Source organism: Salvelinus namaycush, chromosome 20 (assembly GCF_016432855.1).
Source record: "Salvelinus namaycush isolate Seneca chromosome 20, SaNama_1.0, whole genome shotgun sequence".
Lineage (NCBI taxonomy): Eukaryota > Metazoa > Chordata > Actinopteri > Salmoniformes > Salmonidae > Salvelinus > Salvelinus namaycush.
In genome coordinates, this window is record NC_052326.1 from 31,049,896 (window position 1) to 31,192,084 (window position 142,189).

Below are 142,189 nucleotides of genomic sequence, written 5' to 3' on the forward strand. Positions count from 1 at the left end.
GCACAGATCAAAAAATTGCCTGTAGGAAATTGAGAAACTGCAATTAGATACACACCTCCTTCTGAAGCGGGGCAGAAATGTATTTCCTTTATCTGTAACAACAAAAGAGTGTTCTCTGTCAGTATTTTCTTTTAAATCAGAGGTTGTGTTAACCATTGACTTCAGTCTTACCTGTACAATGTGTTGCGATACAGCAAAGAATATTCCAGCACACTGAAAAGACCAACATTGTGCTGACAACTGACAGTAGGATCCACAGCTCAAAAGACCCGCAGAAAATACCAAAAACTATGGGGAGTACAACAACAAGAAAGAGAACAGGTGTATAACCGTTAGTATATGTTGTTTTCTTTGCATTGGGCTGACAAGACTTTATGGCAAGTCTGACAAAGACTTTCGGGTCTAAATTTTGCACAATAAAACGGCAGGTGCATGGAATAGTGTGTGGGTATTCATCTTTCTTTCAAGATTTGATGGCTTGTCATGTGTAATATGTCTATAGCTCCAGAAGACACTGAATTGAATAAATAGTTCAAAGTAAACTAAATGAACCAACACACTGTTGTATATCCTCCCACATGTCTTTTGGGAGCCTACAACAGTGTGTGGGTTCATTTGGATTACACTGTGTAATACATTTTCAAAAATGTAACGTTGACACCTTTGAGCCTGAAGAGTTTTGAGTTTCATTTTTTTTATGGCATGTAAATTTGACCTTTTTGACCTCTTGATGAGAATAAAATATTGTCTAACTTCAAACAAGCTTTTAAAAAGGACACCACAATATCCACTGTTCCTAGGCCGTCATTGAAAATAAGAATTTGTTCTTAACTGTCTTGCCTAGTTAAATAAAGGTAAAAAAATAAAATATTGTGAGTTAAAATAGATCAGACTTACCTGTTGTTTGAGTGCTGCTGTTACAGCTATCTGCCATGATTGCGAGTTTATAAACCTGATAAATTCAGACTTGCTTGACAAAAATAAAAAATAAAAAAATGTAATCCCTCCCTGCGACTCTCTAAAATATTGATCCAAGATGTAATTGTATTGAAGCGTAATTCTGTACAAAACTATTATATTTGTATTTTAAGGTGTTGGTTTTAGTGATGCAGGTTCATCTAGGGTTCTTTCTGGGAGTTTGCTGCAGGATGTTAGCTTGTCATTTCTTTTGTGCATCAGCAGGGCAATCTGCAGAAAACCACAATCCTTCCTATGAAAACAACTCATGCTGAGCCACATTTTGCTAATGCGCAAAAGAGAGAGAATATTTTGTGTGAGTTTTATACCAAGGGATGCAGCAGCGCTTTATTTTTGACTGAAAGATTAGGACACATTTTTGGTTTTGTACGTTTTGGGACATGTACTAATGTGTTTGCTAGTGTGCTAAAAAAAAGAAAAATATAGTGTCTGCAAAGATATTTAAAAAATATTAAAAATATAATATTTAGACAGCGTAGGCCTAAAATGATCTACAATGGTTAACTATACTGAGAACCCCCCCCCCCAACATAAGTTAATTTAATTGTCGATTATGGATGGAAGAATGACATGTGCTTTTGTTGTTGTTGATTCAATCAATTTCTCCTAAACAGTTTGACAATACCTATACGTGCTTAGTATGGGCGTGACTTAAAACTCTTATCCCACGTCTTCTCTAACTTTTCTTCCTTTTCCTGAGTGCTGATGTGTATGTAGCAAGCTACGAACTTGACGCAGCAAAATGTTCAATTTCGGATCAAAAATACTTTTACTTTTACTCGTGGCTTTCTCATGTGGCCTGATATCCTTCGGTAAGTCATTTTATCCTTCTGAATTTGTATTCGTCACTCCAGCGGTGCAGAGTTCATTGCAATAATGAAACGTTAACAAAGTTAACATTGACGTGGCATAACGCAGTTTTTCATTCAGTGATATTTAACGTTTGAAGACTGCATTGTCTTAAAGCTTCGTGCTCAATATCCATATTTGATTAATTAAGTAAACAAATGCATTTAACATAAAATTATAGCAGGAACATAAAACTTTGGGAAGCTTTCTCAATATATGCTTGTTGAGACATCGCATGCTTATGCAAATGAAACATTTCCATAGATGTAGTTTTATGGTGAAAGACAATAAGAACCTTAAATAGAGAAACAAAAATGACAAATTTTTCAAGACAAAATGTGTCTGGTAGGCAATATTGTTTCTATACACAACTAGTATTCTGCACTAGAGCGCAAAAAAAAATGATATTCACAAAGTTTAGCATATCTTTGCAGGGGGGCTCTTATTTTGAAAAATACAAGTAAAAGATCTGCGATTGTGCTGCCAGCATAATATACTGCTGCTAGGAGAACGGTAATCTCTACTCTGAGTTCCCCTTTTTCTATGGTGACGTGTCCCAGGATCATCGTTGCGTTAGTACTGTGTTGATGCATTGTAACACCCGTGTGAGGCGCTGACTTTTACGTTGTACCTTGCCTGTTACATAGTGTTCAAATTGTTACAATAGGGCAGGCCTACTACTAAATGATTGGCTTTGCAATTTGTTATACAAAGTTTATACAGCATTTTCGATTAATTAGGCCTACCAATCATGAAGCATACCAGGACCTAGTTTTAGCCTTTAGGCTAAACATTCTTTGTGAACGAGCACAATGAACTAATCTCTTTTCATGATCACTTGTATCTATTTAGTAGTGTCACTAGTTTACATTTATTTGATCCATTGTATCCTATGTGTATTTTTTGTGAAGATGGACAAACTAGGGGTAACGTCAGGTTAAGAGGCCTGGCCTTTTTAACAGGTGGCGAGTTGAAGTCACAATTATCATCAGATATTATAGCAATTTATCCAATGTGTATGTGTTTAAATGCACACATTGCTAATGGCTTCTTCTCTCTGTTTGGACAGGCCAAGTATCTGCAGACTCTGAGTCTGCGGAGGACATTTCCCCAGATTCAACAGTCGATGAGGAGGAGGAGGAGGAAGAGGATGAGGTGCTGGTGGAAGAAGATCAGGTCCCAGGCTCAGTATGTGACGTTGTTCGAACTGGGATGAAAGCGGCTTCTATTGTCCCTGCCAAATGAACCAGACAGTTGTTTGACATATTGCTATTTGATTTGATATTTTGAAATCTCTCAGGAAACAGAAGATGACATAGATGAAGATGCTGCAGTTGGAGATGTAACCTCTCACCCTGATGCTGACACCACCATTGTCTTTGTGACTGGGGAAGGTTGGCCTTCTCTTCCTTGATGAAGACTTTCATATCATTTTACACTCAGTCATTCATTGTAAATTTAAAGGCTAATATGCAAGACAGTGTTGAATGTAATTATTCATTCACATCAATGGTTTAATTTGTATATCTTTGTGCCCTCTATCCAGAGTTCCCAGCCAATGAGATTGTGAAGTTCCTGGTGGGTTTCACCAACAAGGGAAGCCAGGATTTCACTGTCCATTCCCTGGAGGCCTCCTTCCGTTACCCTCAGGACTTCCAGTTCTACATACAGAACGTGAGTCTGGGCTCTCGGATGCATGACGCCTGCATGCCTCATCTGAGGAATAGAAAGTCCCCATGAAAACACACATGATTCTGTAACACTTCATACATTATAATGGGGTTTGTAATCTGTTTACTTCCAATTTATTAACTAACAATTACTATAATATTAACTTATTATAAAGCCTTTACAAACCCGATAACATATGTATTACCTATTATAGATGACAGTTAGTTCAAAAACAGTGTGTTGTATTTACCAAATATACATGGAATGCCCTGTAAAATGTAGTATTGGGAACTTTCTGCCATTGTTGATCAGAAAAGTAGACAAGATGTTTTTGGTATCTAGTTCACAGCCTTGCCCCTGAGCACTGTGGTCCAGCCCCAGAAGCAGGCCTCCTTTGAGTACTCCTTCATCCCTGCTCAGCCTATGGCTGGTCGTCCCTTCGGCCTGGTTATCCTACTCAACTACCAGGACAGTGAGGTGAGACTAGATTTATTGATTGTTTTTATTATTGGAATGTTTTGCATCTTCAGTATGCCCAGCTCATATGGGTTGTTGACCAGGTGTTCAGGCATCACCCTGACCAGGTTCAGAAGTTCCTTGGAATGTATGTCCTGAGGCGCTGATCTTGTGTTTTGACTGTTCCGCAGGGCAACGGTTTCCAGACGGCCATTTACAACCAGACCGTCACTATCGTTGAGCTGGAGGAAGGACTGGATGGAGAGACGTAAGCATTTCTTTGCATAAATCAATTCTATTTTTATGCCAGTAATTGGTTATTTTAATTTATGTTTTAGGTACATTTGTTAAAATATTTTAACTCATTTTTATAGTATAACATGTTTTCCTTTGTTTCTACTCCAGAATATTCATGTATATCTTCCTGACTGGATTGGTTGTCTTGGCGGTCTTTGGCATGTACCAGGTGCTGGAGTCTAGGACGGTACGAGTTTCATGAATCTAAATTGTCATAGTCTAAAATATCTCCACCTCTTTACATATGGTGTTGAATGTTACATTAAAAATGAGCACCAGGGTGAATGAAGTGATGACCTTTCATCTATGTTGTGCAGAGGAAGAGGTTCCCTGTGAAGGTGGAGACGGGCACTGGTGGGATGAACGGTGTGGACATAAGCTGGATTCCCCAAGAGACCCTCAACATCATGAGTAAGTTGAGCTTTGTCATGAGCTTTAATACTCTGTCATAGCTTTGTGCAGGAAGACAAATTCAAACTCTGCTTATAACAACCACTTTTTTGGAAGTGTACTTGAAAAGGCATCCTCTGTTTTAATCTTGTCTGTACAAAGATGAATATCAACTCAAATGGCTGTATTGACCATCTCTCTTTCTCTCACACTCTCTCTTACTCTCTTTGTCTCGCTCTCTCTTACAGGCAAGGCATCGGCATCCCCTAAAGCCTCCCCAAGGAAACGCACCAAGAGAGCGGTGGGAGTAGATCAGTAAACCATTCCATGATGCGGCCGTCTTCATATCAATGTCCACCAGGCCCATGTTCAAGGCCCATGACATCACAACCGTCAACACCATCAACCTCTGCTCAACCTCTGGGTGGACCTAGTTAGTTATCCAAGAGCTTTTCGCCGCTGATACATAGGCATACGCCAAATGTCTCAATGTCAAGGGTTCTTGGACTGAAGAGACTGGTGTCACGAATGTGTCCCATTTAGACACCACTCTAGTTGAACATGGTCATAATTGTGCAAATTTGGCCCACATTTTGTTTAATTAAAGGAACTTGTTTTTTATCAATGTGTGGTTGAAACACTAAAGGACTGAGTCATTTAATCACCATGCCAGCTCCATGGAAGACATGGGGAAGACTTGGGGAGTTTTAGACCTGCCAAAGAAAGCTATAATGCTACACCAAGTATTTCAATCAAAATCTTTTTTTACTTTTACAAATGTATTTAAATACTTAAATTCCTGAAGTATTATGATATTGAGCTTTTAGTTCTATTTCATTCAGTGCCTTAGTGGCTGACTCCCTGTCTGCACGGCCAGGAATTGAGATAGTGACCAAAAGGGTCTCCCAAGTTCCTCCAAGGGAAAGTTTTCCTTAATGTGGACCAGGTTTTTCAGTGTCATACTTTGGAATATCATAAAGATGCTTTGAAAGGCTCAGTGAAGAGAATTTCAAAAGAAAAGGCCATCAGCTACCAGGTTACATTGTTAAATGTGAATGATACAAATGCATTTGAAAAGGTACTTGCTTTCAGAGTCAGGTTTCATTTTTCCCAAACCATACTACAATAAATGTAACTGGTTGAATTATGAATTATAATTTTTTTCACACATACTACGCTGACACTCCAACACACACAAACGACATATGCTCACACACACAAAACACACATGCATATTGACGCCACACACTCTTTCACACTCTTCACACACTGCAGCTACTCTGTTTATTATCTATACTGATTGCCTAGTCACTTTTACCTACATGTACATGTTACCTCAGTCACCTCAACTACCTCGTACCCCAGCACATTGACTCAGTACCAGTACTCCTTGTACTGTATATAGCCTTGTTATTGTTATTTTATTGTGTTTCTATTTCCTTTTTATTTTATATAATTGTCTTTTTAAATCTGCATTGTTGGGAAAGGGCTCTTAAGTAAGCATTTCATGGTAAAGTCTACACCTGTTGTATTTGGAGCATGTGACAAATACATTTGTTTTGATTTCATGCCTCAATTTATGAAGCTCTGAAATAAGCACTTTATTTGGACTTTTGATTTTGCTCAATATTATTCTCAGAGAAATCAAAGATGACTGATGTTAGATTGACAAGGGATCCGACTGAGAGGAGAGTGTCCATATGTACCAATGGGCTATTTGTCCGTCAGCAAATGAGAGACATGGGATGGCACTAAACGTATCTCTGGCGAAGAGCGTTGATGAAGTGAGAGAAGCGCTCTGAGACGAAGCACGCACGCGAGGGGCAGGTTAAGTAACGTCACAGTTGTTATCATGTTTTGGATCGAGAATAAACTGCAACTGATACTGCAAATGTCAATCGCCTCCTGGTAACCAGATAGGACGTCATAAGTAATTTATCTTGATCGATTCATCTTACTTCGCTTTGATTTTTTCCCTCAATTTATGAGCGACTTTGTCGGATCCCACAGATGGCGAGAGGCACCCTCCGCTGGGTTTGATATGGGAATGGGATTTACGTCAGCGAAGATTCTAATATTTTGTGCATGTATTACATTAGGTAAGACGGGTTCAATTATCGTTCTAGATACATATTTATTTGTAGAATAATAATTTGTCATATTACACGAATTTATTTTTCGACACCACTGTATTGGCTCTGTTTTTATAATATATTGGATGAAACGTAATATTTTATTAATTAAGGGTGTAGGCTAAATGTAGATGTTGCATGCAGGGTGAGAATAGAGTTGTAGCCTACTATTTGACAGTGCCAAGCCTTTTTCATATTTTAAGTGCTTATCAATAACTCATTGTCACTCAGGTGTGTGCAGTTAGATTTTGGAGTGCTTGAATGATATTTGACCAGAAATAGACTTGCAGTGTTGTGCTGGTTTGGGGTCACAAAGTACTGAGTATGGCTGGAGGGTGGTCCGGAGGGGGACTAGGCCCCATCCTGAAGTTGGAGAATTGTGCATTTTTCAAACACCTGAAACATTTTTTCCCCTGCAATCAAGAGCCATAATCATTATGCTTAATTCTATGTAAAAAAATAATAATATGTACATTTCTCTGCATATTTAAGTTTACCTCTTGAGCTGTATCCTCCTGACTGGTGGTTCTTTTTTTAAAGAAACAAAATATGCTTCTCTGGTAAAATGATTGAAAGGAATGTGAGTTTTATTCAGTAATTGCTTGCTTTTCTGAAGTCTACCAACCTTGCCAGCAGGTATGGCAGCTATTTAATTGTGTCCTTATTTTACCAGGTAAGTTTTATAATCTACAGGAACAACCCGCAGAATAGTTACAGGGGAGCAGAATGATCCAATTGGAAGCTGGGGATGATTAGTTGGCCATGATGGTATGAGGGCCAGATTGGGAATTTAGCCAGGACACCAGGGTTAACATTTAGCCAGGACACCAGGGTTAACACCCCTACTCTTACAATAAGTGCCATTGGATCTTTTAGTGACCACAGAGATTCAGGACACCTGTTTAATGTCCCATCCAGAAGACAGCACCCTACACAGGGCAATGTCCCCAATCACTGCCCTGGGGCATTGGGATCTTTTTTTAGATCAGAGGAAATAGTGCCCTCTACTGGCCCTCTAACACCACTTCCAGCAGCATCTGGTCTCCCATCCAAGACCAATCCTGCTTAGCTTTAGTGGCAAGCCAGCAGTGGGTTGCAGGGTGGTATGCTGCTTGATTGATAGCATGAAATGGCTTCTTGGTAGCTAGTTATGAGGTTGGGAGATTGATAACCTATCTAGGCTAGCTAAAGCCAACGTCATAAAATTGCTAGGTGGCCAGTAGTATTACAGCTAATATATATTTTGAAATATCATTATTATTATACAGTGCCTTGCAAAAGTATTCATCCCCCTTGGCGTTATTCCTATTTTGTTGGATTACAACCTGTAATTTAAATAGATTTTTATGTTGATTTCATTTAATGGACATACACAAAATAGTCAAAATTGGTTAAGTGAAATTTTAAAAAATTACTTGTTTCAAAAAAATTCAAAAAAATGTAAAAGTGGTGTGTGCATATGTATTCACCCCCTTTGCTATGAAGCCCCTAAATAAGATCTGGTGCAACCAATTACCTTCAGAAGTCACATAATTAGTTAAATAAAGTTAACCTGTGTGCAATCTAAGTGTCACATGATCTGTCACATGATCTCATTATATATACACCTGTTCTGAAAGGCCCCAGAGTCTGCAACACCACTAAGCAAGCCGCACCACCAAGCAAGCGTCACCATGAAGACCAAGGAGCTCTCCAAAGTTGTGGAGAAGTACAGATCAGGGTTGGATTATAAAAAAACATCTGAAACTTTGAACATCCCACGGAGCACCGTTAAATCCATTATTAAAAAATGGAAAGAAAATGGCACCACAACAAACCTGCCAAAGAGAGGACAGCCCACCAAAACTGACGGACCAGGCAATGGGTGTGCCACAGGTGCCACAGGGGGGTGCCACAGGGTTCAATCCTATGGGGGTGCCACAGGGTTCAATCCTCGGGCCGACTCTCTTCTCTGTATACATCAATGATGTTGCTCTTGCTGCTGGTGATTCTCTGATACACCTCTACGCAGACGACACCATTCTGTATACTTCTGGCCCCTCTTTGGACACTGTGTCAACTAAACTCCAGACGAGCTTCAATGCCATACAACTCTCCTTCCGTGGCCTCCAACTGCTCTTAAATGCAAGTAAAACTAAATGCATGCTATTCAACCGATCACTGCCCGCACCTGCTCGCCCGTCCAGCATCACTACTCTGGACGGCTCTGACTTAGAATACGTGGACAACTACAAATACCTTGGTGTCTGGTTAGACTGTAAACTCTCCTTCCAGACTCACATTAAGCATCTCCAATCCAAAGTTAAATCTAGAATCGGCTTCCTATATCGCAACAAAGCATCCTTCACTCATGCTGGCAAACATACCCTCGTAAAATTGACCATCCTACCGATCCTTGACTTCGGTGATGTCATCTATAAAATAGCCTCCAACACTCTACTCAACAAACTGGATGCAGTCTATCACAGTGCCATCCGTTTTGTCACCAAAGCCCCATACACTACCCGCCATTGCGAACTGTACGCTCTCGTTGGTTGGCCCTCGCTTCATACTCGTCGCCAAACCCACTGGCTACAGGTTATCTACAAGTCTCTGCTAGGTAAAGCCCCGCCTTATCTCAGCTCACTAGTCACCATAGCAGCACCCACTCGTAGCACGCGCTCCAGTAGGTATATCTCTCTGGCCACCCCCAAAGCCAATTCCTCCTTTGGTCATCTTTCCTTCCAGTTCTCTGCTGCCAATGACTGGAACGAACTGCAAAAATCTCTGAAGCTGGAAACACTTATCTCCCTCACTAGCTTTAAGCACCAGCTGTCAGAGCAGCTCACAGATTACTGCACCTGTACATAGCCCATCTATAATTTAGCCCAAACAACTACCGCTTCCCCTACTGTATTTATTTATTTATTTATTTAGCTTCTTTGCACCCCATTATTTCTATTTCTACTTTGCACATTCTTCCACTGCAAATCTACCATTCCAGTGTTTTACTTGCTATGTTGTATTTACATCGCCACCATGGCCTTTTTTTGCCTTTACCTCCCTTATCTCACCTCATTTGCTCACACTGTATATAGACTTATTTGTCTACTGTATTATGACTGTATGTTTTGTTTATTCCATGTGTAACTCTGTGTAACTCTGTGTTGTTGTATGTGTCAAATTGCTATGCTTTATCTTGGCCAGGTCGCAGTTGCAAATGAGAACTTGTTCTCAACTAGCCTACCTGGTTAAATAAAGTTTAATAAAAAAATATATTAAAAAATGAGGGCATTAATAGAGAGAGGCAGAGAGGACAACAAAGAGACCAAAGATAAAGCAACACTAGAGTGGTTTAAGGGGAAACATTTAAATGTCTTGGAATGGCCTAGTCAAAGCCCAGACCTCAATCCAATTGAGAATCTGTGGTATGACTTAAAGATTGCTGTACACCAGCGGAACCCATCCTACTTGAAGGAGCTGGAGCAGTTTTGCCTTGAAGAATGGGCAAAAATCCCAGTGGCTAGAAGTGCCAAGCTTATAAAGACATACCCCAAGAGACTTGCAGCTGTAATTGCTGCAAAAAGTGTCTCTACAAAGTATTGACTTTTGGGGGGGGTGAATAATTATGCACGCTCAAGTTTTCAGTTGTTTTGTCTTATTTCTTGTTTGATTCACAATTTAAAAAAAATGTCATCTTCAAAGTGGTAGGCATGTTGTGTAAATCACATGATACAAACCCCCCAAAAATCTATTTTATTTCCAGGTTGTAAAGCAACAAAATAGGAAAAATGCCAAGGGGGTGAATACTTTTGCAAGCCACTGTATTTGGGGAGGGGGCATTGGATTTAATGTGCAGTGGGACACTGCAAATGATCCAGGCAAGCAACCAAATCTGGGGGCAGTTGCTCTATTCTCAGAATCCCAATATAACCCATGCCTTGATATACTTCAATGTTTTCTATGCCTTAAAATCAATCATTCAAGCTTATATAACAGACAGTGGCTATTACAGTGGCTTTGGACACCTTATCCCTGACACCTGACCCCTGAGCCTAAGTGATCAATACGGGGGTGGGAGGGAGGAGGTAGATGGGAGAGAATTGTGACATGAACCATTCTCACAGGTAGCCTATGCTGATTATATCTATTGGCAACGGACATATCTGCTGATGGCATCATCCACCCTTTGAAGCATCTCTAAATCACAGGAGGACAAATATCTCCAAAGCAATCTCGTCATTAAAACTACATTGAGAGGCCATTTTGAAAGACTGGAAGAAAAACGTTAGCCAAACTTCCTGGGAGGGATGCTGAGAGCTGTTATGTCTCTGTTTCCTCCATTTTAACTCCAAGAACAACAAAGGAGGGTGACCTACTTTTGGCATCCTCCCATTTGTTTCAGAAGACACTCTTCGCTTCAAACAGGGAGATGGATAAAGATCTGGATCAGTGGAGGCTGGTGGGAGGAGCTATAGGAGTACGGGCTCATTGTCATGGCTGGAATGGAATTAATTGAACGGTATCAAAAACATCAAACATATGGAAACCACATGTTTGACTACATTCCATTCACTGCATTCCTGCCATTACAATGAGCCCGTCATCCTACAGCTTCTCTCACCAGCGTCCACTGATCTAGATAAAGATGATACTAGAGCCTATTGTTATTCTATCATGACATAAAACAATTATATTTGGCCTCTGTAAGAGCAATGGCTGAATTGTACAATAAAACCTATGGTAAAAATGAACAAGCAGGATATGTACCATATGGATACAATATTATTTTTTTCACAACAGGCAATATAATGGCCTTTCTTTCCTTAATGCATTTGGATGTATTTTTCTCTCTGTGTGTGTTTTGCAGTGTCCCTGGCTGTGGCAAGAGACTCAGCGGCGGATGTGAAGTGTGAGAATATTTACAGGGACTTCTCTGACTGTGTTCTGGAGCTGGGGGAGAGCATGGATAACTACCAGGAGAATGTGACCAGCGAGATGGGAGTGGAAGCTGTGTGTAGGTGAGAGGGGTGTGTGTGTCTGTGTGCATGTGTGTGTGTGCAACGTACAGCATCCTCTACATAGCTGCATCTGTGTTTGCAATGCACCGGGATCTCATGGGACCTGATTACTCTTACGACTGGGGTGAAACAAGTTCCCTTTGCAGCATCAGATCTAATTTCTGTGGCTACAAAATAAAGCTGGGTTGATCTTGCAAAACGCTAGAATAAAAACTGTTACAGTTTCACTGGACAGTAGTATAAAAAACATTAATAAACCAAAAATACTCCTGTAAAACACACCTTTGGCCATGTGTGTTACAGGTGAGCTTTGAAGCCTGGCATGTGAGGCGATTAAAGTGCCAGATAAATCAAATCAATGACATTCTTCAATCCAATAGATTGAAAACCAATGGCATGTTTTCATGTCAAATATGAAACAGGTAGTGGATTTGTGGAAGACCCTCTTGTAAAGCACTTTGAGACAACTACTGATGTAAAAAGGGCTTTATAAAATATATTTGACTGATTCATTGATTGATCTTTCATCCCTAGCCACTGGGAGGCGTTCCACACGTGTGCCCTGACGGCACTGTCCGGGTGTCAGGAGGAGGTGGGCTCCATCTGGGAGACCCTAAGAGAAGACTCCAGGAAGATCCGCTTCCAGGGCAGCCTCTTTGACCTGTGCAGCCCTAGCTCGGCCCCAAGCCTGCGCTCGCCTCTACCCCCTCTACCCCTGCTGTTCCTGGGCTTGCTGATCCTGGGAGGGCCCATCTGGCCCTCCACATAGGTGGGGGATGCCTCTCTCCTCCTCGCTTCCGCCCCCATGCGCTCTCACATTCCCTGAGGCGGGGTGAGTAGCGAGACGATCAGTGAGTAGAGAGGGGATATGGATTGAAGATTAGGTTAGCATACATAGCCATGTCTCTATGAAGACACCATTGATATCTATAGTACTGGGTAATCAGAAGGCTATGATATCACAGAGCCATTTATGTCTATGGAGAGATGAATGGATACCTATGGCTCTGGGTTACCCACCATAGATGTCTATGGCACTAAGTAATTATAGGGTTATGTTATCAGGGCCTTAGATGTTAATGTCATCAATATCTAGGAGTCTGGATAAACATACATATCCAAGACCCAAGCAATTGTAATGAAATGACCTACTACAGTATACGCCTATGAAAAAAAGCCATTGGTCTGTTTTGTTGACAATCAAATTAATTCTTTATAAACAATGACCTTTTGACCCCTACACACCAGCCCCAAATGGTTGGAGTTGCATGGCTGCTATAATGACACCAAAAAGGTATTTTCTGTATGTTTGCTCTGTTAAACCGTTTCTTTGGTCATCCTGTTAGTCAGTAGGTGCTGTTAAAGTCAGGTAATGCTCTTAACTGAAAATATTGTAAAAAATTGTTGAGGTAGATTATGCTCTTATCTGAAAATATCATTCCTTGCTTTATTATGCACCTTACAGTAAAATGCCTAAATTATTGTTAGTAATTGTGGATGAAGGACAATAGTCTAGTTAGTTTCTCTCTTGCCAACTAGTTATTGTACCTGAAAATGATCGCTGGTTATGTGAGAATGTTCAGCGTTGTTTTATGAACCTGTGTTTTGTATGGAAGTCCAAGTGTTTGGCTGTTAATTCATTTTATATCATTGACTCCACAACTATATACAATTGTACACAGTTCACTTCCAAGCACATTCACCCTTACACAAAACGCACAGCATACTGAGTAGAAATAAAGACGAGGTAATGCCACAAATATTCACTTTATTATGGAAGCTAAAATATATAGGACTTAAGTCATAGGATTCTCCTATGGCACCACCCTGCATTGTTAGGGCTAATGCCTCAATGCATTACAATATTTGATTTTGTCAACAGTTGTAATATAACATCAAACTGAGTCAATATAAATGTAAAATGTAAGTAATTTGTAGTTTTATAGCAACATGTGGTGTTATTGTATAGCTTCTCCGTTTCTACTCTCAGACTGAATAGGCAATGAGGGGTGAATCCTGATTTAGGAATTTATGCCTTTCCTACACACTTCTCAGTATATTCAGACTTACCTTATTGAGTCGCGTAACGCGCTCTGCAGGCATGGCTACCTTGCGCACTCTGAATAAATGTAAAACCCTCCCACTTGCTGGCCACCATATTTTCTAGATGAGTTTTCATTCAATGGTGTTTTCAGTACATGCATCTTAAGCCATCCCTTTAAATACAGTGTAACTTATTTTTTTTAATTTCACCTTTATTTAACCAGATAGGCCAGTTGAGAACAAGTTCTCATTTACAACTGCAACCTGGCCAAGATAAAGCAAAGCAGTGCGACAAAATAAAAAATACAGTGGTTTGTGTCAAACTGAAAGCTGTCATATTCAAGTTCAATCCATAAAATATTGGAAGGTGGAAAAAAAGAGTACAATAGAGGTTGAACAATAATCCTATAAATCTACTCTAATTCCCACTAATCATGGAATTGTATGACAACAGTCCAGTCGTGTGTTCTTAGTTCCATAATGATTCAAATAGGCTACATGTCCCAACTTATTGCACAGCGTTAGCCGAATATGATCCACTAATGCTAGCAACCCTCAGGAACAATTTACAAGGACATGACAGAGGAAAGAAAGGTAAACGGAATGGAATGAAATGATGCAAAAATAAATGTATGTGGGTATTACTGACGGTGGCTCGCGATAGTGGCTAATATTTAACGTGATACAAATTGTAAAATAAAACGGAGAAAAGCCTGGGCATATAATAAAAACATTCTAAAGAGCATACATCAACTTGGCAGGTTCAGCCCTACAGAAGCCTATAAACTATGGTCTCCAAATTTCATCAATGCAAATTTTGAGGGCACACAATTACAATTCTGAATAATGACACAGCAATTTTTGTTTTCTATTTCACTGTGTTAAAGGGGCGGCAATACATGTCATGTTGATATGATTTTCAGTTTGCTTCTATATGGCTGGTGTCACATTTGTCTCCAGGGATTATAAGAAAATATTATCTAAAACAACTGCCATGTTTATTTACAATCCCCTTCTCCAAACGGAATACTCATTTACCTAGCTTTTATTAATAGCTCTTATCAATATATAAATTACAGTGCATGGAGAATGCTGTTATTTAAATTAGAAAAAAAAAAGCAGATGCTTTTTCCACTTGGAACTGTCAGGCTAGCTTGACTTTATTCATGGTTTCCTCGCACGTTAAAATGGCGGAATTATGAGGGGAATTAAATCAAGGTCAAAATACGACGTATCCGTAGACACACCTCCACCACACCTTCATTTATTCGAGCTCCACCTCAAACGAATAGCAGGTGAATATCATGCTATTCTCAAGCTTAAATTCAAGGTCATAATATGCATAGAGAGAAAAGCGCATAAAAAGGTAATTACCTTCCATTTACGCACGCTTAACTTGGGTCGGAATCGAGGCCTTAGTACTGAGATTTTTGTGCAAATCTCTCATTGATAAGAATGCATGATTTACGCCTAAACTAAAGCTACATCCACATCCATGTATCTTAAATTAGGATTTGACCCAGAGAGAGCATGTCAAAATATTCACACTGCTTCAGCCAACATAGGACATTCTTCTTGTATTCTTTTGTACCCTCCCAACAGTACCTATAGTATGAATGGATCTCTCTCTGCATGGTTGTGTCTAGATATTCAGTTGAAAATACATTCCCAAGAGACATCCTATCCTCTATCAGCATGTTTGTACTGGTTGTCCTCCACACCTAGTCTGTGCTCCTGATTGTGGTAGCATTCTGTCACCCAATCTGTGTGCCTGGTGGCAAGAGTCCACATTTGTTTTTGAGCAATGAGCAATATGTATGGGAAACACTTGAGGGACCAACTACTTTCCTTTTCTGTGAGATCGGCAGCTAACGAAACTATGAAAAATATCACATTATTAAAGGGAGATATCATAAACACTAAGCATATCATTATGTATCACTGATTATTGAAATGATTACTGCATAGAAAAATAGGCCTACATCAGGAAACACTAATAATTCAAAATGTATGTGGTTTTTCAGCGATACAAACTACAGAGTACATTAAGTATTGTATTGCAAAGTAATGTGTTTGAAATAAAGTATCAAGTTTGGAAATATGACATATTATTCTGTTTATACCTGCATGACCACAGAGGGATCTGCTAGATCAAGATCATACTTGCTCCTACTCAGTATATGCTTTATCAGAGTTATAGAGGATAGATTTTAGCCACGAGACACTTATTGTTGATATGATGTCCCTCCCCTGCACCATGGTTTCTTTTTTAGTCGTCCTCGTGGCAAGGTGCTAATAATCAGGACTGGATCCAGTATGGAACAGCCCAGCTGGCAGTCAGCCGCTTGTTAGTGGGCTACCATCTGTTCTCCCCAACCTGGCCATAGAGAATGCAGAGAGGGAGTGGGGGAGAGGCAGAGGGTGCAGCAGGGCTCAGGGCCCCCAGGACTCCCCCATGGGAGGCTAACATCCATGTGTGGTGGTGGTGTAAGCCTCTCATTATGTTGCCTCCCCCGTCGTTGACATTTCTACAGTCCAGTTTATCACCCACAATATCCCACATTACAATGCACACGATCCCTTTGTCTGTGCCAATGATAATGCACTTAATAAGAAAGTAGGTCTGTATTGCATGTTGCAGTAAGTAACTTCTTCCTGCACTGTCTAGTAATGCTCTGGTGGATAGAAATCTGATGACAAGTAATGAATGACTGAATATTCAGATCTATCTATTCAGATCTAAGACAAATAATCTTAACGTGGATCCAGTGATGCAATAAGTGGAAACTACAGCATTGCACTTCCTTACAGAGAAACCTTACAAAGTCCAAGAAAATTAGCTGAACCATGACTTTCCTGAGTGCTTATCATCTAGTCTAATCGAATAGATTATTCCCACACCAAGAGCTAATTTTCAACAAATGCATCTACAATACTGCAGGCAATTATGATTTCATTAAACCGCAAGTCCTGAAAAAACAGGACTTGTGGTTTAAAATCTGAGAAAAACCATCCCAGATAATCTCAGAGTATATGTTAAGATCACATATGAGTCAAATATGTGATGTGAAGAGAAGCACTCTTTGTGGTGACTATAAACCAACAAAAAAATATTTGGTCTTAAGACACCAAATGGTCCCACTTATTATCAAGAGTTCAATACCTTGGTTATATAAAACCACGGCAGCAATGCCAGAGGAAAACAGGTGAGGTGTAGAAAGCTCTCACTGCATACTCCAGATTTTCACCGCAATTCAAGTAAAACCTCTGTGATCTCACACAAAGTTCAAAATGATATAAAAATGTGTAAGGTCCAGACAGGCTGAAAATCATTTTTACAAATAATAGGATATGAGAAGGAAAGAGAAAGTGCATTGAAAATCAGCAGAGAACCAGGAGCACTAAGCATGCTTACTAAAATAGGTTTATGTATAACTTGACCATAGATGGCAGTCACTGCACCATTGAGCACACAGTCAGGCACACACACAGTGACAGCATCTTGTCAGAACACAGCTGGTGGCTGACAGACCATCCCCAGAGGAGCCATCTGCTCTCCACAGCATCACATCTTGTACACACACACAACACTATGATCATGCTAAGCGATGATTATCAGATACTTGCTGCTCCTATAGCGTTGTCATGTAAACTTCATAATGTTGACGTATGGATGAGCATTGCTGATTCCTTTCACCCCTCAAGCTCACAAACTATAATGAGGAATAAAATAGAATTCCATATGTGGTGATCTGTTGTTTACATGTATGACTAGTTTGTTATCGTTTTTATTTCTCTCAACTGGAAAGGACATAACCGAAAGCATGTGCATGACAATCATTTTGCCACAATCATGTGATATCATCATTATTTAATCAAATCATGAAACCATTAAGATCTTTGTAAGACAAACTAAACTCTGCTTTGAACTGTCTCAAAGCAAGTGATATCTTAGTGGGTCGAGTAAAAAGTTAGCATTCACTGTTAGACAGGTAGTACGTGTTTACAAATAAATACAGCAACCAGCCCCATTTCAGTTAATTTCCAAGTCCTTGAATCTATTGAGAGGTGTGCAATGTTCCAATCTATTGAGAGGTGTGCAATCTCTGTCTCTAGATCCAACTACTGCGTTATTGCAGCTCACATCCCAGTCCCACCAAGTCTTTGGGCACAAATGTCATAGCCTACATCATACTGGGCAGAATACTGTCAGTGAACAGTTCACAGGGAGTGAGCCAGAGTCACAGAGTGGGGTCAGGTCAGGTGGTCAGCAGTCAAAGGTTAGACTTAGGTCCACTGTTGACTGGGATGGCCCTGAGCTCAGTCCGCATGCATAGGTACTCTCCAATCACGGCCATCAGAGCCATGCAGGCCACGTTGACCAGCCACCAGGACAGGGCCGCCGGGAGGTGGGCATTGTAGATCCAACAGCCTATCATGTGGAAGAAGTGCACGGTGATAGTGAAGTCCAGACACTGCTTCCCTCGGCGGATAAAGAACAACAAGCCCAGGGCACTGACGAAACAGCGAGACAGATGCACGATGAAGGACAACATGCCACAAAACAGGTTGGTCATTCAACTGAAGTGTGTGTGTAAATGTTATGATAGTTTTTGATTCATAGCTCGTAGTTAGGCTAAGTTTACCAAACGTTAAGATTGTCATCTACTATAAAGCATCATGGATTATTGACCTCATAACAAACCAGCCTTTCATCAATGGTATATGACTAGACTTCTTCATACCAAAGTGTTGAGGGAACATGCAGCACTCGAAGTCAGCCCATTAACTTACCAGGTAAGTGAGTTCAAGATGAACGCCATCATTGAGAGTCTGCCCTGCATTGTTGCAAATCCAAGAACCTGCAAGCATAGAGCCATGTTGTGAATCAGTCCACTGTCAACTCAACAGACAAAAATTAGGAAAATGTAGGAAACATTTCACAAAGACTCACCTCATAACTGAAGATCTGGTCCAGTGATCTGTTGGTTTGTACAAGACTGTCCACAACAGCCAGCCACAGACCCAGGAAGCTGTAGTAGATGCATTGCATCAACACAATCTGAGACAAAATGAGGACCGGGTCCCAGATGTAGCTGCGGAAATGACTGCCCATTCCAAAGCTTTAGGAGGGAACACAGGGACCACCGAACAGCTGAAAAGTAGGGAGTGTCAGTGAATCAAAACCTGAAATTAAATTGTAGACATTTCAAAGGTCCATTATAGTTGAGTTAGTACACGATAACCTAACGTTAGCTATAAGCTGTTCTGTTACAAGCATTATTCAAGATAGTTAGCTGGCTAGATATCTAACAACGTTGCTAGGCCTACTTGTTACAGTAGTTATCTAGCTATGTGACATAGTTAATTTAGCTAATTTAATTGAGCAAATTAGCTAACGTTACAACCAAACTCGTGTTTACATTGTCCTCTTTTGAAAAAATCTAGCTACCTGAAATATTTGATAGCTGGCCGACATTAGCTGATTGGCTAATTGGATTAGCTTGGTAGCTAGCGAACTATGTCAACAACTGCTTGGTGACATAGCTACCTAGCTGGTAACGTTAGCAAGCTATTAACTTGTTAGCAGCAGTGATTGTTATTGAGTTTACAAACTGTAGCCTACTTTTGCTGATAATCAATATCGAGTCGGGGTGTTTGGTAGTGAGATATCCAAAAGTATAACACATGAAATGCCACGATAAATCTACCAGATAACGTGGAGCTGATGACGAATAACAGAAACGTGAAAACAACAACGCCACCAAATTTTGACCCGGAAGTGATTAACCTCTTTACATTCATTTCAAAATAAAAGTATGTTGAATCTGGAATGGGAAGGGATATCCGGCTTTTTGAAAAATAAATGAACATCTTTAATAAAAATGTTATTTCACTGATTTTGGGTGCCGAAATTAATACGTCTGGTGATACGATTTTGTTTTAAGGCCTTTACAAGTTGCAGTATTTTATTTCATTCTTCTGATACTTTTATTTTGACAGAAATTCCTAGAGCTCACGTTTCTTTCCTAATTTTCTCCCACTTCTTCACTGAATGGGCCCTGCAAGTTTGCCTGGCCAGGTGGACGCCCAAGAAAAAGCTGCAAGCAGTCAACACTTTGCCAACAGCCGTGCATATGAAAAATAGGCGGTAGGTATCAAATACAATGCCATATAAACGTTCTTAAACAATTACCAGTCCCTAAATGCTTTGCTCACTTCTCTCTCAGGCAGTGGTAAAGAATTTACGCTGAGACTCAGATGTTTCATTTTAAAATGTATACCATACAAAAACCATTGATGTCAAAGTTTAACAAACCATACAACTCTGTGCATAAGGACCACTTTTAACAGAAAATTGTACAAAAACCCATTTCCAGGAAGAACTGTGCAGAAAATGTTTATCAAACTTTGCATCTGCAGTTTTTCCAGTAAATGTTTTTGTTTATTTACTGTGTAAATTGTTCAAAGTAGTCACTGTGCATAGAGTTGTATGGTTTGTTAAACTTTTAAATCAATGTTTTTTGTTTGGCATACATTTTAAAGTGACAAATCAGAGTCTCAGAATAATCCCATTACAAAATTAGGTGGTAAGAATGACAGCTGTTACTAATCCTATTCATCACTGCACATATGCATTATAGGCTATTCCAGGGGTCTACAACCTTTTCTAGCATGAGCTACTTTTTTTTTTTTTTTTTTTTTTTTTTAAATGTACGTAGCGAGCGAGCTACTCATTTTTTTCTACCTTTCATAGGCACATTCTTCTCTTCTCTCCCCTGCAACCCTTCTCTGGGTCCTTAGTGTACAAGATAAACTAGAGCACTATGTTTTCTGTCAATATACCTGGTAAAATAATGGTTAATAAACTCTAAAGAGGGGCCTATAAAATGTATTTTTTTTCTCCCAAATTCTTCAGTTTGATATTATCCCAAACTATGTTTTATCAGTAAAAAAAAATCCTGGTTTTAGATTTAGTTTGTTTTTCACTGTCAATATTACATTTGTTCATAGATAAACAACGAAATTGGATGTTCTGGGTCCTTGTCAATGCTTAAATCACATCAGGAGACTATTTTTTAGGTCTGGAAGAAAACGAACACATTTGGATTTGTTAGTGTAATTCCCCTTTAATGTGCCGGTCTCTGTACTGCTGCTGCTGCTCATTTCATGGCAAAGTTAGCAAATAAACAAATAATAGATACACATGATATACTTACTCAATATATACTTCTGCTTGGTAAGCCTACTTTGCAGTTAACATTTTAATTGAGAAAGTTTTGGGGGGGAAATGTCTGTCAACCCACAAGACAGTTATCACGTCAACTGGCTACACAGGGAGTGATAGACAAACTCGCGCAACACACAGACAGGGTCAATATTGTTGGAAATGAATTGGTAGACAGTCACAGACAGTTTGAACCTCTCATAAGGCAAAGAACTGTACCCAGCTAGCAATGAGGAATCGGTCCAGACGCGGCCCTCCGGAACTGATTGAATCGGGTGTCGGACTCGGCCCGGAATCAAAATGAATGACTGCCCAGAATCTGCCCAAGCACATCGGGCCGTTTCCGTCTACCGGATTTTAGCCGACTTTGCTGGCATCTTACCAGAATCCCCTACAGAAGCGTCCCGATGCACATTTAAATTAATTAATACAAAATTACCCGATTTAGTCATTTTAAATATTACTATTATACATTTTATACATACACATTATACCCATCAACAATTGTTTTTTGTGTCCCCTAAATCGGACGACGCTGGGCCAATTGTGCGTCGCATGGTGACGGTGTCAGCGTGCATGCGCCTGGCCCGCCACAGCGCGATGGAGCAAGGACATTCCGGCCGACCAAACACTCCCCTAAATCTGACAAGGATGGGCCAGTTGTGGGTCGCCTCATGGGTCTCCCGGTCGCGGCCGGCACGTGTCTCGAACCAGCATCTGTAGCAACGCAGTTTGCACTGAGATGCAGTGTCATTCGGGAGGCTCCATCCACAAAGTTTTTAATGCTTATCAATTCCCTTGCACAAAGTATCAAAATACTACTTAAACAGGACTCTTAAAGAATTTTTATTTTTTGATCACAAATGTTAATTATATAAAGCAGCCCGTGCAATCATCTGCCGGAGAGTAACCCCAATCGGCCCGAGCCACAAGTAATACATTTGGGCCAGATAACTCACAGGGTTCGGCCCGAGCACCAAATAATACATTTGGGCCAGAAAACTCACACCGGAATCGTCCCGAACTCAAACCTCGCATCATGGCCATAAGTAATACTGCCGAAGGCGGCCCAGACTCTCAGACTGAATCGGCCCAGATCCACTGTGCTAGCTGGGTACTGTAGTAGAAAGTGAACTCCTGGTATAGGAAGTTGGCACGTTACACAAAATAGAGATTGAAGGTCAGTGTCTGGCAGAGGGGGGAAACTATCTCGAACTAGAGAAATCTTGTCACGAATAGACTGACCTCACATTACTTCAATAATAGGCTACTACGGTAAGGTGACCAGATCGATTTTGGAAATGAAAATAGGGGGTTTATTTTTCAGAGTGATTTTAGTAATTTTAGAATGACACAGGTTTGGTAAGTTGTTAGATGCTCTAATGGCCGCGCATGCTTGTTCATGTGGTGGTCCCAATGTATAACTGATCCAACGTTCTCATAGGTCTGCGGGAGCAAACGAGTTTGGTACAGGAATGTACATAATTTTTACATGCTGATATGATTACATACAGCGTTAGATTATTGACATTTCAACATCAATTTAACTTTACAGTTGCGTTTTTCTGTTTGAGGGCTAATCGGAGACATTTCCAGCGACAGCTCCAGCCGAGGACAGGCCACCAAAATCAGGGAATGTCCCTGGGGACGTCTGGTCACCCTATACTAGGGGTAATGCTGTGTTCATAACCAAATGGGAAGGTGGTACTTACCAATTGTGAAGTCCTAAATAATAGTTGGATGCATTCACCTGCTTTGGACTCATTGAGAAATGCAGATTGGCTAATGGAAAACAAGCTGTTTCAACCATAAACTAAAAGTACAGCTATCATGCTTGTAAACGAATTATAGTGTTCAAAAATCATATAAATAGATAGCTTTTTATAAATAATGTTTTGTTGCATTTAACTGCCTAAAATCCTGTTATCGAAGTCATTTTTTAGTAGGTGATGTCAAAGGTCAGCATGTGGGAAAATTCAGAGCTCAGGGATGATAGACAAGTTTCACACTTGTAATTACCAGTTGGAGGGGCGTTCAAGTGGATTTATTCCCATCGTATGTGGTATCTACCAGCTTCCTAACTGGTTATGAACACAGCATTAGACAACAAAAAGACTTAACAATATTTAATTTTCTCATATATATGTTTGACCGTTGCACAATGTTATTCTCTACACAGGGAGTACTGAAAGACCAGTATGCTAAGAGCACACGTGTGTGTCGGCGCTATGTCATCTCTCAGAGACGTTTGTGCTTCGATGGGTCAACATCCGCAGGAAGATAGCATGTTTGCAAAGTGCAGTGGGTAAGGAATGGATTGATTAAAATACGTCATATCCCTCTGGAAGCACATTACATTGACCAAACTTTTGTCCTTGTCAATACAGAAGATTTTGTTCTATGTGACTATCCAATCTTTCTTTTACCTGGACTTTCCCACATTTTCCATTTATTGAAGCGCCTATGTCACACCAGGGCTATGAAGCAGTCACAGTCTACATCTTTATATCTTGTCCTTTTACATTGTAACTAAAATGCACAAAGTGCAAAATCCCGTCTGATCCCATGTTGTTTTGGTGTGCTTCTCAGGGCCAGTGAGATGGAAGACGTCCTGCAGCCCAGCACCCTTTTTGACAGCCATGCCTACCCGTGCTCTCATAGATGAGCCAATTACCCTAGATGGGCATCACCTTCCCCCTCACTCACCTATCACGGTGCGCGCCTATATGCATAACGAGGACGGTGACCTATGGGAGGCGCTCTCTCACTACAACACAGACTGGAGGGGTGTCGTCAACAGTGAGTCACATCACTGACAAAGAAATATAATTACTAGTTTATATTAGTAGTAGAATTATTAGCAACAATATTTCTATGATCACTGGCTACAGTATGCAGGAGCTAGGAATCTCGGATGGCAGATTGTTTTGTCTGAACAGCTATTATTATTTAATCTTAGACTATTTACTCTCTCTCTCCCTCCCCTAACCCTCTTCTTCTCACAGTGACCACAGATGTGTCTGTAGGGGGTTCCTATGTGGGCTGTGAGCCCATGGGATTGTTTTGGGCCCTGCAGCCTGCACCTGGAGAGAGGGTCTGAGGTTGGAACAGGGAATAAAACTAACAAAGAATGCGAAGCTATGGTCACATTGAAAATGATTCAGAGACAAATGCTATTGTTCAACGAAGTCAATATAAAGATTTTTAAAAGGGATAGTTCATCAAAATGATAAAAGTACGTATATATTGGGTGATTCCTCACAAAGCTAGAACAAAAAAAGACCATGATTTTGGGGATTTCATTGAAATGTAATCCATAGAATGGTCATTTGGAAGATGGAATGTTGACATACACAGTTGAATTCGGAAGTTTACATACACTTAGGTTGGAGTCATTAAAACTAGTTTTTCAACCACTCCACAAATTTCTTGTTAACAAACTTTAGTTTTGCAAAGTCGGTTAGGGCATCTACTTTGTGCATGACACAAGTAATTTTTCCAACAATTGTTTACAGACATATTATTTCACTTATAATTCACTGTATCACAATTCCAGTGGGTCAGAAGTTTACATACACTAATTTGACTGTGCCTTTAAACAGCTTGGAAAATTCCCGAAAATTATGTCATGGCGTTAGAAACTTCTGATAGGCCAATTGCCATCTTTTGAGTCAATTGGAGGTGTACCTGTGGATGTATTTCAAGGCCTACCTTCAAACCCAGTGCCTCTTTGCTTGACATCATGGGAAAATCAAAAGAAATCAGCCAAGACCTCAGGAAAAAAAATTGTAGACCTCCACAAGTCTGGTTCATCCTTGGGAGGAATTTACAAACGCCTGAATGTACCACGTTCATGTGTACAAACAATAGTACGCAAGTATAAACACCATGGGACCAAGAAGCCGTCATACTGCTCAGGAAGGAGACGCGTTCTGTCTCATAGAGATGAACGTACTTTGGTGCGAAAAGTGCAACTCAATCCCAGAACAACAGCAAAGGACCTTGTGAAGATGCTGGAGTAAACAGGTACAAAAGTATCTATATCCACAGTAAAACGTCCTATATAGACATAACCTGAAAGGCCGCTCAGCAAGGAAGAAGCCACTGCTCCAAAACCGCCATCTGAAAAGCCAGACTACGGTTTGCTACTGCACATGGGGACAAAGATCGTACTTTTTGGAGAAATGGCCTCTGGTCTAATGAAACAAAAATATTGAACTATTTAGCCGTAGAACAGAATAGAAGTGTTTGGCCATAATGACCATCGTTATGTTTGGAGGAAAAAGGTTGATGCTTGCAAGCCGAAGAACACCATCCCAACCGTGAAGCACGGGGGTGGCAGCATCATGTTGTGGGGGTGTTTTGCTGCAGGAGGGACTGGTTCACTTCACAAAATAGATGGCATCATGAGGAAGGAAAATTATGTGGATATATTGACGCAACATCTCAAGACAGTCAGGAAGTTAAAGCTTGGTCGCAAATGGGGCGGCAGCGTAGCCTAGTGGTTAGAGCGTTGGACTAGTAAACAAAAGGTTGCAAGATCAAATCCCCGAGCTGACAAGGTACAAATCTGTCGTTCTGCCCCTGAACAAGGCAGTTAACCCACTGTTCCTAGGCTGTCATTGAAAATAAGAATTTGTTCTTAACTGACTTGCCTAGTTAAATAAAGATAAAATAAAATGGGTCTTCCAAATGGACAATGACCCCAAGCATACTTCCAAAGTTGTGTCAAAATGGCTTAAGGACAACAAAGTCAAGGTATTGGATTGGCCATCACAAAGCCCTGACCTCAATCCTAAAAAAAGAAAGACAATTTGTGGGCAGAACTGAAAAAGCGTGTGCGAGCAAGGAGTGCTACAAACCTGACAAACCTGACTCCTGCTCTGTCAGGAGGAATGGGCCAAAATTTACCCAACTTATTGTGGGAAGCATCTGGAAGGCTACCCAAAACAATTGACCCAAGTTAAACAATTTAAAGGCAATGCTACCAACTACTAATTGAGTGTATGTAAACTTCTGACCCACTGGGAATGTGATGAAAGTAAAGCTGAAAAAATTCATTCTCTCTCCTATTATTCTGACATTTCACATTCTTAAAATAAAGTGGTGATCCTAACTGACCTAAAACAGGGAATTTTTACTAGGATTAAATGTCAGGAATTGGGAAAACTGTGTTTAAATGTAAATGTAAGGTGTATGTAAACTTCTGACTTCAACTGTAATTAACATTTGTATCTTAAAGCATAATTGAGAAATAATTAGTTGAAGTCGGAATATTTGATTTTTTGGGGGGCCTTTCTGTAGGTGCTACAAAGCAAAAGTTGGTTTCACATGAAGTTTTACCGCATGCTCTGTAATATGAGTATTTTGATATCAATAAGACATTTATGAATATAGAAAAAGATAAACATGAATATTGAAAATATAAATTTTAGATTTGGCAAATTGTTCTATATTGTTGAACATAATTTACTTTATGGGTTCCAGACTGGGATCTCTGGTAGTTTTAAAGTTATGGCCCATTTTCACTTTCACTCTGTTGGTAATGTTTACAAATTGGATCATACAGTAACTCTAATAGTAGCAGAGATCCCACTCTGGAACTTTGATATGCCCGTAGAGTATATTATGTTCAACAATATAGAACAATTTGCCAACAAATATATATATATTTCTATATTAATGTGTATATTTTTCGATATTCATAAATGTATTAAAGACATTTGTTATTGATATAAAAATACTACTCATTACAGAGCAAGTGTTAAAGCTTCATATGACACCAACTTTTGCTTTGTAGCACCTACAGATTAGGCCAAAATGTCACAGAATTAATTGAAATTGGAATATTTTTCTCAATTATGCTTCATTAAAGAGGCAATCTGCAGTTGCTATATAATTTTTTTAAACTTAAATTAATGATATGAACCCATTGATTCTTGAAGAATATACCTTGTAAATGCCGCATGAGCTTAGATCAGCTGTCGTACCCCATCAGAACCAAAAATATAAGCATGTTTTACTCCAATGTGTGTAAACTAAATAAATGTAAACAAACACTATATAGCCTCAACATGTTTAAAGCTATAATTCTGATATCATGGATGGTGGTTACATTTCTCTTACCAAAACAGCGGCGGAGAGGCCGCTTTGTTACTGTTTTCCGCATTAAGAAACAAATGTCAAATATATGTCAACAATCTTTCCTCCAAAGGACCCTTGGTCTTGTTTTGTGAGGAATATTCCATTTCCTTATTTTGAAAGTACTCTATGGGCCAGGAGTTATCGCGATACAATCTTGGGGTTTGCATACATAGCCCATGATGGTGACAATTTCATCCTTGTATTTTCCCACAGGCTGCGGAAGAGAAACGTTGAGACTCCGTACTCAGTACAGTTGTCCTTATTAGAGGGTCACATTCCGGTTCTACCCAGTGAGGGTTCCAACAAGGAGCAGCAGCAGAGAGGGGAACAGGAGCTGGCTGCAGTGACTGTTGAACGCTGGTACATGGCACCAGGTGTCCGGAGAATAGAGATTAGGCAGAACGGAGTAGTGGGGACCTTGTTCTTACCCCCAGGTAAGAACTAGGTCTGAGGGAAAAAGGTGATTGCTTTGTTAAATTGTACATTCAAATCTTTTATTTGTAACACAAGATTAGAGTATCTTTACAAAAACTATTATGACTGAGGCTTTACTCCAATACTGAGGGTGTTGTGGTGTCCTCTTTTGTTGCCTCCATAGGTCCAGGTCCTTTCCCAGCCATGGTGGACCTGTGGGGTATGGGCGGGGGGCTGATAGAGTACCGCTCAGCCTTGTTTGCTTCCCGGGGATTTGCCAGTCTCTCCCTGGCCTACATTGGCCACAAAGACATCCCTGGTCCACTCAACACTATCAATGTGGGAGATGCCTACTTTCAGGTAGGCGGTAGTAATAAGGTGGTAGTGCATAGCCAAAAGAAATGTAGGACAACATGGGCTTATAGGAACACATTTCATTCCATGCATCAACCAGCTATGAAGAGATGGCTCTCGCTGTGCAACAGGTGATCCTATTACTCTCAAACTCAATGCCAGGGCTCTCATGAAGAGTTTGATTTGATTTTTGATTGGATTTGCATTGATGTTAGTGTGATTAGATGGAACAATAGAGCCCTGAGTGCCGGCGATTAGCGACTGTCAGTTAGTAAGTTTGTTGGGCTACTAATGACCATCAGTGGCAGTGTAGTGTTGGAGAAGCCTAGTTACCGTGACTCAATGGTGACATGGAATTTGACTGCGGTCAGGACTCGTGACTACCGGTGTGGCGGTAATATGGTCACCGTAACAGCCCTAGGTAGTGCTAGGTTTCAAAGTAGCTAGGTGATGCTCCCCTGTATGACGAAACATTCTGGCACCTCTGCAAAACTCTCTTTCCTCGTTTTCTCAATGTGCGTTGAAAGACTGCATTCCAGTTTCTCCAGGACCACCCCCAGGTGTGTGGGGACAGGCTGGGGGTCATTGGCCTCTCGTTCGGAGCCTACCTGGCTCTGCGAATCGCCACTCAGATTGGTGTCAATGTAAGTCTGGCCATACAACCCCCTGAAGCGGTCATCTGGACTATTCCTTACCAGTCATCAAACAACTATTAGCCTTCCAAATATGAAATCATGTTATACCTCTTGTGATGTGTTCGGGAGTTGGTATGTCCGATGTAGTCTAAGGTGGAATGACCAGAATTTGGGTAAAAGAGAAAGTTGAGAATTAAGGCTATATACAAATACGAAAGGCATATGTCATGAGTATGATGCGTTAGTGAGCTCCAAAAGTATTGGGACAGTGACAAGTTTTTTTGTTTGTTTTGGCTCTGTATTCCAGTACTTTGGATTTAAACAGATACAATGACTGAAGTTAGAGTACAGACTGTCAGCTTTAATTTGAGGGTATTTTCATCCATATTGGGTAAACCTTTTAGAAATTCTAGCACATTTTGTACATAGTCCCTCCATTTAGGGGACCAAAAATATTGGGACAAATTCACTTGTGTATCAAAAGTTTAGTACTTGGTCCCATATTCCTAGCACGCAATGATTACATCAAGCTTGTGACTTTACAAACTTGGATGCATTTGCTGTTTGTTTTGGTTGTGTTTGAGATTATTTTGTGCCCAATAGAAATTAATAGTAAATGTTGTATTGTGTCATTTGTGTCACTTTTAATGTAAATAATTGTTAAGAGTGTTGGGCGAAAGGTGTAAGCGAAAGGTGGCTGTTTCGAATCCCCAAGCCGACTAAGTGAAAAATCTGTCTGTGCCCTTGAGCAAGGCACTTTACCCTAATTGCTCCTGTAAATCGCTCTGGATAAGAGGGTCTGCTAAATGACTAAATTCAAAGTGTTGGAGTACTGAGCCAAAACAACAAAAAATGTGTCACTGTCCCAATACTTTTGGAGCTCACTGTATCTGCATGTGGAACTGCATCTGAATAGAAATTCCTGGGATTCCCATTCACTCAGTTTCTTTCTCTCAGCCCAGGTGTGTGATCGGAGTCAATGGTCCAATAGGAAGTATCAACAAACTATCAGACAGCGACGGCAAGACCGAAAGCTTTGAAGGGTTAGTTACCATGGAAACACAGAAATAAGCTTTTGAAGAACTGTTCTTAACATTATAGCAATTTTGAAATATAGTTAACCTATTTAAGTATTGTGATGTTTTAAAAATGATGGTATGTCTGAAAGATGACTTTACAGGGACTAAATTAGATAATTCTCATTATATTGTGTTATTGTCAAGAGGGATGCAACTCTTTTCTTATCCCACCCATTGTTATGTTATAGGGATCAGAAGCACTGGAGTTACGATGAACAGGGCTACGTCAGCTTCAGAGAAGTGTCCACACCCAACAACATTCCACCTGAGAACAAAGCAAAGGTACGACTCTCAAGTGTTGATGGGGTCAAGAACCCCCTCCAGCCAGCTGCACAGAAAACGTTATAATACTCTTATCATATCCTATTATTTTATTTCTAGTATAGTAATACCTGTGCAGCTAGTGTGGTATTGGTGGAAATGAATGTAGAATTTGTTTCCTAGGGTTACATCAACAATGATATCCTCTGTTCGTGCAGGTTGAAAACCTGTGTTGCCCCCTACTGTACATTGTGGGTGAAGATGACTTGAGCTGTGCAGCTATTGAGAACGCAGATGAGGTAAGCCTACTTCAAGGTATGTCCTTACCATTAAACCTACCATATGACATACTATGGTAGTATATAGCTAGTGTCCTAGTTATAGTTGCTGATAGTAATAACTTTTCCAATATCCTGACGAGTCAAATGTCATGAACATTTGAATGAACATACTGTATATCTCCTTGGTTTTTAGATTGAGAAGAAGCTTAAAGATGCTGGTAGATCCCACCTGTTCACCCGCCTGTCATACCTGGGTGCTGGCCACCTGATTGAGCCGCCCTACACCCCCAACGCCCGAGCCTCCATGTGGACCACCCGACCAAAGAAACGTGGGTCCTCCTTTCCTCCCATACACACCTTCACCTCTTTCATATTTAGTTTGTCATGCTGTTATGACCTTGTTTTCAGTGGTACTTTTTGTAAATATTCTTGATTGTATCCTAAATGATAATCATAATTTGAATTTGTCTTGAAGTACATTTCTCAGTCCTTTATTCTTGATCTCTATCTCCAGTTAGATTGTAAAGGGTTTCCAAAAAAGGGTAATAGACATTTTAATTAACATATATCAATGAGAGGACGACAATGTGATTCATTTTTCCAGGTTATTTCCCATGCTGTCCTGTTATGTATTTTTTTCTCCTATAGTGATCACTCTCTGGGGAGGGCACCTGGCACCCCATGCTGCCGCCCAAGAAGATGCCTGGAAGAGGACCCTGGAATTTATGGAACGCCATCTAAGAGGGTGAAGGGAGAGGAATAGTGACCACTTTGTGATAGAATGGTACATTTCATGTCTCCACAATGCAAGACCCAAAACTCAAAATCAACTGTCCAAAATCAGGTGGACTGTTCTCGTGAATGTACTGTAATTTCACAACACATATTGTTATGTAGGCATCTATGTATTGTCATTGATTTGTAAAATGTTTATGTATACAACTATTATACCATAATAAATTCAATGGCAGGTAAACAAAGTAGCTTCATCATCATTTCATCTTTATGAGAGGGTTACACTGCATGTGTGTTGACTGAAACAGTCACGCCTTTACATTGTGCCACTAATGGTTGTGATCTGGGCTGAAGAGGTCGTGGCATGCTGATGTCACCATGGCGATCAACGCGATGATCTTTTGGAAGTCAATCTCCAGGTCTCTGTTTTGGTCCAGGTCTGCAAACATCTCATTCAGAGTCTGATTCTCTTGTATTTTCTTAAATGAGACGAAGAGTCAACAGTAAAAATGAGTCTGTCAGATTATAATTTGTGTCAGGTTATTTTAGTTAAAAATGTTCTGTATAGGCCCGTACAAGTTTATAACAAGTAATAACACAGAACTGCAGGCTTTAAGTAAAGTGCAATAATCTAATAGTCATCACAGCTGTTCAATGTAATTCTTTATTGTATCATTTTTTTATTCATACAGAAGGCTAAAAAAACGATTATTTTTCGAATTGGATGAGCCCGTAGGGCTCTGGTCAAAAGTAGTGCACTATATAGGGAATAGGGTGCCATTTGGGATACAGTGGAGTGACTCACGATGATGAAGTGACTCATCTCATTATTGATAAGATCTTTGAGCTCTGCCTTCTTCAGCTTGCACTTGTGGCCAGAGTATTTATGGAACACATCGATGATGGCGATCATGGAACTCTAGTTCTGACATGCTCCGCTCAGTTCTCTTTCAGGAACACAGTACCATATAATTACATATAGAACACACTCTATGCACAAAACCCAGATACAGCAAGCACACATCACCTATCAAAACTATATTTCAATATTATTCAAGTAATTTGTCATTAAATACAAAAGTATTTGAATGACCACTGTTTTTAACTTGTTTCATAGAGACTCATTCCTAATCTTATATAGCCGGTTTTATAAGGCATATTTAGAATTGTATAGCATCTTACCTGGTTAAATAAAAACATTTGCCTATGATTTCATTGTATGTTGGTCTCATATTGCTCCTTAGCTAAACTCAATGTTCAAATAAATGTACATTGTGTTCACCTTATCGTCTTATAAATGCACACAAATGAAAGCTCATTCAGATCATCTGACCATAGAGTGAAATACGAAAGGACATGGATGACTACAGAATGACACAAGGCGTGGGACAATACACCAAAATGATTTTCCTCAATTATCTAAACAAACATTCCATGCAAATGCAATCATTACTGCTCAATTATTTGCTTTATTATATTACCTGCATTTGAAGACAGAAACCCACCCTTCTTTCGCTGTATTGTGAGACTTGGCAAACTGATGCTCTAAGACTGACACACTCCTTGTCAGTGTCCCAAAAGGCACCCTATACCCTTTATTAGGATTATTTTACTGTTGTGTTCATATCAAATGACAATGCATATACAGTTGAAGTCGGAAGTATACATCCACTTAGGTTAGAGTCATTAAAACTAGTTTTTCAACCACTCCACAAATGTCTTGTTAACAAACTTTAGTTTTGGCAAGTCGGTTAGAACATCTACTTTGTGCATGACACAAGTAATTTTTCCAACAATTGTTTACAGACAGATTATTTCACTTATAATTCACTGTATCACAATTCCAGTGGGTCAGAAGTTTACATACACTAAGTACACTATGCCTTTAAACAGCATGGAAAATACCAGAAAATTATGCCATGGCTTTAGAAGCTTCCAATAGGCTAATTGACATCATTTGAGTCAATTGGAGGTGTACCTGTGGATATATTTCAAGGCCTACCTTCAAACTCAGTGCCTCTGCTTGACATCATGGGAAAATCAAAAGAAATCAGCCAAGACCTCAGGAAAAAAAATTGTTGACCTCAAGTCTGGTTCATCCTTGGGAGCAATTTCCAAACGCCTGAAGGTACCACGTTCATCTGTACAAACAATAGTACACAAGTATAAACACCATGGGACCACACAGTCGTCATAGCGCTCAGGAAGGAGACGCGTTCTGTCTCATAGAGATGAACATACTTGTGCGAAAAATGCAAATCAATCCCAGAACAGCAAAGGACCTTGTGAAGATGCTGGAGGAAACAGGTACAAAAGTATCTATATCCACAGTAAAACAAGTCCTATATCGACATAACTTGAAAGGCCGCTCAGCAAGGAAGAAGCCACTGCTCCAAAACCGCCATAAAAAAGACAGACTATGGTTTGCAACTGCACATGGGGACAGAGATTGTACTCTTTGGAGAAATGTCCTCTGGTCTGATGAAACAAAAATAGAGAACTGTTTGACCATAATGACCATCGTTATGTTTGGAGGAAAAAGGGGGATGCTTGCAAGCCGAAGAACACCATCCCAACCGTGAAGCACAGGGGTGGCAGCATCATGTTGTGGGGTGCTTTGCTGCAGGATGGACTGGTGCACTTCACAAAATAGATGGCATCATGAGGGAGGAAAATTATGTGGATATATTGACGCAACATCTCAAGACATTAGTCAGGAAGTTAAAGCTTGGTCGCAAATGGGTCTTCCAAATGGACAATGACCCTAAGCATACATCCAAAGTTGTGACAAAATGGCTTAAGGACAACAAAGTCAAGGTATTGGAGTGGCCATCACAAAGCCCTGACCTCAATCCTATAGAAAATTTGTGGGCAGAACTGAAAAAGCGTGTGTGAGCAAGGAGGCCTACAAACCTGACTCCGTTACACCTGCTCTGTCAGGAGGAATGGGCCAAAATTCACCCAACTTATTGTGGGAAGCTTGTGGAAGGCTACCCGAACCGTCTGACCCAAGTTAAACAATTTAAAGGCAATGCTACCAACTACTAATTGAGTGTGTAGCAGTATTAATTAGAGAAAGGTAAAGAAGATTTTGTTCGGGCGCCAGGCAGGTATTAACCCTGCCGAAAGGAAAATAGTAGAACAGCGAGAGTACCACTACCAGACCCACACACATCAACAGAAGAGACTGCCTAGAGTGTAGCCTGTTGACCAGATAGCCAGCGGAGAGAAAAAAGAATACACACCCTATAGATCCCACATCACATCAATCCTTCCACAATTCTTGGTAACCCCACCAAACATACCTCATATAACAATAATGGCAGAGCAAATAAACAGCAACTTCATACAATAATGAATGAACCCAGTCATCACACAGAGGATTTGCAATAGTTTGTATTTTCTTCCTGGGAAGGAGTGCAGAGGGTATGAATGTGTGGTGTTCATATACACACTAGTCCAGCTCCAATGAAACTTCAATGTACTTAGGAAATAGAGTCGGTTGCAGTGTAAAGCACTGGACCATAGCGGGAAGAGAAAGAGAGAAAGAGAACAAGAGAGGGCTTAGCTGTGGTCTTGAGGGTGCAGGTATCCGGTCTGACTGTCCGATGGTATGTTGGGTTGTAGTTGAACGCTTCGCAACAAATGTTGCTACTAATCCATTTGATCCATAACCATCGCGGTCCCAAATGAGAACAACCACGTCGTCGAGCGAGCACACAGAGGATTGATCCAAAAAACTGTACAACCACATACGGTGAAGACAAACAAAAAAACCTCTGCAGCATAGCACACACAAACCAAACTGTCGCGCCAACAAGAGCTCTCCCCAATAGAGCTTAACGAGCTCTTTTATCTCCTCCTTCCTACTGCTCATGCGCTCTTAAAGTGGCAGCGCACTTAAGTGCAGGATTTCGCCACAAGTGTATGTAAACTTCTGACACACTGGGAATGTGATGAAAGAAATAAAAGCTGAAATAAATCATTCTCTCTATTATTCTGACATTTCACATTCTTAAAATAAAGTGGTGATCCTAACTGACCTAAAACAAGGAATTTTTACTATGATTAAATGTCAGGAATTGTGAAAACTGAGTTTAAATGTATTTGGCTAAGGTGTATGTAAACTTCCGACTTCAACTGTATGATAACATTTGTTTTGGTCACCTTCAGCCTCGCAAAGCCGCCTGATCCCGCGAGTTTACATGAATGTTGCTGCATAGGTCACCTTTACCTTGGATTAAGCATTAACCTAGGTTTGAGCATTTAGAATTGATGCAATGATTATTCTTCTCCCAGACTTCTACATGTTGTGTTGCATAGCTTTTGTCCTTTTACCTTTCTATGTAGAGAGAAATGTATTGGGGATGTAGAATAAGTATATGTTGTAGGAAATAAACAGCGCTACTACGCCGTAGGCGGGTCCAGAAGTGTTGAAGTTCAAATTGTTACATTGTAGTGTAGCAGTGCTTACTTTTACTCATGCTAAATTAGGTTACATTGTAGCAGCATACAACTCTACAATGGTAGGCTACAGTAAGCATTACATTCTAAACTCCGCCCTCGTTGTCTGCGCAGGAAAAGCCTTCGCGAGCTCAGTGGAAAATCCGCCACTTCCCATACGCAGCATCTGCACCGACGTAATCAAACAATAGGCAACCCCTTCCCTGAAGTAAGGAATTGAGATCCCCTACATTGGAGTTTTGCCCATAGTGCATTTGTTTTTGTAGCCGATTGTAGACTAGCCTACACGGCTTGACTCCCATTCTGGAAATCCCCACCCTGTGTGCATTGACACAGGAAACATTTGCCGTGATCGTGACAGGCCAGCTTCGAAGGGCGATAGACGAGAAAAGAACAAAGTACGAATCAGCCGGAACCTTTCCCGGTAAGAGTAGAATAAGCTATAATGCTTTTATATTTTACTTAAGGTAGCATCCACTGTTGATAGTATTTTTATAATAATTACTAGATCAGATAATCTACTCAAGTGCGGAGTGGCTGGGTTGATCGTTTTTGTCTTCTATTACGGTAAAGAACTACAGCTGCGTGAAATATGCGCACGTACAGTAGCCAACAGTATATTCGGAAACTATTCAGACCCCTTGACCTTTTCCACATTTTGTTACAGGCTTATACTCAAATTGATTACATTCAATGTTTTCCCCATGATCTAAACACAATACCATATAATGACTAAACGAAAACAGGTTTTTAGATATTTTTGCAAATTTATTAAAAATAAAAAACATATCTTATTTACATAATTATTCAGAGCTTTTGCATGAGACTCGAAATTGAGCTCAGGTGCATCCTGTTTCCATTGATCATCCTTGAGATTTCTACAACTTGATTGGAGTCTACCTGTGGTAAAATCAATTGATTGGACATGATTTGGAAAGGCACACACCTGTCTATATAAGGTCACACAGTTGAAAGTGCATGTCAGAGCAAAAAACCAAGCCATGAGGTTGAAGGAATTGGCCATAGAGCTCCAAGACAAGATTGTGTCGAGGCACAGATCTGGGGAAGAGTATAAAAACATTTATGCATCATTGAAGGTCCCCAAGAACACAGTGGCATTTGTTATTCTTAAATGGAAGAAGATTGGAACCACCAAGACACTTCCTAGAGCTGGCTGGCTGCCTGGCCAAACTGAGCAATCGGGGGAGAAGGGCCTTGGTCAGGGAAGTGACCAAGAATCCAATGGTCACTCTGACAGAGCTCCAGAGTTGGGAGATGGGAGAACCTTCCAGAAGTACAACAATCTCTGCAGCACTCCACCAATCAGGCCTTTATGGTAGAGTGACCAGACGGAAGCCCCTCCTCGGTAAGAGGCACATGACAGCCTGCATGGAGTTTGCCAAAAGGCACCTAAAGACTCAAACCATGAGAAACAAGGTTCTCTGGTCTGATGAAACCAAGATTGAACTCCAAGCGTCACATCTGGAGGAAACCTGGCACCATCCCTACGGTGAAGCATGGAGGTGGCAGCATCATGCTGTGGGGATGTTTTTCAGCGGCAGAGACTAGGAGACTAGTCAGGATCGAGGGAAGGTGAACGGAGAAAAGTACAGAGATCCTTGATGAAAACCTGCTCGGGACCTTAGACTGGGGCAAACATATACCTTCCAACAGGACAATGACCCTAGTACACAGCCAAGGCAATGCAGGAGTGGCTTTGGGACAAGTCTCTGAATGTCCTTGAGTGGCCCAGCCAGAGCCCGGACTTGAACCCGATCTAACATCTCTGGGGAGACCTGAAAATAGCTGTGCAGCGATGCTTCCACATCCAGCCTGACAGAGCTTGAGAGGATATGCAGAGAAGAATGGGAGAAACTCCCCAAATATAGGTGTGCCAAGCTTGTAGCATCATACCAAAGAGGACTCAAGGCTGTAATCACTGCCAAAGGTGCTTCAAGAAAGTACTGAGTAAAGGGTCTGAATATTTATGTAAATGTGTTATTTCAGTTTCTTATTTTTAATAAATAAAAAACAGTTTTTGCTTTGTCATTATGGGGTATTGTGTGTAGATTGATGAGGGGGGGAAACTATTTAGCCCATTTTAGAATAAAGGCTGTAATGTAACTAAATGTGAAAAAAGTCAAGGGGTCTGAATACTTTCCGAATGCACTGTGGATGGAGGTAAGACATTACTGAGTGACTGGCGACGCAATTACAATTGAAATTATTTAGCATTTACAGTGAGTGTATTAAACATTAAGAACCCCAGAATAGCCTCAATTCGTCAGGGCATGGACTACAAGGTGTCGAAAGCATTCCACAGGGATGCTGGCCCATGTTGACTCCAATGCTTCCTGCAGTTGTGTCAAGTTGGCTGGATGTCCTTTGGGTGGTGGACCATTCTAGATACAAACTGGAAACTTTTGCAGTTTTCTGTGTTAGTAAACTGGTGTTCTCTGTGTTAGTAGCCTATTCTTGACCGTGCACTCTAGTCATATTTGAAGATTGTAATCAGAGTAACTCTTGAATTGTTTGTCTCCAAACAACTTGTTAGCAGGGCCATAACCAGAGAAACACTGGCTGTACAAAAATACCCAATGGGGCAACCACACAGCTGCATCAACTTGCCCAAATGCCATAGATTGTTTTGACTTACAGCAGCGAGGAGGAACCAGAAAGATAAGTTTTAGGCGACTGGACTTCTTTGAAGTTTTTGTATGTGGATACAGTTTGCATGTGGATAGAGTGCGTGGCTTCATTAAACAGGTTAGGTTATTTCTTATTAAATGGGGTCATTCTTTTCCTTTGCAGTCACGTAGAGATGTCCTGGTTTCATCATTTGAGAGGCTATAATTATAAAATTGTAACCCCTCAGTTCAGCCACGCCGTGGCACAACATGTGTTTTGGAAAACACCCTCTTCCAGAAATTCTGATCCCATATCTAAGGTACTATCTATGGACCCTCTAGCCTACACGTAGGTATTTAATGTGTTAACCCTCTCACTCAGGTCAGGTGTCAGTTAGGTATGGCTGATCTGCTGAAGCTGCTGCTGCGTGTGGCAGAGAAGGCGGCCAACGTGGCCCGTGTGTGCAGGCAGGAAGCCCCTCTCTTCCAGCTGCTGGTCCAGGAGAAGACTGGGGTGGACAAGAACAAGAAGTTTGTCCAGGACTTCAAGACGCTGGCCGATGTGGTAATCCAAGAGATGATCCGCCATGATGTTGGAGCTCAGGTACAGGAACCAAAACACTTCTCATGTTATCATGATGAGGATTGTTTCATGTCTGAAATCCAGGGAACCCTCTGAAGGATTTGTGGCATATCCCTCTCTAGTATGATCAAATGTTTTTGGCAACCCTAACCCCTCCACTGGTTTTTATTATGTTTTACCTTAGTTTCCCGAAATTATTGATCATATACAAGGAGAGGAATCTAACAAGTTTGAAAATGGACTAGGTTAGTAGAAACAGCATCCACAATTACTATTATTACTATGAAACATATACAGCTACTTGGGTAATAACAGTGTTACTTACTACACAGATAGGTAAGAGCAACAATTCCACTATACCATCTAATTTTTTAATAACACTGGACTTGTCGACTACCTGTTGGCTCTGTGTTCATGCGTGCATCCCAGGTGAGTGTGTGATAGTCACAGTGTGTGGGACAGAGAAGGAGACGGCCGCGTTGCTGGCCACGGTGCTGGACGGGGACCAGATGGCGGCGACTCTCCTGGCGTGTGCCATCCACCAGGACGCTACGCTCACACTCACAGGCACAGACGACCTCCACATACCCCTCAGCCCCTCTGACCTGGGCATCTGGATTGACCCCATCGGTAATACCTGACCAGGAGTCACTATTTTAAAAACCCGATTTGTCGTCTTCGTAGATATACTTGGAATGATATTATGGATAATGTTAGAAGGGATGTGTGAGCACTGAGCAGATCCACTTCTTGTGTGGTGTAAATACTACACAAATTCCAGGGCAGAGATTTTACCTTGTGTTAGGAGTGTGTATTGGAGGCGAAGTCAGGTGCAGGAGAGCAGAGTGTAGTGAACAGGCGCACTTTTTATTCCGGTCCACAATGACAGCACAAAGTAACATAAAATGTGCCCGAACATAGACAAAAAGTAATGCGCGTAACAATAACCACAATACCAAAATACACGTAACACAAACAATCTTACACAAAGACATGATGGGGAACAGAGGAATAAATACATATGGATTGATTGGGGAATGAAAACCAGGTGTGCAGGGAACAAGACAAAACAAATGGATACATGAAAAATGGAGCGGCGATGGCTAGAAAGCCGGTGACGTCGACTACCGCCCGATCAAGGAGAGGAGCCGACTTCGGCGGAAGTCGTGACACCTTGTCCTTTAAGACTGTTAATTCACATATTAATTGTACATACACTACATGACCAAAAGTATGTGGACACTAGAGGTCGACCGATTAATCTGAATGGTCGAATAATTATGGCCGATTTCAAGTTTTCATAACAATCGGTAATCGGCATTTCTGGACACCGATCATGGCCGATTACATTGCACTCCACGAGGAGACTGCGTGGCAGACTGATTACCTGTTATGCGAGTGCAGCAAGGAGCCAAGGTAAGGTGCTAGCTAGCATTAAACTTATCTTATAAAAAACAATCAATCTTAACATAATCACTAGTTAACTACAAATGGTTGATATTATACGCCTTTCTTAAAATCAATACACAAGTATATATTTTTTAAACCTGCATATTTAGTTAATATTGCCTGCTAACATGAATTTATAGGGAAATTGTGTCACTTCTCTTGCATTCTGTGCAACAGAGTCAGGCTATATGCATCGGTTTGGGCCGCCTGGCTCGTTGCGAACTAATTTGCCAGAATTTTACGTAATTATGACATAACATTGCACAACCTTCAATGTAACAGGAATATTTAGACTTATGGATGCCACCCGTTAGATAAAATACGTAACGGTTCTGTATTTCACTGAAAGAATAAACGTTTTGTTTTTGAAATTATAGTTTCCAGATTTTACCATATTAATGACGTAAGGCTTGTATTTCTGTGTGTTATTATGTTATAATTAAGTCTATGATTTGATATTTGATAGAGCAGTCTGACCGAGCGGTGGTAGGCAGCAGCAGGCTCGTAAGCATTCATTCAAACAGCACTTTTGTGCGTTTGCCAGCAGCTCTTCCCTGTGCTTCCAAGCATTGAGCTGTTTATGACTTCAAGCCTATCAACTCCCGAGATTAGGCTGATGTAACCGATGTGAAATGGCTAGCTAGTTAGCGGGGTGCACACTAATAGCGTTTCAATCGGTGACGTTACTCGCTCTGAGACCTTGAAGTAGTTGTTCCCCTTGCTCTGCGAGGGCCGCGGCTTTTGTGGAGCGATGGGTAACGATGCTTCAAGGGTGGCTGTTGTCGATGTGTTCCTGGTTCGAGTCCAGGTAGGGGCGAGGAGAGGGACGGAAGCTATACTGTTACACTGGCCTATAAGAACATCCAATAGTCAAAGGTATATGAAATACAAATGGTATAGAGAGAAATAGTCCTATAATAACTACAACCTAAAACTTCTTACCTAGGAATATTGAAGACTCATGTTAAAAGAAACCACCAGCTTTCATATGTTCTCATGTTCTGAGCAAGGAACTTAAACGTTAGCTTTTTTACATGGCACATATTGCACTTTTACTTTCTTCTCCAACACTTTGTTTTTGCATTAAACCAAATTGAACATGTTTCATTATTTATTTGAGGCTAAATAGATTTTATTGATGTATTATATTAAGTTAAAATAAGTGTTCATTCATTATTGTTGTAATTGTCATTATTACAAATATACATTTTTTATACTTTGTTTTTATTGTAGGAACACAAAGAAAGTACAAATAAAGTAAAATAAAAGAACAACAAAAAAGATCTGGCAGTTACAGTGCACTTCATACCTTCATCATCATATCATCATATTAGTTACATTGGCATCTTTGAATTAGACCTTTTCCAAGTACAAAACCCATTTTTCCCAGTATTCCTGACCTCTCTCCTGTTGAGTTCTTAAAGCAAAGGTCATACGCTCCATGTGGTGTATTTCTTCTACAATGTCTATCCATTGTGTCACTGTGGGAGGGTCTTTTTGTAGCCATTTCTTAGTGACAGCCTTTTTACTGGCTGCCAGTAGGACCTTCAAGAGGTACTTTTGTCTATTGTGTAAGTTATCAGGTATTTCACCCAAGTACAAAGAAATGAATGTTTGTTCTATGTCAAATCCCATTATTTTTCCAATGTTAGATCTTATTTCTCCCCAATAAGTTTCGATTGCGGGGCAGGACCAAAAGATAATAAATACATTTTTTAATTAAAATAATTGAAATTTTTTTTTTTTTTAAACGGCCGATTAATCTGCTTTTTTTGGTCCTCCAATAATCGGCATAGGCGTTGAAAAATCATAATCGGTCGACCTCTAGTGGACACCTGCTTGTCGAACATCTCATTCCAAAATCATGGGCATTAATATGGAGTTGGTCCCCTCTTTGTTGCTATAACAGCCTCTGCTCTTCTGGGAAGGCTTGCCACGAGATGTTGGAACATTGCGTCGGGGACTTGCTTCCATTCAGCCACAAGAGCATTACTGAGGTCGGGCACTGATGTTGTGCGATTAGGCCTGGCGGACAGTCGGCGTTCCAATTCATCACAATGAATTTGAGGTCAGGGCTCTGTGTATGCCAGTCAAGTTCTTCCACACCGATCTCGACAAACCATTTCTGTATGGAACTCACTTTGTGCACGGGGGCATTGTTATGCTGAAACAGGAAAGGACTTCCCAAAACTGTTGCCACAAAGTTGGAAACACAGAATCGTGTACTATGTCATTGTATGCTGTAGCGTTAAGATTTCCCGTCACGGGAACTAAGGGGCCTAGCCCGAACCATGAAAAACAGCCCCGGACCATTATTCCTCCTCCACCAAACTATACAGTTGGCACTATGCATTGGAGCAGGTAACGTTTCCCTGGCATCTGCCAAACCCAGATTTGTCCATTGGACTGCCAGATCGTGAAGTGTGATTCATCACTCCAGAGAACGCATTTCCATTGTTCCAGAGTCCAATGGCGGCGAGCTTTACACCCCTCCAGCCGACGCTTGACATTGCGCATGGTGATCTTAGGCTTGTGTGCGGCTGCACGGCCATGGAAATCCATTTCATGAAGCTTCCGACGAACAGTTATTGTGCTGATGTTTCTTCCAGAGGCAGTTTGGAATTCTGTAGTGAGTATTGCAACTGAGGACAGACAATTGTTACGCGCTTCAGCACGCGGCTGTCCCGTTCTGTGAACTTGTGTGGCCTTCCACTTCGCAGCTGAGCCGTTGTTGCTCCTAGACGTGTCCACTTCACAATAACAGCACTTACAGTTGACCAGGGCAGCTCTAGCAGGGCAGAAATTTAATGAACTGACTTGTTTGAAAGGTGGCATCCTAGTTGCATGGGATGCAAACTGCTGAGGGCCCAAAAAGGTGACACTTTTTTTTGTTGCACTGAAACATGCAAAACAATCCCTGCTAGGGGGAAATGCAGGTTAACTAATTAAACAAAAAATAATATGATCTACATGATCAGTCTCTGTGTGTAAAATAAAGTGGTTAATGTGAACCTAACTCACAGCTAAAAAATGTAAAGAAAGCAATCCAATGTCATTTGTTGCCTAGACTTTACTGCAAATGACACTCGTCTTGAGAAAAAACAATACACTAATATTGCAGTTAGCCATGACAGCCTTTATAATAGAACGCTTGTGACCACACACATAAATATTATACTTGGGGAAAAAACATCTTAAAGTAGAAATGAAATGAAACAAACTGGCATTCTATTTTTGCTCTTTTATCGCCACTATAGACATCGATCAAGTGCACAAGGCTACATGTGTGCAAAAATAACATTCACTGAGAAAAAAAAAAAAGTATAATCTCCCTCACGTTACTGTCAAGTTCAACACAACAAAAGCAATATATTTGGGCTACACTGCACATTATTACATTGTACACTTTCTGCCTGTGGACATCTGTTCTACAATGTGCCAGCAAAAGTGAGAAAGAGGGAAAGTGTGTGGTGTTCCTTTCACCTCTATAGTGGCATCCAGTTTAAGCCAGGTCCAGCTCCAGCTACACTTGATCCCTGAATACACTTGTTTAACAAGCAACGCCTCATTTTCACCTAATTCTGAAAATTAACCACATACTGTAGGGGGAAAACATTAGTTAACAGATAGTGGTTAGTTCGTTAACATTTCTCAAAGGATCCAGTAAGCAACTAACCCGTTATAGCTTGAGGAATGGCAAGGAGTCGTACACCAGTCGACTCTGCCGCACGAGCATGTTTTTGCGGCACAGTCGATAGCGCGCCGGACTTCGGGCTAGAAGGTCGAAGGTTCAAGACCTGCTCCCTGCTGTTTCATTACAATAGCGAATTGGTTATTGTAATATTCATATGTGTAAACATACTGAATTATAATTGGATGCATTTTACCGCCATATCATACTGTGCTATGATTGGTTAAGACCACCCAAATGGTTAGGTGATGGTCAGTTTGATCCTGGTTGGCGATACGTGAACATGCCAGTTATAGCTAGCTAATAAAGAGCTACGTTAAGAAATATCCTGTAGTACTGCATTTTATTATTTTGTACAAAGTGTGCAAAACAAGACATGGTGTCAGAGTAAAAGGTCTTAAAAGATGGATTTTTCTGGAGTTCCTTTACCTCGAATGGACTGGGAGTCTACAAACTTACCCGATGCATGGCGTAAGTACAAACAGCATGTGGAGCTCATGTTCACGGGTCCTCTGAAGGAAAGAGAAGAGGAAAAGTGCAGCTACCTACTCCTCTGGATCGGTAAAAAAGGGAGAGATATTTACAACACATGGACACTTACCGAGGCTGAATCAAAGGTACTGAAAACATACTACGATCGTTTTGAAGCATATGTTGTGCCGAAGACCAATACGATTTTCGCTAGTGTTGATAAAACAAGTTTACTGGAGAACTGAGACGAAGTAGAGACTCTGGACAGGGTGGATAAGGTTTAATTAAAAGCAATTTATTCAGAGGTAAAGATATCTGAAATAGCGTGCACGGACCCTTTCATCAAGCTCAAATGGAACTATCCGAAAGAAGCCCAGATAACAGAGTGCATAGACATTTTATACAAAGATAGAAAGTAGGTTGAGTCTGGAAGTTCTTGTCCTCTGGTTGGTTCTGGACAGGTTGTTGTCTTCTCAGATTGGTCCTGATGAGCTGGGCGTCATCCTTCTGAGTCTTATAGCAAAAGTTCTTTGTTATCAAATGTTCAGCTAAGCAGGAGATTTTGTGTGTGCGTAGTCAGCCCTCTGTCCTTGGTTATGTGTGTGTGTCTCATTATTTCGTGAAATGCGGACCCAAGCACTCTTTTGATCAAAGCCTTTCCTTATCAGTGTTTATGAAAGGTTTACGTCAGCCCTCTGTCCTTGGGTGTGTGTGTGTCTGTCTCTGTATCTGTTTATAAGTGTGTGAGAAACCCTGCTTAGAAAGAAGTTAGTTATAACAATGTAATAGCAATATGCTTGTGTTATTTTAAATGGTATTTATTACACTAGGTACAAATTCCATGAGAAAGTACAGGGACCTAGCGAGTCTTTTGAACAGTTTGTGACAGAACTGCGTCTGCTTGTGAAAGACTGATTATGCAAACAAGGATGAGATGGTCAGGGACCGTATTGTATTTGGAATACACTCACCGCGAGTGAGAGAGAAACTTTTGAATGTTGGGTCTGAGGTAACGCTGGACAAAGCTATCGACATAGCCAAATCTCACGAGCTAGCACAGGCTCAGATGAAAACCATTTCGCGCAGCAGCACGAGCGCATCACGTGAACAAGCAGTGCACGCAGTCAGGCAGACATCAAAGGACACCTCCAGGTGCGCAGAGAGCGCGTTTTAGAACGGAGAGAGACATAACTCCAAAACAGAGCGACACATACTCAAAATGCCCCAAAACATGTGGATATTGCGGATACAAAATGCATGGCGAACAAGGAAATTGCCCAGCTAAAGGCAAAGTGTACTAAATGTGGAAAATGGAATCACCTTGCAAAGGTGTGCAGAGCTTACCGTGGAAAAACAGTACACACAGTGAGTGAAGATGAAATGTCAATCATAGAGTCAAACGCCGCTGAACTGTTTATTGATTCAGTGACACAGAAAAGTCAAATATCAGAGACAGAGCAAGCATTTGCTGACATTGAGATAGGAACACAAGGCACAAAGCTAAAGTTCAAACTAGACACTGGTGCACAAGTAAACATTATTCCTCTGAATAAGTACCGCAGCTTGACATCTGAGTGCGAGCTACAGCCCACCACACGCAGACTGACTGGTTATGGTGGTGAACAGCTCCCAGTAAAAGGCACATGCACCTTCAAATGCAAATACAAGGAAAGTGACATGATGTTGGACTTTTATGTTGTTGACACTAGAGCACCTGTAGTGCTAGGTCTTAAAGCATGTTTAGACATGGACCTCATCAAGCTAGTTTTATCAGTGACAGCACCAGTAGAGACAGACAATGTACTGGAGGAGTTTGCTGATGTTTTTACAGGAATAGGATTATTCCCAGGAGAATGGATTATTCCCAGGAGAATGTACCATTCACCTTGACCCAGACGCAACCCCTGTGGTCTACCCACCGAGAAAGATTCCCCTTGCTCTCCGTGCCCGTCTGAAGAAAGAGTTGGAGAGCATGGAGCAATCTGACATAGTCACCAAGGTTACAGAACCGACTGACTGGGTAAACGCCTTAGTGGTGGTGGAGAAACCATGCACAGGCAAGCTCAGAGTATGTCTCGACCCAAGAGACTTGAACAAGGCTATCAAACGCCCCCATTACCCTTTACCGACGCTAGATGGCATCACACACAAGCTAGCGGGAGCACACTACTTCAGTGTCATGGACGCTAGATCAGGCTACTGGGCTATCAAGCGCACAGAAGAGTCATCTAAGCTCACAACATTCAACACACCGTTTGGACGCTACAGGTTCGGTCGCCTGCCTTTTGGGATTATCTCAGCCCAAGACGAGTTTCAGCGAAAGATTAACGAAGTGTACGAAGGCCTCGACGGAGTTGTGGCAATTGTGGACGACATCCTTGTCTATGGTCGAACCAAAGAGGAGCACGACCGAAACCTCTGCGCGATGCTGCAAAGGTCCCGCGAGAGAGGAGTCCGGCTCAACCTCGAGAAGAGCACAGTCGGCGCTACAGAGGTCAGCTACTTCGGACATCTTCTTACAGCGACTGGAATCAAGCCAGATCCACAGAAGATCTCAGCCATAAAAGAAATGGAGCCACCAAAGAACCGTGCAGAGCTGGAAACAGTGCTTGGCATGGTCAACTACTTAGCCAAGTTCGCACCCAGCCTCTCCAATGCTAATGCACCCCTGCGTCAACTGCTAAAGCAGTCCAGTGAGTTTCTCTGGGACAAGCAACACGACATTGCTTTCCAGAATGTGAAAGACTTGATCACGAGAGAACCAGGACCAATCCTTGCCTACTACGACCCCGACAAAGAGCTCAGACTCCAAGTGGACGCGTCGAAGTATGGACTAGGTGCAGTGCTACTGCAAGAAGGAAAGCCCATCAGCTACGCTTCCAAATCTCTCACAGACTGTGAAATCAACTACGCTCAAATTGAAAAGGAGCTCTACGCCATTCTGTTCGGATGTAAACGTTTCCATCAGTACATATATGGACGACAAGTCATTGTGGAATCCGACCACAAGCCACTTGAGTCAATTATGAGGAAACCACTAGCCGCAGCCTACAGAGAATGAAGGCTACAGAGAATGATCCTTCAACTACAAAAATACGACTTCACAATCACTCACCGTCCAGGCAAAGACATCCCTGTCGCAGACACACTCTCCAGGAAGTTTCTTACCTATAAGGACAGCAGCCTCAGTGAAGGCATGGACATGCAAGTGCACACTGTGTACAGCAACTTACCAGTTAGTGACACAAAACTGAAGGAGATCCAAGCAGAAACAGAAAGGGACTCACAACTCGCACAGCTGAGGAAAGTCATACAGGATGGATGGCCTGAGGAGAGGAGAAAATGCCCTCAGAGCGTCTCAGAATTCTGGAACCATCGTGATGAACTATCACAGATCAACGGAATAATTTTCAAAGGAGAGAAAATCATTATTCCTACCAGTCTCAGAGAATAGATTTTGACAAAGATCCATGCTGGACACATGGGCATGGAAAAGTGCAAACAGAGAGCACGGGACATTTTGTTTTGGCCCGGAATGTGCAAACAAATAGAGGACATTGTTGGTAAATGCGCCATATGTCTTGAACGACGCCCCTCAAACACCAAAGAGCCAATGTTACCTCACTGTATCCCTGTCACCACAAGCCCGCATTACCCTCAAAGTAATGGCCTTGCTGAAAAATCAGTTCAGATTGCTAAATCACTCATGGATAAAGCAAAAGCAGACAAGAGAGACCCCTACCTCAGTCTCCTTGAATACCGCAACACTCCAGTTGACAACTTCAAATCACCGGCCCAGCTGTTGATGAGCCGCAGACTTCGCTCAATCCTTCCCAGCACCAACCAGCAGCTACAACCTGAGGTCGTCAGCTACAAGGAAATGCATGAAAAACGTGCACAGAGACAACAACAACAAAAGCAATACTACGACAGGTCAGCTAGACCACTGCCACCACTGATCGACGGAGAGTCAGAATCCAGGAGCATGGCCTCTGGAAGCCAGCAGTCGTCATCCAGCCAGCTGACACTGAACGTTCAAATCACGTCCGCACCGCAGAAGGAGTAGTGTACCGCCGCAATCGTCGTCACCTACTGAACACAAAAGAACAACACACTGATGAGATGAACTGTTCCCCTGAAAGAGAACGTGATGGACTAAACACACACACAGCACAACATACACCATTCTCACCCCTGTCTCCATGGTCAGGCTTCTCACCTAACGTTACCTCTTCGTTACCGTTCAGGGGACACGCTGCTCTAACTGGCAAGCTGACTTTCCAGAGCGCGCGCTGATGCTGTAACTAGCACATTGTTTGTCTCTTATTCCTTCAGTCGCGTGCTGCGCTGCATTCTGTTGTTATGTGGACGATTGGCTGAGCCTTGGATACTGCCAGTATTGCTCCAAACGCGCATCACTCGTTCGCTTACAGCCAGTAGGGCTCCAACCCCAACTCCCCTTAGTTTGCATCCCTGTAGGCGACGTTGAAATTCAGTGAGCTCTTCCATGCTCGTCTTTATACACCTATCAGCAGCAGCTGTGGCTGAAATCACTGAATCCACTCATTTGAAGGGGTGTCCACATACTTTTTTATATATAGTGTATGTTGTTTCTATGTGTTTGGTTTTCGTTCAGATGCCACTAGCCAGTACATTCAGGGTCGTGAGGAGGTGGTGGAGGAGGGCTGTCTCTGTTCTTCAGGTCTGCAGTGTGCCCTGGTCCTGATCGGGGTATACATCCGCGCCACTGGGGAACCCGTCATAGGGGTCATAAACCAGCCCTTCAACCACAAAGACCCAACAGGGTGAGACTCTTTACTTTTCTATTATTTATCTATTTTCTTTCTCTCTGAATTGTTGGGAAGGGCTTGTATTTAAGCATTTCACTGTTAGTCTACACCTGTTGTTTACAAAGCATGTAATTTGACTCTAGAGCATTGGATTTGACTCTAGAACCAGAACAGCAATCATTTTGACACCAGTGTTAGGGTCAATGCTATTTAAGTTGTTGATTAAATTACAATTTTTTTCCCAATTTAAGTATTGGAAAAGGTATTTTCATTTGCAATTACTATTTTCAATCCACTTACTGAATTTAAATAGAGTTAACACTATCAAACACTGAAATAACATACTCAGTAATGCTCAGACTTCACCAACTAAGCTTCCTTTAATGACATTTGGTTGATGTGATGTGCATATTTGTTGCAGCTGGAAGGGGAAGCATTTCTGGGGTGTGTCATATGGGAGCGTCAAAGCCTGCTCGGTGCTCCGACCTAAAGACAGACCTACAGAATGTCCAGGACTATCGGTGGTGCTGAGCTCCAGTGAGAAGCAGGCGGTGAAGGAGGCCTTGGCCCCTCTGTGTGGGCCTGACAGGCTGATGTATGCCTCGGGGGCCGGATACAAGATCCTGTGTGTGATCCTGGGCCTAGCTGACGTCTACGTCCTCTCCGAGGGCAGCACCTTCAAGTGGGACTCCTGCGGCCCCCATGCCCTGCTCCTTGCACTGGGTGGGGGGATGCTGGACCTTAAAGAGTGCCTCCGCTTCGGCCACTGTGAGGGGGGGCACCATGACCAGGGGGAACTAACTTACCACCAATCCCACTCAGAGAGCACTGGGGCAGACCGCTGGGCCAACCAGGGTGGCCTGGTGGCCTACCTAGACTGTCAAATGCTTCATAGGGTTATTGGGGAACTGAAGGGAAAGTTTTAAAGGAAGAGGCATTGATTATGGTGAAGGGCACAAGTAGCTGTATCATTGCTTATAGGGACGTGCTGCTTAATGTCAATTTTTGGAGGAGCTGTTTTTAAAAAATCTACTATGCTGTTAAAGTTATTTTGTAAAAGCTAGATGTATATGCAAATATATAGTAAGGAATGTAAACATGTTAAACTATCTACAGTAGCTGGTATGTTAAAGGTGTTTCGTAAAAGATTAAGCTGCATCTAACTTTTACAGTTACTGGTTTTCTCATTGACAGGAAGCGTGTTGGTGGCAAACAAATCTAACTTCAGGAAAGACCTGAGTGCTGTTTAAGTAAAACTTATTCCAAAGCAAGATAATCAGAATCGAGAGACTGGTATGAACAGGAACAAGCATGGTTCAGGGAACAGTAGCACACACTGCATAGCTGAAACATGATTTTTGTCTGTCATACCAAAATGTGGCACATGGCAATAACCCTGCTTTTGATTGGTTAAGGATCTCTGCTGGACTTACCTGAATATTACTCGATGGCCTAGTTGAAGTATAGTGGGACAGGGAGACATAGTAAATATCCCAAGTGTCCCCCCTTGACAGAAGCACTAATGGTGTGTGTGTGACAGGCGAGAGCGGAGAGGACTCAAATAAACTGGCTTCCGGGAATCTGCAGCGGCCCAGAAAAGGCCTTTTATGGAAAAGAGGTGCATTTGACACTGTTTCCATAGCTCTAGCTGTATGACTTAGGATAAATCAGGGCAGAGGATGGAAAAACACGAGGTGCAGCAATCAACAATGAAACGGGGGCTAGTGTTAATTTACTGTAAATTAAGGATTAAACCCCTTTTGAAGGAAAGGAACTGTCACACAGCCAGGTTAGTTGATTTCTGGAGATATAGCATGATTCAGGGGTATTTAAACCCAGTCAGGTACTCCATTTATTGAATAAAAAGAGTTACAGGATTAGGTTTGTTTAACATAAGTCCACCTGTCCTGTACCAAGGGGGTGGTGTGGAGATTCATTTTTATTATTTTCCACAACTACTTGCACCACTTCATTGGCACACCCAAGAATCTATTGGGATGCGGTCCAAAGTGGTTGTCATTACTAAATGTGGCTGTCTATGGCCTTCCATCAGAAAAGCATGACAACCACTCAGGTCTGTGTTGTGGACCACTTCTGTATAAAGACTGGTTTGATCTACTGTATGTTTAAAATTTGTGTATTGTAAAAGGCCATTTCATGAGTGTGCTCCAGAAGTGCCATTAGCAGGTCCCCTGGTTTCTGCTCCATTGGAATTATCCACCATTCTCCTGTCTTGTGAGAGTCAGAATTTGAAGACAGAATTCAATCCACAAAACAATGAAAGTCCATTCATCCATCTGAAATCAACTTTACTATGAAATCCAGAGAAAAGGAAAATCAACTGAACACTGATGTTTCACAATTGTAATAAACTCTTGCCAGCAAACTCACTTTCCTACCCAAAAAACTGGAAAAAATGCAAGTGCCCCGCACATTTAACCCTGGTGATTGTCTGATTTTTTGCAATATTTGTTTTTGCATATACCGTTTAAAGATATCTCAAGAACAAATTATAATCTGCGATATTGGCTCTTCTTCCACAGTGGGAGCCCTTAGTTGACTTGCCGCTTTAGACTGCCACTTAAGCCATACATTCTCAAGTCAACTAGGGTATCTAAACATTGACAGTATTGATAATTCAGGCTAAAACTGAGATTAAATTAAACCTCGAATACCTCCATAAAAAAATTAAAAGCAAGTGGACAATTGCACTGAAAACCCTTTTCACTTCAAGGAGAACAAATAAACATGTGCAACAAGGGACCTAGGCCCTTTAAATCAAAGCTACAACCCATCTCCCAACATCCACAGAATAACACAAATCAAAAGGTAAAATGGAACCGATACCTGGGCAGGGCACATATTCATAAAGCGTCTCAGAGTAGGAGTACTGATCTAGGATCAATTTAGCCTTTTTGATCCTAATGAATAAGATTACATGGAAAGGCCTGAACCTAGATCAGCACTCCTACTCTGGGGTGATCGATAAATATGGAATCAGACCTATTAACGTTTGAATGTTTTATCTCCTTCACTGGAACCTAGCTAGTCCTGTGGCTTATAAAAGGAATTAGATTATCAACTTTCACCACATTTATTTCCAATACTGTATCTCCACAGGAAAAACACAATGATTTGCCATAATAAGTACAGGCAGATTGTTAGAGATCTGAATACTATCCCTCTTCAATCTGGAGCATACTGACTAATGAGAAAGGGGCGAAAGAGGGCAGTGGTAGCTTTTCTTTGAAATAAAAAGTGGTGGTAGGACTTAGTCTTGATATTCAGCTGGTAAGTATCTGCCAAAGAATAATCTCTGATAACAATATTGTACACTGCTATAGTCATTGTGTTCTCAATGGAAGTTCAGTCACCTCCAATCTTAAAGGGTGTCAAGATGCAATTCGGGGCGGATTGCATCTTGACATTCTCTTGAGCCACAGGAACAACATGATGCCTTCTAGACAGGTCCTCTGGTTTCTGCTCCATTGGAATTATCCAGCATTCTCCTGTTGTGAGAGTCGAAACTTGAAGATGGAATTTAATCCACATAACTCACAAAACAAACAAAGTCCATTCATCCATCTGAAATCAACTTTACTAGAAAATCAACTGAACACTGATGTTTCACACCAATACTAGGGACTGCAAGCAGTAAATAGCCTAGGTCCTTGACTCACAATATAACCGTCTTGATTTGAATGTGAACCTGCTAACCTCTGATACCTCAAAGTGATTCTAAGTGGGCTTCAATGTTTTGAGAGACAGGTTAAACATACAGTATTCACTGTAGCTAGATGGAGTTGATACACTACATGGCCAAGAGAATGTGGATGCCTTTTCAAATTAATGGATTCGGCAATTTCAGCCACACCCGGGTGTATAAAATCGAGCACATAGCCATTGGCAGTAGAATGGCCCGTACTACAGAGCTCAGTGACTTTCAACAAGGCACCATCATAGGATGCCACCTTTCCAACAAGTCAGTTTGTCAAATTTCTGCCCTGCTAGAGCTGCCCCGGTCAACTGTAAATGCTGTGATTGTGAAGTGGAAACATCTAGGAGCAACAACAGCTCAGCCGCAAAGTGGTAGGCCACACAAACTCACAGAATGGGACTGCTGAGTGTTGAAGCGCGTAGCAACATGTTTGCAACACTCACTACCAAGTTCCAAACTACCTCCGGAAGCAACGTCAATCACGCTTCATCATCTGCCAGGAGAACGCTACCTACCCGAATGCATAGTGCCAACTGTAAAGGTGGAGGAGGAATAATGGTCCGAGGCTCTTTTTCATGGTTCGGGCTAGGCCCCTTAGTTCCAGTGAAGGGAAATTTAACGCTTCAGCATACACTGACATTCTAGACGATTCTGTGCTTCCAACTTTGAGGCAACAGTTTGGGGAAGGCCCTTTTTCAGCATGACAATGCCCCCGTGCACAAAGCAAGGTCCATACAGAAATGGTTTGTCGAGATCGGTGTGGAAGAACTTGACTGGCCTGCAGAGCCCCGACCTCAACTCCATCCAACATCTTGGGATGAATAGGAACGCCGACTGCGAGCCAGGCCTAATCGCCCAACATCAGTGCCCGACCTAATTCATTCTCGTGGCTGAATGGAAGCAAGTCCCCGCAGCAATGTTCCAACATCTAGTGAAAGAGTGGAGGCTGTTATAACAGGACCAACTCCATATTAATGCCAATGATTTTGGAATAAGATGTTCAACAAGCAGTGTATCTATGTTTGGCAGGGCGCATACTTGCACTCTAATTCAGGTGCAAAAGCATTCCCCACAAACCTACTTCCCAATATAAATTAGTGACAAACTTTCACTCTAACTTCATTCAAAGCAATAAAAATGGCAGAAAAGCAGTTGCTCAAATGATAACCTAACAATTTATCAAAGAAGGCAACAGGCGGAAGGAAGGGTGTGTACAAGCAGTAACAGGCAGAGGAGCCCTCTCTCTGGAGACAGTCTTCTCCCAGGATTCAGCTTGAGCAGTTAAATTCAGAAATGAATCAATTCTGATTGGCTTCTTCTAGCCATGTCCCTCTCAAACATAAATGCACAGAGACCTGAAGCAATATTACATTACCATATCCCCAAAAATTTATCACAAAAGTCTCAAGGAATAAAAGAGTCCAATGGCATGTAATAATGCAATCGTGTATGCAGAATTGTGCAGGAAAGTAAGACCTAAGGAAATGTGTTTGCATTATAAGCAATAGGCTTGTGATTTCAGTGGCATGGCTACAGCTGTTTCATCAAAGAAGAAAACAAATGAGAGAGGGAGAAGCAGAAATACTGCCACCTCCTTACCCCAAATATATTTAAACTGAGTTAGTTTCTTCTTCTTATACATGGTCCAGTCTCATCTCTGGCTTGGGACCTATGTGTTGTCAGTCATTGATTTGGGTGGTAGTCTCGACCAGTGTGAATCTTCCTGAGCTCGAGTGATCCTTCGACTCATGTACAGTAAGGGGAGGTCCGGGCTCGCTGACAGACAAGCAAGAAGACAGACATGGTCGTGTGTAGAGTGTCCCTGTGTTGCTACGATGACGTATCACAACAATGGCCGCTCTCACCTCTGGAAGGGCTTGCGGACCTTCTTCTTCCTGCGGGGTGGAGGTTTGCCTCCGCTCTCAGCCCACGTCTCGCTGGGCTCTGGTCGGGGCCCCCCAGGAGGAATGAAGAAGCCAGTCTGAGGTGGAGGAGGGGAGAAAGGTCCACTAGGTCCCGGTCCAGCACCAGAGGGGTGATGGGGGGGTGGTCTTGAGGGAAAGAAACCCCCGTTGGCAGCCATATCAGGGGGAGGTCCCCCCTGGAAGATGCGGTTGAAAAAGTCCTGCAGGTCAGCAGGGTTGGTCGGGCCTGGAGGAGGGTGCTCTGGGCCTGGAGCTGTCCTGGAGATCATGAAAGGAGAGTTACATTAATAAAAAATATATATATAAAAAATATACATATTCAGCAGGTGACTCCAGGAAAATCAAGAAAAAGGAGCACTCCGTGTCTGAGTTTTATTCACGGGACAAACAAAAAACCATCAGAGCCTTGGATAGCCTTTCATTCTGTTACATTCATTCTATTTCCATCTAGCCCACCAGGGATGGGCAACCGGGGGCACGTGGGCCAAATGGCCTTGGATCAATCCCACCCCCCAAAAAAAGTAACTCACTCGCAAGCAACTGCGGCCTCTCATAATGAGTTCAGATTTTTTGTGGCCCCACCCCCATCTAGCCTATAGTGAAGAGAGATTGTTCTAACTTTTGCCTTGGCCAAGAGGCATCATTCACAAGCATCAGAGATGCTTGATAATCTGGAGCTCCAAAACTCATCTCTGTCCACAAATATGTAACTCTTTCACATGCAGGAGCACCTGCACTGACCAGAGCGTAATGGTATTTCAGAGAACAATCTAATTTAGGCCCCTTTTAGACGGTTGGTCACATAACACCTAGGTTGTGTCCCAATAATCTCTCCTTTCTCACGAAATATGCACTTGTTCCCTTCCCTTCATGGATTTGAAAGGATATGACTGGTATATGGAAACTCCCTCTAGCCCATACATACACCAATACAATAATTTTACATTCGTGTGGAGTAGTTAACGAGTGCAAACTTCAGGAGGAAAATTAGATTGGAACACAACCCTCAGTGCCCTGGGACCTACCTGTGGCGCTGCGTGGAGTTGCTGTTGTTCTTGGATCCGAAGGAGATGTGGTAGGGAACGCGGTGTGTGTCTGGAGAGATTCCTATCCTCTGGCAGCCGGCCCACTCTAAAAGGTGGGAGCGGAAAAGGTGACAAATTAATCAATGTGACAATACTGAATCAAGCGGCAAGGAGGAGAAATAGTCAGTCTGACTTTAGCTGTCTTAACATTATTTAGCAGCTTAGAATTCAATTTAGTTGTAGAGCTCTTGAGCATGTCAGTTGGCTTGTTAAGAGTGCTTCTAGTTTACAGATGAAACAGAAACATCATTAAGTCAAAATGTACCCACAATGCACTACAGTTTTGATGCTCTCAAAAACTGTCATAGTCAAGCCAGTACCTGTGATGTCGTAGACCTTGCCATCCATGCAGGCGAAGTATGTGATGCGTAGGCCCAGCATGCTGGACTCGGCCCACAGGTCTCCCTCCTCGGCGCTGTGGCGTCTGTTACACTCTGCACAGAACCGAGCCTCCGCAGGCTCCCGGTCCATCTCAAACCTCCTGCACACACAGGGAGGAGTCAGGGCCTGTGCGTTTTGTATGTAACAAATTTTTAGTGATTGGGAGTAGTCAGGGTAGGTAAATTATATTACTATTCCAATCCCTCACTTTCACAATAGTCTGGTTATAAAAGTATGATACAGATATTATTAATAGATTATTAATATATTCAAATAGTACAGATATTAATTCAGTCAGTGATGTACCTGTGCTTGCCCTCACACTTGGTGCACATCATAGTGTTCATAGCTTCCTTCAGGTCATCCTGCAGTTTGGTGAGGAACTCATTCATCGACTTGGAGAGTTCCGTCTTCGACATGCGCTTCCTGAGGGAGGAGCAGGGAAACAAAAGTCAAAGCCATATTAACTACACCAAACATCCCACCGGCCTTCAGTGCAGTCATTTGATCACGGTTTATTGCATTTTAATTAAGTAATAGTCCAGTTTTTGTGCCTTCTACTCATATCACGTATTCTCTCCATGTTTCTGGGTTACTGAGAAACTAAACTAAACATCCCACAGGCCTTTAAATTGACTATAACATGCCAAGGACCACAGTTAAGGAATGCTTCTCCATCTGTAATCCTATTATGAAAAGGCCTGAGTTCTAACTTCAGATGTTTTTGTTAAAGGTGAAGTCATGTGATCATGGTTTCTTGCATTTGATATAAGTACTGGTCCAGTAGCTTGTGTGTCTTCTACTCACAGCTCGTATTCCCTCCGTATTTCTGGGTTACTGACGATGTCCCAGGCAGCCCTCAGCACCTTAAAGGCCTCCCCAGCGCGCGGGTGCTTGTTCTTGTCTGGATGGACCTGAGAAGGGAAGAAAAAAATAAATACAAACAGAAGGGCACAGCAGAAAACATAATGGAATAGAGAGAAGAACTAAGGAAGAGACTACTTCTAGTCATTTTCTGATTACATTTTATATTGTGGATTAGAGGTCGACCGATTATGATTTTTTCAACGCCGATACCGATTATTGGAGGACCAAAGAGGGGACCAACTCCATATTAATGCCCATGATTTTGGAATGAGATGTTCGACAAGCAGGTGTCCACTAGAGGTCGACCGATTATGATTTTTCCATGCCGATACCGATTATTGGAGGACCAAAAAAAGCCGATACCGATTAATCGGACGATTTTTTAAATTATTATTTGTTTTTTTTTCATTTAAAAATGTATTTATTTGTAATAATGACAATTACAACAATACTGAATGAACACTTATTTTAACTTAATATAATACATCAATAAAATCTATTTAGCCTCAAATAAATAATGAAACATGTTCAATTTGGTTTAATGCAAAAACAAAGTGTTGGAGAAGAAAGTAAAAGTGCAATATGTGCCATGTAAAAAAGCTAACGTTTAAGTTCCTTGCTCAGAACATGAGAACATATGAAAGCTGGTGGTTTCTTTTAACATGAGTCTTCAATATTCCTAGGTAAGAAGTTTTAGGTTGTAGTTATTATAGGACTATTTCTCTCTATACCATTTGTATTTCATATACCTTTGACTATTGGATGTTCTTATAGGCCAGTGTAACAGTATAGCTTCCGTCCCTCTCCTCGCCCCTACCTGTACTCGAACCAGGAACACATCGACAACAGCCACCCTTGAAGCATCGTTACCCATCGCTCCACAAAAGCCGCGGCCCTCACAGAGCAAGGGGAACAACTACTTCAAGGTCTCAGAGCGAGTAACGTCACCGATTGAAACGCTATTAGCGTGCACCCCGCTAACTAGCTAGCCATTTCACATCGGTTACATCAGCCTAATCTCGGGAGTTGATAGGCTTGAAGTCATAAACAGCTCAATGCTTGGAAGCACAGGGAAGAGCTGCTGGCAAACGCACAAAAGTGCTGTTTGAATGAATGCTTACGAGCCTGCTGCTGCCTACCACCGCTCGGTCAGACTGCTCTATCAAATATCAAATCATAGACTTAATTATAACATAATAACACACAGAAATACAAGCCTTACGTCATTAATATGGTCAAATCGGGAAACTATCATTTAAAAAACAAAACATTTATTCTTTCAGTGAAATACAGAACCGTTACGTATTTTATCTAACGGGTGGCATCCATAAGTCTAAATATTCCTGTTACATTGAAGGTTGTGCAATGTTATGTCATAATTACGTAAAATTCTGGCAAATTAGTTTGCAACGAGCCAGGCGGCCCAAACCGATGCATATAGCCTGACTCTGTTGCACAGAATGCAAGAGAAGTGACACAATTTCCCTATAAATTCATGTTAGCAGGCAATATTAACTAAATATGCAGGTTTAAAAAATATATACTTGTGTATTGATTTTAAGAAAGGCGTATAATATCATCAACCATGTGTAGTTAACTAGTGATTATGTTAAGATTGATTGTTTTTTATAAGATAAATTTAATGCTAGCTAGCACCTTACCTTGGCTCCTTGCTGCACTCGCATAACAGGTAATCAGCCTGCCACGCAGTCTCCTCGTGGAGTGCAATGTAATCGGCCATGGTCGGTGTCCCAAAATGGCGATTACCGATTGTTATGAAAACTTGAAATCGGCCCTAATTAATCGGCCATTCCAATTAATCTGTCGACCTCTATTGTGGATATAAAAAAAAGATGCACAGCCAAGTGCAAAACTGCTTTTGGATTGCGTTTGACTATAATCGCTACACTCTCCATTTGATGAATTCCACACATTTTTATACACATGTACTCAAAAGATTTAATGCACATCTCATTGCAACCGTAAACTCACCTGGACAGCCAGCTGTCTGTAGGCCCTCTTTAGCTCAGCTTCAGTGGCGTGGGCCTCCACCCCCAGCACTGTAAAAGGGTCCAGCTCCTCCTCGGGGACTTGAGCCAGCGCCAGCAGTCTCTCCAGCTCCTTCCCAGGCTGGTATCTGCCTGCTCCACCAGGAGAATCCGGGGTGAAGGGGGGCACCTGGGTGGCTCTCCTCCTGAACCAGCTGCTGACCCTCTCCACCAGCGAGGCCACACTCCTCCATACCCTGGAGTCCTGCATGGCTGTCCACCACCGCTGGGCCCTCTCCCCGCCCAGCCGGACCAGCGTGAACCGGGCCCACTGGAACCCCAGCAGCACCACGGCACAGAAGAGGCCGAAGCAGGTTAGGGAGGCCTTCCGGACCCATTTCACCAACCGAACACTCTTATCCACCAGGACCGCCCCGGCGCACCTCGCCCTCTCCAGCACGCATTGGGCATCTGCCTTCATCCCCGGCACGTCAGTGACCCTGTTGAGCATCTGTGAGCCCAGGTCGTAGAGGGCCACCCCTCCGACCTCCACGGCCACTCCGCATCGGTGGGTCACGGTGACAATGACCTCCACCACCATGTGGATGCAGGAGATGCACCAGGGGCTGAGCGACTCCGACAGCAGCTCCCTGAAGGCCAAGGCCAGCTGGGTGCCCGTCCGCCGCCGGCCCCGGCCCTGTTGATGGTGGTGGTTGCGCCTCCGGGTCTGCTTGTTCCTACCGCCACCCGACGACAGGGAACCTTTAGGGAGGTAGGAGGACGACAATGTAGCCTGAGTGTTTTGCTCCGAGGCTGCCCCCCCTCCTCCGCTGTTCCGGGACCGGACTCTCCTCCCTCCGGCCCCTGAGTTCCTCCAGCCTGACTCCCCATTTATGCTTGGCTCCTTCCCTCCGCCTCCACTCTCCTCTTCATCTCCACCCTCTGTCTCCTCATCTCCTTCTCTCTCCACCCCCTCCTGTCTTAGAGAGACCTCATTGTCCTCTGCAATCCCACAATCCTCTGCTTCTACATCTTCCGAGTCCTCCTGGTTGACTAGGGATTGGATATCCTGAGGGGTAACTTTGATATAGTCAGTCATGTCCTTATTGGGAACTGGTTGTTGAGTTTCCTCCTCATCTCCTCTGACTTCCCACTGGTCGGGCATGGCGGTTGAAGATGGGAGGAGAGGAACACCTGAGGGCAGCTCTTCAGGACTCTCCTCAGTTGCCTCTACAGTCCATGTCTCTCCCTTCATCTCCACCTCCCTCTCAGCCACCTCGTTCTCCATCTTCCTCCCAGTCTCTTGATTAAAGTTCCAAAAAATTATCCAATGTCATGTCAGGTGGGGGCCTTGATCCATTCTCACTGACCGCACCTTCTCCGACACCACACCTCAGCAGGGCCAAAGAGTCAGACAAGGACGGCTGAATAATACTGCAATGGCAGGCATCATTGTCCTTGGTACCCTACCCAATGCAGACATTGAATCAAGGATCAATCGTTACAATCCTTGGACCCGACTGGCTTCATCTTGTATCTGGTTCTTGCCTGTGGAGACAGCAAGTTTAAACATTAGCCTCCCTGTAACACGTTCACTTTCCCAAGCACCAGAACTAGGGGTCAAATCTAAAGTTCACCGAAATGTGAAATCAAACGGGATGTGGAGCTTCTGCATTAATCGTTGTTGTTGTCAAAGTTCTAACATGTTATTGGCAATAATGTCATATTTGATGACCACAATATCCACTCAACGAGCTGATCCGCAGCGCCGACATTTTGAAAAGATAAACCAAACTATTTAGCTAGCCATCTGGTTATCAGCAGTTGCACTAGCTAGCTATCTAGAAATGCAATTAATTTATTCTACAAGAAATGACTGGGACGGGATATCAGAGGATAGTTGGGGCAATGTTAGGTTCTAGCTAATAAGTTATGTCGTCACCGTCGCGAACAAAATGACCAACTGTCTCGAGACGAATAGCTAGCTGTCTCGTAGCTAAAACGCTAACTAGTTTACAACATTAGTTTGCTCGTATATAACGTTAGCTATCTAGCTAATGTAATTTTAATAATATTAACGGTGGATTGTTGACAATGTTATTTTAGCTATTTGACTGCTAACACTGACTGGAATAACATTGGGAAAGATGACAACCAACACAACTCACCTTTCTCTTCCGTAAAAAGGGAAGGCAAGATTAGGTGACACAATGTAGGCTAGCTGGAGCCCTGTAACGTTAGCGTCGCTCCTATAAAATGACCAAATGTGGCAAACTGATCAGTTCTTATCGTAGAAAGAACATTTATCCTGTATTAGTAGAGTGTGTTCTTTTTCCTAATTCAAATATACATTTTTTCTTATTATGTTCTTGGCTAACGTTGTCCTTGTTGTTTGTCTTACTATTTTTCACTTCCGAGTGAAACAAACCACAACCTCGTTTCCGCTGTATTAACCCTATCCTTGCCAGAACAAATTTACGCACAAACGTTCCGAATTAACTTTTATTGGCCACTGAATGAAATGTGAAGAGGAGGAATGTAACGTTAATCACCAGGTTTCTCTTTATAAGAGAACAAATGTCATGTTTTTTTCTAGGTCTAAACTCTCAGTTAGAAACACGTTTGTAATCACTAGCTTGGATGGTACTCAAATCAATAAGGTCTCTGCATATAAATACTTAGGGGTATGGTTAGATGATAGGCTTTCTTTTAAAAAACATGTTACTGAATTGGGAAAAAAGCTCAAATTCAAGATAGGATTCCTTTACAGAAACAGGGCTTGTCTGTCCTCTGTAAATAGGAAAAAAATTGTGCAGGCTACTTTTATGTCCGTTTTAGATTATGGTGATATTATCTATATGCATGCATCGGCAAACACATTAAAACCACTGGATGCTATTTACCATTGTGCACTCAGGTTTATCACGGGTGATAGTTACAGAACTCATCACTGTATCCTATATCAACATGTGGGTTGGGTCTCTCTATCTGTGAGGCGAGAGCAACATGCTCTCTTGTTTATTTATAAAGCACTTCTTTTAAAACTACCTCCATATATATCATCATTAATTTCCACAAGATGTACTAATTTTAAAACCAGATCACAGATGTGGATTACATTAGAGACTCCTGCGGTCTCCACAGAGTTGGGTAGGACTGCCTTCAGTTCCTTTGCACCTTATTTATGGAACAAACTGCAGATCCAACTTAAGTTAGACACTGGTGTCCCTTGCCCATTTTAAAATGTTTATGGAGGATCAATATGATGTTGTCTGTGATTGTTTCTGTTGAATTGTGTATGTTTTGAAATGTTCTTGTCTGTATGTCTAAAACTGTACATGTCAACATGTTTACACAGGGCACAGCCGTAAAAGAGATCCAGGTCTCAGTCTGTTTTCCCTGTTAAAATAAAGATTTAAAAAAAAAAAAAAAAAAAAATATCAAAGCAATTACATGGGTCTACAATTGTATTATCTTCAAGAAGCCTAGGCCTAATAACGAAATAATAATTAAAAAACTAGAATTAACAAAACAAGTAATTGTTTATTCAACAATTTAAACATGCATATCATGCAGTCACTTTTTCCTACTCTCAAACACCATCCACTCTCTCATGTCTGCCTTCTCCACCCACCTACACACTCCCTGGATGCATTGCATTCTCTATCCTATTTCTGCCCATTCTGGATGCTGTGTGTTCCTCAAGGAGTGTGTGTGTTTGTGTGTGCAAGAAGTCTGTGTGGGCCAAGTGTCTAGTTAGTTAGGCTGGAGATGGATACAGAGAGCACGTGCCCCCTCGGATTTATCCTGTGGGTTTCCAATCTATCAACCTCATAACTAGCTACCAAGAAGCCATTTTAGGCTATCAATCAGTTAGAGTATCTAGCTTGTCTAACTATCTTAGCTGGCATGCCTGCTGGCAAGGTTGGTAGACTTTAGAAATAACTAGATGTACTTTACAATAATCACATTCCTTTCATATTTTACCCAGATTTGAGCAGCGATACAGAGAAGCATATTTAGTTTCTTTAAAAAAAGAACCACCAGTCAGGAGGATACAGACAGCTCAAGAGGTTTGCTTAGATATACAGAAAAATATTTAAAAAATTGTTACATAGAATTAAGCATAATGATTATGGCTCTAGATTGCAGAAAAAAAGCTGATTCAGGTGAAAATTTTTAAATTATCCAATTTACGGATGGGGGATCTAGCACCCTCCGGACCACCCCCCGCCATCCTCACGTAACTTTTGCCCCCTCAGATTTTTGGGGTGCATGACATCCTTGGATGGATATAAAGGAAGTGGGATGGACTGAACACAGTATGGATGTCCTCTGCCTCAGAAGACCAAGAAGTAGAAGACCTCTCAGAATCACCTTTATTTGACCTACAGTCAATCTGATATTTTAAGAGGGCAATCATTATTTCTTATTCATAAGAAAATCAGAATTCTCTGGTCCAATTAGGCCTACTATTATAAGAATTTTAGGAAAGTGAACAGTGCATCCGGAAAGTATTCAGACCCCTTGACTTTTTCCATATTTTGTTACGTTACAGCCTTATTCTAAAATGTATTAAAACGTTTTTTTCCTCATCAATCTACACACAATACCCCATAATGTGGTCCCGTGTGGCTCAGTTGGTAGAGCATGGCGCTTGCAACGCCAGGGTTGTGGGTTCATTCCCCACGGGGGGACCAGGATGAATATGTATGAACTTTCCAATTTGTAAGTCGCTCTGGATAAGAGCGTCTGCTAAATGACTTAAATGTAAATGTAATAATGAAAAAGCAAAAACATTTTTTTTTTAAACATTTTTACAAATTTATTACAAATAAAAAACTTAAATAAACCATTTACATATGTATTCAGACCCTTTACTCAGTACTTTGTTGAAGCACCTTTGGCAGCGATTACAGCCTTAAGTCCTCTTGGGTATGATGCTACAAGCTTGGCACACCTGTATTTGGGGAGTTTCTCCCATTCTTCTCTGCAGATCCTCTCAAGCTCTGTCAGGTTGGATGGGGAGCATCGCTGCACAGCTATTTTCAGGTCTCTCCAGAGCTGTTCGATCCTGTTAAATTTCGGGCTCTGGCTGGGCCACTCAAGGACATTGCAAGAGGCATCACTACAGTCCCTGGGTCGAATCCAGGCTATATCACATCCGGCCATGATTGAGAGCCCCATAGGGTGGCGCACAATTGGCTCAGCGTCATCTGGGTTTGGCCGGGGTAGGCTGTCATTGTAAATAAGATTATGTTCTTAACTGACTTGCCTAGTTAAATAACGGTTAAATAAATAAAAAAATGTAAAAATCATTCTGAGACTTGTCCTGAAGCCACTCCTGCGTTGTCTTAGCTGTGTGGTTAGGGTCGTTGTCCTGTTGGAAGGTGAACCTTCGCCCCAGTCTGAGGTCTTGAGCGCTCTGTAGCAAGTTTTCATCAAGGATATCTTTGTACTTTGCTCAGTTAATCTTTTCCTCTATCCTGACTAGTCTCCCAGTCCCTGCCGCTGAAAAATATCCCCACAGTATGATGCTGCCACCTCCATGCTTCACCGTAGGGATGGTGCCAGGTTTTCTCCAGACGTGACTCTTGGCATTCCCACCAAAGAGTTCAATCTTGGTTTCATCAGACCAGAGAATCTTGTTTCTCATGGTCTGACTCCTTTAGGTGCCTTTTGGCAAACTCCAAGCTGGCTGTCATGTCCCTTTTACTGAGGAGTGGCTTCCGTCTGGCCACTCTACCATAAAGGCCTGATTGGTGGAGTGCTGCAGAGATGGTTGTCCTTCTGGAAAGTTTTCCCATCTCCACAGAGGAACTCTAGAGCTCTGTCAGAGTGACCATCGGGTTCTTTGTCACCTCCCTGACCAAGGCCCTTCTCCCCCGATTGCTCAGTTTGGCCAAGCGGACAGCTCTAGGAAGAGATGGCCACTGTGTTCTTGGGGACCTTCAATGTTGCAGAATTTTTTTGGTTCCCTTCCCCAGATCTGGGCCTTGATACAATCCTGTCCCGGAGCTCTACAGACAATTCCTTCAATATTATGGCTTGGTTTTTTCTATGGCATGCACTGTCAACTGTGTGACCTTATATAGACAGGTGTGTGCCTTTCCAAATGATGTCCAATCAATTGAATTTACCACAGGTGGACTCCAATCAAGTTGTAGAAACATCTCAAGGATGATCAATGGAAACAGGATGCACCTGAGCTCAATTTCAAGTCTTATAGCAAAGGGTCTGAATACTTATGTAAATAAGGTATTTGTTTTAACATTTTTATAAATTAGCAAAAATATCTAAAAACCTGTTTTCGCTTTGTCATTATGGAGTAGTTTGTGTAGATTGATGAGAGGTTGAAAAAATGTAATCCATTTTAGAATAAGGATGTATGGTAACAAAACGTGGAAAAAGGGAAGGGGTCTGAATACTTTCCGAATGCACTGTAGGCCTAATAAAAATTGTTCAGCCTAGTAGAAATAGTGAAGCCTATAGTTTAGTTTTCATTAATAATCTAGACTTTCTTTTCACACACACAGCTTTTGATAAATTTAAAAAAAGATTGCTTATTTGGTTGAGAGGGCGCAGATAGAACGTGTCAGCATGCTTCAACGCCTACATGGTGACCCGAAGGACACAGAGACAGTGGTGCTTTGTGCAAAATCACACAGCTGTGGTGAACATATAGACCTACTCAACATAAACCATTTAACCAATTCTTCCCAAGTTAAACCAATCAAAACAATCATGGCCAGACATGTTGGAGCCTAAATGCCATTAATTTACGCAAAATCAACTTCGGATTTTGTTCAATTAATTTAAGATAGCCTATTTATCACAACAAACCTGCAACGCTGTAGGACTACTGTACATCAAATTCACAGTGATGCCTGTTGCATCATTGGGGAATCCCCTATCTTATGCGTCATGCAGAGAATCTACCCAACCGATCGGAAACAGTCCTTCACCACTTGCCACCCACTTTATGATTCTGCTGCACAAGGCTATTACTGTATGTCCATTCTGTTTACACGACTGCGCTGTATATCAATACGATATATCTGTGAAACAGCACCCAATATAAATAACTGATCTAGTGCAATAAAGGGAGATTAATTAAATCGAAGGTTATGCTATTATCAGCATAGGCTATCATACAGCTAACCTCACACATTTATGTGACTGACCAGAATGGTAGCCTATGTGGTCCTCAGTTTGTATTGAATAGGCTTAGACAGGTGCATCTTATTGCGAAGTGGGCAGACAAAATCAGAAAATGAAAGGGTTAATAAGCAAACCTCAGCCTTTCAAGCCCCCGCCTCCCACATCTCCAATTTGAAAGCCGCCTCTCTACCGGGAGAGGAAAGCTCTTTTTCGGTCAGATGGCGTGCTGCAGTCCGCCCCCAGGTTTCTCGCACCCACACAACCAGCAAAAAGGCAGCCAGCAACCAATACGGTTCGTCAGGGGAGGATATCTGCTAACGAATCCAGACGAGTTACGATATGCTCAGGGATTTAGCTGATGACAACACCACTCCGAAGTGAGAAAGAAAACGATTGTACAGGGAAAGAGAGCGATTATACAAATCAATTTAAGGTATTTACAATAGGCTGTTGATCACCGTTTCTTATTATTATTTTTTGTCTCAGCCCTTTCATTGATAACAATTTAACGGGATTGGATGGGACTTTCGACAAGGTTAAAAGTGAGATAACCATTAGGCTTTTGCTCATTTACCTTTAGCATTCCATAATCGAGCCTATTACGAGGCGGCACATATTGCGCGAAAACTGGATTCTGTTGCTGGAGACACCACTCGGTCACTCAGTGAGCGCGGGTCCCCTCTGCCAATTCAGCCGTCGGACGACGTGGACGAGGTAAGAGATTACATTAGTCATTTAAATGTTTTATTCTGAAATTTTACATGCGTGTGTAATTCCATAGATATATGCATTGTCTGGTATTGGGCTTGGACGGATGTGCGCGTAATACTATTGTCATAGTTTTTTCAATTATTGTTTTCGTAACCATCGCTTTGTGCGTAATATGAACTATCAAATTCGGGTCTCATAAGAATAGACAAACTGTTTTTAATTCTCACAACTTGAATAAGAGATCAAAAATGGTGCATTTCTAAACTGTAGGCCTACATTTCCCCAATAATACCATGTGTACATATCCTGCATATTTGAGGTATAGAGGGTTGGGCACCCACATGTGAAATTTTGCCAAAGTATATTATTATTGGTGATAATCTATCAGGAAAAGTAGGCTATTGGAGTATAAGTATCTAATTTAGTAATTTTGGTTAAAAAATTAAAAGATATTGACATTGTCTTCTTATACAAGACATCTGATGGATATTGACTTTAGGTGTTCTTATATGAGACATCTGTTCCCAGATATAGCATCACAGCAGTAGTTACCACTACACCACAAAAAGATTGGTAGAAAATTGCTAACATTCCAAAGAAAACATAACCCGAAATAACAATACATATAGATTATACCATATAGCAAACAAATGAATAAAGCATTCTGTACACACAACACAATACTCCTACCATTGATTGATGAGCCATTTATTAAAACTTAAGACTCTTGAGTAACTCTCCTCCGGTCTGTTCCTTCTTTCCCACCTCCAGTCCTGCACCATGTCTCTGCCACGCACGCTGGGCGAGCTGCAGCTGTACCGGGTGCTGCAGAGGGCCAACCTTCTGGCATACTACGACACCTTCATCCAGCAGGGTGGCGACGACGTGCAGCAGCTCTGTGAGGCTGCAGAGGACGAGTTCTTGGAAATCATGGCGCTGGTCGGCATGGCGACCAAGCCACTGCACGTGCGCCGTCTGCAGAAGGCCCTCCGCGACTGGGCGGCCAACCCAGCCCTCTTCAACCAGCCCCTGGCCAACGTGCCCCTGGGGGGAATCCCTCTGTTCAAGGTTGATGGGACGGGTGCTAGCGGGACCGCTGCCGGAGGACTCAGGAAGTCCCTGAGCAACGGGCAGCCGGGGTCACCGTGTGACAGAGAGGACAGGGCATGCCTCACCCCTATGCACAGCGGGAGCCCCAGAAGCCCCTGCTCCCAGGCCTCACCGCAGCCCCAGGACACCCACTACAGGGACAAGCTGTCCCCAATGGACCCCCACTGGCTCAGCCCTGAACAGGACGGGAATAGCGCCTCAGCCTCAGGGGTGGACGAGGAGCAGCCCAGCCCACCTCTGCTCCCCCCTCGTCCCCCAGGTCCCTCCACGCCCCCGGCATCCTCCTCATCTCTCTCTCCGGCAGCCCTCTCGGCCTGGCCCGGGGGCCAGCTGGATGGGGAGACGGCGCAGGCAGTGGGGGAGAGCGTGGACAGGCTCCTGAGGACTCTACCCAGGTCGGACCCCAGAGAGGTGAAGACACTGCTGAGGATGAACAAGAAGATGGCCAAGACGGTGGGCCACATCTTCAAGATGGCACCCCAGGATGTGGCCAAGGAGGAGGAGATCCGTAAGTACAGCCTCATCTACGGCCGCTTCGACTCCAAGAGGAGGGAGGGCAAGCAGCTCACACATCACGAGGTAAGGGCATCAGTGTTTCCACTATTAGAGGTCTCTGTGTACCGGTATGTGTTAGGCTTGAGCCTTTTCTTTTTATCATGCTGTTCATATCATTCTACCATTCTCTTTCCCCTTTCACCTTACTTTATGTCCTCCTCATTTTCAGCTGATCATCAATGAAGCAGCTGCACAGTTCTGTATGCGTGACAACGCTCTGCTTCTGCGACGGGTAGAGCTCTTCTCATTGGCTAGACAGGTGGCGAGAGAATGCGCCTACACCTCCACACTCAAGCATGCTAGGTAAGGGCACGAGCCTGCGCAGTTTAGGGTCTTCCCTACCCCAATCTGATGACCATCCCACCCTCTGTCTCTTCCTCTATAACTAGGTTTTATCCCCTATGGGCTCTGGTCAAAAGTAGTGCACTACATAGGGAATAGGGTGCCATTTGGGACGCAGACAAAGAAACCCAAATAGAGAGAGTTACGATATTAGAAATTCAAATGTTATGTTCTGCTTTGCCTTGAGAATATATGATTCCTTTTCTCAACCAGATATGATCATAGAGAAACTACTATGTGGTTGCAGGCAGCATAGGGGCGAAGAGAGGTGGGCGTATAGAACAGAGGGAAAGCTGGGAACTCCCACAGCACACATAGCTAAGCCTAGCCAAGGTCATGCTATTAGTCAGACAGCACTGCAGTCAGTGCATCAGCTTAAAAACAAAGTCATACTGTGTAACCAACTAAATTAAAGCACATTCAAACACTCAAGCGTCTCATATAATCAATAACAAAAAAACATCTTTCAAACTCAATGAATAATGTATGTGTTTACTTTTAGTCACAAATAGCCTCGAGGTTTGGTTACTCAACATCAGTTTTTATATTGTAATTGGATATAGTGAGCTACTACTTGCTAATGAACAAAACAGGACCAACTGAATTCTGGAGTTTGCACAAGAGGTTTGCTCTTCTTTTACTGCCTTTTTACTTTATTATACCTTCTCTTATTACAGATCAAGTGCAGATGACTGCAGCTTACCATCCCAAAAGAGAGTAAAAAGTGAGGTGAGTGGGCTAAAGTCTCTGAACCCCTAACAGGAAAGAGTAAAACTATACCAAACTCTATCTCACTCTTGTTTAAATGTGTTATTGTGGGTGTACAAAAGCTGTTTTGTCAACATAATATTGGTAATCTATTGGATACGGCATTGGTAGACAATGAATGAGCTGTAATGGGAATAAATTGCAATAATTTATATGCTGTAATTTATACCATGGCTACAATTCAATTAGTCCTTTACAATATTTAATCTATAAGGCCTGAGGAGGTGTGGTATATGGCCAATATACCATGGCTAAGGGCTGTTCTTAGGCATGACGCAAAGCGAAGTGCCTGGACACAGCCCTTAGCCGTGGTTTAATGGCCATATATCACAAACCCCCGAGATGCTTTATTGCTATTATAAACTGGTTACCAACATAATTAGAGCAGTAAAAATAAATGTTTTGTCATACCCATGGTATATGGTCTGATATACCACGTCTGTCAGCCAATCAGCATTCAGGACTCAAATCACCCAGTTCATAAATCAATTTATACCATAGGTACTTTTCAGTAGTAATTGCATTGTAATACACACAATATTACGTTTTGGTGTGTGTTTCGGGTGATAGTGTGGAAGTGTGTGTTTGAGATGTTTTGTGTATTTAATGGTTAAGTGTGTGTGTTTCAGGTGATAGTGTCAGAGTGTGTGTCCTCCCTCCATGGTGTTGAAGGGTCAGAGGGCGTGTCCCAGAGGGCTGACGAGGACAGCCTATCAGGAGAGAGTCTGGACAGCCTAACACAAGGTATGTATGGTGTCCAGATCCAAATATTATTTCTTAGTAACACTAGCATTTATATCGGCTTAAGTCAAGTAAGTCTAGCATGTACAGTATATACAGTAATTGTTGAAAACATTTAGCACTGATCTTGTACAGTGTCACTTAATCACATTCCATTCCCAGACATTCTTTATGTGTTTCTGTAAATGTCACAGAGCCCCACTGACTTTAAAGCACCATTTATAATCAAGCCTAAATAGTTAATATTTTCTGTGGTGTCATATGTGTCCCAAATGGCAACATATTCCCTATATAGTGCACTACTTTTGATCGTAGCCCAATAGACAGGTTGGCTGACATCGTCACAAAAAATGTGTGAGCATCGATGAGGCAGAAGGCCATGTGGTGTTATGATTCTGAACAGTCAAATAACTAGCAACAATGACAAGAAGCTGCCATATGGGGAATCGTAAGTGGCTCGTTTCAGCTCTTTGTATCTTGTTATTGATACCATGTATTCTTTTGAGGCGTTTTGACTCATGTCTATGCTAATATGGCTAAAATTCACTAGCTAGGGCATCAACAACTGTAACTATGTATTTGAGAGACAAGTGCTCATTGTGCAAATGTATTTGTTTTTAATAAACATTTGGGGACTAAAATGTATTTACATTTTGTCAACAATCTATGCCAACCCCATCTTTTTTGCCCCATAGTTGCGCACGTGTCGGTTTTGTTGCTAATCAACCAAACCGTCTATGGGGAATAGGGTACCATTTGGGATGCAATCTCAGCCTTGTCAAGAAGCAGCTATATGTGATTGGTTCAAAATGGCATTCACACCTAACCTTGTCTGTCTTAGACGTAGGCTCACAGTGCAACCAATCTCCATCACCCCGCCCCCCCACCGACACCTCCATACCTGCCAACTGGAATCGCCATCTCATGCAACAAACGCTCATGGATGAGGGGCTGCGATTGGCTAGGATGGTGTCACATGACCGTGCTGGCAAGGTCAGCCTTAGGTCAGAGGGGACACATACCACAGGTGACTTTCTGAATAATGGCTTACAAACATTATCATGCAAGAGTTATCATACTAACACTCTTAAAGTGATAGTCTGAATTTTTCAGGCCTAAAAGGTTTTTGTGATGTTGAGATGACTCTGTCTCACAACATTTGTTGTGTAGATTCGGCTACGTCTCAATCTCAAATGAATAGGAAATATGCACTGTCTCATTTCATTGTTTTTAAACGGTGCCTATCTTTCCCATTAATTTGAGATTGAGACATACAGCCAAATCTCACTAGAGCTACGCAACAGATGGCGTGGGACATTGACTGGCACATTGACTCATCCTGATATTAAACCACTTTCGAGGCCTGAATCTTTTTAACAAACTTAAATTTTGAAGTGAACTATCACTTTAACATACTGTCCCTGTTGCCAGTATCGTTTACATTGATAACAAGTAGAAACTGAGGTAGGGCTAAAAGGCCGGAGAGTTTTGCTACCGTCATTTAAAGACTGTTTCAAGGATCTTCGGTTTGAACCCAAGTGAGTCAGAATCTCTATTGTGATTCCTCCCACTAGCCAGGTCTGAGTTCTAACTAGCTGGGACTGGAGAAGAAAGAAGGAAAATTAGTTGGGGGATAGAGAGGGGAGGAGGTAGCCTATCAGCTACAAACCATACTGAAAATTGACATGGATGTCAATACAGTCAAATTGCCATGAGGTCTAGTAGCGTATGTAAATAACTGATTATGACACTTCAAATGATTGTACTTAACCCTTTACCCTGTCACATCTTATAACGCATCATTAAAATGTTAAAGGTACAGCCATTCAGATGTGAATAAAACTACTGTGCCGTAGCACTAGGCTGTCACAGTAGGCAGGGTGGAGAAGATACAGGGAGATCGAGTGGGAGAAAGAGAGAATGATAGCGGGAGGGGCAGAGGAAGTGCTGTGGGGCGGTAGAAACAGACCCCCTCCCTCGCTCCGCCACCGGCTGACGTCACAGTGTGTTAGGCATGTGGGCTGAAGGGCGGGATGGATGGAGAGAGGGGGCGAAGGAGTGGGCTGTAATTGGAGGGGCGTTGCATTGACTCACCGAGCGACAGAGAACAAAAATAAAAACCTGTGGGCAGGGAAATGGCACAGGCTTATTTTTCTCCCTCTCCCTCTACTTAAGAAGTAAGTAGAGGGGGAAAAACAACCATTTCATCTCTCTATGACGTCGGTCTCCCTCTCACTTCCCCTCCGTCGTCCTTTGTTCTTATCACTCACCTTGGTTTCCTTCTCCTTTTCTGTTTCACTCACGCAACACGACCCGTCTCCTCTGACTATACTTTAACTGCACCTACTCCCTCTACAGTGTTATCCTATTAGCCTGTAGGTGGGCTCATTCTGTCAGACAAAACCCTTGACATTTAATATTCCATTTCAAATATTAAAGTTTGCTACCATAGTTGAATGGTGTTGTTGTATTTCCAGTTTTATTACTTTGAGTAAGTGAAGTACTCGTAAAAGTTATGACCCTAACCAATCTAGTATGCATTAATTGGTGTACAGTTGACCATAGCAAGCACTCAAAGGTTCAGGGGGAGTAATAATGTATTGTCATCATATTGTCTCAGTCGGGCATATAGGCTAACAGCCCTCATCTTTCCCATTCAAGACTTTGAGGCTAAGGCGGAGAGGAGGAGCTCAGTAGCAGTGTGCAGGAGCAGCAGCCCTGGCAGCACCAAAGATGACTCGGACCAAGGGGGAAAGTAGTGAAACCAACCACTCATCATCCTGAGAACCCATCAACAACCCTGCCTCTCATCACCTTCAATCCTGGAGGGCCAAACTCAGCAGGCTTTCCATCTGTACTTAAACCACTAACAGTAGTAGTACAGGGAAGGGGAGGGGACGTGGAATAAATAATTCCAATCTAAATCAAATGTGCATCCTAAATGGCACCCTACATAATGCCCTACTTTTGATCAGAACCCTGGTCAAAAGCTGTGCATGATTTCGGGAATAGGGTGCTATTTGGGACAGAACCCATGATTGGCTGAATCGGGTGGTTCAGGCAGAGGCAACACATCCTAAACCTGCAAATACTACAGCCCTCCAGTACTGAAATTGAGAGACAGGTGCTCTACAACTTTACCTCTGTATATAGTGTGCCCAAACCCTCCGAGGGCATTAGCCACATCTCCACAGGACTACAGTAACACTTACACAACTGTGGGAGGTTTGTCCCCTATGAACATAATCCCAATAATCCCCTCCTCCCCCACCGGGACAATGGATGCAAAATGTTGATATCATGACTAACTTTTGGTGCTATTTTTGTTCCTTCTATCAGAAGGTTGTAACTGAGAAAGGACTTGTGATGAGGATAAGTATCTGTAATGACAATGCCGTTAAAGCTTGGTTTGCAAAGTGTCACTCGTTCGAGTGTTGACCGTTTGATAGTTAGATGATAAACAGAAATATGTGTACAGAGACGATAATCAGGTTCAGAGGCCTTTTCCTCCCAATACTGCAGCAAGTGTCACTTACACCCACTGAGACTATGTTCATTTGGAGAGGTGGGTTTGGATGTTAATATGTAAATATTATTGAGCCCTTAGATTAGATTTATTGGTGAACTCAACATTCTTTGATTTAACTTAAGGCTTAAACAAGCAACAATAATTTACAAGCAACAATCATTTGCATAACTGTTACTTGAGGCAATTACTTAGGTAACAATGACAAATGATCATCTCCCAATGTTTTATTTTTTTTATACAGTATGTATGTCATATTAAAACACTAAATTCTTTGACAACGGAGTTTTGGATAATTTAATTTTTTTTTTTTTTAAGAAAACATCATCAGATGTTACTGGGTATGAATGTTGAAAAGAAAGGTGTTTGGATGATTAAGAAATCAGGGTGAATCAAGGACATTTCATTTTCTGCATCCCAAAAGGCCTTCAATATCCTATATAATGAACTACTTTTGACCAGGGCCCATATGGCTCTGGTTAAAGGTGGTGCTCTATAGAGGAAATAGAATGCAATTTGGGATGCACACATTATTACCATGAGGTACCTAAACTGTAACCTCCTGCCTCACAAGCATTAAACAACCTCAGTTTGTTATGTTGAACAGAAAATTATTTATTTTGTTAAATCTCAATAAATGTTATTTTATTGTTTGAAAAATCTTGTGGCCCCATTTGTTGCACTCCTTTTGAGGATATCCATTTTGACGGAGCATAAGAGTCAAATGTACGATAAGGCTGAATAAGCCTTCGTCATTCGAATGCTGCCAGCAATTAGGGAACTAATAGAAAAGCACTAAGTCCAAACAGACATTCCCACTCACCCCCCAATATCACCACCACCATCATCACCGCCGTCAAGTTGTTTGTTCCTTCCAGTTCTGTGCTGAGTGCTAATCCTGTACAAACGATGCTTGCATGACTCACCTGTATCTGTGATGTCACCCTCTTTTCACTCCATGTGAGTCTGCGCACCCCCCACCCCCCCACCACCATGATGAGATAGCAGACTAAATATAGGGAGATATAGCTGCCAATCTGGTGGCTCGTTGAGGAGTTCTGCTGTGTGCTTTTGCATCGCTGCGTTGATTGTGAAAGACAAAGGCAGCATCCCAAATAGCACCCTATGATATAGTGTACTACTTTTGACCAGGACCCATGGCGCAAATTACTGATCACTGTGGCAACAAAATAACCCTCTGGGAAAAGACTTGTTGAATCAACATTGTTTCCATGTCATTTCAACCACAAAAAATCTATGCGATGATGTTGAATCAACGTGGAACCAGAGTTTTAGCTGATGTGTGTGTGGAGATGGCGCAGGAAGTCCCCCCTGGTGGTGGTGTAGCCAGGGAACACAGCATTGCAGAAGTCACACACCTGAGACTGCATTGCCACCTCTGACATCAGCATCATTCCCCCGGTCTGGCTCAGGAACTCACTGTCCAAGAAGGAGCCACACGCCGAGGGCATCTAAGGAGGGGGTGACTAGTCAAATGATTAAGTCTAATAAAACATTTAAATATGAATTCAAGGGGAGAAACCTACCCGGAACATTTGTCGGGTCGTATCATCACCCCAAAATCGACCTGCTTGCTTCGAGTCCCCAGAGACACTGGAGGGTGCCACCTCTCCATTATTACCCCCAGGTAGATCCAGAGGCCTGAGGGGGGCGGCTTTGAGGACCTCATTCCTTTCTGCCCCTGGATGAGCAAAGTCCAGCCGTAGTCTGCCCAAATCCCCCTCCAGGAGATCAGAGAGTGAGCCAAAGGCCCCAGATAGGACTATACCGCCACGGTGTGCAGCAGGGTTGTGTGTTGGTACCATTGGGGGTTCTGGCCGTGCAAGGAGAGACCCCAGGCCATCCTGGGTGCACTGGACTGGGATTGATGCCATTACGCTGGGTTGTCCATCAGGAACAGGGGCTTCTCCTAAGGAAGGAACCAGATTTTATAAGTCTGTCAAACATCTTGACTGTCTTGTAGCCTACTAGATTAATTTATATTGTATATACAGTACGCACCGAATTCACAGATTTTGGCATTCATCGTAACACAAAAAACCTGCAGAACAGGCATGTATGAGAAGCATATAATTTCTTATCATATAAAAAGGAGATGGGAGTGACCTCGCTGTCTCCTCAGTGTCTCTGTGAGTTGCTGGAGTAGAGCAGCCTGCTTCAGACATAGTGAGCGCAGTCGGAGGAACTCCCTGTACAGCTCTGTGTACGCCTCCTCCATCTCAGCAGCATAGGGATCTTTACAAAGCCATTGAAAAAGAGACCCGTACAGTACAATGTACATGAAAAATAATCACCTTTGAGTCCAAAAAATAAATGTTGAGGTGGTACTTCTGCTCCCGTGAGTGTAATATACTGTTATGTTATGCTATCGTCAGTTGTGTGCAAGGTCTAGTTTCCCTCCCTCAACTTGAGTCTAAAGAAGGAAGTGATAAGGAAAAAGGGAACCAAGTCGAGGGGAGAGAATGGGGCCCTATCATACAAAACATCTGTGGGGTCTATGTCCAAAGTCAAACACAGAAATCACTGAACACTTTTTACAGTATAACTAAAAATACCTGGCTCTAAATGTACTAAATACAACTGATACCTATCAAACGCCTTTATTTCAGGCATAATAAAATCACATTTGTTTTTTTCCAAGAGGCATATTCTATTTGTGACGAGAATTGTAAACTGTACAGGAACTCATACCACTTCATAAAACAGAAAGCATTCATAACATAACAGGAAAATACTGTCAATTCCATTACATGTGTATGTCTTATACAGGCTTTCTAATAAGGTAATGTAAAAGTTTCATTCATGTTTGATACAGCCAGCCTTCAAATTACCACTTCAATCACATGTTGAAGTGTATACGATTATTGTGAAAACTTATTAGAGCTGTATTTGAAAACCTGCATATACTATTGATTTTCCATTAAATGTTAAATAACATACTGCAATTGTTGAAAACAAAGCATGTTGTTCCCCTAGCTTCAAACTTTGTTTTCATTGATTGAATTTCTTGTGAGATAAGGTCAACTCTGATAATTTTGGTACAGGCATTTTCAAGACGTGGACGCACTTAAACTGACAAAGGTGAAGATTAATATAACTTACGATCATACGAGTGGTCTTTCTCAATGACACAACGGGAAATCACGTTGAACACGCTTTCATATCTTTCATGTAACGTTATTGAGAAGAGGACTTGTCTTAATGTTCATTGTAGCCTACCAGTGAAACAAAATCAACCCCGAAACAGGAACAGGAACAGGAAAAGTTGTTTTTCGTAAACTGTTCTTTTGAATACCATTAACCGGATCATTTTTGAACTTTCAATGAGAGGAGCACAACAGAGAAGTTGAGTTGTTGCAGGAAAAAGGCAGAGTATATAAGATAAGGACACGGAACTTCGATATAGTTACGACCGTATGTTACTTTTTATATCAGGTTAGGAATCGAATTATCCTAACCTGCTGCGAAAAAGCCACTTCCGGTCGTAGTTGTATCGAAGAGGTGTGTTTTTTAGGGAATCTCGATAAGGATACGCATGTAAAACGACTAACCAAAATCTAAAACTGACTCTTACTTTTACCAATTATGAAATAAAATGTTGGTTTGCAGGTCAGGAGTGTCCTGGGTAAACTTCCTGAAGGCAGTGCGTCGCGTCACTCTGTCAATTGAATTTAAGGTGAGAAAGTCTGTTTGAGGCCTACCAGAGTTAAGCATTATATTGTTAGATTATATGAGTATCTTTATAAAAAATATTCGGATCGAAATTGAACTAATTAGCCTCCTGTACGTCTATATCTGTATAGTAGCCGCAACAGCCATCTGACAAAGAAATGCATATCTCTCTGGTGTTAGGACTAAGCTTCTCTTCCTTTATATAGACCTTTTATATAGATTGATATACAGTACCAGTCAAAAGTTTGGACACACCTAATCATTCAAAGGTTTTTCTTTATTTTTACTATATTCAGCATTGTAGAATAATAGTGAAGCCGTCAAAACAATGAAATAACACATATGGAATCATGTAGTAACCAAAAAAGTGTAAAACAAATCAAACTATATTTTATATTTGTAACGGAGATGCTGGGAGTCGAGAAGCAAGTGCAGGAGGTGAGTTTAATAATACTATAAACATGGAACGATACAAAAACAAGAGTAGCGCCTGAACATGAAACACAACCAATACTGCCTGGAAAATGGAACTAAGGGAGTGACATATAGGGGAGGTAATCAGTGAAGTGATGGAGTCCAGGTGTGTCACGATGAGGCACAGGTGTGTGTAACGATGGTGCCAGGTGTGCGTAATGATGGTAGTCAGAACCAGTGATTAGTAAACCGGCAATGTTGAGTGCCGGGGAGCAGGAGTAGACTTGACAATATTTTAGACTCTTCAAAGTAGCCACCCTTTGCATTCTCTCAACCAGCTTCACCTGGAATGCTTTTCCAACAGTCTTGAAGGAGTTGTTGGCTGCTTTTCCTTCACTCTGTGGTCCAACTCATCCCAAACCACCTCAATTGGGTTGAGGTCGGGTGATTGTGGAGACCGGGTCATCTGATGCAGGACTCCATCACTCTCCTTCTTGGTCAAATAGCCCTTACACAGCCTGGAGGTGTGTTGGGTAATTGTCCTGTTGAAAAACAAATGATAGTCCCACTAAGCGCAAACCAGATGGGATGGCTTAGAGCTGCAGAATGCTGTGGTAGCCATGCTGGTTAAGTGTGCCTTGAATTCTAAATAAATCCCTGACGGTGTCACCAGTAAAGCACCCCCACACCTCCTCCGCCGTGCTTCATAGTGGGAACTACACATGCAGAGATTATCCATTCACCATCGACATGGCGATTGGAACCAAAAATTTCAAACTTTGACTCATCAGACCAAAGGACAGATTTCCACTGGTCTAATGTCCATTGCGTGTGTTTCTTGGCCCAAGCAAGTCTCTTCTTCTTATTGATGTCCTTTAGTAGTGGTTTCTTTGCAGCAATTTGACCATGAAGGCCTGATTCAGGCATTATCCTCTAAAAAGTTGATGTTGAGATGTGTCTGTTACTTGAACTCTGAAGCATTTATTTGGTCTGCAATTTCTGAGGCTGGTAACTCTAAGGCCAGCATACCGGAGTCACCTCTTCACTGTTGACGTTGAGACTGGTGTTTTGCGGGTACTATTTAATGAAGCTGCCAGCTGAGGACTTGTGAGGTGTCTGTTTCTCAAACTAGATCTCGAATGTACTGTCCTCTTGCTCAGTTGTGCACCGGAGCCTCCCAATCTTTTCTATTCTGGTTAGGGCCAGTTTCTGGCCATTTTGAGCCTGTAATCGAACCCACAAATACTGATGCTCCAGTCTAAAGGCGGCCAGTTTTATTGCTTCTTTAAAATCAGAACAACAGTTGTCAGCTGTGCGAACATAATTGCAAAATGGTTTTCTAATGATCAATTAGCCTTTTAAAATGATACATTTGGATTAGCTAACATAATGTGCCATTGGAACACAGGAGTGATGGTTGCTGATAATGTGCCTCTGTACGCCTATATAGATATTCTATAAAAAAAAAAATCTGCTGTTTCCAGCTACAATAGTAATTTACAACATTAAATGTCTACACTGTATTTTTGATCAATTTGATGTTATTTTAATGGACAAAAAAAGTGCTTTTCTTTCAAAAACAAGGACATTTCTAAGTGACCCCAAACTTTTGAACGGTAGTATGTATACAATTAAAATATTAATATTATACAGTGGACATCTAAGCCTAAAGGCCTATGCATGCAATGCCCTGATGCAATTTAATATTCAAATCTCTGAAAGCTGACCCGTGAGGTGGACAATTATTGTTTTTGGAAAGTTTAGGAAAGCTATGAAGTTTAGCATACACTACACATCAAAACACAAGGAAGTGTTTTTGTAATTTCTTATAGCTGTTTAAGGACACGTAAATGTGGCTCATTTGACCAACATCCCTCTGTTATTGATGGCGCTAGTTGCGCCAGGTCAGATCTGAATGCATATGGATGTCTGGTAAATTAAAATCTTCCCTGTCATGTTGTTCGACGCCAGATTTTTCAAGAGGAAACTCAAATGGTATATTGTTTTTATGAAGATTTTAGAATATTGGTATGAAAATCTGTCGCCAATTGGATGGAAACCTAGCTATAGACACCCTAAAGACTAGTCCAATGTCACTTCTTTATGCCTGCACATCAGGATTTACCAGCAGCCCTAAACATCTAAAGAATAAGCTACCAGCGAAACAAGCTTGTAAGAGTTATAATTAAAATCCCCCCTCATACTCATCTGGAGGTTGAGAATATTTTTGTCTATCTATGTAAATGTTTTGTATTTACAGTGCATTCTGAAAGTAAACCTTTTCCACATTTTGTTACATTACAGCCTTATTCTAAATTGATTCAATATTTTTTCCCCTCATCAATCTACACACAATACCCCATAATGACAATGCAAAAATAGTTTTGGGATTTTTTTGCAAATGTATTAAAAAATACTGTAAGTATTCATACCCTTTACTTAGTACTTTGTCTAAGCACCTTTGGCAGTGATTACAGCATGGAGTCTTCTTGGGTACTCTATAAGCTTAGCACACCTGTATTTTGGGAGTTTCTCCCATTCTTCTCTGCAGATCCTCTCAATCTCTTTCAGGTTGGATGGGGAGCGTCGCTGCACAGCTATTTTCAGGTCTATCCAGAGATGTTCGGGCTCTGGCTGGATCACTCAATGACATTCAGAGACTTGTCCCGAAGCCACTCCTGCGTTGTCTTGGCTATGTGCTTAGGGTCGTTGTCCTGTTGGAAGGTGAATCTTCGCCCCAGTCTGAGGTCCTGAGCGCTCTGGAGCAGTTTCTCCATCAAGGAGCTCTCTGTACTTTGCTCAGTTCATCTTTGCCTCGATCCTGACAAGTCTCCCAGTCCCTGCCGCTGAAAAAAATCCCCACAGCATGATGCTGCTACCACCATGCTTCACCGTAGGGATGGTGCCAGGTTTCCTCCAGACGTGACGCTTGGCATTCAGACCAAAGAGTTCAATCTTGGTTTCATCAGACCAGAGAATCTTGTTTCTCATGGTCTGACTCCTTTAGGTGCCTTTTGGCAAACTCCAAGTGGGCTGTCATGTGCCTTTTACTGAGGTGTGGCTTCCGTCTGGCCACTCTTCCATAAAGGCCTGATTGGTGGAGTGCTGCAGAGATGGTTGTCCTTCTGGAAGGTTCTTAGTCACCTCCCTGACCAAGGCCCTTCTCCCCCGATTGCTCAGTTTGGCCAGGCGGCCACTGTGTTCTTGGGGACCTTCAATGCTGCAGAATTTTTTGGGGTACCCTTCCCCAGATCGGTGCCTCGACACCCTGTCTAGGAGCTCTACGGACCATTCCTTCGACCTCACGGCTTGGTTTTTGCAATGACATGCACTTATTTTTCTATGGTATATTGGCGATCACACAATTTAATGTGCATCCCGCCACCTACTATGAGGGATGGAAACAGGATTCCTCCAAAAAACAAACAAAATAATTTACTAAATAAATAACTAAAAACAGATCTGATCCCTACACAGGCTCAATGAGAACCTGGGAGGGCAGGTCTTCCTGCACCAGTACCACTTGCAAGTCTTCCTTGAGTCCCAAAAACTTTTCTGCTGCAGCCACAATAATGTATAGTTTCTTCAACTGCTTTGAGACTTGCGCGGTACAGTTTATAACTGTGGCAATGAACACAAAATATTCCACCTTCTTAACACACAGGGTATCTTTTGTCTGGCAGCAAACATTTACTACCGGCTGCATCACTTGTTGTCTCAATTATTTTAATCACCTCGCATAGGAGATTTGATTGACCGCTCTAACTTTTGCCACCTCAAATTCCTTCACCCTTACAGGGCACTCCAGGAACTCAGGATCATGAAGCTCACCACAATTGCAACACTGTCATCTTTCTACACACCTTTCTTCAGTATACTCTGTTCGTATGCACACGCTTGAAACATGGTCAAATCCTTTACAATTCTTACACTGCAGTGGTTTGTGGACGAAAGCTCTTACATAACCAAGCTTCACATGCGTAGGTATTTGCTCTTTATCAAAAAACAGGACAGAATTTTCTTTTTCTCCATTCACCCAGCGGGTCAGATGCTGGGCACCAACCACTCCAGGAATTCTCTTCAGGTATTCAACTTGAACATCCGTCGTCACCCCTGAGATGACTCCTACTCTAAAGTTCAAAACACAACACTTCTGTTGTCTGGATTCTTTTAATGCCCACTGCAATCTCCCACTGTTCTTAAGAAATACAATTAATCAAAATAAGACCACTCCTGGCCTCTCCTACATTTGACACCTCAAACGGATTTCCTCACATACGCATCCTTACTCTTCCTGTCCTCACCGCACCCTCTTCTGGATATTTTGTCAGTCATGCCTTCTTTTGGGTAGTCGAAGATATTCAAACCTGTACCCCCATTACTGTTGCTCTCTATAGCAGCCTTTTCCCAAGAAAAACTGCTGAGCTTTGGAGCAGAACTTGATACATTGTTCTCTGGTTCGTGAATCAAGGGTTTGAAGTAGACAGAGATTGATGAGCATAGATACAGACAAAAGGTTTATAGATCCTGTAGTGTCATACACATGAACACTGTGCTTTTTTTTTTTGATTTACCTTATATTAGGTGAAACTAAATATGCACCTGCATCTTTTGGTTGCAATATGGTTTCCAGTGGTATGCTTGTTATAAATAAATTCAGATAATAAAAAAATGTAAACAAATGTCTCCTTGTGTCTCAAATTTATTACGGTAGGCCTATATAAATATGCACCTTAGACTGGTGTTCTGACAGACTATCATTTTACAATGCACCATACTTACCAAGTCAAGAAGTTAACTAAAGGGACACTTACATTAACACATAGAAAAATGTCCCATACTATCTCCTTGAAAGTATCAATATACAGCCCCACAGGACATTTATACATTTTGGAAGAGCAAGGTACAGCTGGGCTGCATTGGCATATCTGGGAACCCACTTCTATGCTGAACTGGGAACCCACTTCTATGCTGAACACCAGTTGGTAGACTGAAATGTTTGCATGCCAAATAAAAGTTTGAGTGTGTGCGAGCTTCTTCTTTTGAGTCACTTTATCCAGTGCATCTCTTTCCAATTCATTCCACAAGACATATGCGTGACGTCTATTGTGTGTGTGTACATACACGTGTGATTGCAACCAAATGTGTGACATCAATTGACTGGAATGAATAAAGACATACAGCACAGTAAAAGTCAATGTCATCCATGCACTGAATCATTGATTCTCTACATGGTAACAATTGACCAGTTTGGATCATTCTTTCCCTTTCTGTCCCAAGAAAATGAGATGACAATTGTCGCTGTTCCAATAGACTTTCTCGCCTGAGAGCAATTAATAAATATAAAAAAGTCTGGTTGCTGCTGCATGCTTTTGTTCCTCTGGTCAGGAGCTGGGGTAGTTTACTGAGAGCAGGACCATGTTGTGCAGCAGAAGAGATGTCTCTGATTCTAGAAAGCACAGAAAGAGACCCATAAGACAAGGATAGTGAATACTATCTGAGATTCATGAGTGACAATTGGAAAATAAAGAATTAACATTAATGTCAAATTCAATAATTTTCACAGCTCGACAGGCCGTAGCACCATCTGTGGAACTATACACTTCTAAATATTAATGAAGCTGAAGTTATCATTACTACAGTAAAAAAATGCATTAAAAAAAATTACTTTCAGGTGTTTGTGTGATAAAGAAATTAAATGGCTACTTTCTGGTATAGGCTACTTCAAAGCATTCAACACCATTGTAGCTATGAAATTATATAAAAATATATAATGACAGTCTTTTCATTAATCCCCAATAACTGTGAAGTGTAATATCTGTAATTACTATATAACCATATTTACCATGTCATTTCTTTTGTAAATACCAGGGCCCAGTTTCCCAAAAGCATCTTAGACTTTAGTTCATCATTAGAATTTTTGAAGGAGCATCGTTAAATCCCCTGACTGTTTCCCCAAAACCATCGTTACTCAAGTTACACTTAAACGCTTGTTATTTACAGACTGCCTTATACCACTTGTAGAACAGCTAAGTGCGATGTTAAATGCTTTTTATGCCCTTCCCCGCCACTTCATAAACTGAAGGAATCCACTAAACAGAGAATAAAGCTGTTTGTCTCTGACCACCGACAACTTGAGCGAAGTTAACTACAAATACAAAGTTGCAATGTCTTTGAAATTATTACAAACAAGTAACAATTGTGAAAATGGCGCCGACAGATAGTGCAGCCGTGCTTCCAGTTCCTAGGCAACTTTGCAGTACTGTTTTTTTGTGTTATTGCTTACATTATTATCCCTAATTTGTGTGTTATTACATACAGCCGGGAAGAACTTTTGGATATCAGAGCCGCGGTAACTCACCAGCATTACGACCAGGAATACGACTTTCCCGAATCGGATACTTTGTTCGTACCCCCCAGGGCAATTGAACTGATTCCAGAGGCTGATCCAAAACACAGGCGGAGAAGAGGTATTTGGAGTGGACTTCTAGTCCGACTCAGGAGGTGCGCAGACAACCCTCCGCTTCCCCAGTACATTACTCGCTAATGTTCAGTCTCTGGATAATAAAGTTGACGAGCATTTCCTTCCAGAGAGACAGATTGTAACACTCTGTTTCACAGAAACATGGCTCTCTCAGGATATACTGTCTGAGCCTGTACAATCAGTTGGGTTCTCAGTTCATCATGCAGACAGGAATAAGTATCTCTCCGGGAAGAAGGGCAGGGGTGTATGTTTCATGATTAACCACTCATGGTGTGATTGTGATAACATACAGGAACTCAAGTCCTTTTGTTCACCCGACCTAGAATACCTCAAATGCCGAATGTATTACCGCGTCGTGGACACCGACGTCTTGATTCCGGACAAGCTAAATACCTTCTTTGCCCGCTTTGAGGATAACAGTGCCACCGACGCGGCCCTCTACCAAGGACTGTGGGCTGTCCTCCGTGGCCGACGTGAGTAAGACATTTAAGCGTGTTAACCCTCGCAAGGCTGCTGGCCATTGTGTTTACGGACATATTCAATCTCTCCCTATCCCAGTCTGCTGTCCCCACATGCTTCAAGATGTCCAACATTGATTTCTTGGGTACAGGAACAAAGGTAACTGAACTAAATCACCCCGTAGCACTCACTTCTGTCATCATGAAATGCTTTGAGACTAGTCAAAGATCATATCACCTCTGACACCCCAGACCCACTTCAATTTGCTTACCGCACCAATAGATCCACAGACGATGCAATCGCCATCACACTGTACCCTGCACAATCCATCTGGACAAGTGGAATACCTATGTAAGAATGCTGTGCTATAAATCAACACCATTGTACCCTCCAAGCTCATCATTAAGCTCGGGGCCCTGAGTCTGAACCCTGCCCTGTGCAACTGGGTCCTGGACTTCCTGACGGGCCATCCCCAGGTGGTGAAGGTAGGAAACAACACCTCCCCTTCACTGATCCTCAACACAGGTGCCCCACAAGGGTGTGTGCTCAGCCCCCTCTTGTACTCCCTGTTCACCCATGACTGCGTGGCCACACACGCCTCCAACTCAATCATCAAGTTTGCAGATGACAACAGTAGTAGGCCTGATTACCAACAATGACAACACAGCCTACAGGGAGGTGGTGATGGCCCTGGGAGTGTAGTGCCAGGAAAATAACCTCTCACTCAATGTCAACAAAACCAAGGAGCTGATCGTGGACTTCAGGAAACAGCAGAGGGAGCACCCCCCATCCACAGAAGGTGGAAAGCTTCAGGTTCCTCGGCGTATACATCACTGACAAACTGAAATGATCCACCCACACAGACAGTGTGGTGAAGGCACAACAGCGCCTCTTCAACCTCAGGAGGTTGAAAAAAATTTGGCTTGGCACTTAAAGATAAACTTCTCCTTAATGCAACCGCTGTGTCAGGTTTCAAAAAAGCTTTACGGCGAAAGCACACCATGCGATAATCCGAGTACAGCGCACAGCCACCAAAACAAACCATACAGATACCCGCCAAGTTGTGGAGTCAACAAAAGTCAGAAATAGCGTTATAAATATTCATTTACCTTTGATCTTCATCGGAATGCACTCCCAGGAATCCCAGTTCCACAATAAATGATTGTTTTGTTCGATAAAGTCCATCTTTGTCCAAATACCTCCTTTTTGTTTGCACGTTTAGTTCACGAATCCAAAATGCAAAGCGGGGGCATTAAGTCCAGACTAAAAGTAAAAAAAGTTCCATTAAAGTTCGTAGAAACATGTCAAACGATGTATATAATCAATCTTTAGGATGTTTTTATCATAAATCTTCAATAATATTCCAACCGGACAATTCAGTTGTCATTAGAAAGGAAACGACCGTCGCGCTCACGGCCACTCCCGAGACTAAACTAAAGGCTTTCAGCCTGACCACTTGTTGAAACAGCTCTCCCCTTTCACAATAGAAGCCTGAAACAACTTTCTAAAGACTGTTGACATCTACTGGAAGCCTTAGGAAGTGCAATCTGACCCCATTTACACTGGATAGGCAATCACTTGAAAAACTACAAACCTCAGATTTCCCACTTCCTGGTTGGATTTTTCTCAGGTTTTTGCCTGCCATATGAGTTCTGTTATACTCAGACATTTTAACAGTTTTGGAAACTTTAGTGTTTTCTAGCTTCTGGACCTGAGTAACAGGCAGTTTACTCTGGGCACCTTATTCATCCAAGCTACTCAGTACTGCCCCCCGTTCCCAAATAAGTTAACCTCTCTGGGTTAGGGGGCAGTATTTTGACACCCGGATGAAAAGCGTGCCCAAAGTAAACTGCCTGTTACTCAGGCCCAGAAGCTAGGATATGTATATAATTGGTAGTTTTAGAAACTTTAGTGTTTTCTAAAACTGTTAAAAGTATGTCTGTGAGTATAACAGAGCTGATATGGCAGGCAAAACCCCAAGGACAAACCATCCCTCAAAAAACAAATTCAGCTTACCACTATTTTCAAGGGCTAGTACTATAATTATAAGCCCAAGCCCTCCCAATTTGCAGTTCCTAGGGCTTCCACTAGATGTCAACAGTCTTTAGAAAGAGTTTCATGCTGGTTTTTGGAAAAATGACCCGGAAATTGTAGTTTTTCTAGGTGACTCCCAATTTGGCTGTAGTGTTTCCAAGCGAGTGGAAGAAAGCGCGTTCTTTCTTATTTATCTCCGGTAATGAACATGCTATTCTCAGTCTTAAATTTTATAGTTTATTTGTGTATTAGGATACCTAAGATTTGATTATAAACGTTGTTTGACTTGTTTGGAAAAGTTAACATTAATGTTTGGGATTCATTTTGTATGCATTTTGATGGAGGGAAACTGAGTGGATTATTGACTGAAGCGCACCAGCTAAACTGAGTTTTTAATGGATATAAAAGGACATTATCGAACAAAAGGACCATTTGTGATGTAACTGGGACCTTTGAGTGCCAACAGAAGAAGATCAAAGGCATTTTTTATATTGCTATTTCTTACATTTGTGTCACACCTGCCTGGTTGAAATATGATTTCAATGTGTTTTTATGCGGGGTGCTGTCCTCAGATAAATCGCATGGTTTGCTTTCGCCGTAAAGCCTTTTTGAAATCTGACATGGCGGCTGGATTAACAAGAAGTTAAGCTTTATTTTGATGTATAACACATATATTTTCAAGAATGTTAAATATTTGAATTTAGTATTTTTGAATTTCGCACTCTGCAATTTCACTGGATGTTGGCCAGGTGGGACGCTACCGTCTCACATACCCTAGAGAGGTTAAAATCCTTAAACTTTTTTACAGATGCACAATTGAGAGCATCCTGTCGAGCTGTATCGCCGCCTGGTACTGCACCGCCTGCAACCGCAGGGCTCTCCAGAGGGTAGTGCGGTCTGCCCAACACATCACCGGGGGCAAACTACCTGCCCTCCAGGACACCTACAGCACAGGAAGGCCAAAAAGAAATCAAGGACAACAACCACCCAAGCCACTGCCTGTTCACCCCGCTATCATCCAGAAGGCGAGGTTATCAAAGCTGGGACCGAGAGACTGAAAAACAGCTTCTATCTCAAAGCCATCAGACTGTTAAACAGCCATCAGTAGCACCTTAGAGGCTGCTGCCCTATATACAGACTTGAATTCACTGGTCACTTTAATAATGTTTACATATTTTGCATTAATCATCTCATATGTATATACTGTATCTTAGTCTATGCTGCTCCGACATTGCTCATCCAAATATTTATATATTCTTGATTCCATTCCTTTACTTTGGATTTGTGTGTATTGTTAGATATTACTGCACTGCTGGAGCCAGAAACGAGCATTTCGCTACACCCACATCTACTAAAACACGTACAGTGGGGAGAACAAGTATTTGATACACTGCCGATTTTGCAGGTTTTCCTACTTACAAAGCATGTAGAGGTCTGTAATTTTTATCATAGGTACACTTCAACTGTGAGAGACGGAATCTAAAACAAAAATCCAGCAAATCACATCGTATGATTTTTAAGTAATACATTTGCATTTTATTGCATGACATAAGTATTTGATACATAAGAAAAGCAGAACTTAATATTTGGTACAGAAACCTTTGTTTGCAATTACCTCTACATGCTTTGTAAGTAGGAAAACCTGCAAAATCGGCAGTGTATCAAATACTTGTTCTCTCCACAGTATGTGACCAATACAATTAATAAAAAGATGCTTCAAATCAAAATGACTGCATTAAAAGATACAGTATAGGCTACATAGGCCAATATATTGATTTCAATATGACTGAAATATAATGTTCAGTCATTTGAGTTATTTTTTGCAAATTGTAGGCTACACTGTAAAAAACATTTTTGAAGTATGTAACAAAATGTGCCAAATCTGTGATATAGTACATTAACATAGGGTAAGCATAAAAATAAGCTGCCTCAATATTTGCAACCATATAAGTGGTCTCTCTCTAGGAGCTGATCCGTCATCATTATTGTGGAATAATTGCAATGTTAAGGTTAGATTTTAATGGAGATCGGTCTTTCGATCCTATCAGTATCGACACATGCTCCAACGAACGTTCTTTCTGCGCAGTGTTTTGGGAAACGCATGTTACATCTTCGGCTGTTGTAGGAACGATGCAACTTTAAAACCCTCATAGGCCTAGGTTCCATCGCTATCGGGAAACCGGGCCCAGGTCAATAGCATAATGCTGTATAGCAGGTGCACTGTGAAAGCCAGGATGTGCCATGATAAAAGTAGAGTGTATAGAGCAAACTGGCATTGTGAACCAACCTGTCATAAATATGACAGCAAGCAATCCCCGGTGTGTAAAACAGATCTGGGTTCAAATACTTTTTGAAGTCTTTCAAATATATTTGAGTGATTGCTTTAGCCCGCCTTGCGTGCCACGGGAGGGGTTTGCACTTTAGCGACAATTCTATTGGTTCCATCGCGCCAGGCAAGCTCAATTGAAAACCCCAAATATATGAAATTATTTAAAATAGTATTTGAACCCAAGTCTGCCTGTAAGTAAAACGTGTCAGACCTGTGAGCTGGGTAGACAGCTGAAGCCACTGGAGGAGCCACTCTCGACACTGGCTAGTGGTGAGGCTACTGGGATTGAGACCCCGCAGATAGCAGGCCTGGGGAAGTGGAGGGAGGAAGAGAAGCAGTGTATCACGCTTAAGATAAAACATTTCCCTTGTAAATTTGTAATTCTGATTTACCAAAGATTATTATGTATGTTTATTTTTTGTGCCATAAACCATACACTGGAGGATCAGCTAGCAGTTCCAACTGCTCTCTTATTTAGAATATAGTGCTACACCGGAGTTGTAGGTTTGCTTACTGCATCGGACAAATCTACTGAATACAAATTCTGCTTTGGGTAAAGGCATTTGCTTATTGATTTCTATCTAAAAATGACAGTGTTGAGACCCCTGACTTCTCTGATTGTCACTTGCTATTCCATTCCAACCCATTTGTATAGAGGGAGTACCATGTTGACTTTATTTAGATCTATAAATGGCAGTCTTGAGATGGGATTATATGGAGGTGTTGTGGGGAACCTGACCTCTCTAATCTCTGAGTCAGTGAGTTGGCCCTGTCCCAGTGTGTCTAGAGCCTGATCCAAGTAAAGCAGGTCCAGGGCTTTGACCCTCAGCCGTCGCCGGAGCAGGAACCCAGGGAGCCAGGGGTTCAGCAAGAGGTGGGAGCACAGCAGCCTCTGAGAGAGGGAACAATGGAATTAGAAGAGGATAAGAATATAGGAAGGGGGAAAGAAATGGGAAGAGGAAGCATGGGGAAAAATAAAGATCAGGAAAGAAAGAGAAGTGTAGAGAGGAATAAATGGGGAGAAAGAGTGAGAAAGACACCTGTCAGATGAATCATCCATGTGAATTGAATCCCCAAACAAATCAAAAAGGGTTAAAATAACCTGAAGCATATTGTGAAACCCAAGACCAAACACAGATGAAACAAAACTATTTTTATATAGGAATGACCCTCACTCTCCTAATCTGCTCTCTCCAAGTTTCTTATAAAACACAATTGCATAACGATATGAAATGCAATGCTCTTTACAAGCAGAGGCCCACTGAAATAAACACCAAAACTCCTTACCATGTGACCAGAGTCCATGCCTGTTAATCCCAGTGGTTGTCCGGAAAACACGCCTCTCACTGCACTGATGTCTTTCACACTGGGGTGAGCCCCACTCTGCACCTGCATAACAAACATTTCAAATCACCCCTCCCATTCTGCAGATACACACCAACTGGACCTGGCAGGACAGGTTCAACAGCATTCTCCACACAAAAAACACCCACTTACAGTCTTGTACTCTTTCATAACACAAAAGGCCTCAACCAATCACTGGTGTGAGAAGTTATCACACTATTATTAGCATGATATGGGTGTGGACCTTTCCCTTTAGCCATTAACACAATTTCTCACTGATCATCTATGTAATGATAATTAGTAAACACAGAATTGTATAGCTGGGATAACCCTTAGATGATCTGTAATATTTACATACACTGACAGTCTGGTTATGCATTTCAAAATTGTAATGAATCATTACCTACAGTATAGGCCTAGAATAAAATAAATGCATGGCAACTGTTTGAAATGTCCGTGTTAAATTAACAAACATGCTCAGAGTTTAAAGAGCTAAATGATTAACCTTGCTGATAAGAGTAAGCAGATGGCTGCGGAGGGTCCACTCTTTGATGTGAGGTATTGACCAGGCCACACCCTTCAGGATGTTCTCACGGTATCGGCATCTCTGCTCGTGGTACAACCTCTGGAAGTCCTGCTGCTGCTGCGGAGTCCACAGGTGACGAATCAGGAGCTGCCTAGGAAACAGGCACCTACCGAGGAGAGGGGACACATATCAGATTAGGGGTTGGAGGTAACCCATCATTCACCACTCATTTAATACCCCCCCCCAAAAAAGGCATTTTGGAAGCATGCATGACTCCCCTAAATGGACTTAATTTGCACTCTTTTCAATCAGTCTCTTAAAACTGTTAGCAAATGATAGTCAATATCAGGTTGGTTGATTCACAACAACTCACATAAGAGTGAAAACCAAAATGATGGCAAAAGGCGGGATAGATATTATCACCAGTGGAATGGCTTTTATCATGTCTTTGCGAAACTGCAAGAAAAAGATAGCGAAAGAGGTACAGACAGAAAGAGAGCATTACATTTGAATATTTTATCACGTTCTCTGCTGTAGAGTTTATGACAGTCATAAACTGCCTCTATGATATGTGCATCCCAAATGGCACCGTATTCCCTATAGTTAACTACTTTTGGCTAGAGGCCCTAGTCAAAAGTAGTGCACTATGTAGGGGATACAGTGCCATTTGGGACACAGTCAATGTGTCTACTGCACAAAATGTATGGCTGCCAGGGTGGAACTGCAAAGTGTGACTCACTGACCAGAATGATGGTCTCCATCTCACGGTAGGGCAGCTCTTTGAGTGAAACATCTTGAGTGAGCATTTTCATCCTTATCCTCTTCGTTTCCCTCACATCGTGTACCATGAGCTGAAATCCTGAACACAAAAACTTATTGCAAAAATGCTTCATCGTATTGCCTCAAAGAAAAACACAAATACACTTTGGGCAGCACAATCTAGCGGGAAAGGGGCTATCCAATTCCAACAGGAAAATGTTACAGCTGTAGACTGTCTATGGAGAAGTTGCACTGAGGTAACTAAGAAGTAGCTTGGTTGTTGCGTAGGGTTGCTTGCAACCTATGCATGTAAGTAATAATACATTATTTCTCGGGGGTGCTAAGCCTGTTCTTGAGGGGGCTTCAGCACCGTCAAACCCCTCCCTGGAGCTGCCCATGAGAAGTTGTCAGTTAGGCATTAGAGGGTGTTGTTTTGGTTAGGGGGTACTTACCTTTCACAAAGGTGGTATAAAGGATGTAGAGGCGGGGGAATCGATGTTCAAGGAATTTCTCATACCTCTCACTGGCTCTCTGAAATATGCCTTGTCTGCCCTGAGATAACGAGTAGTGCCTGCAGGATAATACACTATACAAGAGAGAGGGATATCAGATTTAGAGACAAATTACATTAAAAACACCTTGTGACATTGTGTTTTTGTTAGTCTCTCCCCTCATCATCCCAGTGTTCATAAAATAATTTGGTTCTGGGTTTCAAGATTATGTTTTTGTATACAGTGGGGAGAACAAGTATTTGATAACCTGCAAAATCGGCAGTGTTTCCTACTTACAAAGCATGTAGAGGTCTGTAATTTTTATCATAGGTACACTTCAACTGTGAGAGACGGAATCTAAAACAAAAATCCAGCAAATCACATCGTATGATTTTTAAGTAATTAATTTGCATTTTATTGCATGACATAAGTATTTGATACATCAGAAAAGCAGAACTTAATATTTGGTACAGAAACCTTTGTTTGCAATTACAGAGATCATACGTTTCCTGTAGTTCTTGACCAGGTTTGCACACACTGCAGCAGGGATTTTGGCCCCCTCCTCCACACAGACCTTCTCCAGATCCTTCAGGTTTCGGGGCTGTCGCTGGGCAATACGGACTTTCAGCTCCCTCCAAAGATTTTCTATTGGGTTCCGATCTGGAGACTGGCTAGGCCACTCCAGGACCTTGAGATGCTTCTTACGGAGCCACTCCTTAGTTGCCCTGGCTGTGTGTTTCGGGTCGTTGTCATGCTGGAAGACCCAGCCACGGCCCATCTTCAATGCTCTTACTGAGGGAAGGTTGTTGGCCAAGATCTCGCGATACATGGCCCCATCCATCCTCCCCTCAATACGGTGCAGTCGTCCTGTCCCCTTTGCAGAAAAGCATCCCCAAAGAATGATGTTTCCACCTCCATGCTTCACGGTTGGGATGGTGTTCTTGGGGTTGTACTCATCCTTCTTCCTCCAAACACGGCAAGTGGAGTTTAGACCAAAAAGCTCTATTTTTGTCTCATCAGACCACATGACCTTCTCCCATTCCTCCTCTGGATCATCCAGATGGTCATTGGCAAACTTCAGACGGGCCTGGACATGCGCTGGCTTGAGCAGGGGGACCTTGCGTGCGCTGCAGGATTTTCATCCATGACGGCGTAGTGTGTTACTAATGGTTTTCTTTGAGACTGTGGTCCCAGCTCTCTTCAGGTCATTGACCAGGTCCTGCCGTGTAGTTATGGGCTGATCCCTCACCTTCCTCATGATCATTGATGCCCCACGAGGTGAGATCTTGCATGGAGCCCCAGACCGAGGGTGATTGACCGTCATCTTGAACTTCTTCCATTTTCTAATAATTGCGCCAACAGTTGTTGCCTTCTCACCAAGCTGCTTGCCTATTGTCCTGTAGCCCATCCCAGCCTTGTGCAGGTCTAAAATGTATCCCTGATGTCCTTACACAGCTCTCTGGTCTTGGCCATTGTGGAGAGGTTGGAGTCTGTTTGATTGAGTGTGTGGACAGGTGTCTTTTATACAGGTAACGAGTTCAAACAGGTGCAGTTAATACAGGTAATGAGTGGAGAACAGGAGGGCTTCTTAAAGAAAAACTAACAGGTTTGTGAGAGCCGAAATTCTTACTGGTTGGTAGGTGATCAAATACTTATGTCATGCAATAAAATGCAAATTTATTACTTAAAAATCATACAATGTGATTTGCTGGATTTTTGTTTTAGATTCCTTCTCTCATAGTTGAAGTGTACCTATGATACAAATTACAGACCTCTACATGCTTTGTAAGTAGGAAAACCTGCAAAATCGGCAGTGTATCAAATACTTTTTCTCCCCACTGTATATATCCCATGTGATGTTTTGTAGTTGTATGAGGACAGGGAAGAGTTTAGTTTAGGACACCTAAGCGTATAAGGTTTCAGTGGAAATGTAATAGATTTCTGTTGACAATAATCTGCTTAACCTCTGGATGCAGCATAATGTGCTAGCCTGCAGGAGGATTGCAGGTTCACTTTCAATCCCTAGACACTGATTTAACCCACAAATGTCTCCTAAAAACAGGGAAAGAATTATCAATTTGGATGTGGTTATATGTTGTGAAATATGATGACTTTGCTGACTGAGTGGTCTTTGCTCTTTCACGTGCACCTGCAGCAGGGGGGAAAAAAATCACAAAATATAACAGGAAGGCAAATGTATTTGGTTACATTGTCACCTTTAAACAGTGCTGTTCTCAGGCATAAGCGGCATAACTGTCCGTTCTGCTTGTTAGTCACTGACAGTCACTCAATTAGCCCATGTCAGCTGACATTTTATAGATAGCTGGCTAGACTAACTTACCTAGCAATCGATTTTGTTAGTCACTTTAAAATCACATATCATAATAACATGGCATAAGTCATGGAAAAACGTGTAGAAAGCAGGAAATTAGCTTTACATTTTTCTTGTCATCCCATGGCAAAATGTGTAGAATTACAGGAAATTTGCTTTAAAACCGCAAAATGTTCACTCTGCCCCATGGAAAAATGTGTAGAATTGCAGAAAATGTTTTCTAACCCCATGGCGAGGCACTCTCCCCTCGCTTACCAAAATGGTTTCCACTATCTTCTATAGGCATAAAGTCAGATTTCATACACAAAAACTAAATGAGCACATAACAAAATATATTCTTTCTGGTCTTAATACGGTTAGGCTTAGCCATAAAGTTAGCAGTGTGGTTAAGGTTAGGTTTTAAATCAAATTTTAATTAGATATAGAAGACCGGAGTTTATGCCTTTGTGGCTATAGAAGCTAACGTTAGTACCGACCACCAGAAACTGCCCGGCGTTTAAGACGAGAAGGCTGCATGCCAATGCTGTTAGCGACATTGTTTATTTCGCGTGCTTGCAACATTAGAATGATCACTGTTAGCCCTAGCTGGAAAGACAAGAGAGAATAACCAACGACAATTACCGACAAAACATTTCGAGTAGGCTAGCTACTCTCCATCTTCCAGTGACATTCGAGTTATTCAGTACCTTAATCTGGAGTAGGCTAATATTGGAGTGTATGTCGACACGGTTGAGATCCCTTGAAATGGATAACTGCATCGTATTATCGTTGTAACACAGCATTGGACCCCTCTCTTGCACAGCGCCATGGTGGTTTTTACACTGCAGGGTGCGTCAATGAGGGGGTTCGATTAATCCCGCCCGGGCGCCCGTATTGGCGTGTTTTGCGTCGGCTGAATGTTGATTGCATTCGATTTAGAACCGGGCTGCCTCCCGGTCGACTCAAAAGTAAAGTATTTACGCGCGTGTTGTAATTAGTAGGATTCAGTGTTTCGCCATTCAAACGTGATTGTCTTCATTGGGAAGGCTTGAATTCATTTCAAGGCGCTTTATTGGCATGGGAAACATGTTAACATTGCCAAAGCAAGTGAGGTAGATAATATACAAAAGTGAAACAAACAATAAAAATGAACAGTAAACATTACACTCAGAAGTTCCAAATGAATAAAGACATTTCAAATGTCATATTATGTTTAAATACAGTGTTGTAATGATGTGCAAATGGTTAAAGTACAAAAGGGAAAATAAATAAACATAAATATGGGTTGTATTTACAATGGTGTTTGTTCTTCACTGGTTGCCCTTTTCTTGTAGCAACAGGTCACACATCCTGCTGCTATGATGACACACTGGTATTTCACCCAGTAGATATGGGAGTTTATCAAAATCTGGTTTGTTTTCAAATTCTTTGTGGATCTGTGTAATCTGAGGGAAATATGCGTCTCTAATATGGTCATACGTTTGGCAGGAGGTTAGGTAGTGCAGCTCAGTTTCCACCTCATTTTGTGGGCAGTGTGCACATAGCCTGTCTTCTATTGAGAGCCTGGTCTGCCTACGGCGGCCTTTCTCAATAGCAAGGCTATGCTCACTGAGTCTGTAGATTGTCAAAGCTTTCCTTAAGTTTGGGTCAGTCACAGTGGTCAGGTATTCTGCCACTGTGTACTCTCTCTTTAGGGCCAAATAGCATTCTAGTTTGCTCACTTTTTTGTTAATTCTTTCCAATGTGTCAAGTAATTATCTTTTTGTTTTCTCATGATTTGGTTGGGTCTAATTGTGTTGCTGACCTGGGGCCTAATTCGGCTCTGTATACATTATTTGGTGTTTTACGTTGTACACTGAGGATATTTTTGCTGAATTCTGCATGCAGAGTCTCAATTTGGTGTTTGTCCCATTTTGTAAATTCTTGGTTGGTGAGCGGACCCCAGACCTCAACCATAAAGGGCAATGGGTTTCTATAACTGATTCAAGTATCTTTAACCAGATCCTAATTGGTATGTCAAATTTTATGTTCCTTTTGATGGCATTGAAGGCCCTTCTTGCCTTGTCTCTCAGATCGTTCACAGCTTTGTGGAAGTTACCTGTGGCGCTGATGTTTAGGCCAAGGTATGTATAGTTTTTGTGTGCTCTAGGGCAACGGTGTCTTGATGGAATTTGTATTTGTGGTCCTGGCGACTGGACCTTTTTTGGAACACCATTATTTTGGTCTTACTGAGATTTACTGTCATTGCCCAGGTCTGGCAGAATCTGTGCAAAAAATCTAGGTGCTGCTCTAGGCCCTCCTTGGTTGGTGACAGAAGCACCAGATCATCAGCAAACAGTAGACATTTGACTTCAGATTCTAGTAGGGTTAGGCTGCAGACTGTTCTAGTGCCCTCGCCAATTTGTTGATATATATGTTGAAGAGGGTGGGACTTAAGCTGCATCCCTGTCTCACCCCACGGCCCTGTGGGAAGAAATGTGTGTTTTTTGCCCATTTTAACCGCACACTTGTTGTTTGTGTACAGTACATGGATTTTATAATGTCGTATGTTTTTCCCCCAACACCACTTTCCATCAATTTGTATAGGAGACCCTCGTGCCAAATTGAGTCAAAGGCTTTTTTGAAATCAACAAAGCATGAGAAGACTTTGCCTTTGTTTTGGTTGGTTTGTTTGTCAATTAGGGTGTGTAGGGTGATAATATGGTAAAAAGCCAATTTGACATTTGCTCAGTACATTGTTTTCACTGAGGAAATGTACGAGTCTGCTGTTAATGATAATGCAGAGGATTTTCCCAAAGTTGCTGTTGACGCATATCCCACGGTAGTTATTGGTGTCAAATTTGGCTCCACTTTTGTGGATTGGGGTGATCAGTCCTTGGTTCCAAATATTGGGGAAGATGCCAGAGCTGAGGATGATGTTAAAGAGTTTAAGTATAGCCAATTGGAATTTGTTGTCTGTATATTTTATCATTTCATTGAGGATACCATCAACACCACAGGCCTTTTTGGGTTGCAGTTTTTTTTTTTTTTTGTCCTGTAGTTCATTCAAGGTAATTGGATAATCCAGTGGGTTTTGGTAGTCTTTAATAGTTGATTCTAAGATTTGTATTTGATCATGTATATGTTTTTGCTGTTTGTTCTTTGTTATAGAGCCAAAAAGTTTGGAGAAGTGGTTAACCCATACATCTCCATTTTGGATAGATAATTATTTGTGTTGTTTGTTTAGTGTTTTCCAATTTTCCCAGAAGTGATTAGTCTATGGATTCGTCAATTACATTGAGCTGATTTCTGACATGCTGTTCCTTCTTTTTCTGTAGTGTATTTCTGTATTGGTTTTGTGATTCACCATAGTGAAGGCATAGACTGGGTCTCTATGTTTTCTGGGTCTCTATGTTTTTGGTTGGACAGGTTTCTCAATTTCTATCTTAGGTTTTTGCATTCTTCATCAAACCATTTGTCATTGTTGTTTATTTTCTTCGGTTTTCTGTTTGACATTTTTAGATTTTTAGATTTGATAGGGAAGCTTTATCTGCCTTCCCAATAAAAACGAGTTAGACAATTCTAAAATGTATTGAATGGAAAAATATATGTTGGTTGTTTCTGGATGATGCACCATGCAGCCTTGTTGACAAAATGACCGAGTACTGTTCCCCGCTTTTGCCCGATGACGAGATGGGCATATGCCCGGTGCCCCGCGGCTCAGCATAATCGAATCAGCACATTAAAACCGCCGTCGCCACTCGCCCGTCGCCGTGCGTGAAAGTACAAGCGACCCATAGAGATGTATGGCAACGGTGATCTGTCCCATAATAGCTTCTGTGACCGGAAGGGCAGCGCCATTGAGGCTGTATACATTTTTAAGTAGTCCATTTTCTTCTTCTACTACTATTATGATGTAATATCATGTTATCTCAGCATGTAGGCCACATTTGTCTAAATATTAAACTGAATGAACTTGTAGGGACACTAAATAGCCAGCAGATAGCAATCTTGTACATCACATCAGGCTGAGCTGCTGCCACTAGTTACCACAGCCACAAAGTCATAATTATGGCTAAACCCCACCCATTTCTACAATTTATCTTTTTAAAATCTGATTTGAACCCTAACCTTATCCATAACCATAAACACACTGCTAACCTTATGCCTAACCCTAAACTTAAATTACATTTTTGTTGTCATACATTTTTACGACACAGACAATTTTGACTTTGTGGCTCTGGTAACTAGTGACAACCACTGAGTAGGGCAGTCTGCAAAAATGAGTTGGCCTAGATGTTGCCCACTGATGCGCTCTAGACTAGTTATTATAGGTGAAGACCTTGGGGTCAGAATAAGTAATTGTAAATACAAATTCAGAGTGAAGTATTAATGTAACTTATAATGTAGGATATTCAGTTGGTACCTGACACTGCTTTAATAAAATTATATACAGGGGAATTTGAACCATAAGATGAGGGTGAGGTGAGACACTAGCTATAAGTGAGATACTTGCCTATAGCTGATGCAACAGTACAATGCTGGCTTTAGCATGCAGTTGATCTAAACTAGACACTGGTGGAGGGCCTGGTTCAGAGAGCGTGTCACTAGAATGAGCCGCAGTGCGTCCAGGGGACAGCCTGTCCCTCGAGTTTATCGGCCATGCGATATCTCTATCTTGGATCTATATTGGTCCCTGACTGAGCATCGCAGGGGAAGATTTGTAGTGGCTAGTTCCGAGAAAGTCCTAGGACCTAGTGGGTATCTCATGATGTGGTTGGAAAAGTTACAATATGTACACACTAAGCTCTCCCAGGCAACATCTGCTATATTTTAATATTGTAGAGAAAACAAGGCAGTGTGTATTTTGAGGATATTACCTGGTTTTTGATCATCATCTATAACTTCACCATGATGTTTTTTTCTTCAGTCTATGGTTTTTGACTGTCATTGATATGTTACAACTGAAGAACTAACTATTTTAGTGCAAACTGTAAATGGACAAATGCAAATGCTATGAATAAAGTATCAAGTGATATTTGCAAATGAATGAAATTGAAAATGACCTAACCTTGACAGTTCTAGCATCAATTATGCCAGTCAAATGGAAGATGATCATTGAATGAAGATACAGATCTTAATTTCTCCTGCAACAGGGTGATGAAATTAAGATCTTACATCTGCAAAGGCCCAACAACATTATTTGTATAGGCTTTGTGCACTGGAGTTCCCCACAGGCCTTTTTGACGACCGACCGCTAGTGGTGTTGCCATCCAAATGTGGTAGTGATTACCAAGCACAGAGAGCGCTAATCCACGGAGGGTCCTTGCCGCCAACACACACTCTGTCACTTCTAAGTGGCATTATTGATTCCATGTGATGAAGCTCTATTTTTAAAGCCAGGACAAGGCTAATATTGGAAACATTCTTATGATACCCACCCATCCCCGAGCCTTTTACCCCTTTGCCACTCCTCCTTCCTCCCCATCGTCTGCGAAGATAAAATGTGAGTTACATTACCGTTACATTACTGACTACAATTTTGGACACAAGGAGATGCAGCCGAGCTCTAGTTTGTATCCAAGGTACATGTGCCACCTGCTGATTGTTATTTTCAAGCTGAACTGTCAAAGTTAGTTGAGAAAATATTCAGCAACTCTTGGTAGGCCAAGGTAGTATTCCTTTTAAAGGAATATTCCATTGTCATGAATGAATACATTCACCAAATATAGATTTTTCAAGCAATCTTCATATCATCAGTTTGGTCAACTTTGCATTGTTTGCTTAATTTTGGATTTTAACCTAATTTTACGGTCGTGGTCAAGGTCAAGTGCCTGGGGCAACGTTACACAAGGATATGCTGCCTAGTCCTAGTTTGCATAGGAATGTTAAGTCCGCTGTAACATAAATAAAAGTTAACATTGGTGTTCCCTTATGTGTTCCGAACGCACTAGATGACCAGTTCTTATAGCCTTTAGGCGTACCCTTATCCTACTCCTCCTCTGTTCCTCTGGTGATGTAGAGGTTAACCCAGGCCCTGCAGCCCCCAGCACCACTCCCAGTCCCCAGGTGCTCTCATTTGTTGACTTCTGTAACCGTAAAAGCCTTGGTTTCATGCATGTTAACATTAGAAGCCTCCTCCCTAAGTTTGTTTTATTAACTGCTTTAGCACACTCTGCCAACCCTGATGTCCTAGCCGTGTCTGAATCCTGGCTTAGGAAGGCCACCAAAAATCCAGAAATGTCCATCCCCAACTACAACATTTTCCGACAAGATAGAACTGCCAAAGGGGGCGGAGTTGCCACCCACTGCAGAGATAGCCTGCAGAGTTCTGTCATACTATCCAGGTCTATGCCCAAACAATTCGAGCTTCTTGTCACGCCCTGACCTTAGAGAGCCTTTTTATGTCTCTATTTGGTTTGGTCAGGGTGTGATTTGGGTGGGAATTCTATGTTCTTTATTTCTATGATTTGTGTTTCTATGTTTTGGCCGGGTATGGTTCTCAATCAGGGACAGCTGTCTATTGTTGTCTCTGATTGGGAATCATACTTAGGCAGCATGTTTTGCCACCTCAGGTTGTGGGATGTTGTTTTTGTTAGCTCTGTGTAGCCTTCAGAACGTGACGTTCGTTGTTCTTTTGTTGTTTTGTTCGGTTTTAATAAAGAAGCATGAACACGTACCACGCTGCACCTTGGTCTCATCCTTCCGACGAGCGTTACACTTCTACTTTTAAAAATCCACCTTTCCAGAAACAAGTCTCTCACCGTTGCCGCTTGGACACCATATGTGAATTTATTGCCCCCCATCTATCTTCAGAGGTCGTACTGTTAGGTGACCTAAACTGGGATATGCTTAACAACCCGGCTGTCCTACAATCTAAGCTAGATGCCCTCAATCTCACAAAAATTATCAAGGAATTTACCAGGTACAACCCTAAATCCGTAACCATGGGCACCCTCTTAGATATTTTAAAAAACATTTATTTTAACCTTTATTTAACTAGACAAGTCAGTTAAGAACAAATTCTTCTTTTCAATGACAGCCTACAAACAGTTCAGGGGCAGAATGACAGATTTTTACCTTGTCAGCTCAGGGATTTGATCTTGCAACCTTTTGATTACTAGTCCAACGCTCTAACCACTAGGCTACCTGCCACCCCAATCATCCTGACCAACTTGCCCTCTAAATATACCTCTGCTGTCTTCAACCAGGATCTCAACGATCACTGCCTCAATGCCTGCGTCCGTAATGGGTCCGCGGTCAAACGACCACCCTTCATCACTGTCAAACGCTCCCTAAAACACTTCAGCGAGCAGGCCTTTCTAATCGACCTGGCCTGGGTATCCTGGAAGGATATTGACCTCATCCCGTCAGTAGAGGATGCCTGGTTGCTCTTTACAAGTGCTTTCCTCACCATCTTAAATAAGCATGCCCCATTCAAAAAATGTAGAAATAAGAACAGATATAGCCCTTGGTTCACCCCAGACTTGACTGCCCTTGACCAGCACAAAAACATCCTGTGGCGTTCTGCATTAGCATCGAATAGCCCCCGTGACAGGCAACTTTTCAGGGAAGTCAGGAACCAATATACACAGTCAGTTAGGAAAGCTAAGGCTAGCTTTTTCAAACAGATATTTGCATCCTGTAGCACTAATTACAAACAGTTTTGGGACACTGTAAAGTCCATGGAGAATAAGATCACCTCCTCCCAGCTGTCCACTGCACTGAGGCTAGGAAACACTGTTACCACCAATAAATCTACGATAATCTATAATTTCAATAAGCATTTTTCTACGTCTGGCCATGCTTTCCACCTGGCTACCCCTACCCCGGCCAACAGCTTTGCGCCCCCTGCAGCAACTTGCCCAAGCCCACCCCCCCGCTTCTCCTTCACCCAAAGCCAGACAGCTGATGTTCTGATAGAGCTGCAAAATCTGGATCCCTACAAATCATACAACACTCCTTCCGTGGCCTCCAACTGCTTTTAAATGCTAGTAAAACTAAATGCATGCTCTTCAACCGATTGCTGCCCGCACCCGCCCGCCCGACTAGCATCACTACTTTGGACGGTTCTGACTTAGAATATGTGGACAACTACAAATACCTAGGTGTCTGGTTAGACTGTAAACTCTCCTTTCAAACTCACATTAAGCATCTCCAATCAAAAATTAAATCTAGAAACGGCTTCCTATTTCGCAACAAAGCCTCCTTCACTCATGCTGCTAAACATACTCTCGTAAAACTGACTATCCTACCAATCCTTGACTTCAGCGATGTCATCTACAAAATAGCCTCCAACATTCTACTCAGCACTGGATGTAGTCTATCACAGTGCCATCCGTTTTGTCACCAAAGCCCCATATACTACACACCACCGCGACCTGTATGCTCTCGTTGGCTGGCCCTCGCTACATATTCGTCGCCAAACCCACTGGCTCCAGGTCATCTATAAGTCTATACTAGGTAAAGCTCCGCCTTATCTCAGCTCACTGGTCACCATAGCAACACCCACCGGTAGCACGCGCTCCAGCAGGTATATTTCACTGGTCATCTTCAAAGCCAACACTTCCTTTGGCCGCCTTTTCTTCCAGTTCTCTGCTGCCAATGACTGGAACGAATTGCAAAAATCACTGAAGCTGGAGTCTTATATCTCCCTTTCTAACTATAAGCATCAGCTGTCAGAGCAGTTTACCGATCACTGTACCTGTACACAGCCAATCTGTAAATAGCACACCCAACTACCTCATCCCCATATTGTTATTTATCTTCTTGCTCTTTTGAACCCCAGTATCTCTACTTGCACATCATCATCTGCACATCCATCACTCCAGTGTAAATGCTATAATATCTATGGCCTATTTATTGCCTTACCTCCCAACTCTTCTATATTTGCACACACTGTACATAGAACTATCTATCGTGTTGTTGACTGTATGTTTGTTTATGTGTATCTCTGTGTTGTTTTTGGCGCTTTGCTTTGTCCTGGCCAGGTCGCAGTTGTAAATGAGAACTTGTTCTCAACTGGCCTACCTGGTAAAAAAAAAAAAATGTGTGGTCCCTCAGCTAAAATGTGAATCAGTTAGAAGAGGAACTTCAGTTCCTTTATTGAAGGGTTTGCGCCTGGCTTTGGAGGAGAAGTGAGAGAACCAATGTTAGACTAATGCTGTCTCACTTCATACTTACATTTGATGACCGTGACTGAGCATGTTGTCCACAGCAGCTGGGTTCGGTGACGGTTCAGACCCATTTATCACAGTTTAATGTCTCATGATAATTCTCCTTTAACAGAGATGCATTCTAAATAGCACCCTATTCCCTATTTAGTGTACTCCTTTTGACCATGGTGAATAGGGTGCCATTTGCGGCGCATACTGAAGCTGTCTCCTTCCTCACTGACCTGCATATTCAGTAACCAAATAAAATCACATTTTATTTGTCACGTGCTTCTTAAACAACAGGTGTAGACTAACAGTGAAATGCTTACTCACGGGTCCTTCCCAACAATGCAGAGAGAAGAAAATAGAGAAATAATAGAAAAAACAGGTAATAAAAATAGTTATAATAATGCACAATGAGTAACAATAACATGGCTATATACACGGGGCACCAGTACCAAGTCGATGTGCAGGGGTATGAGGTAATTTAGGTAGATATGTACATACAGTATAACTAAGAATAAAGTGACAGATAATAAACAGTAGCAGCAGCGTACTGTATGTGATGAGTCAAAAAAATGTGTGCAAAAAAGGTCAATGCAGATAGTCCGGGTAGTTATTTGGGTAGCTATGTTACTAACTATTTAGCAGTCTTATGGCTTGGGTGTAGAAGCAGTTCAGGGTCCTGTTGGATCCAGTCTTGGTGCATCAGTACCGCTTGCCGTGTGGTAGCAGAGAGAACAGTCTATGACCTTGGTGTTTTTTAATTTTTTTTAGGGCCTTCCTCTGACACTGCCTGATATAGAGGTCATGGATTGCAGGGAGCTCGGCCCCAATGATGTACTGGGCCGTACGCACTAACCTTCTGTAGCGCCTTGCAGTCAGATTCCAAGCAGTTGCCATACCAAGCGGTGATGCAGCCAGTCAAGACGCTCTCATTGGTGCAGCTGTAGAACTTTTTGAGGATCTGAAGGCCCATGACAATATCTTTTCAGCCTTTTTAAGGGGAAAAAGTCGTTATCTATATGATTTATTGTCATAGGCTGCTATGGGTACGGTATACATTCTGCTGGGCTTGCATAAAGTTATTCTTGGACATATACTGTGTGTTCTGTCTGTGCATGTGTGACTCAATAAATCTATGTAGATACATCATACAGTACAAGTGTGCCTGTCTTATTCAGACTGTGACCGCTGACTGGGCATTCTCTACTACTAGACCGTAAGAAGTTTCCCCTTTCGCAGTTTTAAGTGTCAATACAGGTTACTGCCTTGAAGTTATAATTGAAAACCCACATGCTCTGCACATTTATGAGACAGTGGGTCAGCTTTGGAGTTGCTACAGTTACTGAGTGTGGACAAGCCTGAATGACTGTCATTTTAAAGATGTGAGATTAAAACTAAGAGTGTGACAAAAAACATAAATGGACCAAACATTTTAGGAAGCCACTACAAATCAAAAGGGTGGAAAATATGTTTATGTGTTGTCAACAAACTCATTTCTGTCCTCTTCCCATCACAAAGTAGGTCTTATCTCTTTTCTTCATGTGTGTGGGTCTTTTCCATTTCTCTCTTTCACAAAGCCAGTCCTCCAGATGAACTCAGCCTGAGATAATTATTGAAACCCGTCATAAAAACATGTGTGGGAGTGAGAGTCAAAGACAAAGTGAATGGGAGGGACCTCTTTAAATCATTTTATTCATGTCTTCCCTCCACAACCGTCATCTGCTGCAATGGTTCCTCTGTCGAACAACGGGCCTTGTTCTCTACTCGTTCAGTGGGAAACAGTTCCCACAAAAAAACTGTCAAACGCATCCATTCAGTGGAGATGAAATCTCTGGTAATGTGTGATGCAGGATTTCCAATGCCCACACATTCAAATATGTCTCCATTGCAGGGGAGGGGGGGTATGAACAAAAAAGTGACCAAAGAAAAGAAGGAAAATTATTTTGTTGGTGGTTTTTGTCAGGTTTTGTCAAGGGTAGAATTGTGTACAGGGGTTGGCGTTGTTATGAACATGCTGGCTTGATGATTCACACTATTGGCTTCTCTGGATAGTGTACATCATTGAATCCCTCAATAAGACTGTTTGTTATCCTGCTACACTGTAGTTACCCTCCACTTTATCAAGCACAGCTAGAAGTAGATAGTTAGGAGCTTGTACATACTATACTATCCTATTCTAATGCTATTTACCAATGTACTACTCTCCACATACTGCAGCTATATACTACTCTTTATGACACAAAAATATATTACCCGGGGCCTGTTCTCCCAATAGCTCCACACCAGCCCTGGTAGATGGGAAGTACAAAGACCTGTCATATCATATGAATAAATCAGACCGCACTGACGGTGCTGAATATAGACAGGCTAATAAATCTAACACAGAGAAGAAAACAGTCAATAGGTACTTGGGCACTAAACACTTGACATGGCATTATATTGATATATTGGCACCGCTGTCTACCGTGTCACAGACAGGGATATTCTGTGACAGGATGCTATGAGACCCTTGCTTATGCTTTATTCCCCAAACATGACCGTTAGCTGCAGAGTTGAGCTGGAGCCATTGTCTGCAGTCTGCCAGGCTATATTTTGCAGACACAGCAGTGCTCTCCAATCAGAACCCAGGCTAGGGTGTTGTAGTTGGGGCTGGGGTTGGAGGGGGGTGACGGTGGGGTGGGTGGGTGGGGGTGGGGGGGAGTTGGGATGTGGGAAGACGAGTCATGGGGCTGTGGCTGACATTGGTTCAGAAATAGCTCTGTACTTCCTGTCCCAAGACAGCGAACGGTACATTGAAGGTGGCATCCCCCCAATGGAGTGCGATAGATTTTGTCCTCTACGGCGAGCAGCAACTATACCTAAAAGGGCGCCGACTCCCTCTCCTTGTCCTCCAGCAGTATTACGTAACACTGCGTTCCAAAAAGGACTTTATTCTATGTAGTGCACTACTTTTGACCAGAGCCCTATGGGTAGTAGTGAACTACATTGAGAATAGAGTGCAATTTGAAACACATTGTTTGAAATGTATCAGACTCAGTGAAGGACAGCCTTCCCAGTGGTGAGAGGCCTATGTTTTTGTTATGCTGCTCCCCTTTCTTCACATTGTGCTAGAGCTAGCATGTTAATGCCTGTTTTAGACCTGGGGCCCATGCATGTGTTCTCAGGTTGCAAGAAGCTCATATGGACGAAATGTGGTACTTGCTTACTTAGTTATTGTTCTAGTACATGTAATGTAAGTGTCCACACATGAATGAGAGCTTTTTCACCCTAATGCCTTGGCATAAGTCTGGGAACAATTGACCCTTCGATAAGCCCCGCCCCAAATTTTGGGCAACTAATCGCAGCTCTCCAGCGCTGGATAGCAACTGTCAGACAAGCTCATGTTTAAATCGCATGAAAGCCAGTGAGGTCTATGGCAAAAACTGATAGTTTTCTTTAAAAACTGTATGTTTAACTTCTCTGGGATATGTGGGACGCTAACGTCCCACTTGGCCAAAAGCCAGTAAAAATGCAGAGCACCAAATTCAAATAAACTACTATAAAAATCAAACTTTCATGGAATCACACATGAAAGATACCAAATTAAAGCTACACTTGTTGTGAATCCAGAATTCAAATAGGCTTTACGACGAAAGCACACCAAACGATTATGTTAGGTCAGAGCCAAGTCACAGAAGAACACAGCCATTTTTCCAGCCAAAGAGAGGAGTAACAAAAAGCAGAAATAGAGATAAAATAAATCACTAACCTTTGATGATCTTCATCAGATGACACTCATAGGACTTCATGTCACACAATACATGTATGTTTTGTTCGGTAAAGTTCATATTTATATCCAAAAATCTGAGTTTAGGCGGGACGCTACTGTCTCACTTGGCCAAAAGCCAGAGAAAATGCAGAGCGCCAAATTCAAATAAATTACTATAAAAATCAAACTTTCATTAAATCACATATGAAAGATACCAAATTAAAGCTACACTGGTTGTGAATCCAGCAAACATGTCAGAATTCAAATAGGCTTTTCGGCAAAAGCAAACGATGCTATTATCTGAGGATAGCAACAGAGTAAACAAAGAGAGAAGCATATTTCAACCATGCAGGCGCGACACAAAACGCAGAAATAAAAATATAATTCATGCCTTACCTTTGACGAGCTTCTGTTGTTGGCACTCCAATATGTCCCATAAACATCACAAATGGTCCTTTTGTTCGATTAATTCCGTCGATATATATCCAAAATGTCCATTTATTTGGCGCGTTTGATCCAGAAAAACACCGGTTCCAACTTGTGAAACGTGACTACAAAATATCTCAAAACTTACCTGTAAACTTTGCCAAAACATTTCAAACTACTTTTGTAATACGACTTTAGGTATTTTTTAACGTAAATAATATATAAGATTGAAGACGGGATGATCTGTGTTCAATACAGGATTAAAACAAACTGTAGCTAGCTTTCTGGTCACGCGCCTCTAACAGTACACTTCCAGTGACCCTCGTTCAAGATGGCCGTACTTCTTCATTACACAAAGGAAAAAAACACAACCAATTTCTAAAGACTGTTGACATCCAGTGGAAGTAGTAGGAATTGCAAGAAGGTCAATTAGAAATCTGTGTTCCCAATGAAAACCCATTGAAAAGAGAGTGACCTCAACAAAAATAAAATCTGAATGGTTTGTCCTCGGGGTTTCGCCTGCTAAATAAGTTCTGTTATACTCACAGACATGATTCAAACAGTTTTAGAAACTTCAGAGTGTTTTCTATCCAAATCTACTAATAACATGCATATCTTATCTTCTGGGGATGAGTAGCTGGCAGTTGAATTTGGGTATGCTTTTCATCCAAACGTGAAAATGCTGCCCCCTATCCTAGAGAAGTTAAATAGCTTAATAATTGTACAGTGCACCAGGAGTACTTGCTACTGTGATTCCTGAAGTGCAGAGCCTATTGAAAAAATTATACTTTTGTTACATTGTTTGCTAGCTCAGCTGGTTAGCTGATTAGCTGGTTAGCTGGTTAACTCTCTTTGACAACCAAACATTGCTAATGCTAGCTACAGCATCTGGCCACTTAATACAACTTGTTTTCTTAAAATGTATGTTAGCTAACTAAGTTAGCAATGTTATGAATACAACTCCCATCTGCTGTCGACGTCATGATTCAATTTGAGAGCACTAGTTTGCTCCAAATGTGGTCATAGCTTTGACTGCATGCTGACAGTGAATTCAGAACCATTCAGTGGTTAGCTACACTACAAACATCATTTTACCAGGTTCCCGTAAAGCAATTGTAATGAGTCTACTACAACATTCCCAGGAGTTTCCTGATTAGCAAGGGGTTTAATTTCTTTGTGTTTTAGAAACACAGTTTGGGATCATTGTGAAGGGATTTCACCAGCAGTGAAATGGGTAATTGGGCTTCCCGGGAAAATGTTGTCCGAGGTTGCAACGGTAATCAAGGGGGGGGGGGGCGGGGGGCTTAGGGAAGGGCCAATTGTGGATTTATGTAGACAAGGAATCTAAAACGACCCCCAAAACTAAATTGTGAATTCAATTTTTATGGTAGTGGGCTAAATATTTAAAATAGTGTTGAATGCTTAGCAAGTTAAAATACCAACTTGAATTATCGGAATAAAGGGTCATAGTTATAGACTATAGATAGGGCTTGGAATTTCCTGTCCCAATTATAACTCCAATCAATACTAGCCTATATATGTAATCTACCAGTCAGGTTCAGGCATGATGCCTAAATGGTTTGCGGTCCTGTGTTATAGGTTGGAGGGGAATCAAAGCATCGCCTGATGGTTTCCCACCTGTACTAGTGTGTCTGACAGCATGTGTTCCTTCTGACCTTGTCCCCCCCCCCCCTTTTATATTGGGCCTTTCTGAAGTGTGTGTGTGTGTGTGTGTGTGTGTGTGTGTGTGTGTGTGTGTGTGTGTGTGTGTGTGTGTGTGTGTGTGTGTGTGTGTGTGTGTGTGTGTGTGTGTGTGTGTGTGTGTGTGTGTGTGTGTGTTGTGGGGAGAGGGGGGTGGCATGTGATGGGGTGGTTTTGCTGTGAACAACTTTCAGGCCGATGGCCAGACTGTCATCTGCCGGTGAAACCCAAGCCGTTGTGTGTGTGTGTGTGTGTGTGTGTGTGTGTGTGTGTGTGTGTGTGTGTGTGTGTGTGTGTGTGTGTGTGTGTGTGTGTGTGTGTGTGTGTGTGTGTGTGTGTGCAGGCTCTCTGTGGTTGAGGGATGAGAGTGGTGGGGTGTAATTTAATCTCTTTGAAGATTATAAATCTGTAGTGTTTTACCGTCAGACTGGGACACTGTCAGTACACTACGTTTTCTCAGCTGCAAGAGTTCTTCTTCCCAGGTGTAAGACAGCCATCTAAGGTACATAAACCCATGAACGAATGCATTTGTCTCTTGTAAGGAAAGAAACATGGTCAAACCATAATTAAAATATTAAATCCAGGAGTTAAACTCTACCTGGTCTATTCCTTGCTTCTAACCATACTGTCTCTCTCACACACTCATTATGCACCTGTTCATTATTATCCAAGATGGCGTAACAGTAAGACGTGTTTGTCTTTGTCCTATGTAAATATATACATATTTTTTTTGTTGTATACATTTCAATATATTTCAATCTCTTTTTTCCATTTACGAATTAAATATACCTTCCTGCAACCCGCCTCACCCAATGTGGTACGGATCTGCTATTTTTTAGACCTTATAACTGGAACCTCCATTAGAAGCTAGCCATCAGAAGCTAGCCATCAGAAGCTAGCCATCTAATTAGCTACTAGCTTTTTAGTCATTGTTAGCCACTGCTAGTGGTCTTTATCTTTAGCTCAGACACCAGACGCTTTAGCACGGATAGCCTGCTTAATACCTGCCAGTCTGCACAGCGCGATATCGGACCGATTTTTTTCCCCACTACATCACCGGATTCCTGCCTCAAGCTCTGGACCATTACATTGAATCATCGCAGCTAACTATCTGCTACCAAGTGGCTATTGTGGCTAACGCCCTTGTCCAGAAGCAAGCACCAGCTAGCCTGGAGCTGGGCCCATCAGCTAGCAAACGAAGTACACCAACTACAATACCTCTGTTGCCAATTGGCCTGGGCTCTTTGTCGACACGGAGCCCCGCCGATCCATCACGACTGGTCTGCTGGTCTGCTGACGTTATTCGGCCGATGTGCTCTCAACTGGCCTCTGCGTCGTGGATGTCGGTGAAGACCCTTCTGCTATCCCCGGCCCACTAGCTTCCTGAACGCCGTGTCTCCCACTCGCCTAGCGTAGTAACGACTACCGAACGGCTTCCTGTTTCATCTATTGCTGCTCATTGGACCCTATGATCACTTGGCTTCACAGCTGATGCCTGCTGGACTGTTCATTAACACGGTACTTAATTTTGTTTATCTGTCGGCACCAGCCTCGAACTCAAGCCCTGTGTGTGGCTAACTGACCCTCTCTTCCCATTCATCGCCATTTACCCGTTGTTGTTGTCTTAGCTGTTTACCCGTTGTTGTCTTTACCCGTTGTTGTCTTAGCTCTCCCAATCAACACCTGTGATTGCTTTATGCATCTCTAATGTAAAAATGACTTGTATACTGTTGTTTAGGGTAGCTCTCATTGTTTTATTTTACTGCGGAGCCCCTAGTCCCGCTCAACATGCCTCAGATAGCTCCTCTGTCCCATCCCCCACACATGCGGAGACCGCACCTAGCTTAACTGGCGCCTCCAGAGATGCAACCTCTCTCATAGTCACTCAATGCCTAGGTTTACCTCCAATGTACTCGCACCCTACCATATCCTTGTCTGTACATTATGCCCTGAATCTATCCTACCACACCCAGAAATCTGCTCCTTTTATTCCCTGTTCCTAACGCACTAGACAACCAGGTCTTATAGCCTGTAGCCGTACCCTCACCTTACTCCTCCTCTGTTCCTCTGGTGATGTAGAGGTTAACCCAGGCCCTGTGTGTCCCCAGGCGCTCTCGTTTGTTGACTTCTGTAACCGTAAAAGCCTTGGGTTCGTGCATGTTAACATCAGAAGCCTCCTCCCTAAGTTTGCTTTATTCACTGCTTTAGCACACTCCGCCAACCCTGATGTCCTAGCCGTGTCTGAATCCTGGCTTAGGAAGGCCACCAAAAATTCTGAAATTTCCATCCCCAATTACAACATTTTCCGTCAAGATAGAACTGCTGAAGGGGGCGGAGTTGCAATCTACTGTAGAGATAGCCTGCAGAGTTCTGTCATACTATCCAGGTCTATGCCAAAACAGATCAAACTTCTACTTTTAAAAATCCATCTCTCCAGAAACAAGTCCCTCACTGTCGCCGCTTGTTATAGACCCCCCTCAGCTCCCAGCTGTGCCCTGGACACCATATGTGAATTGATTGCCCCCATCTATCGTCAGAGTTCGTACTGTTAGGTGACCAAAACTGGGATATGCTTAACACCCCGGCCATCCTTCAATCTAAGCTAGATGCCCTCAATTTCACACAAATTATCAAGGAACCTACCAGGTACAAACCCAAATCCGTAAACATGGGCAACCTCATAGATATCATCCTGACCAACTTTCCCTCTAAATACACCTCTGCTGTTTTCAATCAGGATCTCAACGATCACTGCCTCATTGCCTACGTCCGTAATGGGTCCGCGGTCAAACAACCACCCCTCATCACTGTCAAACGCTCCCTAAAACACTTCTGCGAGCAGGCCTTTCTAATCGACCTGGCCCGGGTATCCTGGAAGGATATTGACCTCATCCCGTCAGTAGAGAATGTCTGGTTGTTCTTTACAAGTGCTTTCCTCACCATCTTAAATAAACATGCCCCTTTCAAAAAAAATTTAACGAAGAACAGATATAGCCCTTGGTTCACCCCAGACTTGACTGCCCTTGACCAGCACAAAAACATCCTGTGGCGTACTGTATTAGCATCGAATAGCCCCCGCGATATTCAACTTTTCAGGGAAGTCAGGAACCAATATACACAGTCAATTAGGAAAGCAAAGGCTAGCTTTTTCATACAGAAATTTGCATCCTGCAGCACTAATTCCAAAAAGTTTTGAGACACTGTAAAGTCCATGGCGAATAAGAGCACCTCCTCCATGCTGCCCACTGCACTGAGGCTAGGAAACACTGACACCACCAATAAATCCACGATAATCAAGAATTTCAATAAGCAGTTCTCTACGGCTGACCATGCTTTCCACCTGGCTACCCCAACCCCGGCCAACAGCTCTGCACCCCCCACAGCATCTAGCCCAAGGCACCCCCCCACTTCTCCTTCAACCAAATCCAGACAGCTGATGTTCTGATAGAGCTGCAAAATATGGATCCCTACAAATCTGCTGGGCTAGACAATCTGGACCCTCTCTCCCTAAAATAATCCGCTGCCATTGTTGCAACCCCTATTACTAGTCTGTTCAACCTCTCTTTCGTATCGTCTGAGATTCTTAAAGATTGGAAAGCGGCCGCGGTCATCCCCCTCTTCAAAGGGGGAGACACTCTAGACCCAAACTGTTACAGATCTATATCCATCCTGCTCTGCCTCTCTAAAGTCTTCGAAAGCCAAGTGAACAAACAGATCACCGACCATTTCGAATCCCACCGTATCTTCTCCGCTATGCAATCCGGTTTCCAAGCTGGTCCTGGGTGCACCTCAGCCACGCTCAAGGTCCTAAACGATATCATATCCGGCATCGATAAAAGACACTACTGTGCAGCCATCTTCATCGACCTGGCCAAGGCTTTCGACTCTGTCAATCACCGTATTCTCATCGGCAGACTCAACAGCCTTGGTTTTTCTAATGACTGCCTCGCCTGGTTCACCAACTACTTCTCAGATAGAGTTCAGTGTGTCAAATCGAAGGACCTGTTGTCCGGACCTCTGGCAGTCTCTATGGGGTGCCAGAGTGATTCTTTGATCCACCTCTACACAGACGACACCATTCTGCATTGATCTGGCCCTTCTTTGGACACTGTGTTAACAAACTTCCAAACAAGCTTCAATGCCATACAACTCTCCTTCCGTGGCCTCCAACTGCTCTTAAGTGCTAGTAAAATGAAATGCATGCTCTTCAACCGATCGCTGCCCGCACCCGCCCGCCCGACTAGCATCACTACTCTGGACGGTTCTGACTTAGAATATGTGGACAACTATAAATACCTAGGTGTCTGGCTAGACTGTAAACTCTCCTTCCAGACTCATATTAAGCATCTCCAATCCAAAATTAAATCTAGAATCGACTTCCTATTTTGCAACAAAGCCTCCTTCACTCATGCTGCCAAACATACCCTCGTAAAACTGACTATCCTTCCGATCTTTGACTTCGGCGATGTCATTTACAAAATAGCCTCCAACACTCTACTCAGCAAATTGGACGCAGTCTATCACAGTGCCATCCGTTTTGTCACCAAAGCCCCATATACTACACACCACCGCGACCTGTATGCTCTCATTGGCTGGTCCTCGCTACATATTTGTCGCCAAACCCACTGGCTCCAGGTCATCTATAAGTCTATGCTAGGTAAAGCTCCGCCTTATCTCAGCTCACTGGTCACCATAGCAACACCCACCCGTAGCATGCGCTCCAGCAGGTATATTTCACTGGTCCTCCCTAAAGCCAATACCTCCTTTGGCCGCCTTTCCTTACAGTTCTCTGCTGCCAATGACTGGAACGAATTGCAAAAATCACTGAAGTTGGAGACTTATATCTCCCTCACTAACTTTAAGCATCAGCTGTCAGAGCAGCTTACCGATCGCTGTATCTGTAAATAGCCCATCCAACCAACTACCTACCTCATCCCCATATTTGTTTTAGTTTTCTGCTCTTTTGCACACCAGTATTTCTACTTTCACATCCTCATCTGCACATCTACCACTCCAGTGTTAATTGCTAAATTGTAATTACTTCGCCACTATGGCCTATTTATTGCCTTCCCTCCTTACTTAATTTGCACACACTGTATACAGATTTTCTATTGTGTTATTGACTGTATGTTTGTTTATCCCATGTGTAACTCTGTGTTGTTGTTTTTGTCGCACTGCTTTGCTTTATCTTGGCCAGGTCGCAGTTGTAAATGAGAACTTGTTCTCAACTGGCCTACCTGGTTAAATAAAGGTGAAATTAAAAAAATATTGTGTTCCTTGGTGTGACAAACTTCACTAGTGGCACGCAAATAAAAGCAAGGACATGTAATGTTCATGTCGACAACGTCCCATTCAGTCCTGTATGGTTTACATAGGCTCATCTAGACGCTATAGAATAGTTGTTCCCAAGCAGGGGTACCAGGGCCCCTGGGGGTACTTGAGAAGACTCATGAGACCGTAGGCTTACTAGTAAAATTCACATAAGTGGATACTCCTGGCAGAGCTAAATTATTTTTATTTATTTAACCCTTTACCAAGTTGACTGAGAACAAATTCTAATTTACAGCAACAATTTGGGGAATAGTTACAGGAGAGAGGAAGGGGATGAATGAACCAATTGAAAGCTGGTGATAATTAGGTGGCCATGATGTTATGAGGACCAGAATGGGAATTTAGCCAGGACACCAGGGTTAACACTAAAGGTCGACCGATTATGATTTTTCAATGCCGATACCAATACCGATTATTGGAGGACAAAAAAAGCCGATACCGATTAATCGGCCGATTTATTTAAAAAAAAAATAATAATAATTATATACACTGCTCAAAAAAATAAAGGGAACACTAAAATAACACATCCTAGATCTGAATGAATGAAATATTCTTATTAAATACTTTTTTCTTTACATAGTTGAATGTGCTGACAACAAAATCACACAAACATTATCAATGGAAATCAAATTTATCAACCCATGGAGGTCTGGATTTGGAGTCACACTCAAAATTAAAGTGGAAAACCACACTACAGGCTGATCCAACTTTGATGTAATGTCCTTAAAACAAGTCAAAATGAGGCTCAGTAGTGTGTGTGGCCTCCACGTGCCTGTATGACCTCCCTACAACGCCTGGGCATGCTCCTGATGAGGTGGCGGATGGTCTCCTGAGGGATCTCCTCCCAGACCTTGACTAAAGCATCCGCCAACTCCTGGACAGTCTGTGGTGCAACGTGGCTTTGGTGGATGGAGCGAGACATGATGTCCCAGATGTGCTCAATTGGATTCAGGTCTGGGGAACGGGCGGGCCAGTCCATAGCATCAATGCCTTCCTCTTGCAGGAACTGCTGACACACTCCAGCCACATGAGGTCTAGCATTGTCTTGCATTAGGAGGAACCCAGGACCAACCGCACCAGCATATGGTCTCACAAGGGGTCTGAGGATCTCATCTCGGTACCTAATGGCAGTCAGGCTACCTCTGGCGAGCACATGGAGGGCTGTGCGGCCCCCCAAAGAAATGCCACCCCACACCATGACTGACCCACCGCCAAACCGGTCATGCTGGAGGATGTTGCAGGCAGCAGAACATTCTCCATGGCGTCTCCAGACTCTGTCACGTCTGTCACGTGCCCAGTGTGAACCTGCTTTCATCTGTGAAGAGCACAGGGCGCCAGTGGCGAATTTGCCAATCTTGGTGTTCTCTGGCAAATGCCAAACGTCCTGCACGGTGTTGGGCTGTAAGCACAACCCCCACCTGTGGACGTCGGGCCCTCATACCCCCCTCATGGAGTCTGTTTCTGACCGTTTGAGCAGAAACATGCACATTTGTGGCCTGCTGGAGGTCATTTTGCAGGGCTCTGGCAGTGCTCCTCCTGATCCTCCTTGCACAAAGGCGGAGGTAGCGGTCCTGCTGCTGGGTTGTTGCCCTCCTACGGCCTCCTCCACATCTCCTGATGTACTGGCCTGTCTCCTGGTAGCGCCTCCATGCTCTGGACACTATGCTGACAGACACAGCAAACCTTCTTGCCACAGCTCGCATTGATGTGCCATCCTGGATGAGTTGCACTACCTGAGCCACTTGTGTGGGTTGTAGACTCCGTCTCATGCTACCACTAGAGTGAAAGCACCGCCAGCATTCAAAAGTGACCAAAACATCAGCCAGGAAGCATAGGAACTGAGAAGTGGTCTGTGGTCACCACCTGCAGAACCACTCCTTTATTGGGGGTGTCTTGCTAATTGCCTATAATTTCCACCTGTTGTCTATTCCATTTGCACAACAGCATGTGAAATTTATTGTCAATCAGTGTTGCTTCCTAAGTGGACAGTTTGATTTCACAGAAGTGTGATTGACTTGAAGTTACACTGTGTTGTTTAAGTGTTCCCTTTATTTTTTTGAGCAGTGTATATATATATCATACACACACACACATTTTTGTAATAATGACAATTAGAGGTCGACCGATTATGATTTTTCAACGCCGATACCGATACCGATTATTGGAGGACAAAAAAAGCCGATACCGATTAATCGGCCGATTTATTTATAAAAAATAATAATAATAATAATGTTTTTATATATATATATATATATATATATATATATATATATATATATCATACACACACATTTTGTAATAATGACAATTGCAACAATACTGAATGAACAATGAACACTTTTATTTTAACTTAATATAAGACATAAATACACACACACGCACACAGCTCTGAAGTGACAATGATACTGAAGAGTCTGCTTAGGAGACAAATACTCTCAACTGTTTGAATAAAAATAGAGTTTAAGTTACCTGTGATGAATGTTGAAAACAAAAACTGTCATTTCTATATGCAGGAAATCCTATTTTAATAATGGGCATGGTAAGAATTGACGACCAAAGTGCGAGTCATAATTGCCATGACACCTTCTAGCAAAATCTGAAAAGCGGGTTCCTTCGTTTATTCCATAGGATATTTTTAGATTCACTTAAAATAAGGTCTGTGTTTCGTGTAGGCTTACACCACCTTGCCAATTTTATAACTGTGTAGATATCCATAGGACAAGGTAACTCTGATCAATATTGGCTAAATATAAGCGAAGATCTTTTTTTTTGTAGAGTGGATTTATGAAAATATGTTGACAAACGTTACCTTATCCTAGTGAGATTTACACGGGTATCAAAACGTCGAGGCGGTTTAAGCCTGCACGAAACACAGACCTTATTTGAAGTAGATCAAGACATTCTCTATGGAAGACATGAACGGTAAAATAACGAAGAAACCCCTTTCAAGTTCCGCCGCAAGTTATTACAGGAATTATAACGCGTCGACTATTTCTCTCTAAACCATATACCTTTGACTAATCCGGAAACTATCACCTCGAAAACAAAACATTTATTCCGTTCCGTATTTTATCTAACGGGTGGCATCCATGAGTCTAAATATTCCTGTTACATTGCACAACCTTCAATGTTATGTATAATTACGTAAAATTCTGGCAAATTAGTTCGCAAAGAGCCAGGCGGCCCAAACTGTTGCATATACCCTGACTCTGCGTGCAATGAACGCAAGAGAAATGACACAATTTCACCTGGTTAATATTGCCTGCTAACCTGGATTTCTTTTAGCTAAATATGCAGGTTTAAAAAGATATACTTGTGTATTGATTTTAAGAAAGGCATTGATGTTTATGGTTAAGTACACATTGGAGCAATGACAGTCATTGATTGATTGTTTTTTATAAGATAAGTTTAATGCTAGCTAGCAATTTACCTTAGCTTACTGCATTAGCTGTAAGCTAAGGTAAATTAGTAAGCTAAATTACCTTAGCTTACTGCATGCACAGGCAGGCTCCTCGTGGAGTGCAATGTAATCAGTGTTAGAGCATTGGACTAGTTAACTGTAAGGTTGCAAGATTGGATCCCCCGAGCTGACAAGGTTAAAAATCTGTCGTTCTGCCTCTAGGCCGTCATTGAAAATAAGAATGTGTTCTTAACTGACTTGCCTAGTTAAATAAAGATTAAATAAAGGTGTAGTAAAAAAAATAAAAAAATCGGCGCCCGATTGTTATGAAAACTTGAAATCGGCCCCGATTAATCGGCCATTCCGATTAATCAGTCGACCTCTAGTTAACACCCCTACTCTTACAATAAGTGCCATGGGATCTTCAGTGACCACAGAGAGTCAGGACAGTTATTTAATTTTCCCATCCGAAAGACAGCACCCTACACAGGGCAATGTCCCCAATCACTGCCCTAGTGCATTGGGATATTTAGAACAGAGGAAAGGGTGCCTCCTACTGGCCCTCCAACACCACCTCCAGCATCATCTGGTCTCCCATCCAGGACCCACCCTGCTTAGCTTCAGTGGGATGCAGGGTGGTATACTGCTGGCATGCAGTTGGTGGTACAGTAACCAAAAAATGTTGGGAACCACTGTTACAGAGAAGCAAGGTCAGCAGACCTTCAAGTTGAGTTCAAGACATTCAGTCATGTCTTCTACACTTGATGTGTTGATTATCAGTGTTATACTTGTTTACCATGGCATAAAACTGAGAGGATCATTTTGTATAAGGTCATCTTTTATTACAGAAGTGGTATTTAAAGTTGGAATCGCGACCCATAGTGGGGAACCAAAAATTAAGAGTACCGATTATCTTATGCGACAAAATACAAATGTGATTGAGAAAGATAATTTGAAAAATGTAATTGTATTGAGTGAATGTATGTATTGGTACTCTTAGAGACATGAACATGTAATGAGCTGTAGGTTATCAAAATGTACAGATTTTAAGGTTTTGTCATTAGATTTTGGGTGGGGGCAGTTGACAGAATTTCTGGAGAAATAAATGTAAGTAAATAGGGTCTGAATACCACTGTATTACAGGGATAGAATGGATGAAATTAGGCAGATTCAGTTAGACCTCTGGAGTTTGACACACACGCACACACGCACACACACACACACACATTATAGATTGTAATGTATCAGCCACCCTTATCACACCAACATGATTAATTTTGTCAGAATGTTATCTAGAGAGAGAGAGATGCATCAATACGTTGTTTTCCAGAAACAATTAATATCGGGAATCAGGACCCCATGGTTCACAAATCAATACAGATTAATAAGAGAATAATAGAGGGGATTTTGCTGAACACACGGGACTGTCCTCCTCCTCCTAACATGTTGTACTGTGTTTGATAGAGCGATGATACTAGAGGCTTACCATTCAGTTATGGATTTAATCCCCTGGGCACTAGGAGCTTAAGAAAGTGATAGGGGCCGTACGGTATGCGTAGGGATGGCATGAGCGATGGTGTCTGCCAACTAATTTATCACTAGACTCCCTCAGTCAGAGAGGGGAGATCGGATTACAGAGGTTTCCATGGGCTCAACAATGGCCCGGCTAAAAATACACTCACCAGAGGGTTTTCCGCACGCACGAACGCACGCACGCACACACACACACACACACACACACACATGCCCAGAACAGAGATACAGGCAGAGACGCACATATTAGGGATTGAATGTGGTCATAGGACAATCACAGGACAGACACAGGACTCTTCGGGAACCAAAGATGAGAAATGTTGTCAGATAAGCCAGGGGAAGTGCATCAGATGTCCACACCTGGCCCTGGGGACTGGGTGGAGAGATTTAACCTTTATTTAACTAGGCAAGTCAGTTAAGAACAAATTATTATTTACAATGACGGCCTACCGGGGAACAGTGGGTTAACTGCCTTGTTCAGGGGCAGAACGACAGTGAATGAAGGGCACTGGGAACCAGAGGAAAACCCACACACACTCATCCTCTTGTAAGAGCTAATTTTGGCTGTTTATAGTAAATGTGTAGAAATTATAGTGGTGTTTCAGTATGTGTGTATGGGAGAGAGAGGGGGAGAGAGAGAGAGAGAAGTGGGAGGTACAGGAGCCCCCCACTGAGCACTAAACAACTTCAAAAAGTTATTTACAGCTCAGTCCATCAACAAATGGCAGGTGCAGCATCCTCACAAACAGGCCTATTGGCTTTCCTCTCCAGCTAGTGCTCTGTGGCCTCCGTAACTCTCACAGACACATAGACACAGACACAGACACACACACACACACACACACACACACACACACACGCACTGCACTTGCACCTGCTGTAGGCCACCCACTCACATGTACAGTATGTCACATGTATGTCACATCATCAAATAACATTTTAGTGGTCCCGTGACGCGTACACATATTTTGCAGATGTTATAGTGGGTGTAGCGAAACACTTACGTTCCTAGCTTCAACAGTGCAGTAATACCTAACAATACAAAGCAATACACACAAATCCAAAAAATAAAAATAATGGAATTAAGAAATGTAGAAATATTAGAACAAGCGATGTCAGAGTCCGGAATATAAATATACACCACATGACCAAAAGTATGTGAACACCTGCTCGTCGAACATGTAGAACCCTTTTTGGGTCCAGGTATAACCCTTTTGGGTTCCATGTAGAACCCTCTGTAGAAAGGGTGCTACATGGAACCCAAAATATTTCTACCTAGAACCAAAAAGGGTTCTTCAAAGGGTTCTCCTATGGGGACAGGCAATGAACACTTCTAGGTTCTAGATAGCACCTTTTTGTGTATATTAACAGTTGGTAGCTGTCTTGGTCTTTTATTTAGTCCTTAATATAATCTGTTGAAAAATATTGAATGTCAGTCTATATTGATCAAGATACTTTAGACATTGACCTAGATATGGACCAAGACAGATTTAGATTTTTGTTTCCAAAAGCATCGCTATGACATATATTTACGAGCAGACCAGTTCTCATGTTCTCACATTCTTTCCTCCCTCTTTGATGTTTATCACATCTTCCTTGCATTCTATATGTCCTTGTCCCGCACACACTCATATAGTTACAGTGAAGAACGTCGTCTTGCGTGTAAGGTGGTGGTATAATGAGGCTAGACGGGTCCTCAAGTCCCGGGTGTTGCATGACAGGACATGAGGTTAGAGGTCTCAGGTCAGAGGGTCAACAGCAGCTCCAGATGGTACCTTTCCACTTTGGGAAGGAGATGGTGGCGGGCCACACATTGTGATGACAAACATGGACCGAAATGTAACCCCAAACATAACCACCATGGGGGGGGGTTAGTGTTTTGTTACCTAGAGCTGACACTTGCCCCACAGTTATACACAACACACAGAGTCATGGCCAAGCCAGAACGTACGTCTCTGACCGAAACATCCACAATAAATGTGCAGAAGTAGTTTCTGTGGCTGTTGCTATGTTGTTTACCTTAAGGCACAGCTCTGTGATAAACCACTAAAGTGTCCGGTTTTCATATGTTCATTCTAAACCCCAGCTAAACTAAACCACACCATATTGTTTTCTACAATTAAGTCAACTTTGGGGCTGGAATTTCCTGCACCACAAATGAGAGAATAATGATTATGTGCGTGTTAACATTTCACTTCTGAATGACAGAAAACTGACCACCAGTTTATGTCATTAGGGTAAACATTTTACCCATTAGGAGTACGATATGAGTGAAATGTTAGTAGTATGATATGAGTGAAATATTTCTCCCTATAGCAAAATTATTGTGACCCATATCCAGCGCACATATACAAGGTTACCCACAAGGCCCAGTTACCACTTGTAATTAAGGTCCAAAAGCAGGCCAGCTCTGGTTGCCATACCTAAACCATATCTTTACCCCAAGGCTCGACCTTGCTATGGGCCCCATTAATCTGCTGTCTGTGTGGAATGGAATGGATGCGGTCAGGGATTACCTTATTTTACAGCTGTAAGTAATATCCAACTAATTTTGAAATTAGTTCACAGAACAAATAACATAGTGTAACAGTATAACTTTAAACCGTCCCCTCGCCCCGACCTCGGGCGCGAACCAGGGACCCTCTGCACACATCAACAACGGTCGCCCACGAAGCATCGTTACCCATCACTCCACAAAGGCCACGGCCCTTGCAGAGCAAGGTGCAACCCTACTTCTAGGTTTCAGAGCAAGTGACGTAACTGATTGAAACGCTACTAGTGCGTACCCGCTAACTAGCTAGCCATTTCACATCCGTTACACTCACCCCCCTTTCAACCTCCTCCTTTTCCGCAGCAACCAGTGATCCGGGTCACGGCACCAATGTAACAGTATAACTTTAAACCGTCCCCTCGCCCCGACCTCGGGCGCGAACCAGGGACCCTCTGCACACATCAACAACGGTCGCCCACGAAGCATCGTTACCCATCGCTCCACAAAGGCCACGGCCCTTGCAGAGCAAGGTGCAACCCTACTTCTAGGTTTCAGAGCAAGTGACGTAACTGATTGAAACGCTACTAGCGCGTACCCGCTAACTAGCTAGCCATTTCACATCCGTTACAATAGCAAACAAGATTTGATCTGTAGTTTAGGCTAGCCTATCAAAAACAATGGACAAAGTCAGTACATCGATCCCCATTCAAATGATGAGCAACAAAAAAGTGTGAACTCCTTTTACCTTTGTGTGGTTCCACTGGCTCGAACATGTTTTTCCACTGGCTCTGTTGGTTGTAGTATGGTTCTTACATCACCAGAGGGTGTGAATTTGATTGCCGCATGGGCCACGTATACTGAATTATCTGTAAGACACAATGTATAAAATGTACAGTATCTGACCACAAAGGTCAACATTCCATTTACCGCTAGCTACCACTATTTGCACTCCTGTAAATCTCATACTATCAGGAATCAAGGTAAGACCCAGATGCAGACACGTTGAAAAAACAATTGTTTAATAGTCCAAGAGACAGGTCAAGGCAGACAGAGGTCAATAATCCAGAGAAGGGGCAAGGGTACAGGTCGGCAGGCAGGTGGGTACAGAGACAGGACAGGCGAGCGTCAAAACCAGGAGGGCGAGAAAAAGAGAGCCTGGGCAAAAACAGGAGCTGACAGGACAAACGCTGGTAAGCTTGACAAACAAGACGAACTGGCAACAGACAAACAGAGAACACAGGTATAAATACACAGGGGATATGGGCGACACTTGGAGGGGGGTGGAGACAAGCACAAAGACAGGTGAAACAGATCAGGACGTGACACATACTGGATAACGTCTTTCAAAATGACAAGATGCCAAGTGTATTCTACATAAGTGTATACTGCTTTATGTAAACATTAGCTGTATCCATAATGAAAGCAGAGATAGGCAGGTAGCCTAGTGGTTAAGAGCATTGGGCCAGTAACTGAACGTTTGCTGGTTGAAATCCCTGAGCAGACTCGGTAAAAAAATATGTTGATATACCCTTGAGCAAGGCACTTAACCCTAATTGCTCCTGTAAGTCGCTCTGGATAAGAGTGTCGGCTAAACGACTAAAATGTAGATAGCATACTGTATACTCCCCAGGTTTCATGCCCACTGGTCTCTGAAGTGGGATTACACCCAAGTCTGTCCACTAACTGTACCCATCAGGGTGTGGGCATGCCTGGCTTTTTAAATGGTAATACATGTCTCAATGTCTCACCCTCTTTTCTCCTGTTGACCCCATTTCCACTCCTGCTGCCAACATCAAAATCCAGATGACTGGACTGTGGTCTGAGATTGGGTATCCGGAGGGGTATTGGCTGAACACGGCTGCAATTCTCCTGGGCTGTGGGCTGAGAGGCAAAGGATAGCCTCTGCTGATCATGAGTGCTGTGCCATCGTTAACACCTTGTGCGACAAAACACATTTACAAGTACAAGATGGTGAATTAGATCAAGAGCAAGTTTTGTGCACCTCTCCCCCTCTCCCATTGGCAGACCAATCTCAAAAAGCACCACAGTGGTAATAGCAAGTCTTGATTACAGCAACATATTGCATTGATCATCTCGCCCTATAGTAGTAGTGGATGGAGTGAGTTATCTCCATTGTCCATACAATTTAAAACACTTTGTGAACTTGTGAAAAGCTTAGAACAATATCTATTATTGCAATCAAAGATGAGTTGCTAAATCTAACAAGCTGAATATGTGCTCAGGTGACTTGGGTCTCCCTACTGTATTTGCTGGCATATCCTACAGCATAGCCATGCCATACTATATTTAATAGAGTATGTGGTTTATACAGCCCAATAACAAAGCAACTCAAAGGGGAACAACCAAAATTCATATTGTAAGGTGTTGCTATTTGTGAGTGGATTGGTTGGTATAGTGTTGCTATTTGTGAATTGATTGGTTGGTATAAGCTATTTTGAGCATTCATATAATGTAATTAGACAACATTATGGAAAAGACACAGACTCCCACACAGTTATTACGTCATGTGCCCCTGCGTGGCACAGAGCATGAAAGTTCCCCTTCCATCAATCTTATCTAGAAACTATGCAAGTGGTTTAACCGAAAGGAACGAACTGCTTCCTGTTATGATGTCATGAAAATCAAACCAATGGTGTATAACTTCGGCTGCAGAAGAGCCTGTAAACTAGAGGAAATAGTTTTGACATCATCTTATGTGGTTTAACCACTGATTTATTTGGAGATACCAGAAAACTCAGAATCTGGTGATAGTTTTTACTACACACACCATCATAAAAGCATGTGTAGTAAAAATTGTCTGTGAAATAGTATCATGACATTTAAGAAAAATGGCAACAAATGTTTTATTTTGAAATGTTCTTTTAATATTAAATACTTTTTCTTCCTCTGAATATATATGTATGTACCACATTACGAAAACTCACAAATATAAAGTATTTATGTTATAAGTATACACACGTCACAAACAAACATAGAACATTTTTGTATAAATCTGTATACTGTGTTAGAACGCTGAAGTGCTCTTAGCTGCTCGTCCCTTTTGTCACATTTCACTGTATAATGACTTAAGAAATCACTTGAAGTTCATTTCAAGAACAAAATAAAAATAACTACATTTTATAAAACTGCACACACTCCTCCTGAAGGAGCGTGTGTAAGGCAACCCTTACAGTAGCAGATGTTTATAGATTCACACAGTTAAGGATAAGGATAGTAAGCTATAGAGCATTAAGGGACACGTTTGAGTGGATCCATGTTACAGCTATAGTGTGAAACTTAATACTCTCCCACATTCAAAAAAAGAAATTTATTCTATGATTTTTATCCTTAGACTATTCTTAGGCTATTCCAAACCATGAGATTCCTAACCTCCGTTTTCAAGTAACTCTTGGTATGCACATTTTCATTTCAGCCAATCAAACTTCACCAAGTCTGTTTGAATGTTTTGTCATCTGGTTGTTGCTGACAAATTAATAGATTTACAGAGTTTCTATCAGTGAGATGGTTGAAATGAAAACCTGAATACACAGGAGTTCTTCAACTTTTTTAAAGGCACTTTTTAAACATTGTAATTCTGCTGGCATTTTTCTCTTTTTAAGGACTCATTCCTATAAAGTTTTAAGGGGAAAAAAATAGTTTCAGTGAAATGATTCTCCTGCCATTACAAAACCGCAATACTTGTTGCATTGTGGCATGAGTAAAATTTATGACACCTTTTAAAAGGTCCAATGCAGCCATTTTAACTCAATATCAAATCATTTCTGGGTTACAATTAAGTAAGTACCTTACTGTGATTTTTTCAATTACAATGGTAAAAAAATAAACAAAAATAGCTTCTTAGCAAAAAGCAATTTCTCTAGCAAGAATTTTGGGTGGGGAGGGGAAAACTGAAAACTAGCTGTTATTGGCAGAAAGGTTTAGAACTCTTTCTTATTGGTCTATTAACTAATTTACCACCTGGTGATGTCACCAGGCAGTCCAAAACTCCATCCCACCAAAACAAGCTGAAATTTCAGGCAGCTCTTACACTAAAAGGGCATTATCATAATTTTAACAATTTCACAGTATTATTCCATTCTCATAGTGTGAAAATATAAATATAAACACAGGAAAATCACATTTTCGACTGCACTGGGCCTTTAAAGTACATTAAGGCTTTATGGTTGATGAGCTGTAAATGTCACAACAATAGCCAGCTGTCACTGCAGACAGATAGACAGCTACCCTTTGGTCCGACCTTCTATAGGTGTAAATGTGTGGTATCAGGACTACAAATGGCTATTATTATTATTATGGTTTCACTGAAAATGCTCACTTTGAAATGTAGGACGCAACAGTTGTCTTTGAGAAAGGCTAGTGGACTGGAGACTACAGTGTTTGACACTGTTGGCCTCCCTATGTGTCAACTTTGAACAGCTACTAAATTAAGTTGTGTTGGGATTTGGAAACTCAATAGGATTTTTGAGAACTTAGGTTTAAGTGGGTGTTCAGGTGTGAACATGCCTGCTTTTCCCCCTCAGAGCTGTACATACACACCAACTGTCTCTCAATATTTTGCAGCGTGCAAAAACACAAACGTACACATTTTGCATAGCGATAAAGCCACTCTACAAAGTCACACTTACAAAAGAGACCAAAAACTAGAAATGTTATCTCATGTCTTCCTCTCTCTTGTTGAAGGAATTGTCCAGGATAATTCCAAAGATTGGAAAATAAACATCCAATTCTGTCACCCACAGGTTTTTGTTATTAAACTAAATGTGCGAAAAATACAGTCTAAGTCCTCACTTTTAGACACTGGACCAGAGGCAGAATCAGACACTTTTCATCAAGTCAGTGCACTGGAAAGGGGCGATTCCACTTCAGTGTGGGGGGGGGGGGGGGGGGGGGAAGTGCCTCCTATCCACATTCAACACTCAGAAGTCCCAAATGTAATGGACACAGACAACGGCCCCCTATTCACCTCCTCAGTTTATCATATGTTTGTCCCCTCAGCATCATCACTTAATCATTCCTCTTCATCTTTTCAGAAAGGTAAGGTATCCATGAAGATTTTGTCTACGATGGGTGGTGGGGGGACCAGGTCCTCCAGCTTCAGGTAGAAGATGCGCTGCAGGCCCTGGGTGCAGAGGGTGCGCAGCTCGGGGAGCTTCCCTAGCAGACGGGACAGGAAGTTGGGCTGGGGCCGCCCCGCGTCGGAGCCACTGCCGGTCACGTGGTCCCTCAGACAGGTTATGAGGCGGTTCTGGAACTCCTCCACCCGTTTGGGCTCTTTGAGGCCATGGCGATCTGAGGAGAAACAACAAGGAGAAACCTCTTGATCAGACACATTAATAAATGGGCTTGTGACAGGCTATATACCACAAGCATATAGTATGAGTGTTTCAGTTGAGTAACCAGAACTTACCAGACTTATTGCTTTCAACTCCTAGTGGAGCAGAGAAGGGGTTCACTAAAACTAACTGTATAGTGAAATTGTATCTGTCTGTCTGTCTGTCTGTCTGTCTGTCTGTCTGTCTGTCTGTCTGTCTGTCTGTCTGTCTGTCTGTCTGTCTGTCTGTCTGTCTGTCTGTCTGTCTGTCTGTCTGTCTGTCTGTCTGTCTGTCTGTCTGTCTGTCTGTCTGTCTGTCTGTCTGTCTGTCTGTCTTCGTGTGTTTGCATGCGAATGTGTTTCACCTGTGATGATGACGAGTGCTGCGAGGCAGGCGAATGAGGACACGTCCAGATTCATGCGGTGGAGGCTCTGGGAGAAGTCCATGATGGAGTCGATCCAGTCGCCAAAGCCCCTCACACACTGCATACGGTGAAGTACCACACCATTGCAGAAGATCAGCTTGTTCTTCTCAGGACTCGACCTAGAGACAGAACAGCCTTAACATATATTGCAGAAACATTGGGTGCACATTTGTGTTTTTTAAGGAACTATACAGTAAATTTGTGCATCCCAAATGGCAGTCTATTCCCTATTAAGTGCATAACTTTTGACCAGGGCCCAAAGGAAATAGGGTGCCATTTGGGATGCAGACAATGTTTACAGTGGTAATTATACCGGTATGCTAGCCGGAGGATGAAGAGTTCCACGAAAGCAGATTCCAGGAGCAGCTCCTGGTCTTCTGGGCAGAAGGCGGTGAATCCTGGGATGGTCTCGGCCCATTTCCGCAGCACATCCATGGTGCCTGTCAGCAGGTCGTAGAACTGCTGGATGTCGTTGGCATCCTCTTTATCTGATAGGCTGGCCACTGTCTCATGGTACTGAGGAGTGGAAAGAGGAAAGAAAAGGATGACACTGCCTCTGATGTCCATCTCGTCATAACATATAGTGTGAAATGTGATCGAGATCACTTCAATCAAAGAAGATGAATTACATAATAACGATATTAAAGCAAGAAGCTTAACTTGAGCAATTCTGAGAGAGATTCAACAGCAAAGACGAGATACTGCAGGCACTTAACATACAACCAATAATATGCTGTTCCATGAGTCACATGACAAGGTCTGGAGGTCTTACCTTGGAGTAGTCCAGTTTTCCGATGGCAGGGTTGGAGTCTATGTGAGCCCTGACAAGAGAGGTGATGATGTTGATGGGTGGTGTGGTGGACGCTGACTCTGGTACAGTCTTGGGTTTAGAGGGAAGACGACCCCTGCGACCTTTCAGGCTGTCTGTGCGGACGACTGTAAGTGAGAGAGAAATAACAACAAATACTCTCACTGACTGTACGTGTCTGAGATTCTCATATGACTGTCACCGCAAGCCTCCGTTTCGCTAAACAATTGCTATATCCATTTCAGTTTCTCTTTTTCTACGAGTGGGCACTGTAAAGCTTCAGTTTAGCATTTCTGTCATTCTTAGCTTGGGTTTCACATGACTGTCAGTTCGACCTTGGGTTTCACATCAAATATAATAGTCACTGAAGGCTTTAAGGGGGTGTAACATGGCATTACCTTCTTTCACCATTCCCACCACAAGGCACTTCTGGAAACGGCAGAATTGGCACCGGTTCCTCCGCCGCTTGTCTACTGGACAGTCTTTGTTGGCTAGGCACACGTATTTAGCATTCTTCTGTACAGTTCGCTGCAAGAAGTGAAAATAAAAACAAAGAACAGTGTGATTATTTTCCTGCACATTTCTCAATGTTCCCCTTTCTCTTTTATAATCACACTTCTACTGGAACTGGAGCCAAGTTAATGTATGAATAGGTTATTATGTGTAACTGAATTATAAAAAATTCCTATGCAGCCAGCCTGCGAAATAATAATAATATAAGTACTGTGAAGCTTCCTACCTTAAAGAAGCCCTTGCAGCCCTCACAGGTGCGGACGCCATAGTGCTGACAGGAGGCGTTGTCCCCACACACCGCACAGCGACCCTCGTTGGCCCCGGGGCTGCTGATCTTAGGGGACAACATAGGCCCCTCCATGAGCCCGGGGCTGTCCAGGGACACCTGGTCCAGGGATAAGGGGGTGTAATGGAGAGGGGAGGCGTGCTGCTGTGAGGGCTGGAAGAAAGGGTCCTCCTCACCTTGCTGGGGGCCCTGATGCTGCCCCAGGGGGGAGTGCTGCTCCACCGGGGGGGTGAAGGTGAAGAAGGAGGGTTGCTGAGCTAGGCCTGACTTATCAGCCACCCAGCACCCAGGGCCTGGGGAGTAGGGGCTGAAGGGGGAGTCCCAGGCCGAGCCAGGCTGGCTCTGGAAGCCCGGGGTGGGTGGGGAGGCGGTGGCCGACGCAGGGCTGCCATAGTAATCGGAGCCGCAGGAGGACAGCGTCTCGTCGAGGTAGCTGAGGGCAAAGGAGCCTGGGTAGCAGCCGTACACCTGGAGGTCATCCAGTTTGAAGGATGAGTGCTGAGCCTGAGGGCTGGAGCTGCCGCCGGCCGCGGGGCCGGAGGGGGCATTGGAGGCGGTGATCTGGCAGGAGTAGGCGTCAAACTCGCCCACGTAGCCGCTGCCCACCAGGGTGTTGATGCTGGGGAGGGAGGAGGCGGTGAGCTGGTCCCGCTGGGCACCGATGTCCATGGCTGGCTTAGCACTGAGGTCAGGGTTCAGGAACTCAGAGATAAAGTAGTTGTTGTCGTAGGGCACAGTTCCATACTGAGTTTGAACACAGGGCATTGCTAAAAAATAAATAAAACAATATTTAAGAAAAATATTCTGAAGCCAAATAGTTGCATTCTGTAGTCGTTGTTCTTAATTGTTGTTCACTATCAAAACCTGAGGCCAACATAACTGCTGAAATTATGAAATAATTGAAATGGTGCCATTTATGTTGAGTAATGTAGCATGAGTAGACCCTATAGGCCCACCTGCCGTACGCTCCAAGTTCACCATCACTCCAGCCAAACCAGGTGCAATAATCTGTAAACAACTCTTCAACCATCATCTGCAAGCCTCCTTACTAATCACTTAAGTCAACAACACTAAAGAAACTTAACCCGTCTTAGGGATCCCTTTTTAACACCTCTCCAACAGCGCATTCTGACATCCTCCCATACAGAAACAGTTCCATTTCCCCCCTCTCCTCACGCTGCCACAGCTTTAGGCCTCTTGGTACCCCTTTGGTGATTCTGAGAAAGCCTGGAAAGCCGGCTGACTGGCTGATGGGGAGATAGTCTTGCCGAAGGATATTGGTTACTGGCTTTGAATGCTTTGAAACCCACCCCTTCAGTTATGAACAGGGCAACCCTTCTACCCAAGGTCTGGGGATTGGGTTCCACGGTGGGCTAAATGCCAGCTGAAGAGGGGAAGGTGACAGGCCTGGCAGAGCGGAGGGCTGTGCCGAGCTGCTAAGGTGTCTTTAGCAGCTGGACATGTCTATGTGATTCATGTCTACCTCTCAGAACTGTCCATATCAGAACAATATCGGATCTGGAGGATTTTTCACTAATCTGTAGCTATAATCATCTGATCTAATTCATATCTTAATTATTGTCTTAATTCAATTTCAGTTAAAATCGCAATGAAGGCTGTTGGTCAGTCAAAGCTTTGAATATCTCAAGATATTCTGGCATGACTAAAAGCAATATAAAATAAACAATTATCCTAAATACTTGAATTTATGTGCAATCACCTCTTTTTCCTGTTTATACACTACATGACCAAAAGTATGTGGACACCTGCTTGTCGAACATCTCATTACAACAGCATGGGCATTAATATGGAGTTGGTCCCCCCTTTGTTACTATAACAGCCTCCACTCTTCTGGAAAGGCTTTCCACTAGATGTTGGAACATTACTGTGGGGACTTGCTTCCATTCAGCCACAAGAACATTAGTGAGGTCAGGCTCTGACGTTGTGCGATTAGGCCTGGCTCGCAGTCTGCATTCCAATTCATCCCAAAGGTGTTTGATGGGGTTGAGGTCAGGGCTCTGTTAGCAACAGTGTGGCTGAAATAGCCAAATCCACTAATTTGAAGGGATGTCCATATACTTTTGTATATATAGTGTATCATCACCAACAACATGTCTGGGTGTAAGCTATTCTGCCCCTAAACAGTGACTTGTGTTTTTACCTTTTAGCATGTGCTTTGGTGAGAGAAACTATACACTTGTTGCACACAAACTAAAGTAAGAAACATCCTTGACCTATAAAAAGGGTGCTTACATCAAAAGGTCACAAGTTAACCTCTGAACCCCATGTGTAACACGCACGCAGAGGATATGTGTGCATCTGATAAGATGAGGACAAGAGAGACAACAGTGAGACATCCGATACGCCACTGCCTCCTCTTGAACACCCAGTAAAACTACTGGCCACATCGCCACCTGTCTGATCTTTGTCATTAGTAGCCTAAATTGATAACAATGTGATGCATCAGCCTATTTATTTCATATAATAAAATAATACACACGGATTAAGTTTTTAATATCTGACCATGAAGAGCAAATATTACAAAACTATAAATAGTCTACCACTCATATTCTCAACCATTCTCAACTATTTCAGACCATCAATACACCCCTATTGGCCCCATATAAAAGGCCCTATTAAATAGCACTGTTAAACAGCATAGTCTACAGGTAGGCTTTGAAACGTGCGAGGCAGAAATCAGTCAATGATAGAGAACTGGGGGACCAACACATCGTCAATTCACAAGCGTGATAGCGACCAATGTTGAATGCAGTCAAGTCTACAATGATATCCAAGACATCTATCATTTGGTCTGACATGTTATTAAGTTATTATTTGATGAACAGTTTTAAGCAGCTGTAGCCTATTCGAATGGTATAGCATCTACACATTGCCTTTTCTGTATATGTCATTCGAAAATAGAAAGAGACTAGGCTACTTTATCACATGATCAAGAAAACAAATTTACAGTCATTGTAAGTAGGCTAAAATGCCACAAATCATTCAATAAGTAAGCTCTTTAGGAGGGTAAAGTTTTCTAAGATTAAAAAAAGCATCCTTGCCCATCGGATCCATAACAAAACAGTAATACCACTAGCATTAATGCAAAAATAATAAGAAATACATTTTACTAACCTGATCTATAAATCCTCTAAATTCCTTAGACAGATTTTCATTTATTCCGAGTGATGGAGAAGCATCAAGTGTATTAAACCTCTGTCTACAGTTCAGAAAGGGAATGAAATCTCCAGACTTCGGGTAGAGCGTAATATATACAGTCACTTTTATTTTGCCGTTACGTCGGGTGGCCCCGGCTCTAGGCGTGTCTTTCCGCAAAAATGGCAAAGGGGGCGGTGATTTTTCCGGGTCAGGAGCCAATGGCATCGTTCTCACACAGACGTCCTTATACTCTGACGCACACTCGGGATTCCATTGACGCAAGCGACGGCGGAACGTTTGATCTAAATTTAGACCTGGTTACACGCGTAGAGCTATAACTGCCTGGAATAGGCCAAAAATAAACGTCAGATGATTACATTTTATTGCTTAAAGCAACGTTTATAACTGCCAAATGAGCGACAGAGATAACGTAATTAATGGTTTGTCATAGGGAAGTCCTTGTAAAGACTATATGCTGGGTCGTTTTGTTTAAGTCTATTTAAATAGCATAGGCCTAACTATAGGCTATTCAAATGGTACACAATGTAGCCTATATATAGGCTAATATGGGCTAATATGTCTAGTCTAACATACCATTTGTAAACAGTGACATTTGCAAACAGGGATGTAAATTGAGGGGGTTTATATACACCATTGCTCAGTTAGGTTTAATTCACTGGCTTTAAGGTCTAGCTGTAGGCCTAACTTCTAAGTAAAATTTTAACAATTGAGTAATTACAATACTTGATAAACTGTACTTACAGGAATAATTACACAGTAAAAATGGGCACTGTATGTAAAGTGTAAACCTTATTAATGACATAACACATTAATAACATATTGCATACGCACTGTATATAGCCTCGCTATTGTTATTTTACTGCTGCTCTTTAATTATTTGTTACTTCTTATTCATATTTCTTTAAAGGTATATTTGATTTATTTTATATTTTTTGAACCGCATTGTTGTTTAGGATTTGTAAGTAAGCATTTCACTACAAGGTGTATTCGGCGCATGTGACAAATACAATTTGATTTGATATTGTATGAAGGCCTTTTTATTAATCAGCTGGACTATATAATTACACTAGCCTACATTCTAGGAGGCCTGTGCTCCAATTCTCCACCCTTTTCCCAAAATTGAGCATTTGTGCACTCCACGACATGGATTTAAAAGTATAGGATTGGTGTAACAGTCCATGCTTATAACAATCTTATGCTTTTAAATCTAAGTGCACACTTCAGGGAAGAGGGTGGAGAATTGGGATGCAGAGTAGGTGCAGCTCGACAAGTTGTAGTATGCATGGGTGTGTTGAGGGTGTGTGTACGTGAGAAAAGCCAAGCCCTGCTTGAAGCGTAACAAACGGGTAACATCTGCACGTGGCTGCATCAAGGTATTATTATTACAATGCCAACAAGATCAGACAGGTGTATCCCTACAGCCCTAAATGCAGGGCAGTAAAACAACTGTAAAGGTGTTGGCACCTTCTCGACAGGTAAATGCTCAGAATTCAGGGACTGAATACCCAGCTCAATTCATGGAGGGCCGAGTGCCTGCGGGTTTTTGCTCCTCCCTTGATTGATCAATGAAGGTAATTGATTAGTAAGGAACTCCCTCACCTGGATGACTAATTTATTTAAAAAAATAACAAAACCAGCAGGCACTCGGCCCTCCAGGAATTGATTTTGACACCCCTCGTATAGCCTTCATTTTTGCCATCTCCACTTCCTCTGGGGAAGTTTCCACAGAAACGTATATTTACTGCAAGTTTTGATCATTCTGGCAGCAGAGTACCGCTCGGGAGTGGTAGGTGCAGCTCTAGGATCAGTTTCCCCTCCCTCAATCGTAACCCTGAACATTAGTGGGGAAAAAGTGACCCCAAATTAGGGTCTACGGGCAACTTCATTCTATACCAGCAGAGTACCTAGCAAATTTAGTTGAGTCAGAAAGTGTAATGTGTGTCAGTCAACAATATGGGACAGTATGACAATTTACTACTCTATTCAACAACAAGGACCGGTTTCTCAGACAAAGATGAAGCCTAGTTCAGGCCTAAAAAACACAAACAAGCATGCGTGTGTGTGTGTGTTCATGTGTGTGTGACTCCAGACTTCCTCATTCACTCTCATTGGGGTCATACTGCAAAGTATTGTATCTTAGTATGAAGATGGTAATGTTGCTAAAAATATCAGAGAACAACCCTTACTTATACAAAAGGCCCAGTCTTACACCTGTACCCTTGCAGTAAATGTGAGCACCTGCACTTTACTGTCTATGTCTGCACTCTACTCTCTTTCCAGTCCCAGTGCAGGCAGGCCAGGGCCACAGTGCAATGACATGACTCATATCTCCAAATTCCTCCCTTGACTTTGAATCCATCCCAATCCCAACACACAGTATGTACAGTAAAACATGCTATACTGTAGAGTCAATATTCATCCATCTGGTGCACCATATTCTGGAAACTTGGGGAAAGAAACTGTTGTTTTCACCAACCACCTGGGGAGAGAGTGGGAGGGGGGGAAACCCCAGCAGTAGTCTAACCTAACTAACGTCTCAGTGTAATAGAGGCTATAGACATGGTGGAAAGATATACTGTATGATATGATATCCTATAATGCCATCCAGTCTCTCAGAGTACAATATATTTTCATCTTCTATACTTAGAGCATAGACAACAGATCTAGACCCATTGTCCCTGTAGATTTCACTCCAGAAAACACTCTGACATGTAAGCTGCAAATCACTCACCAATGATAACAAAACACCCTGTGGCCAGTTAAACTGTCTATACTGATCCCCTGTAGTTGAAGATAATTATAATTTCCCATTGCAGAACATTGACTTGAATGGGAAAGTTTGATCTAGTAATTCTACTTCTATGGTTGAATATAGCAGTTGGCACAACCTGGATCCTTGAAGGTAGAGGTATGTCCCAATAATATCTCCTTTCTCCTGAAGTGTGCACTCGTTCACTATTTATCATAAATTTTAAAGCACTGAATTGGAGGAGGGCTAGTGGGAGTTTCCACCATGTTTCTTATAACACTAATTTTCTTTAAAATCAGTGAAGGGAATTGAACAAGTGCACACTTTAGGAGGAAGGACAGATTATTGGGACGTAGCCAGAGTGTCTGCTGATCATTACACATGACATGTATACACACACCCGGTTTTCTAAGAGTAGATAAGAAAAACATTCACCATGTAGGTCAGATGACTCCCTCTCTCCAAAAGATTGACTCTCTCAAGTGTAAAGCAGAGCTACAACCAAACCCCAACACGCCCACCCTCGGGATCAGACACTTCAGTTCCCACCATCCATCCACAGCGCCCAGCTGCCATCTGACATTTGTCAGCAGCCATACAAGCACAGGCCTGCGGACAAGCACAGACACCACTTAAGTAGTTGCCTCCTCACTACCACACAACAGCAAGAAATCACTAACTGCCACTCGCACCCTCTGAGGGGGTCTTTGGGCATGCTGTAAGTAATGTCTAATATATTTTTAAAAAGCAGGCTAGGTGAACCCACACAGAGAAACGGTGGCGTTAAGAATAACCAGGATGCGTTTCCTTTTCCCTGCCTAGGGGATAGAAGAGCGTCTGGAGCGTCAGGACTGGCCTGGTCACAAGTCAGCTGCTTTATCCCCAAAAGGAGCCCCACCCCACACAGGCATCCTTGTGGTGATAGGCAGCGCTCCCTTTGCCGTGTTCATGAGGTAAGGCTTTGAGATAGTGGCCGTACCTGTGGAGTTAAGATTATCTGTGGAGTTAAGATCTTGGCTGGGGAGTGAAATGGAGCAGTGTCTGACACCTCTCAGGCAACAGCAGCTGCCTATATAGTCACCACACCTCCCTGGCACGCGTGCACATGCACAGGCACACACACATCTCCCTTCCCCCATGCTCTGTACATGCAGTCACATCACAGCTAAGTTTTGAAGATCCAGCAGGCATCCCACATGACATACTTTGAAGAAACGGATTGATGATTACACTGTCACTCAGTAACAACACACATTTTACACTTGCTTCTTGCTGGACATTTTCTTATTTTTCTCACTGTGTTTATGAAGCCCAAAATTGTTCCTACATACAGAACTAGTATCTATTAAACATGAACAGGAAACAATGGCTATTGCATAGGGAAATATCAACCAACCCCTTGAGGTGTACAAAATCTATTAAACAATTATTTGTTTCTTTATTTTAGATTCCCTCAAAACACTTTTTCCCCAATCATGCACCATGTAGTTGCTAATCAACCATAGACTCAATTTAATAGACTTTATTCAATTTCAGACATAATTAAGTTGATCAACACATACACCTAATCTTAGATTTACAATGTTATCAATTCCAGGCATAGCCTTCTATTTATTTATTTTCACCTTTATTTATCCAGGAAGTCCCATTGAGGCCAGGAAACCTCTTCATAGGGGAGACCTGTTGTTGTGCTTACAGAGTGCTCAACATGAGAAGCCCACAGGGAACAATCAGGTACTGGTCGATGACGTTGAAAATAAAAAACTGATGACCCGATCTGAACAGTCTCCAACCTACTGGATCTTTGACAGCTGTTTAAATTTGGAAGTCTCATATCCTATACTCCAACCCATCACGGGGCCCTGTGGATCCCATTGGTGTATGTTTCAGCTCACCAACCCCCCTTATCCTAGTAGATTCACACCTTGAGAAGCAGTGACAGGGATGAATAATGGAGGGGATGTGGCTAAAAATGGGGCGGCTGCATCAGATATCGTTCCCCTCTCCTTGGTATTAGTTTAGGTCTGGGACCTTTTGTAAAGCCTTGGCAATGCAAACTTAGACATGACATGACACAAGACATAGCTGTACGATACATGATGGTTCAATTGGGTAAGGCCTTTCCACTTTTAATGGCTATAATGACAGATGTCACATAATGTGACTGATAAAAGTTATAGCACATGAATTGATATGCGTATCATAGCATGATGTGGGCTTAGGCTTTACGAGGAATGGTAAGAGTACAGGGTCACAATCAGGAAGTTATAATTATATGTGTTACATTCCTGCAGTCAGCATGCCAATTGCACGCTCCCTAAAAACTTGAGACATATGTGGCATTGTGTCGTGTGACAAAACTGCACATCTTAGAGTGGCCTTTTATTGTCCTCAGCACAAGGTGCACCTGTGTAGTGATCATGCTGTTTAATCAGCTTCTTGATATGCAATACCTCTCAGGTGGATGGATTATCTTGGCAATGGAGAAATGCTCACTAACAGGGATGTAAACAAATTTGTGTACAACATTTGAGAGAAATAAGCTTTTTGTGGATCTTTTACTTCAGCTCATGAGACATGGGACCAACACTTTACATATTGCATTTATATTTTTGTTCAGTATAAGTCAACATCCTAAAGGGTAATTTTTAGCTCACAGTCCCATAGAGGGCCTTGGTCAAAAGTAGTACACTAAATAGGGAATAGGGTACCATTTGGGACACAACCCAGCTGTGGGCTATGGGATATTTCCAGATATTTGAGGAATATATTCATTATATATATTTTTTATGTAAATCTGAAAAGTAACCATGCACTGGAATGGCTTGTTTATTTTAATGCCTCATAGCATTGCTACTGTAAGGACAGGTATGGGAACATAAACCAAGTGAAGACACCAGAGATTATGATAATAATGCATGACAGTGGCACTACCACCACGCAGCTACTGCTCACACATACCCCAAGAAGTCATGGCAACCATCAACACCACTGTCTGCCTGTCACTGAGTAAGAAGTTGTCTCAACTCTTGTGGGTTATCTCAAGGTGTCCCAGAAGCTACATGCCATTCCCTATGATGTGCTGATCTAAGTTTAGCTTTTGTCAGTCTTGGTTATGTTGACAGTTCATATTGGATATTTTTAGGCACATAATGTTTTTTACATCATGTTTTATCCAAAGCAACATGTCCAGGAACTGTAATATATATATATATATATATATATATATATATATATATATATATATATATATATATATATATATATATGTATATATGTATGTATGTATATATATATATATATATATACATACATACATATATATACACACATATACATACAGTATCAGTCAAAAGTTTGGACACACCCACTCATTAGGGTTTTTCTTTATTTTTTAAACTATTTTCTACTTTGTCGAATAATAGTGAAGACATCGAAACTATGAAATAACACATATGGAATCATGTAGTAACCAAAAAAGTGTAAAAAATATCTAAACATATTTTATATTTGAGATTCTTGAAAGTAGCTACCCTTTACCTTGATGACAGCTTTGCACACTCTTGGCATTCTCTCAACCAGCTTCATGAGGTAGTCACCTGGAATGCATTTCAATTAACAGGTGTGCCTTGTTAAAAGTTAATTTGTGGAATTTCTTTCCTTCTTAATGCGTTTGAGCCAATCAGTTGTGTTGTGACAAGGTAGGGGGGATATACAGAAGATAGTCCTATTTGGATAAAAGACCAACATCAACTGTTCAGAGGAGACTGTGTGAATCAGGCCTTCATGGTCGAATTGCTGCAAAGAAACCACTTCTAAGAAGAAGAGACTTGCTTGGGTCAAGAAACACGAGCAATGGACATAGACCGGTGGAAATCTGTCCTTTGGTCTGATGAGTCCAAATTTGCGATTTTTGGTCCCAACCACCGTGTCTTTGTGAGACACAGAGTAGGTGATTTTTTCTTCAATGAGTCGGACGGGAGGGATATACGACAGATACCAGACCAGGCCCAGATCCCCATCATTCGCTGGAGAAGAAAACGTAGATTTCGCGGAAAAAGATCAGGGTGCCTTGTGAGGATCAGGAGACGAGTGGCTAATCTACCGTTGCCTTCCGTCCTACTAGCTAACGTTCAATCGCTGTAAAATAAATGGGTCGAACTGAAAGCATGTATATCCTACCAACGGGACATTAAAAACTGTAATATCTTATGTTTCACTGAGGCGTGGCTGAGCGACGACATTAAGAACATACAGCTGGCGGGTTATACACTTTATCGGCAGGATAGAACAGCAGACTCTGATAAGACACGGGGCGGGGGCCTATGCATATATGTAAACAACAGCTGGTGCACTCCAGCATAGATTGTTCTCTCTGCTACCGCATGGCAAGCAGTACCGGAGCGCCAAGTCTTGGCCCAAGAGGCTTCCAAACAGCTTCTACCCCCAAGCCATAAGACTCCTGAACAGCTACTCAAATGGCTACCCAGGCTATTTGCATTGCCCCCCCCCCCCCCCTCCCCCCGTACCGGTACCCCCTGTATATAGCTCCGCTATTGTTATTTACTGTTGCTCTTTAATTATTTGTTATTCTTATATCATAATTATTTTATTTTTGTAGGTATTTTCTTAAAACTGCATTGTTGGTTAAGGGCTTGTAAGTAAGCATTTCACAGGTCTACTACACCTGTTGTATTCGGCGCATGTGACAAATACAATTTGATGATCTCTGCATCTGTGGTTCCCACCGTGAAGGATGGAGGAGGAGGTGTGATAGTGTGGGAGTGCTTTGCTGGTGACACTGTTGTCATGACTGTCCTGTGAGGATCCAAATAAGTCAGATCAGCATTGCAATAAATAACTTCAACCGGACGCCCTCTCACCTGCAGAGGGTGGGAAAAGGGAACTGGTGAGGGGTCACACCCTGTTGTAAATCAAGGGATAGAACATTCAGCATCTCCCTCTCCAATGTTCACCAGAGAAATGTGCCTTTGTCTACACAGACCTTTTCCCGCTGAAATGCTAACACATTCTAAAGTGAATACTGGAACAATATTTCGAACATAGAATGTGGGGAATGGTTAGAGGCGACCTAAAACAACACTGATGTCGGTTTGGTTGTTATTTTGGGATGTCATTAAAAATGTTATAAAGGAAATACTGCAAATTGGAAAGTATACCAACTATATGTGTGAAGTGTCCATCCGATGCGTTGTGCATGAATTATGAAAAATGATGTAAGTGTTTTTGTTAAGAGAGGAGGTGATTTTAGAAACTATAAGAGGAAATTGTTTCCATAACTTTGTACAAGTAAATAGTCACCGCCCCCTTGAGTGAGGTCAGAGAGCATGTCAGCCTGGCGGAACCGCCCTTTTGAAGAACTGTATAAAATGATGGATTAAGAATTAACATATCAGACCAGAAAGACGTTGAGCTGCAGCTCACGTTTAAAGTGGTTTGAACTCTGAATATCAACACGAGGTAGAGACGATAAAGTCACCTCCCGGACAGTCACTGGTACGGCTGATTAGCTGTCCTAAGTAATGTATCTAGAAAAGCTCATTTATGTGGGATCATTCCATTACTCATCGTATTATGCTACTCTCATCACCCCACTGGAAACCATTGACACGGCTGGCTAGCCTATCTTCAAAGAAGCATCTTCCAGAGCGAATGGAAGTAGAATAAACTCTGTAGTTCTGTTCCAAACTACATGACAAGTCACTGGATACCGGACCACAGCAGAGGAGAACAACAGTAGAATACGGGTGGGAACCCCTTTTGGACAATCATTGCCTTACAAGCATGCCGTGAAATGGCCCAACTCCCTTTCCAAGGTGGCCTGTTTCCGACAGAAATACACAAAGACATTTCACGAAAATACAATCATGATTTCTTACTCAAAGAGGGCGGCGGTTCGTGTGCAAAGTATATGATTACTGTGAGAGTAGTTTCTAAATGTACCAAAGTATTATGTCTCTGTCCCCCTCTCTCTCTCTCTCACCCCCTCTCCATGACTCATGACTTTTGTAACAAGCAGCCATATTGTGTCAGTCCGCTAGGGACCTTTGTTTATCCTGTGATACCATTTAGTTAGCTAGTAAATAAATAATGAAACCAATTTGTGTAGTACTGAATCATTAGTAAGGCTCGGGTTTTTGCAGATGCAAGGAGGTTAACTAGTTTTGGCTGCAGCCCGACGTCGGTACACTTATGACAACATCCAGCTCAAGTGCAGGGCGCGAAATTCAAAAGATATTTTTTTAAAATATTTAACTTTCACACATTAACAAGTCCAATACAGCATATGAAAGGTACACATCTTGTGAATCAAGCCAACATGTCCGATTTTTAAAATGTTTTACAGGGAAGACACAATATG

General features: G+C 42.2%; 10 protein-coding genes across 19 annotated transcripts; 5 read left to right on the plus strand and 5 right to left on the minus strand.

Annotated features, from left to right (window-relative positions):
• Nucleotides 1-1,655: 1,655 nt before the first annotated feature.
• On the plus strand, nucleotides 1,656-5,788 carry LOC120065228 (translocon-associated protein subunit alpha). Its single transcript, XM_039016034.1, has 9 exons — nucleotides 1,656-1,790; nucleotides 2,897-3,015; nucleotides 3,128-3,221; nucleotides 3,374-3,501; nucleotides 3,841-3,975; nucleotides 4,146-4,222; nucleotides 4,360-4,438; nucleotides 4,569-4,662; nucleotides 4,890-5,788. The coding sequence occupies exons 1-9, from the start codon at nucleotides 1,721-1,723 to the stop codon at nucleotides 4,958-4,960; spliced, it is 867 nt and encodes a 288-aa protein (XP_038871962.1). The 5' UTR covers nucleotides 1,656-1,720; the 3' UTR covers nucleotides 4,961-5,788.
• A 318-nt stretch (nucleotides 5,789-6,106) lies between these two features.
• On the plus strand, nucleotides 6,107-12,542 carry LOC120064567 (neuritin-like). The gene is made up of 3 exons (XM_039015156.1): nucleotides 6,107-6,740; nucleotides 11,623-11,773; nucleotides 12,308-12,542. The coding sequence occupies exons 1-3, from the start codon at nucleotides 6,626-6,628 to the stop codon at nucleotides 12,540-12,542; spliced, it is 501 nt and encodes a 166-aa protein (XP_038871084.1). The 5' UTR covers nucleotides 6,107-6,625.
• A 5,130-nt stretch (nucleotides 12,543-17,672) lies between these two features.
• LOC120064568 (protein SYS1 homolog) lies at nucleotides 17,673-19,607 on the minus strand. 2 transcript variants are annotated; one of them, XM_039015157.1, is made up of 4 exons: nucleotides 19,443-19,607; nucleotides 18,771-18,971; nucleotides 18,611-18,678; nucleotides 17,673-18,331 (listed from the first exon to the last, which is right to left on the minus strand). In XM_039015157.1, exons 2-4 carry the CDS (start codon nucleotides 18,930-18,932, stop codon nucleotides 18,091-18,093), a joined length of 471 nt encoding a protein of 156 aa, XP_038871085.1. In that variant the 5' UTR covers nucleotides 18,933-18,971; nucleotides 19,443-19,607; the 3' UTR covers nucleotides 17,673-18,090. The 2 variants fall into 2 exon arrangements, with proteins under 2 accessions (XP_038871085.1, XP_038871086.1); XM_039015158.1 differs by lacking the exon at nucleotides 19,443-19,607 and adding an exon at nucleotides 19,269-19,424.
• Nucleotides 19,608-22,212: 2,605 nt separating this feature from the next.
• On the plus strand, nucleotides 22,213-31,322 carry LOC120065229 (bile acid-CoA:amino acid N-acyltransferase-like). 8 transcript variants are annotated; one of them, XM_039016040.1, is made up of 13 exons: nucleotides 22,213-22,319; nucleotides 22,619-22,715; nucleotides 23,224-23,349; nucleotides 23,634-23,843; nucleotides 24,050-24,145; nucleotides 27,402-27,622; nucleotides 27,787-27,962; nucleotides 28,484-28,600; nucleotides 29,549-29,634; nucleotides 29,859-29,952; nucleotides 30,150-30,230; nucleotides 30,406-30,541; nucleotides 30,861-31,298. In XM_039016040.1, the coding sequence occupies exons 6-13, from the start codon at nucleotides 27,553-27,555 to the stop codon at nucleotides 30,959-30,961; spliced, it is 861 nt and encodes a 286-aa protein (XP_038871968.1). In that variant the 5' UTR covers nucleotides 22,213-22,319; nucleotides 22,619-22,715; nucleotides 23,224-23,349; nucleotides 23,634-23,843; nucleotides 24,050-24,145; nucleotides 27,402-27,552; the 3' UTR covers nucleotides 30,962-31,298. The 8 variants fall into 8 exon arrangements, 7 of the variants coding, with proteins under 7 accessions (XP_038871968.1, XP_038871967.1, XP_038871966.1 ...); XM_039016041.1 differs by having other exon boundaries at nucleotides 22,222-22,319; nucleotides 22,600-22,715; XM_039016039.1 differs by lacking the exon at nucleotides 22,619-22,715 and having other exon boundaries at nucleotides 24,050-24,279.
• A 4,147-nt stretch (nucleotides 31,323-35,469) lies between these two features.
• LOC120065230 (inositol polyphosphate 1-phosphatase-like) lies at nucleotides 35,470-51,461 on the plus strand. Its single transcript, XM_039016043.1, has 6 exons — nucleotides 35,470-35,835; nucleotides 38,421-38,642; nucleotides 38,806-38,866; nucleotides 39,051-39,251; nucleotides 48,869-49,037; nucleotides 49,444-51,461. The coding sequence occupies exons 2-6, from the start codon at nucleotides 38,439-38,441 to the stop codon at nucleotides 49,946-49,948; spliced, it is 1,140 nt and encodes a 379-aa protein (XP_038871971.1). The 5' UTR covers nucleotides 35,470-35,835; nucleotides 38,421-38,438; the 3' UTR covers nucleotides 49,949-51,461.
• A 2,435-nt stretch (nucleotides 51,462-53,896) lies between these two features.
• On the minus strand, nucleotides 53,897-61,408 carry LOC120065231 (dnaJ homolog subfamily C member 14-like). The gene is made up of 7 exons (XM_039016045.1): nucleotides 61,155-61,408; nucleotides 58,991-60,534; nucleotides 56,939-57,045; nucleotides 56,438-56,557; nucleotides 56,071-56,231; nucleotides 55,691-55,796; nucleotides 53,897-54,923 (listed from the first exon to the last, which is right to left on the minus strand). The coding sequence occupies exons 2-7, from the start codon at nucleotides 60,272-60,274 to the stop codon at nucleotides 54,602-54,604; spliced, it is 2,100 nt and encodes a 699-aa protein (XP_038871973.1). The 5' UTR covers nucleotides 60,275-60,534; nucleotides 61,155-61,408; the 3' UTR covers nucleotides 53,897-54,601.
• A 4,974-nt stretch (nucleotides 61,409-66,382) lies between these two features.
• LOC120065232 (NGFI-A-binding protein 2-like) lies at nucleotides 66,383-74,560 on the plus strand. Of its 2 annotated transcripts, XM_039016046.1 has the most exons (8): nucleotides 66,383-66,580; nucleotides 66,728-66,861; nucleotides 67,630-68,547; nucleotides 68,693-68,826; nucleotides 69,543-69,594; nucleotides 70,263-70,377; nucleotides 71,216-71,401; nucleotides 73,036-74,560. In XM_039016046.1, exons 3-8 carry the CDS (start codon nucleotides 67,639-67,641, stop codon nucleotides 73,131-73,133), a joined length of 1,494 nt encoding a protein of 497 aa, XP_038871974.1. In that variant the 5' UTR covers nucleotides 66,383-66,580; nucleotides 66,728-66,861; nucleotides 67,630-67,638; the 3' UTR covers nucleotides 73,134-74,560. The 2 variants fall into 2 exon arrangements, with proteins under 2 accessions (XP_038871974.1, XP_038871975.1); XM_039016047.1 differs by lacking the exon at nucleotides 66,383-66,580 and having other exon boundaries at nucleotides 66,601-66,861.
• LOC120065233 lies at nucleotides 71,069-77,388 on the minus strand. The gene is made up of 4 exons (XM_039016048.1): nucleotides 77,024-77,388; nucleotides 76,028-76,156; nucleotides 75,448-75,830; nucleotides 71,069-75,372 (listed from the first exon to the last, which is right to left on the minus strand). Exons 2-4 carry the CDS (start codon nucleotides 76,137-76,139, stop codon nucleotides 75,193-75,195), a joined length of 675 nt encoding a protein of 224 aa, XP_038871976.1. The 5' UTR covers nucleotides 76,140-76,156; nucleotides 77,024-77,388; the 3' UTR covers nucleotides 71,069-75,192.
• A 4,715-nt stretch (nucleotides 77,389-82,103) lies between these two features.
• On the minus strand, nucleotides 82,104-95,577 carry LOC120065234 (LETM1 domain-containing protein 1-like). The gene is made up of 9 exons (XM_039016049.1): nucleotides 95,452-95,577; nucleotides 92,395-92,528; nucleotides 91,927-92,042; nucleotides 91,557-91,639; nucleotides 91,163-91,349; nucleotides 90,601-90,702; nucleotides 90,053-90,205; nucleotides 89,525-89,621; nucleotides 82,104-83,456 (listed from the first exon to the last, which is right to left on the minus strand). The coding sequence occupies exons 1-9, from the start codon at nucleotides 95,571-95,573 to the stop codon at nucleotides 83,392-83,394; spliced, it is 1,059 nt and encodes a 352-aa protein (XP_038871977.1). The 5' UTR covers nucleotides 95,574-95,577; the 3' UTR covers nucleotides 82,104-83,391.
• Nucleotides 95,578-126,577: 31,000 nt separating this feature from the next.
• LOC120065235 (probable nuclear hormone receptor HR38) lies at nucleotides 126,578-133,142 on the minus strand. Its single transcript, XM_039016050.1, has 7 exons — nucleotides 133,014-133,142; nucleotides 129,819-130,645; nucleotides 129,478-129,607; nucleotides 129,044-129,207; nucleotides 128,585-128,787; nucleotides 128,212-128,390; nucleotides 126,578-127,824 (listed from the first exon to the last, which is right to left on the minus strand). Exons 2-7 carry the CDS (start codon nucleotides 130,641-130,643, stop codon nucleotides 127,562-127,564), a joined length of 1,764 nt encoding a protein of 587 aa, XP_038871978.1. The 5' UTR covers nucleotides 130,644-130,645; nucleotides 133,014-133,142; the 3' UTR covers nucleotides 126,578-127,561.
• Between the last annotated feature and the right edge of the window lie 9,047 nt (nucleotides 133,143-142,189).

Excerpts from the sequence above, each read along its gene's own strand:
- LOC120065230 (XM_039016043.1), top strand. The coding sequence starts at position 38,439 with ATGGCTGATCTGCTGAAGCTGCTGCTGCGTGTGGCAGAGAAGGCGGCC. Across the intron at positions 38,643-38,805 it reads GCCATGATGTTGGAGCTCAG|TTTCCCGAAATTATTGATCA; the intron begins GTACAGGAACCA and ends GTTTTACCTTAG. Across the intron at positions 39,252-48,868 it reads CATCTGGATTGACCCCATCG|ATGCCACTAGCCAGTACATT; the intron begins GTAATACCTGAC and ends GTTTTCGTTCAG.
- LOC120065232 (XM_039016046.1), top strand. The coding sequence starts at position 67,639 with ATGTCTCTGCCACGCACGCTGGGCGAGCTGCAGCTGTACCGGGTGCTG. Across the intron at positions 69,595-70,262 it reads AAAAGAGAGTAAAAAGTGAG|GTGATAGTGTCAGAGTGTGT; the intron begins GTGAGTGGGCTA and ends TGTGTGTTTCAG. Across the intron at positions 71,402-73,035 it reads AGAGGGGACACATACCACAG|ACTTTGAGGCTAAGGCGGAG; the intron begins GTGACTTTCTGA and ends TTCCCATTCAAG.
- LOC120065231 (XM_039016045.1), bottom strand. The coding sequence starts at position 60,274 with ATGGAGAACGAGGTGGCTGAGAGGGAGGTGGAGATGAAGGGAGAGACA. Across the intron at positions 57,046-58,990 it reads ACAGACAGCTGGCTGTCCAG|GTCCATCCAGACAAGAACAA; the intron begins GTGAGTTTACGG and ends TTCCCTTCTCAG. Across the intron at positions 54,924-55,690 it reads AACTCCACGCAGCGCCACAG|GACAGCTCCAGGCCCAGAGC; the intron begins GTAGGTCCCAGG and ends CATGATCTCCAG.
- LOC120065233 (XM_039016048.1), bottom strand. The coding sequence starts at position 76,139 with ATGGAGGAGGCGTACACAGAGCTGTACAGGGAGTTCCTCCGACTGCGC. Across the intron at positions 75,831-76,027 it reads GACACTGAGGAGACAGCGAG|GAGAAGCCCCTGTTCCTGAT; the intron begins GTCACTCCCATC and ends TTCCTTCCTTAG. Across the intron at positions 75,373-75,447 it reads CGACCCGACAAATGTTCCGG|ATGCCCTCGGCGTGTGGCTC; the intron begins GTAGGTTTCTCC and ends CCCCCTCCTTAG.
- LOC120065228 (XM_039016034.1), top strand. The coding sequence starts at position 1,721 with ATGTTCAATTTCGGATCAAAAATACTTTTACTTTTACTCGTGGCTTTC. Across the intron at positions 1,791-2,896 it reads ATGTGGCCTGATATCCTTCG|GCCAAGTATCTGCAGACTCT; the intron begins GTAAGTCATTTT and ends CTGTTTGGACAG. Across the intron at positions 3,502-3,840 it reads TCCAGTTCTACATACAGAAC|TTCACAGCCTTGCCCCTGAG; the intron begins GTGAGTCTGGGC and ends TTTGGTATCTAG.
- LOC120064567 (XM_039015156.1), top strand. The coding sequence starts at position 6,626 with ATGAGCGACTTTGTCGGATCCCACAGATGGCGAGAGGCACCCTCCGCT. Across the intron at positions 6,741-11,622 it reads TTGTGCATGTATTACATTAG|TGTCCCTGGCTGTGGCAAGA; the intron begins GTAAGACGGGTT and ends TGTGTTTTGCAG. Across the intron at positions 11,774-12,307 it reads GGAGTGGAAGCTGTGTGTAG|CCACTGGGAGGCGTTCCACA; the intron begins GTGAGAGGGGTG and ends TTTCATCCCTAG.
- LOC120065235 (XM_039016050.1), bottom strand. The coding sequence starts at position 130,643 with ATGCCCTGTGTTCAAACTCAGTATGGAACTGTGCCCTACGACAACAAC. Across the intron at positions 129,608-129,818 it reads GCTGCAAGGGCTTCTTTAAG|CGAACTGTACAGAAGAATGC; the intron begins GTAGGAAGCTTC and ends CACTTCTTGCAG. Across the intron at positions 129,208-129,477 it reads GGTGGGAATGGTGAAAGAAG|TCGTCCGCACAGACAGCCTG; the intron begins GTAATGCCATGT and ends TCTCACTTACAG.
- LOC120064568 (XM_039015157.1), bottom strand. The coding sequence starts at position 18,932 with ATGGGCAGTCATTTCCGCAGCTACATCTGGGACCCGGTCCTCATTTTG. Across the intron at positions 18,679-18,770 it reads ACCAGATCTTCAGTTATGAG|GTTCTTGGATTTGCAACAAT; the intron begins GTGAGTCTTTGT and ends CTATGCTTGCAG. Across the intron at positions 18,332-18,610 it reads ATCTTGAACTCACTTACCTG|TGCCCTGGGCTTGTTGTTCT; the intron begins GTAAGTTAATGG and ends CTGTTTCGTCAG.
- LOC120065234 (XM_039016049.1), bottom strand. The coding sequence starts at position 95,573 with ATGGCGCTGTGCAAGAGAGGGGTCCAATGCTGTGTTACAACGATAATA. Across the intron at positions 90,703-91,162 it reads TGCTTACTCTTATCAGCAAG|GTGCAGAGTGGGGCTCACCC; the intron begins GTTAATCATTTA and ends TTTGTTATGCAG. Across the intron at positions 90,206-90,600 it reads GCATGGACTCTGGTCACATG|AGGCTGCTGTGCTCCCACCT; the intron begins GTAAGGAGTTTT and ends TCCCTCTCTCAG.
- LOC120065229 (XM_039016036.1), top strand. The coding sequence starts at position 27,235 with ATGTCAACAATCTTTCCTCCAAAGGACCCTTGGTCTTGTTTTGTGAGG. Across the intron at positions 28,601-29,548 it reads CCACTCAGATTGGTGTCAAT|CCCAGGTGTGTGATCGGAGT; the intron begins GTAAGTCTGGCC and ends TCTTTCTCTCAG. Across the intron at positions 30,542-30,860 it reads GACCACCCGACCAAAGAAAC|TGATCACTCTCTGGGGAGGG; the intron begins GTGGGTCCTCCT and ends TTTCTCCTATAG.